The sequence below is a fragment of the Delphinus delphis genome, chromosome 8 (genome assembly GCF_949987515.2).
Source record: "Delphinus delphis chromosome 8, mDelDel1.2, whole genome shotgun sequence".
NCBI lineage: Eukaryota > Metazoa > Chordata > Mammalia > Artiodactyla > Delphinidae > Delphinus > Delphinus delphis.
In genome coordinates this window covers 44,175,880-44,320,058 of record NC_082690.1, presented here as the reverse complement: position 1 = coordinate 44,320,058, position 144,179 = coordinate 44,175,880, and the positions used below count along the sequence as shown (strand labels likewise).

Here is a 144,179-nt window from a genome sequence, read left to right as displayed (position 1 = left end):
TGGATATGTGTTTGTAATTCAAGGGAGAGTACTGAACTAAAATTTTAATTTTTAGTGGTATTATCATATAGATGGTATTTAAAACATTGACCTTGGTATCTGCTTCCAGCCACATGGAATAAAGGCCTGGACATACACATACACCTTAAACAAATAAAAAGTAGGACAAAAATATAAGAAACAATGTTTTTTCAGAAATTGAACCACCAGCATCTGAGAGAAGGAAAACAAATGAGGTGAATCCTACTACTGATCCAACATATTGCCTTAAGAGAATATCTAGGCTGCAGTGCAGGGGGAGGGAACCCAAATGGACCCTCATAATTTCCCTGAGTTGAGAAAACAGAGCTGAGAATGCAGAGAGAAATTTATAGGGCAGTGCACAGGAGAGAAGAGACGTGGATGAGAAGACAGAGCTCTAGAAGTTGGAAAAGGCTTTCCCTTGAGTCTTCAGCTGAGTACTGATCAGACTTTATGTGAGAAAACTACCTGAGACTGGGGAAAGAGGAATAAATGCTTTGATACTCTCTCCTCCCTCCAGGAGGTAGATCTAACAGTGGAGAAACCTGGAGATACAATCTCCATCAAGTGATTGAAGTTAACATCATCAGTAATAATACATATTGATATCATATACCCCCAATGTGATGTGCTCAGGCATGCACTTCTCCTTTGTGGTATTATTTTCAAAAATCTATGATACAAGCGTAATCACGAGAAAACATCCGACAAAACCAAAGTTCATGACTACTATTCTTCTGAAGTGTCAAGGTCATGAAGGATAAGGAAAGACTAAGGAACTGTCACAGATTCGAGGGGACTAGAGATATATCCTGGAACAAAAAATGCATATCAGTGGAAAAGCTGGGGAAATCCAAAATAAATTAGTTAGTAGTATTATAGTGATGTCACACTCTCACTTTTAATAATTTTGCCTTGGTTATGTGAGATGTTAACATTAAAGAGAAGCTGAATGAAGGGTATAAGAGAACTCTACTATCTTTGCAACTCTTTTGCTGGTCAAAAATTATTTCACCATATTTTTTTTTTAAAGAGCAAAATTAAGACTTTTCAAATAATAAAGCAGAGCACTGACACATCACTGGTGGAAAACTCTCCAATTAACCACACACACACATATAAACCAATGATGTTCATTCACTCCTTAAAATATAAATATACTGGGGTCTTATAATGGGTCAAGCACTATGGGTTTTATAGAAACAAATGAAACATACATGTTCTTTTAGTTGCCAAAGGGGATGATGAGTGTTATTATCCACGAGTAGAGGGAGACTGAGAAAGTTTGAATTTACAATAATGAAATTGGTTTTGGGGCTCAGCCATAAGTGTCTTCGAATCATCTTCAAAGTCTGGTTATCTTCAAGGTGGATGTGTATTGGGAAAACCAAGATTTCATAAGAAAATAACAAAACTGCATAACTGAAATACTTCTAATCTCTAATGTTTGTGCAAGAATCTTTTTTATTGGTGTTTGATGATCACATGTATTGTAGGCTTCTTCATTGCCTGAGTGAGTTTCTAGTTTGATTCGAGTTAATAGCATAGGTGTTAGGGCAGGCTTGCTAAAGTATCCGAGGTGTATGCTGAATAGTCTTGATGTATTAATCAGTATTAATGTTGTGAAATCAATATCTGTGTGTATTCTTTACCACTTCCAATATTCCTGTTCTGCACCTTCTATTAAGGAACACATTCAACAGAGCTACTTTTCTATCTTTTCTCCGTTCCTTTGTGAATGGTAGTATTTAAGGGGATTATTAAATATATTAAAATAAGTAGACTGAATTTCAAATGAATGAAGAGAGAGGTATTTACAGGACTTGCATGCTTCTGGAATCCTCCTGGGATTTTTTGCTGGCAGCGTAGCCTGTAAATATTTAATATTTTCCAGAAATTATCCTCAGGGGCTCAATCCATTAACTCAAGTGCATACTGCAAAAACAGCCTCATATACTATTGACAGTACGTGAACAGAGGAAGGAAAGAAAATGAAATGGTTTTTCTTTCAAGTGCCAGGATTTAGTCATCTCTGTGTTCTATGGATTTAGTTCAGGGCTTGGCAATACTGGAAGTTCTAAATTCAACTTTGCTGAAATTAGTGAATAAATGAATGAATATATCATCCAGGGTTTCATTTAAAGAGCTTAAAGCACCACAACTTTTTCTATTGTCTCCCTGAGTGTCCTTGGCAAAGCCAATTTCTAGTGCAGTTCAACTATTTCAGGAATGTTTCCCATATACCAGTAGATGGCAGTACCTCTTCACTTCTCATCTTTATTTAAGAGACAGAAACGAGGCAAGAGATTGAAAAAGAAAGGGATGGAAATGAAAACAGATAAAGATAGATTTTTAAATTCAGCACATTGTGTTTATTTAATTTTTATGAATGGAATTTTTTAAAAGTGAACTGTTAAGAAGCAGGGGCAAGTAAAATATGTCTTAAGTTAATTGGAAATAAGTCATCAAACACATTTGACTTTGTGCTAGCTCATCAAATTTCATACCAATGTGTTATATTTTGATTAAATGACACTGTGTATGTTCTTCCAAAAAATAAGCTCATCAAGAGCCATGTGGAATATATGGTTTTTCCGTGTAAATGTCACCTAGTTCCTTGCCAAGGTGAGTACTCCAGGTGTGGTAGGCATCAGTTTTTTTAGGATTTGGGGGTTCTACTTTGTTTTCAGCCTGGTACCTTGGAGAGTGCTTAGGGAAAACCTCAAACTATTTTTGTCTCCAAAATGTTTAAAATTTGTTGAGCAGCTCAGGATGCTGAGAACATCCAGACAAATGCATGCCCTAGCACTGAAGCATAATACAGAAAACTGCCCCAACAGGAGCTCATTATACATTTCCACAGAGATTCCCAATATGTGAAACACATTGATGCATTCAAATTGCATCTCTGCTACAGTAGTTGCTAGGGAGCAAACTGAAATCACCAATTTCATTTCCTTTAGAATGAATCCTTACTTGAGGCTTAAATCATGAGTGCCAGAATAATTTCCTCAACCTCTTCCCCTCATTACACTCACCATTCCTCCATCTACTTCAGCCTTCTCATACTGACCCTGCTACAAAAGGAAAAAACATGACTAAAGCCTAGGGAACAATTCAGAATTTTAAATAGTGGGTCCAATTTCCACTTGATATTTTGGTATCCTCTTATTTAGCCTATTTTACAATTTGTCAACAGCTGAAAGCACAACCTTAAACATTTTTCTAATCTACAACCATTGTTAACTGCAGAACACAGGTCATGGGAAAAATACATTTTTCTTGAAAAGGAGTATCTTCTCACATATTTCTCATGAAATTCATTCCTCTGAAAGTAAACTGCTATAGGGATAGTTTGACTAATTTTATATTGTATGCAGATATGTATTTTTATTTAGTTGTTAATATTTAGGAGATATATAAAACTAACTATATAGTTATAGTAGAAACAGGAACTGGTAGGAATGATATAAACAAATTACAAAGGACACAGACAGATACTTCATGTTCACAATGAGCATATGTGTTTTCCCTTGACCTATCTGGAAATAACAGAATGCACACAAGTCAACCATTTCAGATACATACTCTATTATAATTTTTGATGTTTGTGTATGTTTCCCCATTAGATTTTAAGACAGTTGAGGGTAAGAAATGTTCACATTAATTAATTCATGCAATCATGCTTTTATTAATCACTTATTGCATACTTAATATGCAACAGACTGGGGATAAAATAATGAATAAGACATAACTTCTGCCTCTAAGAAACCTAAAGTATGTAAAGGCAAGGCAGACACATACAAGTAAGGTCAATAAATTATGGGTGCCACAATGGAAGTATGTATTGGCTACAGTGGTATCACAAAATCTTTACTGTCTATAGGAATCTTTACTGTCTATAGGAATGTAAGGTGGAGTGATGGAAAGCTTCATTAGAAAGGAACTCTTGAACTATTTTGAAAGATGTACAGGAGTTCACTAGACTGAATAACTGTGAAGCAGAATATTCTACACAGAAGGATCAGTGTGTGAATTTAAAAAGGGCATACATAGTGTGGTTTATTTGAAAAGTGAAAATAATTTGTGTGAGAAAGTGCAAAATATAAGGTGGTAAATGTAGATAGCAGTATGGTCAGGAAAGCTTTTCATGTCATATCGAGAAATTTGGACCTTATTATCTGGGCACTTAGAGTCAGGAATGAGTTCTGAAGGAAAGTGACAGTCTTATTTGTAGTTTTGAAATTTCACTCTGACGGAGGTATAGTGGACCGATTGAGGGGTATTTGGGGGTATTTGAGGGGTATTTGGCAACAACGAGATACGTTGGGAGACTTTGTGATAGTTTAGGCAGGAGATGGAGGATGAGATGAGTCCAAGAGAAAAAATTAACAAGCTCAGTTTTGGATAGATTTCAATTAAGATGTCTGTTGGGATTCCAAGAAGAAATATATAGCAGCATTTGGAATCAAGGGCAAACTCTGGATTAGAACTGCGGCCTTGAGAATCTATCCATATATAAATGCTGACTAAAGCCATGCATATGGATGAGACCATCTAGTGAAAATGGAAAGAGAAGAGAAGAAAGGACAGACCATTGGAAAATGTAATGTTTAAGGTGTAAATGAGTAAAAAGGAGCTATAAGATGAAAAATATGAGAAAGGCAAAAACCAAAGAAGGAGAAAGGGGCCTTGTAGAAATAAAGGTAGGAATATGACAAGTGCAGAATAGAGGTAAAATAGGGTAAAAATCGACAAGAGTCTCTTGAATTTGGCAATTAGGAAGTAATGAGGGTCTTTTCCAGAGTGGTTTATATGGAGTAGTGGGGTAAAAACCTGAAGGTTGAAGTTTGAAGAAGGAGTGGGAGGTGAGGAGGAGGAGATAAATATATAGATTATTCTTTCAAAGAACTTTATGGAGGGAGAAGAAAGAGATATCAACTAAGTGGGTGTTAATGTATATATTTGGAATTGACCTTACCAAGCACATTTTGTCATCATTACAATACCATTTGCAGACATAAGTGTGATCCGTGTAACACCCAGAAACATTCATGCTCTATAAGTGAATGTGATTCTCTATCTTAGAACACTTAGCTATATAATCAGGTAGAACAGTTAAGGTGTAGTATGGTCAAAGATGAAAGCTTATGGCCTTGTGAGGGAGAGCAGAGTGGAATCCATAGCTCTAATTTTGAAAATTCTCTTTGAGTTTTCCAGATGGATGGGGTTTGTCCTTGCTCAGCATAGTTTTGCCTTGTGGGTTGGGAGCAGAGAATTCCATAAGCTATGTAAATGCATGACTGAATGGAATGAAGAGGAACTATTAACTCATAAAATGTGAGAGCTGGAAAAGTTCTATGAATAGAGACATAGCCTTTGCCCTTAAGAAAGTTAGTGCAAAGGGAAAATTAGACTCATAAAAATAAAAGCAACAAAATATCAAAGATGAACTGAAAGAAGCATGCAGTAATGTATAGGCTACAGTGGAGAAACAAAATGAGGAGAGAGCTCTATATTGAGGTTGTGGAAGAGAGTTATATGAAGCTTCCTGGAGGAGATGACACTTGCTCTGTTGTGAAGGATGTTTAGGAATTTACCAGGTTGACAAAGTTGGGGAGAAAACTAGTAGCTGATAAATGATATTATGTCTGAGTGATTGAAAAGTCCTCCTACCATTATGTAACATTTGCTGAAATTCTTGTCAGAGATACAAGAGTCAAGAAATAATTCTTTTATAGTAACAATAAAACCATAGAATGGTATTATCATGATATGATAATGTATGAGTTTACTTGTACAAATTACCATACCACAAAGAAAGCATGGACCAAGCAGAAATACCCGAGCATTGACTGGTATTTGTGTATGTTGCCTGAGTGCTTTAGTAGTGTACTCTCTGTTTATGAGCAGACATGTACAGGCCTAGATTTAAATAAAAGGTCAGTGTCACAGTATAAGCTTTATAGCTGATGACATATTTACAAAAAAATCAAATATATGTAACCATGAAAGCAAGCTAAACATCCTTTTCAAGGTTTATACAAAAACACATTAATATATTGGAGATTGGCAACAGGTGAAACTTTGGCTTATAACACAATTTAATATTCACTTATTCATTCCCACTTTTTTATTTTTAGAAATTTATTTATTTATTTTATTTTTGGCTGTGTTGGGTCTTGTTGCTGTGCACAGGCTTTCTCTAGTTGCAGCAGGCGGTGGCTACTCTTTGTTGCAGTGTGTGGGCTTCTATTTGCAGTGGCTTCTCTTGTTGCAGAGCACAGGCTCTAGGCTTGTGGGCTTCAGTAGTTGTGGCACACGACCTCAGTAGCTGTGGCTCGTGGGCTCTAGAGTGCAAGGCTCAGTAGTTGTGGCGCACGGGCTTTGTTGCTCCGTGGCATGTGGGATCTTCCCAGACCAGGGCTCGAACCCATGTCCCCTGCATTGGCAGGTGGATTCTTAACCACTGTGCCACCAGGGAAGCCCTCCCACTTTATTTTAGATACTTAAAAATATTTAAAAACTTAAAGAGATATTTGTATACTCATGTTCATAGCAGTATTATTCGAGATAGTCAAAAGGTGGAAGAGACCCAAATATCTGTCAACAGATAAATGGATTAATAAAATGTAGTATATAAATGTAGTATATACATGCAGTGAAATATTATTCACCCAGAAAAAGGAAGGGAATTCTGACACATGCCACAATATGGATGAAATTTGAGGATATACTAAGTGAAATAAGCCAGTCACAAAAGGACAAATACTGTATGATCTCACTGGGATGAGGTAAATGAGTAGTCATTCTCATAGAAACACAAAGTAGAGTAGTGGTGACCAGGGGCTGGGGGAGGGGGACATGGGAAGTTGTTTAATGGGTGTAGAGTTGGGTTTTGCAAGATGAAAAGTTCTGGAGATTTATTGCACACCAGTGTGAATATACTTAATACTACTACACTATGCACTTAAAAATGGTCAAGACGGTAAATTTTATGTTATATGTATTTTACCACAGTTAAATACATACATATATTTAAAAATTAAACTAGAATAAAAGACTGATGGAACTCCTGCAGCCACTCTAAAACACAACTTAAAAGCCATTGCTTTACCCAATCAGCTCAGAGGTGAAACCTCAATGTAGAGCACCTAACCAAGTTGCCCACATGTGCCTAGAGTGTTTGTGGTAGAGCAGGTCTAGGACTCTTTGTACCTGACTCTGAGTTGAGTTCTTTCTGTAATAAAACACTTTTTAAAATTCCCACTTTGTCCTCAAGAAAGCCTATTCCTATCACTAGCACTCCTACAAGTAAAGGAAATTAATGCGTATTACATCTGTTTTCCTTTGTTCTGGCAGATAGAAAAAATATTATGTTTCACTCTTCATTTTGAAAAAGAATGCTAGAAAAATGCAGACCACGAATAGATATTCAGATTTAAGAATACACAAATTCATTTCCATATTAATAATTCAAAAGGGTTTCTTGTTAAACTTGGATATCTTTGCTTCTTGTGGTACGAGCACTAATACATTTGTTTGCTTTCTTTGTGGTTAAGTTGTGGTCATAAACTTATATGACAAAACAAATGAGCAAAAAATGAATTTATATAGGGTTTGACTTAATTATTGTATGAGAGATTTTATATCATTTTAGAAATGAGTGGCATCGCATTCTACAATCCTGCATCTTGTAAAACCAAATAGCAGAAAATTAAAAACAGATTGAGAACATGTTTAAACTAAAAAAAAGAACCCTTATACTCCAATACACTTAACCAAATATAGGTTAACTCTGGGAAAACCTATAACCATTGCAATTTGCTTAGTTGTGTTCACATGCCATAACTAGAACAAAGTCTGCAATTATGCAAGTAGTAAATGTAACAGCAGTCCTTGAAAGTCAATTGTACATGTTATGATAGCATATACTTAATTCATTTCACCTATATCAACAACTATATTTGGATTTGTAAAGAAAAGCACTTTTTTGTTGTCTTAATAGTAAGACTTGTTAAGCACCTGTTAAATGTATTACAACACATGCGGTGCTTTGAGGCTTAAAGTTGACTTAATAAAGACTCTCTCTCAAATGGTTAATGGTGGAGAAAGACTAGACATCATTAACAAAGATGCTGTGTGAACTTTGTGAACAATTCTCTCAATGCCTCTCCTTGATTCACTTTATCTTTTGCATACTTTTTACTTCTTCTTCCGTTCTCCTGCCTTTCCACTTTTTGTATTTGATCTGATTACCTATTCCCTCCTTCCCGTTCATTCTTTTCATTTTTGTATTCATGTATTAATTATACAGCTTTTCCTTGATTTACATATGTTTTCTTTGTTCTCTGTGACTGACTGTAGGAGACAAGTGTGTGAAGAAGTTAAGGGAGAGGAGTGATAAGTGGTAGATAATTGTGTAATGTGGCTGAAAAGATTGAGGCTTTTGATATGAGTCATAAGGTCACAAGTTACCTTTGCAGTTTAAATATCTGGATTTGACTAGAACGCTGTGAATAGGTGTTCAAGGAATTAATTTGAAAGGAGGAATCAAAAAATAGATATTTATCTTTGCCTAGATAATGTACCAAAGAGATAGGAAAGCAACGCTGTACCAAATGTAAAGGAAAAAACTCAATCCATATTTTTCTAGAAAAATTATTTTCAACAAGAAAAAAATTTGAGAAATATGTTTCACTATGTCTGATTCTAAGATTATTGCATATATCGTGTTTTCCCAAAATTAAACATCCAATTATTTTTTAAAATTCTTTTTATTTTTGACCATGCCCTGCAGCATCTTAGTTTCCCAACCAGGGATCAAACCCATGCCCCCTGCATTGCGAGTGTGGAGTCTTAACCACTGGACCACCAGGGAAGTCCCCTTTTTAGAATCTAAATTTCCTAATAGTATGGTAAATCTCTATTTCCCCAGAATGATGTAGGCTAAAGTATTTCGGTTAATGGAAGGTTCTTGTTAACTGAGGCTTGCCAAAGAGCTCATATTTTGCACTGGATTCTAATGTTTTGAAACTTGTAACAAAGAATTAAAATTTATTAAATACCTCCAATAATTGCTAGTTCCTTACCAAAACTTCTTAAACATTGAAAGCATAGAATTAGAATTCTTCAGGCCTCTGTTCTGTGTTCCATCATTCTTTAAAAGTGTAACAAATTTAATAAGATAGTCATAAGTATATTTTTAAAGAAAGCTACTTTATAATTATACAGTGGCTTTGTAACACACTCCTTATTTATAATTATCTAGTGTTTTTGTAAAATACTATGTACATTCAGCTCTGAATATCTTGATTGCAGGGACTTAGCTTGTTCCTCTTTGAATCCTCAGCATGCTTCTTTGCATATAGCGAATAGTAAATATTGACAAAAATATTGAATTTGTGACTTAGGGCTTTTTGTTCTGACACAGGAAAGAGGCTGAAATCCTAGAAGGCTACCTATTAATGATATTTTCTCAATATGATACTGTGTCCAAAAAGGATCAATAAATATTTGCTCTCACTAGGAAAGATATTGGAAACAAAATGAAAAAAAGTGCTTATCATAAATTACCCTAAATTATTGAAATAGCTACATTTGGAAGTTCTGGTTCTCAGCCTCAAGAATACTACAGCATATCTGAAGACCATTTAGAGAAAGTACACACAGCTTTTATTAGTAGAGATCAGAAAGTATAGGCTTTAATTTGACTGGCCTTAGTTATAAAAATGTATCTTACATTAGAATTGAATAAGAGACCTATAGGAGAAAATAATTTTGGACCTTATTTTCCTCTCATGAATTAAGTACTTAAGTGACTGTGAAATTGCCCTTCTAAGCAAAAGGAAAGAAAACAAGAAAATATTTACACTTCTGTGATTATAATGTTTCTACAATTAAGAGTCATGTTGGAACAAGATCCAAATAGCAATGGGATTAATTAAGTAAAAATCTACACATCCTCTGTTTCTTATCATGATTATATGAGCTTCTTTCTCTATGTTTGCTGAGGAGGAGAGAACAGTCCAAGATATTCAGCTATTTAACTATGATTTTTGTGGTTAATTTCCCAGGAATGTAGTATTTGTATATGAGGTTTGTGGTGACCAGAAAACTTATATGTTTGTTATAGGTTATTCTATTTGCTCACTCAGCCAATAAAATGTTTTTTAATGGAAAATTGAATTTCCTTACTTAAGCTGTAAATTAATTTATTAGCTTTGAGAAAATTAATTCAGTGCTCTATAAATGAACTCCACCATCATATAATCAATTCAATACCATGTGTCGGTTTTGTGGTTAAAAAGAACGTTTTGACTAGCTCTCCTCCATAGCTGCCAAAAATTAGTGTTGCCTTTGACAGATCTAATTTAAATGCAGTATGAAGCTTGGAGCCTTTTACATGCATGACAACAGCTTAAAATATAGGACTTTCACTTAGAAAACCTAAAATCTGGGAGTAGTAATCACCTAAGATTCATGAAGACAATGGATGTTGTTAACATTGACTTATTTACTTGGAAACACTTAAACTTGAAAGAGTAAACCTGAGACAATTGAGAGTGTATAAGTAAATACTAAGAAATGTTAAAGGCTTAAACATGAATTAGATCATTAAGGTATTAGTTCAATTAATTACAGATGAAGTCAAGATTAAGGTAGGAGAATATCACTGAACTTTTTGAGTTTGTATTAGAAAAAATTACTCTGCTTCTTTACCAGAACATCTTTAGATGGTACCATCAAAGTTTTATTGGATTAGATAAAATGAATTATTTTGGCTAGTGTTAGAAATCTGTATATGTAAGAAATATATTAAATATTTGCAATTAGATGCTGATATTTACAATATTTAAAATATATTCTAATAGAGTTACCATATAATCCTGCAATCCCACTCCTGGGCATATATCCAGAGAAAACTCCAATTTGAAAAGATACATGCACCTCAGTGTTCATAGCAGCACTATTTACAATAGCTAAGACATGGAAGCAACCCAAATGTCCATCAACAGATGAATGGGTAAAGAAGATGTGGTACATATATACAATGGAATATTACTCAGCCATAAAAAGGAATGAAATAATGCCATCTGCAGCAACACGGCTGTAACTAGAAATTATCTTATTAAGTGAAGTCAGACAGGGAAAGACAAATATCATATGATATCACGTACATATGATGTCTAAAAAAAATGATACAAATGAACTTATCTACAAAACAGAGAAAGACTCAGAGACATAGAAAACAAACCTATGGTTACCAAAGGGGATAGTGGTGGTGGTGGGGAGATAAATTAGGAGTTTGGGATTAACATATACACACTACTATATAAAATAGATAAACAACAAGGACCTACTGTATATCAGAGAGAACTATACTCAATACCTTGTAATAACCTATAATGGAAGAAAAATCTGAAAAAAAATTTATTGAATCACTTTGCTGTGCACTTGAAACTAACACATTTTAAATTAACTACACCTCAATAAAAAAGCATATTCTAACTTCTACCTTCTAACATGCTCTATGTAGAATTTCCCTTTCCTGTCTCAGGCAATCCCATAACTTTTTGGTCACTTTTGGGTAAAAAAAAAAAGTCTATTGCAGTACTGTACAATTTAAATCAGTTGAGTATTTTAAGTTCATATTCTTCCTTCTGCATAACTTTTTCTAAACCTCAGCCTGAGGGTCTCATTGTAAAGAAGGGCAAAATCAGCTCTTTAATTCCTCTCCTGCCTTTTTCTAGGATCAGAGATGGGGAAATGTGCAGAAATATTTTTACTTAATTGGTGCCTTTGTAATCTTCTTGGTTTTCAATGAGATGGGTATGGCCAGCATTTAAATGGTGACTCTTTCATGTGGATCATGTGAAGTCATCACAGATTTTGTAGGTTTTCCCACTGAACAGCTTTATAATGTGGAAGCCATTCTCTTCACACCTTCCTTGAGTTCTCTTTCCCCACAATATATCATTTCCGTTGTTGCTGGAATCAGCTTCTGAGGTGGCTACTGAAGCCGATTTACCTTCTTATCTGGCTCATGGGAAATTCCCACACCTTTATCATGCCAAACAGTTTGAATGTTGCGTGTCTCACTGCTGTCTCCACTTTTCACTTTGCATAGTCTCTCCACCCTCTCTTCCTTTTTCACAAATGATCTTGAGGGCCATAGGCAGATGTCCACCTAGAGAAGGGGATACCATCTTGTCTTCTTGCGTGCACCCCAATCTCTATAAATTGTTCTCTGGGAGCCTCCTTATTGGAATGAGAGGAGCAACATTTATCCTTCCTTTGTGAAGGAAGGATGTAAAATTTTACTAGGATATCTACACTTCCTACAACTCTATTCATGGACCCTTTTATTTCCTTTTTTTTCCTCTCATATAGTCTTTTTTATAGCAAGGAAGCACTCATTTATTCTCCACTTAAATACCATACTTAAGATTAAAAATCACGTTTGGCAGTGTACTGCAGGATGCTAAATAAGACTTCACACATGTCGCTTTGGATTTCTTGATATCTTGTTATGTTTTTCATCATCCATTGGAACAATTAGTTCAGTTTCCTAGAAACATTTGAACAGTAGTTACGTGTTTGCCCAATAACCCAGTACCCTCTGGGTTTTTGAAGTGAAGAATGTTACTTGTACAAGTCAGAATCTGATACCAATTAAATGGTGACAGCTTTGACAATAAATGAGAATATGCTCTTCCATGGCTAAGAAGGTAGACTTGCCACAGCTGACAGGTCCCAAAGATACATGGACTTCTCATATAGTCTTGAGGGGTACCAGGAGGGTTGATGGTGTCTATTTCTTTCAGTTAACCCTCCCAGAAGCTCTCTTTAGAATGCTTGTGGTGGCACTTGGATGAAACTCTAAAGCAATTGGAAAAGTCAGGTTAACAATCAATTACATATATATTGAGCTGGAGATTTGCAGGAATACTTTTTCTTCCAATGTATTTTTTTATTCTCCCGTCTCCCCAATTTTCAGATACAATAAATGACTTGAAGAAGATACTATTTAATGAAATATTAAAGGCTTTAGAATCATTCTATCCTCCATGCTTTCTCTCTTTAAACCTGAAGACTCATCTATCACTTAAAATTCAACCCCCTCTTTTTTTAATTTTTTACCAATTTCTCATGAAATTAATTATTCATTTAAATAGTTCTCAACTTTCTCCTTTGAGACATATGATGACATTATGATAAAAGAAGAATAAGTTTTATTACTGTGAATTTTTTTATAGCTAGCAATTATTTAAATGGTTGGAAGAATTGTAGTTCATCTCTTTCTCACAGACATATAAGGGCCAATACAGAGTATGTACATCTATGGGAAAAAAAATTAAATTCATATATACTTCATGCCTGAAAAATGTTTTCATTTATATGTGCCTATATGTATTTTGTGGTATTCAGAATGAAAATAACTTTCCTCTCCCCTCAAAAAGAGTCTACTTCTAAGAAGACTAAGATAAGAAGGTTTCTTCCATTTAAAGACAAATTCTTTACTTTGAAAAGTAAAATATAATAGTTGATTAAAAATTCAGTTTTTTGGACTTCCCTGGTGGCCCAATGGTTAAGAATCTGCCTGCCAATGCAGGGGACACGGGTTCAAGCCCTGGTCCAGGAAGATCCCACATGCCGCAGAGCAACTAAACCCATGCACCACAACTACTGAGCCTGTGTGCCACAACTTTTGAAGCCCACGTGCCTACAGCCCGTGATCCACAACAAGAGAAGCCACCACAATGAGAAGCCCATGCACCACAACGAAGAGTAGCCCCCACTCGCCGTGACTAGAGAAAGCCTGTGTGCAGCAACAAAGACCCAATGCAGCCAAAAATAAATATAAAGAAATTAGTTTAAAAAATTCAGTTTGTTAAATCTGATTGAAGATTCAGTCCAAAGCAATTTTGGAAGACTAGTATTTTAATTTGCATGCTGTAGTTTTTTATGCATTTATCTTATGCAGCTGGCTTTCAGTTTTGTGAAATAGTCAAGCAACTGTTGATAGGTGTGTTGAATTTAGTAAGACTGCCTTCCTTACTTAAATGATCTGTTTCCGTTGAACTGCAAGTTAAAGATGACCTCATGCTTGCTGACATATTATTAGTGATTGATTGTTAAAGGAATGTTGATATTTCCTTATGATGTTTATTTTGCTTCTTCATATATCATGTTGACCTTATTTTTTGTCCATTGTACACTTTCTGTTTTCTTTGAGAAGGACACCAAGATAAATGTTCATAAAACAAGTTATGAATTATATCATGGAAAATATCCAAATAGGAATTATCTACTTTACAAGTACCAAATCTATCTCTTTTAAAAATATAAAAATAAAAAATAAAAGACCTTTTTTATAGGTCAAAATTTTCTCTTATTTATGCCTACTATTTATTTTATCTTTGAGTTACCATTACTTAGTTTAAAATTTTTCTAATACAGTAAGTCCTCTACATATGAATGAATTCCATTCTGAGAGTATGTTCATACGTCCAATTTGTTCGTAAGTCCAACAAAGTTAGCCTAGGTACCCAACTAACACAATCGGCTATACAGTACTGTACTGTAATAGGTTTATAATACTTTTCACAAAAATAATACATAAAAAAACAAACACAAAAAATAAAGAAACCATTTTTAATCTTACAGTACAGTACCTTGAAAAGTACAATAGTACAGTACAACAGCTGGTCTACAGGGGCTGGCAGCGAGTGAACAGGCAAGAAGAGTTACTGATTGGACAAGGGAGCAGAGGTGGGAGATGGTAGAGCTGAAGGATTGCCAGCAACAGGAGACGGAGGCCAGGCTGCAATTTCACTCACACCTGACGTCGATGTCACAGGTTCTGGTTCCTTGCTGGATTCAACTCTATCTCCCCTCTTGAAAAAATGATCCAGTGATGTCTGGGTAGTAGCTCATTTTTTCTTGAAATAGATGACATGGTAGCCCTGGATTGCATTCTGAACAGCTGCTGCAACCTTTGTGTACTGTTCTACGTTTGGGTCCTGTGCCTTAAAAACTAACAGTCATTCCTCAAATAAAGAAAATCCCCCTGACATTTCCTGCATCGTGAATCTCTTGGGTTCTTCAGTTACTTCTTCCTCTTGTCTTCTCTCTTCATCCTTTCTCTGGGCCTCCAATGCCATCAGGTCTTTGTAAGCTCCTCGTATTGCACAGCAACAGTACTGTAAAGTACACAAAAGCACAACCACCTGTAGAAGCTGCACACACGTGACAATGTATGCCAGACACGTGAACTAACTTACGTGACTGGACATACAAACGCATGTTTTCATCTTTGAAAGTTTGCAACTTGAAGTTTCGTATGTAGGGGACTCACTGTATTTTGTTATAACATGTTATCTAACTGAAAATATTAAAAACATTTTTAATTAACTTAACATCTTAGAGTCATTTCATTAATTCACTCATGCTTTTATTCAGCATCTTTTTCTAAACACCTGTGCTGTACCAGCATTGAGCTAGATCCTGGAAATATGCTGGTAAACCAGAGACAAAGTCTCTGCCCTCATGGAGCACAGCAGAGTCTGGTTATGGAGATAGGAAAAGAAAAATAACTAATAAATGTATAAACTAGAAAATTAAACATTGATGAGCATCTGAAGAAAATAAGCACAGGGCTCTTATAGCACTTAGTTCATTGAAAATTTGTGTGATAAACTCATCAGTTATTCGGTGTCAAGTATGCATAACACATACACATACTCTTTCACTCTCCTAAGAAATCATTATAGTTTGCTTGAACTTTAAACAAAATTCCGTCAAATATGGCTTTTCAATTATGATAGCTTTGCTATTTTAAAAATAATACACAATCACAAGTGAGGTAAAATGGACACAACAAGAAATTTAGTTTCCATTAATAGCCTGTGACAACTGTGAACAACATGGGATACATGTGCCCTTAGGATGAAGCCTAATTCTCCAGCCTTATCTCTCACTGTTCTTCAGTAATCCTTCTCCACCCATGTTCCAGTCTTAGGGAAGTCCTTGCTACTGAACATGTTTTATTTTTTCTTGCCTTTGGCCCTCTGAATGTACCATCTCCCATATTTTCTACATTCCCTACATTTTGTCTCCTTCCCTCCCCCTACAGAGCTATCATGTCTCAATTTAGACTAGTGGTTTTCAAGATGTGGTCCCCAGAAGCATCAGTATTACCTGGTCTTGTTAGAAATGCAAATCTCAAGTTCCATCCCAGACTATGGACTCAGGCACTGTGGGGTGGGACCCAGCAATCTGTGTTTTAACAAACCTTGCAGGTGACTGATGTACATGCCAGCTAACATTTGAGAAAACCTGGTTTAAACTTTTTCTAGAAAGTCTTCCCAAACTCTCCACAGACGAGTGAGTCTGTGTATATAGACTTCTTATGTGTATTTCTAACACAGGGTTGGCCAAACTATAGCCCTCCAGACCAAACCCATCCTGCAGCTTTTTTTTTTTTTGTAATAAGAGTCATTGGAATAAAATCACATCCATTTGCTATGTCTATGGCTCTATTGAGTTACAATTGCAGGAGGCAACAGAGGCTGTATGGCCTCCAAATCCTAATTTATTTTGTATCTGCCCCTTTGCAGAAAAGAAAAATAGGGCTGATTCCTGCTCTAATACTGTAACATAGCACTTATTACACTAAATTATCATTAGTTGTTTACTTACTATTCCTTTATTTCCAGGTACATTTCTGAATTCTGGGATGCATTCACCCTCATGGATCTTACATTCTGGTGGGGGAGGAATAGACAGTGAACAAATAAATATTATTCCCTTATTCAATAACATGATTGGAATTGTATATTGTTCACTATGGTGTCTGGCCCAGTGTCTGGTTCATAGTGGACATTCAATAAATATCTGTTTTTTTCCATTTTTTAAAATTGAAGTATAGTTAACTTACAATGTTGTGTTAGTTTCAGGTGGACAGTAAAATGATTCAGTTCAGTGAATCTTTTCCAGTATAGGTTATTACAAGATACTGAGTATCGTTCCCTATGCTATATACACTAACTCTTTCTTGTTTATCTCTTTTATATACAATTGTGTGTACATGCTAGGTAACCATAAGTTTGTTTTCTATGTCTGTGAGTCTATTTCTGTTTGGTAAATAAGTTCATTTGTATCAATTTTTTAGACTCCTCATATAAGTGATATCATATGATCCTTGTTTGACTTACTGCACTTAATATGATAATCTCTAGGGTAAATATCTATTAATTAAATGAATTGCCAAATGAATGAATGAAAAAATGCCACAGAGTGACAGGAAAGACAGTTCTGTTTGTACATGAGAGTCAGAGTACATGTAACTGACCTGTCTTGGGATTATTTTACTCTTCCCTGTTCATAGCTAATATCCTGAGATTCTACACTCAATGAGTCTCAACCCTCATTTGGTGTTTGATTGCCACAAAAAGTGCTACATACCTCAGATAATATTAAAAAATTTAACTCAGCTTTAAAGTTTTAAAGTAATACATTCTTTTAGGAGAGGAAGCAAGGTTCATATATATATATATATATATATATATATATATATATATATATATATGGCAAGCACAGTGAGTCGTGAGCCATTTCTGCAACTCCAGTAGTTGGGAATGATCACATTCTACCTTACTATGGTATTTTAAGATATAGGCTACAGATATGAAAAATAGTTTGGATCTTGTTTGAGTGGTTCATTATTTAAAGCACCAGGATAGCCTTATGTAAAATAATATTTATCTGTATTGAGAGAGTAGCCATTTTACTTTATGTTGTTTACATCAAGAAGAAATTATGAAAACAACCCCACAACATTGTAAAGAAATTATACTCCAATAAAGATGAAAAAAAGAAGAAATTAATCTCAAGTCACTACCAATTATGTATTAGTCATACTGATGGTAAAAATCCTGATCCAACATATTACTTTGTTCACTGGCAAATTCTATCCAATATGATCAAGTAAGAAAGAACTTTATTTTATTCCATCTGGGGATATATGTATATGTATAGCTGATCACTTTGTTATACAGCAGAAACGAACACACTACTGTAAAGCAATTATACTCTAATAAAGATGTTAAAAAAAACAAATGAAAACTGCTAAAAAAGTGAATCAGGAGCTTTAAGTTAGTGACTTTCAGATGGAAATAAGAAAATCATGAACAGCTGAAGATTTCCCTGCATTTGGAGCTAATTATTAACTCTACCTATGAAGCTAGTATAGATATCAAGCCAGTGAAGGTACCAGATTATTTGTACATTAAAGTACCTATTTTGATTTGTTTTATGATTAAATAAAATTGAGGAGATATCCAATGTGTTTTCCAAGTGACCATTTCTAATTATGTGACTTGATACTCAGCCTATTCACAGAAAAACCCCAGCAGAAAGATATACAGCCCGAAGTTTTGATATTGGACATTGAGCACAAAGTTGTGCATATAAAATGTATAACACAGTGCTTGGCAGATAGTAAACACTCAATAAGTGATGGCCATTGTTACTAACCAGAATCTAAAAATTGACTTTCGAGAGGGACATGTTTTCTGATTCAAAGATGAGAGACAACATCCCAAAGATCTCCTCTCCCTGCAAAAAAAAAAAAAAAAAAAAAAAAAAAAAATTCATGGAAGGGATATCATTTGAAGTAAGTCATAAATAATAGTTAATATCTGAGAGATAGAAATGGGAGAGAGTTCAGAGAAAATGCCAGGCTACATGTACATTTCTGTTGCCCTCTCCTTCCCCTTAGAATTACTCATTGAGTGGAGCAGCATCCAAAGAAAACTGGGTCTGGAAGCAGAGAACAAGGTCTTGCCTTTGTGGAGATCCTGGCAGGAAGCACATACATAGGACTTACCTCTTATCTGGGCCTGCCCAGATCCTGGACACTACAGAGAAGATCTCTTGTTGGACCAGTTAGAGCTTTGTGCTTCCTGAAAAGAAGTTGGTCCATTGAGGTCTATGGAGCACTAAGAAGAAACTAACACCTGCCCATCCACATTTGCTGTAAGAACTTAATGGTCCCTCAGGTCCCTAAGTACCTCCCCCAATGCTGAAGAATTTGGAAGAGTTCTCTTTATCTCTTTTACTAGAAAGAATTAACCATTATAATTTATGGGAGTAGAGGGATTTTCTCCTTTGGACTCAATAGGTGGTCAAAAAACCTCAAGCTGATATATCCCCTGCTCAGAGGGCCAGACACAACATGTCTCCCACAAATTGTGGGATTAGAATAACTTGGGACTGAAAGTAATGGGAGAGGAATACATTATAAAAAGAGTGCCCTTGGAATTGATGCGTAAGCCTTAGTAGAATGTAAAATTTCCGTAGAACCTCCAAACTGACGAGAGGAATGAGATAAAGGTAATTTGATCAAACAAGTAAAAAAAAAAAGTATGGAAAAAAATAAAAGAGAAAACAGCAGTGTATAATAGGGACTTCCTGGGTGGTCCAGTGGTTAAGACTCCATGCTTCCACTACAGAGGGTGTGGGTTCAATCCCTGGTCAGGGAACTAAGATCCCTGTGTGCCATGCAGCATGGCCAAAAAACCCCAATGTATAATGGATAGAGGAATTATTGAACAAATTATGCGGCACCTGTTCTTTGGAAGTTTATACAGCATTAAAGAAAATTAATAAAAACTATATAATTTGAACTGGAGGTAAAATTTCTATGAGGTATTCATGAAGAAAAAAATCAAAATGTAGAGAATTATAATGTGATCATATTTTTATAAAACAAACAATGGAAAATCTAGATGACTATAAGTTTGTGTGTGCAAATATATTTGGATTGTGTATGATTATATGAGCGTGAAGAATAATGTAGACTAATAAAGATTTCTAACATGACTTATGGGGTGAGGGTAGGAAGGGCTTATATTAACAGGAGATAATGTGAGTAAATATGCAGAAAGAGAGGGGGCTGAGGGAGCCAAGAAACATAGGAAAAGCATAATCAACAGTAATTTGATCACACAAATAAAAACAAAAATAGGCTACTGTGAAAAAAAATTCACAAAAATGGAAAAAAAATTATGCAATTAAAATAATACAAGTACATTTATATGTACAGAAGTGGTTTTAAAGGAAAAAATTGGAATGGGCAGAGGTGTACCAGACAAATTAAAAACAAAGAAAGGCAGGAGAAGCAAAGTTGATATTAGACAAGTTAGGAATTTTAGGTTAAATAGGATAAAAAGAACACTGTGTAATAATAAAAAATAAAAGAGTAGTAAAATGCAATTCTTTATGGAAAAGAACAGTAATAAACTTATATTTTCCAAAAACACAGTAGCTGATTATATAAAGACAATTTATTAAACCACAGGAGAATTTGATTAAAAAAATTAAATTAGGATATTTGGATTCACATTTATAGACCATGACAAATCAGGTAAACAAAAAGAAGTTCAGATGGGAAGAAATTGAATAATATAATCACACTTTGTATGTGTGTGTAGGGAGAGAAAAGATAGATAGAGAGAGACAGAGAGACAGAACCTTGCATCTCACAAATAGGAGACAATTTTTTTAATATCCATGGGATATTTTTAAAATCAGTGTTCCACTTGCTGACAAAGAATAAATGAAAACATTTTAAAGTAGAAATTTTACAGATCACATCCTCTGATAGTTAATTTTATAATCTAGAAGTTCTGAAAAATCAACTACTTGGAAATTAAGAAACATTCTCTTAGATAACCCTTAGATGAAGGAGGAATTCAAAAGTGAAATTACAAATTATCTAGAGAGTTATAAAAGGAAAACTCTACATTGAAACCCATGGGACACAGGTAAAAGTATTCTCATAGAAAAATTTACATTTTAAATGGTTTTATTACTAAAGAAGAAAGACAAAAAGTATGGAAAGTTGGTATTAATCTTGAGAAATTAGACAAAACAAAGAATATGCTAAAACAAAGCAGTAGAAGGAATACATAAAAGTAGAATCTGAAGAAATGAAGTAGAAAATAACAAATAAATAAGAAAAAATAAACCTGAAAACTATTTCTTTAAAATATCAGTAATATAGATTATGAGCTGAATTAAGCAAAAAAGGGAAGCAAAAATGAATTATATCTCCATTTTCATTTCCTTCATTAGGAAAATCCTAAATAAAAATGGAGATATAATCTAGATACAAATGAGATTTAAATAATTATAATCAAATACTCTAAACTTTTGAAAACCTAGATTACATACATGTTTTCTAAGAAAAAAGATAAATTACCAACATTGACTCATGAATAAGCAGAAAACTTGGGATACCAATTATTGTAAAATAGATTGGAGAGGAGATTTAAAACATATCACTAAACAAGGAACCATGATTAGAGAGTTGCAAAGATTAATTTTATCCAATCTTTAGACAAGAGATAGTTCTAATTTATTTAAATTATAGACCATAAGAAAATGGGAGAAGTTTTCTAAATTCATTATAAAAAGACAATATGATATTAATATCAAAACATGATAAAATGTGTACAAAGAAGGAAAATATAGTTCAATGATAGTTTAAATTATAGATGTAAATAAAATATTATCAGTTGGAGTTCAGCAGTGAGGTATTCATAGATAGGATTCCAGGAATATAAGAGTGAGTACAAAATCAGGAAATTTAACACATTTTATGACACATGATGTTAATGAATATAAATGAATATAGTCCTAGATGCTGAAAGTTATTTGATGAAATTCAGCAGATATTCTTAATAAACCCTGACTAAAATAAGAAAGAAAAGAAACTTTCTTAGGATATCCTGTCTTAGGATAGCATAGTTTTCACTTGTAAACAATGAGAAGCTCACTTTGACGATTATTATTTAACTTTAAAAAATACATTCTAGAAAATGCAGTAAGAAAAGAACATTACTGATTATTTAATGTTTTCTGTATATAAGTTCATTGTACCATTTTTTTTTTTTAGATTTCAGATATAAGTGACATCATATGATATTTGTCTTTCTCTTCCTGGCTTACTTCACTTAGTATGGTAATCTATAGATCCATCCATGTTGCTGTAAATGGCAGTATTTCATTCTTTTTATGGCTAAGTAATATTCCATTGCATATACATACCACATCTTCTTTATCCATTCCTCTATTGATGGAAATTTAGGTTGCTTCCATGTCTTGGCTATTGTAAATAGTGCTGCTATGAAAATTAGGGTGCATGTATTTTTTTAAATTATGGTTTCTCTTGATATACTCCCAGGAAAGGGATTGCTGGATCATATGGTAGCTCTACTTTTAGTTTTTTTAAGGAACCTCCATACTGTTCTCCATAGTGGCTATGGAGAAAAATTTACACTCCCACCAACAGTGTAGGAGGGTTCGTTTTATGCAAAAATCCTCAACAAAATACTAGCAAACCAAATCCAACAATACATTAAAAGGATCATACACTATGATCAAGTGGGATTTATCCCAGGGATGCAAGGATTTTTTACTATCCACAAGTCAATCAGTGTGATACACCACATTAACAAATTGAAGAATGAAAACCATATGATCATCTCAATAGATGCAGAAAATCTTTTGATAACATTCAACATCCATTTATGATAAAAACTCTCCAGAAAGTGGGCACAGAGGGAACCTACCCCAACATAATAAAGCCCATGTATGACAAACCCACAGCTAACATCATACCCAATGGTGAAAAGCTGAAAGTTCCTCTAAGATCAGGAACAAGACAAATATGTCCAGTGCAAAACTTCTTAAATGACAAAGTCAGAGAAAATTCTCCTTGCTCCCATTCTCCCTACTACACTTGTGTTAAGTGTTATATTCATAAGAATTTACCAGAAATTTAACAAATAGATTAAAAAGTCATATTTTATGACTGTCATTTTCAGACTAACTCATATGTATGCATGGTCAACATTTGTGTCACTCAAGAGACAATAGGCTTTGAGGGAGCTAAGGCACTATAGGAAATTCACTTGACAACAGACTTCTCTTGCCGTATTCAAAACGGAAAGCGTTCTAAACCTCATCGCATGCTCCTCCACATTCCCTTACAATGTAATTTCATCCTTGTTCGTTTTAAATATTATTGAAGGGAATTGAAACTGACAAGCCTCTTTGGTAATAGTTTAGGAAACTAGATTAAACATGCATTGATTTGCAAATGAAAATTCATGCGGCACTTCAAAGTAACTCATTCAAAAATCTTAAAACTAATAAATGTGGTCCAGACATATAAATCCTCCAAATCATACATTCTATGCTTTAACATATGAAGAGATCATAGTATGGGGTATCTTACAAATAACAAAAATGAATTTTTTTTCTTATGTTAAAAATCAGGTTTGGTCATATGCTTTCACTGAGCTGAGGAGGGGAGAGAGAGTGATGGGGGACTATTCAACATAAATTGGGCATTTGTGTAGCAACTATACTAATAGATTGAGGTTTTTTAGTCTTCACTCTTACACATATTTAAATAAATTACAAATACACACAATGTTTCAAAGGGATTTGAGTATTGTTTTCATAGTGACTGAATTGACTTCAGGGTGTATTTTAGTCACTGGAAGAAGGTGGGTAAATATTTTAAAGTAGCAGTTCAAACTTTTATAATCCTTGTTTTATTTTTAAAAACTCTGATTTCAGATGGCTGATTCCTTTTATTAAAAAATAAGAAAAATATTGGTTATTTGTTATTGATACCTGCCCCCCCATTGGGCTGCACCCCTCAGGCTTACAAGGCCTGTACTTGCCCAGCTTCAAGATCAAAGAAACAGTCCAGTGTCGGTGACAGAAGCAAGGTCCTGGAGCGACACTGCAGAGCGTGCAGTGGATGGCAGGCAGGACAAGGTCATGGCGTCAGTCTTCACTCCCGGGGGCTGGGGGTGGTAGGGGGGAAGTTGCCAGTTATAGGGGGAATTGACTTCAGGTTGGCTCATTGGTTACCAGGGAAACCAGCAGAGGGGCACACCCCTCACCACCCCGTTGATAATCTCTCCAGGTGGAAATATTCTGATCTAAAGGTTAGAACAATCACTAGCTGGGGCCTGGGGCAAGTATGTAGGACGGTCAGTCAGGTGAGGGTGTAGGTGAAGCAGGCACTGGTTGAGCAGGGGATGTACAGAGAGCAAGAGAACAGTCATCAAGAGGGAAGAGATATGGGAACATATATATATGTATAACTGATTCCCTTTGTTATAAAGCAGAAACTAACACACCATTGTAAAGCAATTATACCCCAATAAAGATGTTAAAAAAAAAAAAGAGAACAGTCATCTTGTGTGGTCTGACCATACACTCCCCAACCTTGGCAAGATTATAATCCTCAAAAACTTTCAATTATCATTATATTTGAGTGGATCACACACTAACAATTACATTGATATCAAAATTGGCATTAAGATTCTAAAATATATACATGTGAAAATACTATGGAAGTCAGTTATACAGGAAGAAATGATATTTAATAAGTTTATATACTTGTTTATTCATTTATTTAGCAAATACAAATTAAACATTTATTAAAAAACAAATCCAGGATCCCACCAGGTGTTGGAGATACAATGATTAAACAAAACAGACTCATTTCCTGCTCTAATGAAACTTAAAATATCAGGTTAGGAAATTGACGATTATAATATAGTAAGATAATTGATAAGTTTTGAGCTACACAAGATGAATTTTGTAGTCTCTACTGTTGAGTCCATTAAAAAAATGTTAGGCTCCTATTTTGTGTATGTCATTTTTATTAAATATTTATTATGGAGATGAGGAAAAAAGTCATTTGTGGTAGATTGCATTTTCTAAAAATGTTCACAGCAATATTTCTGGTCTCACATGCTCTTATAATCCTTGTCACACCAACAATCAGGACAAGGAGTCTATTTTCTATCCCTTTCAACTTGGAAGGGGTTGTATATGCTTTGACCAAAAGAGTATAGCGGATATGATACTACATAACTTCTAAGACTAGATCTAAAAATTATACAGCTTCTCCCTGCCTCTCTCTTAAGATATTCACCACTGGAACATAACCACCATATTGTAAGGAAGCCCAAGTTAAAACGAAGGTTGTGTCTTCATATTTCTGTTGATAGCCCCAATGGAGGTCTCAGCGGATAGCCCGTACCACCTGTGAGATGTGTGAGTGAGCAAGCCTTCAGATACCTATAGGCCTCAGTCTTTAATTTGCCTCAGCTGAGTGGAATCAAGACCAGCCATTACTTCCTGAAGGGCACATTTGTGAACAAAATAAATGCTTTAGATGTTTTAAGCCATTAAGTTTGAGATTTTTTAAATGCAGAAATAGATAGTTGAAGAAAAAGTCTCTATATCTAAACTTTGGTTCATTTCAGTAAAGTAATTATTACAGTACTATATAGTAAGAAAACTACATTGGAAATTGACCACTAGTTCTTGCCTATATTTCTCTATTTCCCCAAATTCATTTCCTTTTACTCATATGCACTGTTTATATTTCCAGTCAAATATAACTTTTACCTTTTACCTTTTACTCATTCATTCCAGAGACATTTATCGAACATGTACTATGTCCTAGGCATTTTTCCTAGGTACTAGTTCTCACTGGACACACTATGCTCCTTCACAGCTCTATACCTGTTCTATCAGAATATCTTTCTTTACCTTCTCTGACATACTTCAACTCCCCTTTCCATAACCAGTTCAGATATCACATCTACTGTGCAGCCTTTCCTCACTCCACTGGTAGTAGCTGTATCTTTGTCTTGTTTTCAGATCACTATGCATATGTCTGTTATAGCTCTTACACACAACTATGATTCTAAATTTTAGTCTAACTCCTTACTAGATCTTAAATCTCTGGAGGTCAAGAAAAATGTGTTTTTAATCTATGAATCTCCTGCACTCTGTACCACAGTATCAGCAACATATTAGTTTCATAATACATGATGGTTGAATATTGTTAAAATATAGTTAAGTATTGATTAAGCACTGGCATTTTAAAAACTATTTTAGGTACTCTATGAGAGTACCATTATACACATTATAATAACAATTATGTCTTTAGCTAGTGGAAGTACTGAGCTGAGATAATCAACAAATTTCATGTATGTCACCATAAGTTGGTCAAGTAGTCATAGCTTTTGTCCACAACTAGCCTTAGATGATTTTAACAACCTGAAAGAAGATTAAAGATTTTATTGTCTATTTCTATACTCCAAATATGTTTAGCTCTCAGATAGCTCTAACATAATCTCATAAGAAAGAATTTTTATTAACCTATTGAGCTGCCGCATTGAGTAAAAGGCCCACTTTATGTACAACTAAGATATATTTTTCATGACGTGTTCAGAACATTTTCTGCTTAACAGGATGTTTCATCCAAATAAATTTGTGTGATTGTTAACGGTACTTTTCTTTTTAATCATAAAAGCCTTCCGTATTAGGAACTGAACTGTTATCATTTACTGAGCTACAGTTCACTGGAGCCAAGACAGAGATAGAAGGCCTCTCTTTGATCTTTCCCATTTCAAAGCTCAAATGGAGGTACCTTATGTACTTTTTAGTTACTTACATTTTAACAGGGTTCATTAAGAAATAATGCCATAAAATCAATTATGTTAGAGTTTCAGCATTGTGAACATGACCATTACCAGATATATAGGAAACTTGAAGGCTCTTTAGGGAAAGTTTCCTACATTATGAATGCTGCTTGGATTGACACCTCTGAGAAAGAGAAAGAAAAAGTAAATAAAATGACTAATTAGGACTTGCAAAAGAGCCTAATTATGTGGAATGAATCAAATGGCGCCCTTGACAGTCAGAAAAAGTCTTTTTCTCAAAGTCATTGCAGATGTATATTTTAACAGAACAATAAGTGGTTAATTGGGCGAAAGATTTTTTTTTTTTTTGCGGTACACGGGCCTCTCACTGCTGTGGCCTCTCCCGCTGCGGAGCACAGGCTCCGGACGCGCAGGCTCAGCGGCCATGGCTCACGGGCCCAGCCGCTCCGCGGCATGCGGGATCCTCCCGGACTGGGGCACGAACCCGTGTCCCCTGCATCGGCAGGCGGACTCTCAACCACTGCACCACCAGGGAAGCCCTGGGTGAAAGATTTTGATGACTCTTTCATGGTCTAGTTTCACATGTCTTAAGTTATCTCAGAAATACTTTGGGAATATTATAAATAAACACAAAGCTATCTCACTGAGAAGACAGTTGTAAGAAATATGGCATTTTTCATAAGTAAAAATTTTACACAGACTGAATTTATCCCCAAGTAGTATAGGTACCCATGCACTGTGACATTAGGAACTCTGATAATGGCTCTTACTGTTTCCCAAATTTGCACACTCCAATTTAATATTCTCTGGTGGCTGAATTTTTTTTTAATAAGAAAGATTATTCTATTTCATTCCTGATACTAAGATTGAAAATGTGAATATTCTAGGGCAAATAAACGGATGTCTGTCGTTCTTATGAAGTTGCAAGTGGCTAATAGAATCTTTCTTTTTAGAAACCGATTGTGATAGAGTGAACCGTGGACTTTGGAAAAGAAAGAGGAGCTCTTACTTATAGAAAAGTTTTCCTATTTTATCATTCTGCCTAGGACCAACTCCATCCCCAAATAATTGAAACTTATCCATTTAAACAGTGGGTTGTATTTTATTTGTCATAGAAACATATCTAAAAATGTATTGTGCATTTCTTTGATTTATTAAAGAGAGAATACTGCACAGAATATAAACGTTCTTCAGGACCCAGAGTCATTATTTTGTTTGTCCTGAAATTTTGCTAGATTGCTGTATTGTGTCATAATTCTGTTGTCTGGCTTTTAATGGCAGCCATCCCATCTCAGTGCTGCTGGTTTTAGCAGCAACTTCTCCACACTTCTCTATCCTTCATTATTTCTCATATACTCTAAGCTCTATAACTTTAGAGTCATAAAGTCCTAGGTTTCAGTTCTGAATACAATATTTAGTAGTGGTTACTTGACCTCTTTAAGTTTTGTTTGGCCGGGGCGTGGTGCTAATGGTAGTACTTCCTGCAGGGACTATGGTGAGAACCTAACTAAAAATGCACATGAAACCTAAAGCTTTTAGCTATAACTTGTTTAGCTGTCTGTGGTAGCTTAGAGACAACAAAGTATACCAAATGAAACAAAGTCTCCAAGCTTATTAAGTAAGCAACTCGAATTTTAAATATAATTTTGAAGTCATAAACATCTTTCCAGAGGGCACATCAATTCCTTTTCCCTGTCACAGAATGTTCTTAGGAAGTTAGAGGTACTTTCCACTAATATTTAAATTTAAATGGTGTTTAGGAGAGAGAGGATTATAGAAGTTGCTTGCCAGAAAAATGGGTAGAATTGTATTTTTACACAATAAAATCAAAGAATAATGTATAAGATTTCATTCAATGTATAACTATTACTTAAGATGCATCATTTGTCTCTCTAACTATAGCATAGTCACATGATGTTACCGCCTGAGTTTTGTTATTGCATTAGTATCATATACCCAACTTTGTGCTGTTTACAAAAATGAGAGGTGTACAACCAAGTGTGAGTAATATTAGGGTAGAGGGAAAAAAATGAAGTGTGGAAGGGAACTTCTCTTGCTTTAGATATCATGGGTTTGCCCCTCCGTTTGAGTCCGAGGAAATACCCTAGGAATTTGCATTCCAAAGCATCATTTCCTAGATGAAGGACTTTGGGAACCTAAAGTGAATTTTTAAAGGGTCAGTGTTTAGTTGCTTATGGCCTGCCTTTCCTTCCTCACACAGTTATTACTGACATTCAGCATAGTCATGGAGAATATCCAATTAAGAGTCCTGCTTGGCAAGTCACCTTTAAATTCTTATGCTTTATTTGTCCCCTAGCATCTATTTGGAGTGCCACCATCTTGGAACATTGAAGGTATATGATCTTTATTATAATGGCCACTCTCCAAGGAAATAAATATTCTAAAATAAAAGGCAGACCAGTGTGACAAAAAGTATCTGGACTTCTGCCCTCCCATCAGATCACTACACATAATCTTCAGGGCTTGTCTTTTCCTGACCTTTATTTTCCAGTTGGGACGTGTGAAGAACAATGGCATATTTATAACTCAATTACTTGGGGCTCTTTCAGCCTGAAGGTTCTCATACCTAATGATTTTGGCACCTTATGTGGAGTCAATTAGAGTTTGAGGGGAGGAATTGATATTGACTGAATCAGAGTTCATCTACTATGGCTTAGGAGTAAATTAGAGAATGAGTTCTACACTTTGTTCTAGGATCAGATCTTCTTGAATGGAAAGTTCCCAGGTGGTTCAGAGGGCAGCGTTGGCAGTACAACTGGCTTTTGAGAGTTACACTTGACAGAATTAAAATAACTAAGGGTAACTGGCATTTTGTTAAAATATCATAGGGAATCAGAGAACCAAGGTGATGAGAAATTTTCTTGCTTGTTTTGAATCCTAATAAGAAAGAAGCATCTTTCTTCTAAGGCTTTCCACAGAGACCTCTTGAAAAAAATAAATGATTCCTTTCCAGACAGTGCTATTTTGTCTGAAGAGATTAGAAAATTTAAGTTATGGTCTTATCTTTAAAAATATAAGATTTTGCTTTTAAGAGAGAAGAAAAGTGGTAGATGTTAGATACTGACAGCTTCTGGGCATATTCAGATGTAAGTTTTAAAGACATTTGGTTAGAAACTCTGTCCTTAAGTCTGCTGCTATTTGATTTGACAAGATATTGACCAAAATGACTCCTGATTCATCATAATTGAATAATTGAATACGAGTAGCTCATTAAAGCAGTTAAAGCTCATTTTCTCTGAAGTCATTCTTTGTCCTTTCCTTTCATCCCCAAAGCTGATGATTATCACGAGTCCAAATCTTAGAATTATTCTACAAGTTGAATAATCTTGGCACAAATACTGCCAAGCAGCTTAGGGCCCATTTTAAACCTTCGGAGATACTATGCAGTTTAGATTGCTATTTTAACACCAAACATCATAACAGAGAATACTCATAAGATAGCAAAAATACTATTATTGAGGATTGAGTTTGCTGAAGAAATTGGAAGTAAAGAATGAAGAAATACAAGCAGAATTGACCAGAGAATATCTATTTTAAATGGGCAGTTTGTTTTAGCAATTTGGCTTTGTATATAATGCTCAGTAATTTCATGTATAACCGGAGAGTTATGCTAGTATTTTGTTATTGTTATCAGTAGAGAAGACCAAATATGCCTACTTTTATAATATTGCTTTGTGGTGTCACCATTACAAATTCCTATGGTCATTAATTTTGTTGACTTTCCTTAGGATTAAACTGATGTCCCCATATATATCTTGGGGGAAAAAAAATCTTCTGGCTCACTTGTTTAGAAGTAGAGAAAAATCAACAGAATATGTTCAAAGACTAGCCACAGTGGAGATACCAAAGAAATGGTACTTGAGGAACTAATTTGGGTGACAAGACACACAATCATCAAAGATGACTAGTAATAATAATTGTATGAAAAGAATGATACAACTCATATGTTGTAGTTTTTGAGAAGTTTAGCAAAAGGAATGAACACAATGGGCTGGGCTAGTCAGGAATGTTATTACAGAAGTGGAGTTTCACTGTATAGAAGTAGATAATATACAGGGGAAGAAATAAGTGACATTCTAGAAAATAAGCTGTGGGAAGGACAGAGGCAGGAATGTTCAAGGGATGTACTATGGTTGAAATGTACATTTTACACTGGGATTGAAGAGGAAAATGTTGAAAAAGTAAGGGGATCAGATAGCAGAAGGACTGTGCTAGTTTTTGAGAGCTGCCATAGCAAAATATCACAGATGGGGTGACTTAAACAACAGAAAACTATTTTTCACAGTTCTGAAGGCTAGAAGTCCAAGAAAGAGGTGTTGTGACAGGTTTGGTTTCTTCTGAGGCCTTTTTCCTTGGCTCTCAACTGGCCATGTCTTCACATGATCTTTCCTCTTTGTGCACACATCCCTGGTGACTCTTCTTGTTTGTTCAAATTTCCTCTTCTTATTGAATTTAATTTAATTTATTTTTTTATACAGCAGGTTCTTATTAGTCATCCATTTTATACCCATGAGTGTATACATGTCAATCCCAGTCTCCCAATTCATCCTCCCCCGCATCCCAATCCCCTGCCACTTTCCCCCCCTTTACTGTCCATACATTTGTTCTCTACATATGTGTATCAATTTCTGCCCTGCAAACCGGTTCATCTGTACCATTTTTCTAGGTTGCACATATATGCGTTAATATATGATATTTGTTTTTCTATTTCTTACTTCACTCTGTATGACAGTCTCTAGATCCATCGACGTCTCTACAAATGACCCAATTTAGTTCCTTTTTATGGCTGAGTAATATTCCATTGTATATATGTACCACATCTTCTTTATCCATTAGTCTGTTGATGGGCATTTAGGTTGCTTCCATGATCTGGCTATTGTAAATAGTGCTGCAGTGAACATTGGGGTGCATGTGTCTTTTAGAAGTATGGTTTTTGCTGGGTATATGCCCAGTAGTAGGACTGCTGGGTCATATGGTAATTCTATTTTTAGATTTTTAAGAAACCTCCATACTGTTCTCCACAGTGGCTGTATCAATTTACATTCCCACCAACAGTGCAAGAGGGTTCACTTTGCTCCACACCCTCTCCAGCATTTATTATTTCTAGATTTTTTGATGATGGCCATTCTGACTGGTGTGAGGTGATACCTCATTGTAGTTTTGATTTGCATTTCTCTAATAATTAGTGATGTTGGCCAGCTTTTCATGTACTTCTTGGCCATCTTTATGTCATCTTTGGAGAAATGTCTATTTAGGTCTTCTGCCCATTTTTGGATTGGGTTGCTTGTTTCTTTAATATTGAGCTGCATGAGCTGTTTAAATATTTTGGAGATTAATCCTTTGTCCGTTGATTCATTGGCAAATATTTTATCACATTTTCTATGGTTTCCTTTGCTATGTAAAAGCTTTTAGTATCATTAGATCCCATTTGTTTATTTTTGTTCTTATTTCCATTATTCTAGGAGGTGGATCAAAAAAGATCTTGCTGTGATTTATGTCAAAGAGTGCTCTTCCTATGTTTTCCTCTAAAAGTTTTATAGTGTCTGGTCTTATATTTAGGTGTCTAATCCATTTTGAGTTTATTTTTGTGTATGGTGTTAGGGAGTGTTCTAATTTCATTCCCTTACCCGTAGCTGTCCAGTTTTCCAGCACCACTTATTGAAGAGACTGTCTTTTCTCCATTGTATATCCTTGCCTCCTTTGTCATAGATTAGTTTATCCTAGGTGCCTGGATTTGTCTCTGGGCGTTCTATCTTGTTCCGTTGATCTATGTTTCTGTTTTTGTGCCAGTAGCATATTGTCTTGATTACTGTAGCTTTGTAGTATAGTCTGAAGTCAGGGAGTCTGATTCCTCCAGCTCTGTTTTTTTCCCTCAAGACTGCTTTGGCTATTCGGGGTCTTTTGTGTCTCCATATAAATTTTAAGATTTTTTTGTCCTAGTTCCATAAAAAATGCCATTGGTATTTTGATAGGGATTGCATTGAATCTGTAGATTGCTTTGTGTAGTATGGTCATTTTCACAATATTGATTCCTCCAATCCAAGAACATGGTATATCTCTCCATCTGTTGGTATCATCTTTAATTTCTTTCATCAGTGTCTTATAGTTTTCTGCATACAGGTCTTTTGTCTCCCTAGGTAGGTTTATTCCTAGGTATTTTATTCTTTTTGTTGCAATGGTAAAAGGGAGTGTTTCTTTAATTTCTCTTTCAGATTTTTCATCATTAGTGTATAGGAATGCAAGAGATTTATGTGCATTAATTTTGTATCCTGCAAATTTACCAGATTCTTTGATTAGCTCTAGTAGTTTTCTGGTAGCATCTTTAGGATTCTCTATGTATAGTATCATGTCATCTGCAAACAGTGACAGTTTTACTTCTTCTTTTCCAATTTGTATTTCTTTTGTTTCTTTTTCTTCTGTGATTGCCGTGGTTAGGACTTCCAAAACTATGTTGAATAATAAGGTGAGAGTGGGCAACCTTGTCTTGTTCCTGATCTTAGAGGAAATGCTTTCAATTTTTCACCATTGAGAATGATGTTTGCTGTGGGTTTGTTGTATATGGCATTTATTATGTTGAGGTAGGTTCACTTTATGCCCACTTTCTGGAGAGTTTTTATCATGAATTGTTGTTGAATTTTGTCAGAAGCTTTTTCTGCATCTATTGTGATGAGCATGTGGTTTTTCTTCTTCAATTTGTTAATATGGTGTATCACATTGATTGATTTGCATATATTGAAGAAACCTTGTATCCCTGGGATAAATCCCACTTGATCATGGTGTATGATCAGTTTAATGTGTTGTTGGATTCTTTTTGCTAGTATTTTGTAGAAGAATTTTGCATCTGTATTCATCAGTGATATTGATGTGTAATTTTCTTTTTTTGTAGTATCTTTGTCTGGTTTTGGTATCAGGATGATGGTGGCCTCATAGAATGAGTTTGGGAATGTTCCTTCCTCTGCAATTTTCAGAAGAGCTTGAGAAGGATGGGTATCACCTGTTCTCTAAATATTTGATAGGATTCACCTGTGAAGCCATCTGGTCCTGGACTTTTGTTTGTTGGAAGATTTTTAATCACAGTTTCAATTTGATTTCTTGTGATTTGTCTGTTCATATTTTCTATTCTTCCTGGTTCAGTTTTGGGAGGTTATACCTTTCTAAGAATTTGTCAGTTTCTTCCAGGTCATCCATTTTATTGGCATAGAGTTGCTTGTGGTAGTCTCTTTGGATGCTTTGTACTTCTGCGGTGTCTATTGTAAGTTCTCATTTTTCATTTCTAATTTTATTGATTTGAGTCCTCTCCATCTTTTTCTCGATGAGTCTGGCTAATGGTTTATCAGTTTTATCTTCTCAGAGAACCACCTTTAGTTTTATTGATCTTTGCTACTGTTTTCTTTGTTTCTATTTCATTTATTTCTCCTCTGATCTTTATGATTTCTTTCCTTCTGCTAACTTTGGGTTTTGTTTGTTATTCAGTCTCTAGTTTCTTTAGGTGTAAGGTTAGATTGTTTATTTGAGATTTTTCTTGTTTCTTGAGGTAGGCTTGTATAGCTATAAACTTCCCTCTTAGAACTGCTTTTGCTGTATCCCATAGGTTTTGGATCATCATGTTTTCATTGTCATTTGTCTCTAGGTATTTTTTCATTTCCCCTTTGATTTCTTCAGTGATGCCTTGGTTATTTAGTAACATATTGTTTACCTCTATGATTTTTGTGTTTTTACAGTTTTTTTCTTCCCTGTGATTGATTTCTAATCTCACAGCATTGTGGTCTGAAAAGATGCCTTGACATTATTTCAATTTTCTTAAATTTCCTGAGGCTTGATTTGTGACCCAAGATGTGATCTATCCTGGAGAATGTTCCATGTGCACTTGAGAAGCAAGTGTAATCTGCTGTTTTTGGATGGAATGTCCTATAAATATCAATTAAATCTATCTGGTCTATTGTGCCATTTAAAGCTCATGTTTCCCTATTAATTTTCTGTTTGGATGATCTATCCATTGGTGTAAATGAGATGTTAAAGTCTCCCAACATATTGTGTCACAGTCAATTTCCTCTTTTATAAATGTGAGCAGTTGCCATATGTATTGGTGTGCTCCTATGTTGGGTGCACATATATTTATAATTGTTACATCTTCTTCTTGGATTGATCCCTTGATCATTATGTAGCGTCCTTCCTTGTCTCTTGTAACATTCTTTATTTTAAAGTCTATTTCATCTGATATGTGTATTGCTACTCCAGCTTTCTTTTAATTTCCATTTGCATGGAATACCTTTTTCCATCCCCTCACTTTCAGTCTTTATGTGGTCCTAGGTCTGAAGTAGGTCTCTTGGAGACAGCATATATATGGATCTTGTTTTTGTATCCATCTAGCGAGTCTGTGTCTTTTTGTTGGAGCATTTAATCCATTCACGTTTAAGGTAATTATTGATATGTATGTTCCTATTACCATTTTCTTAATCATTTTGGTTTGTTTTTGTAGGTCTTTTTCTTCTCTTGTGTTTCCCACTTAGAGAAGTTACTTTAGCATTTGTTGTAGAGCTTGTTTGGTGGTGCTGAATTCTCTTAGCTTTTGCTTGTCTGTAAAGCTTTTGATTTCTCCATCAAATCTGAATGAGATCCTTGATGGGTAGAGTAATCTTGGTTGTAGGTTTTTCCCTTTCATCACTCAAAGTATACCATGCCACTCCCTTCTGACTTGTAGAGTTTTTGCTGAGAAATCAGCTGTTAACCTTATGGGAGTTCCCTTGTATGTTATTTGTCATTTTTCTCTTGTTGCTTTCAATAATTTTTCTTTGTCCTTAATTTTTGCCAATTTGATTACTATGTGTCTCGGCGTGGTTCTCCTTGGGTTTATCCTGTATGAGACTCTCTGTGCTTCCTGGACTTGGGTGGCTATTTCCTTTCCCATGTTAGGGAAGTTTTTGACTATAATCTCTTCAAATATTTTCTCGGGTCCTTTCTCTCTCTCTTCTCCTTCTGGGACCTGTAAAACGCAACTGTTGTTGCATTTAATGTGGTACAAGAGGTCTCTTATGCTGTCTTCATTTTTTTTGATTCTTTTTTCTTTATTCTGTTCTGCAGCTGTGAATTCCACCATTTTGTCTTCCAGGTCACTTATCTGTTCTTCTGCCTCAATTATTCTGTTATTGATTCCTTCTAGTGTATTTTTCATTTCAATTATTGTGTTATCTCTGTTTGTTCTTTAATTCTTCTAGGTCTTTGTTAAAGATTTATTGCATCTTCTCGATCTTTACCTCTATTCTTTTTCTGAGGTCCTGGATCATATTCACTATCATTCTGAATTCTTTTTCTGGAAGGTTGCCTGTCTCCACTTCATTTAGTTTTTTCCCTGGGGTTTTATCTTGTTCCTTCATCTGATACATACCCTTCTGCCTTTCATCTTGTCTATCTTTCTATGAATGCAGTTTTTGTTCCACAGGCTGCAGGATTGTAGTTCTTCTTGCTTCTGCTGTCTGCCCTCTGGTGCATGAGGCTATATAAGAGGCTTGTGCAGGTTTCCTGATTGGGGGGGGGGGGACTGGTGGTGGGTAGAACTGGCTGTTTCTCTGGTGGGCAGAGCTCAGTAAAACTTTAATCCACTTGCTTGCTGATGGGTTGGGCTGGGTTCCCTCCCTGTTGGTTTTTTGGCCTGAGTCGACACAAAACTGGAGCCTACCTGGGCTCTTTGCTGGGGTTAATGGTGGATTCTGGGAGGGCTCATACCAAGAAGTACTTCCCAGAACTTCTTCTGTCAGTGTCCTTGTCCTCATGGTGAGACAGAGCCAACCCCCGCCTCTGCAGGAGATCCCTCAACACTAGCAGGTAGGTCTGGTTCAGTCTCTATGGAGTCACTGCTCCTTTCCCTGGGTCCCGATGTACACACTTCTTTGTTTGTGCCCTCCAAGAGTGGAGTCCCTGTTTTACCCAGTCCTGTTGAAATCCTGCAATCAAATCCCACTAGCCTTCAAAGTGTGATTCTCTAGGAATTCCTCCTCCTGTTGCTGGACCCCCAGGTTGGTAAGCCTGACGTGGGGCTCAGAACCTTCACTCCAGTGGCTGGATTTCTGTGGTATAAGTATTCTCCAGTTTGTGAGTCACCCACCCAGCAGTTACGGGGTTTGATTTTATTGTGATTGCGCCCTTCCTACCATCTCATTGTGACTTCTCCTTTGTCTTTGGATGTGGGGTATCTTTTTTGGTGAGTTCCAGTGTCTTCCTGTCAATGATTGTTCAGCAGTTAGTTGTGATTCCAGTGTTCTCACAAGATGGAGTGAGAGCACGTCACCCTAATCTGCCATCTTGAACAAAACTCCTCTTCTTCTTATTAAGGACACCAGACAAATTGCATTAGGTCTCACTCTATCAGCCTCTTTTAACTTAATCACCTCTTTAAAGGCTCTATTTCTAAATATAGTTACATTCTGATGTATTAGGTGTTAGGGCTTCAACACGCAAACTTTGGAGGGCCACAATTCAGATACTTGCATGTCATCTTGAGGGGAAGGTTTCAAAGAGAGAGCAGTAGTGGCATGGGATCCAGTTCTGACTGAGTGATTTGTTTTCTGTGTGCCCCTGAGTGGGTTGTGAAACAGTTTTTGTCCTACACACAAAACGGAGTTGAACTAAAGAATCTCAAAGGTCTTCCTAACTAAAATTCTATATCTGGGGGAAATTCCTAATTGATAATAGATCATATAGTCATAAGTTAATTGATGTCATAAATCAGCTTATTTACAGTCAATTAGACCAAACATAGCCTTCAGATAAGCATTTCTCAAACTCTTCCTAGGACCAGTGGTGTCTCATAAGACACTAAAAGATATTGCTCAAAAAGTATTCTGAGTTTATAAAATTCAGGAAATTTTGGAAATTATTTTGACTGTAGGAGTTTGAACTTTTAGGTAAGCCAAGGCATATTCTGGTGTGGAAGCTATATAAAGAACCCTGGGGCAAGTACACTCTCCTTTTTTCCTAATGGAAAAATATCTCATCAATATCCTCCACTATTACCTCCCAGTTTGTACAACACATATAAGGAACAACATCAAAGTTATTTTATTAGAATAGTTAAGCTTATTCTTTACAGCCTTTTTTTCCTCCACTCTTTTATGGAAAAATCATTTTCTGAGGACATTCTAAACAATCTGCAAGTGATCATCATAAGTACATTTAAAAGTTATTCAAATGAAATTGAAGTAATCAAGTCAGGATCAAGGAGACAGGAATCCAAGAGAGAATAGAATACTCCAGCTGCTTTAATTCTCTTGATTTTATAAACAGTATAAGACCTCATTTTTAAAGTCATGTGACAGCAGGAAGAACACAGAGAAGCATCACCACTGGGCTTCAAGGGCTCCCACATAATCTTTGTTTGTCACTTGCTCTCTCCTGGCAGGTGGGAGGGGGTGGGGACGGGACTGAGGCAAACCACTTCTGAACCCATAGGAGGCTGAGAACTCTAATTATGCTGCTTCCTGAGCTCCCTTTCCCCCTTTCCTTGGGAATTTGAAAGGCAGGAAGACATAGAGTTTGAGTTGATTTATCCACAGTTAGTTCTGGAGTTAGTCAATGAGAGCTGGGTTTAAAAAGAAAGGGCCTAATTCCTTTTTATTGAGTTCAGGGAGCACCACACGTGAGAGACAGTCTGCAGCAATTTCTAAGTTTATTTGACTATGTCCTTCTCCGTGTGTGTGTGTGTGTGTGTGTGTGTGTGGAGGAAGAGGGAGGGAGAGAGAGAGAGAGAGAGAGAGAGAGAGAGAGAGAGAGAGAGAGAGAAAGTATCTCTTTTTTTCCCATAGACTTTATTTTGTAGAGCAGTTTTAGGTTTGCTGCAATATTGAATGGAAAATACAGAGAGTTCCCACATACTCCTTATCCTCACACATCCACACATGCACAGCTTCTCACGATCAACTTTTACCACTAGTGTAGTGCTTTTGTTACGATCAATGAACCTGCAATGCCACATCATCATCACCCAAAGTCCATAGTTTACATTAGGGTTCACTCTTGATGTTGTGTATTTTATGGGTTTTGACAAATGTGTAATGACATGTATCCATCATGATAGTATCATATAGAATAGTTTCACTCGAATACTTTTTTGTGCTCTGAGAATTCTGTTTTTACTGGTGTTTACCAGTACTGCAGTGGACACATTCTGAGAAATGCTGCTTCTAAAACAACTGTGGTTTATATGATTGAGTAGGTGAAAGCCTTGTTTCTGCTTTATTGAAGCCAGCAAGAGGAATTGATTCAAAACATATGCTACTTTATTTTCTGTTACAACTCCCTGGCAGTGTACCATGTGTCTCTCTTTGTACTTTGCTAATACAAATAAACTAGTTAGGTGGTTTGGGGACCTAAGCACCTAATTCATTGCTCGATTACATTTGGTAAATATTTTAAAAGAAGGATTGCTTATATTTTCTGCCAGGAAAGTGAGACTGTGCAACACGGAGCTACACAAGAGTTTGTATGTTCTCTTTTACAATCAAATCTCATAAGAATTTTAGTTTCAAGAACACAGGTGTTTCACCTGAGGTCCAGCAGTTTAGTGGGGGTGAGCACTATTTCTGGAGTGTGAGACATGTTTTATGATCATGGAACATGCTACAGAGAAATAAAGGCAAGGATTTTTATCTTCAGACTTAAAGTCATAGAATTTCAGAGTCAAATCCTGATAAATACATTAGCATGTATATGAGCATTTTTATTTTATATGATTATCAAACAGCACCACAGAAAGACATCAGCCTTACTGAAATACACTGAAAGTATTTGCAGTAGCAACTGAACTTTCAATTCCAAAGTAATAAAAGTACATGGATGTTAATGGGGAATATTTTGTCAATAGGATTCGATCTTGATTTTCAAAAGGTTCAAGGAAGAAAAAAATAAGAGCACAAATCTTGGACTAGGGCACTTGGGTACTTTCCCTAGCTACATGATGTTGGGAAAAATACTAATTCCTTTGAATTTCTGTGTCTTTGTTTATAAAATGAGAAAGTTGGATTAAATGATCTTTATGTCTTTCTCCTCTTAATACTTTCTTAAAAGTTTAAGCAATACACTAGAGCAGCAGTCCCCAAACTTTTTGGCACAAGGGACAGGTTTTGTAGAAGGCAATTTTCCCACGGATCAGGGGTGGGGTGGGGTGGGGGGATGGTTCAGGCAGTAATGAGGGTAATGCGAGTGATGGGGACCGATGGGGAGTGGCAGATGAAGCTTTGCTTGCTTGTCCGCCGCTCACCTCCTGCTGTGCGTCCTGGTTCCTAACAGGCCGTGGACTGTCCTCGGCTTGGGCATTGGGGACAACTGCACTTGAGAATAAGACTTGTACATCTGGTCTACTACAATTCCTTCCTCTCGCCCCTGTTCCCTCTCTTCCTTCCTTCTTTCTTTCCTGTCTTCTTCCCATTCTTCCTTCCCCTTTCACAAATAGTTATGAAGTTTGTCTACCAGGTTTTGATCCTGACAAACAAGACAAAGTACTTGACTTTAAAGAGCTTTTAATTTGGTGAGGGAGATAGAAAAGTGAATTGGAAATTATAATACAGTGTGACACGTTGTACCATGGTGATAAGTGGGAGAACGTAGAAGGGATACCTAACCTTCTCATGGAGTTTATAAAAGGGAGACATTTACCGAGGTTACAACAGAATGGCTGAACCATTTATTAAAACAGTGTAATACTTCTGTACAGTTTGGTAATTAACCTCTACCTGTAATTAGCCTCTACCTGTACTCTACCTGTACTCCCAACTCTTTCCCCTGACACCTTGGCTACTCAGGTTTCTCTCCAGAGACATTCCTCACACATCTTGTCTTGGCTCTGCCACCAAGGGGTACACTGGACACTGTAAGCCTTCTATGACTCTGTTCCAGCACCATAGCTTATGTCCTTTCCGATTGGTCACCAGTGCTTGAGCCATACTTGTTAAATGTTTTGAACGTCACCTCTAATTCATGGACTGACTCTTAGAGAATTGATATATAAAAGATATTTAGGAGTGAAAGAGAGAAGCGTGGGAAAGAGTGTTTCAGACAAAGAGATCAATGTGTATACAGGTCCATTGGTGAGACAGAGGCCAGTAGGTTTCAGAAACTGAAAATAGTTTAGTAGAACTGTACTAGTGAGTACTCAGAGAGAAGTGGTGAGAGAAAACTCTGGAGAAGTGGGCAGGCTCCAGATTACAAAGTGCTTTATGAGTCAGGCTAAGTAATATATACTGAAGATAAAAGGATATTATTTATTTATTTCTGAAGGTGGCACTACTGTGTTTTAATGGTGTTAGGAATGCCAGAAAAGATACTACAGAAAAGTCTAGATGCCAGTATCGTATAGGCATTTACTTACTACGTGTGATATCCATACCAAAAATGGTGTAAGTGAGGTCTGTTTGTTATCCTCATACTCATACAGCTCTTTCCAGGCCATGCCAGAAGCATCAATATCTACTTCAATACCAAAAAATAATAATAGACAATTACTGTGTCTTTCTTCCCATTCTATTAATCATTCTAGACGGAAAGGAATTGGGCATCTGGAGAGTAGACAATAAATTATCTCTAGATTTTATTCACTTTGAAAATGGTATTAAACTTGTTTTGGGGAGTTAACTATAAGGGCTTTCTAGAGAAATGTTTGAAGATTGATCTTTTAATGGCCTAGATATTAGTGATGTGTAATAAATGTTTAATGGATGCATGGGTGGATCAATGAAAAAAATGAATAAAAGGTGATAATTCTCAGGTGTAAAGTAGGTCTATTTCTTTCCTTTTCTGCATGTTTCTTTACCTGTGGAGGAAACCCTAGTAGCCTAAGACTTCTAGCATCTTTTTTTCAACCTCTCCCACTCACTCCTTGTTAGAAGAGGAGTGACTTAGTATTATTGGTGAGTTTTAGAGAAGTAAGTAGGCATGCCTTGCCCAACCAATTCTCTCTACTGTTCTTGGATTCAGTTAACACAAGGAAGTATGTTTTCTCTCATACTCCTTGGACAGACTCTTTGTTCTGCAGGGACAGGAGGATGTTGGGATAGATTTTCCTTATTCTAATGCTACCATGTCTCAGTAGCCGAGTTTATCTAATTGTGGGGTTTGTTATTAAAAAACCTGCCTACCAGCAAATATTATTCAGGTTTTCTAGTATCAGCTTTATTAGTAATAAAGGTGATATTTTGAACCTCCTTTGCTGTCTCTTATGTCTTACGTTTCAATTGGTTCAGAAATCAAGTAGAAAATGAGGGGGCTATTTATTAGACTCCTTTCAAATGTAATGATGCATTTTTCTCACTTAAGCCACAAGCAAGATATTTTCCAGCTAAGTTTAGAAAGGAAATTTGCTTAAACCTTATGTAAGAAAACATTTACTTTTCACTTCATAGTTGCAAATATATCTTTTATAAATGTTTAAAAGTCCTGTTACATTATCAGTGGTTTAATGGCTTCCTGTGATTGTACATTTTCTAATTATGATGCCAAACATATTTAACTTTTTCCCAGAAAAAAATAAGCAAACAAGGCTAAATCTCTAAATTTTCTGTTCAGAAGACACGAAATGGTAACACTTGAACAAATTTGTATGTCTTCTCCAGCTTGCAAGCAAATCAGAGAGGTTTATATTAATATTTATTAATTATACTGTTTCAATTTGTTCAGAAAACAAATAGCAATACATATAGAAATTATGCAAAGAACCATAAGAGATAATTGTATGAAACTATGGAAAGAAATTGAAAATCTATAGGAAATAGAGTGTGTCCCAGCAAAATATAAATTAACAAAATCAATCCAAGAGAAGTGGAAAGTTTAATAGGTCAATTGTCAAAAAAAAAATTGAAATTGTGATTAAGGAAACATTAAAAATGGAAGCTATCTAACTTCTAAATAAAAGATTATTTCAATGTTGTCAAAATTATGTTAGCTCATAGGAAATATATGACCTCCCAGTTCATTTTATGAAGCCACAATAATGTTAATATTAAAACCTATAAGACAATAACACCTCATTTATTATTATAAAAGCAAAATTTATTTTAAAAATTACCAAATAGAACTATCATTGTTGCAAAGGATTATACCAGACCCCAATACAAGTTATTCTAGAAATGCTAGAGTTGTTCCATATTGATTGCTCTATTAGCATAATTCATTTCCTTAACAAATTAGAGAAAAATTTATGTGTTTTTATCACTAAAATGCTGGAAATATATTTGAAAAAAAATTCTGGAGCCATGACTAATTAGAATTCTGAGTAAACAGGAGTATAAGAAAATTACTTAAATATGATAAAGATTTAAAAGCAAATACAAATTGTGAAATACTAGTAAATACCATTTTAATTACAATTAAAAACCAGAAAAGGATACATATTAGTGCCATGATTAATCAATAATGTGTTGAAGGATATAAAATATATAATAACAGGAAAAATCAAACAATGGTTATAAATTTTGAAGAACAATTATTTTTTTTTGTTGATGAAGTGGTTAAATAACTGGAAAGCCAAAGATATTCTAAGAAAAATATTATTTAACTTCAGTGAAAATAGGGAAAAGTTATTGTCCATAAGATAACCAGAAAAAAATAGTAACTTTTCCAGCATAGTAACTATTCTAGCAATAAATAACTCAAAAACAGGAATTAGGAAAAGTCCCATTCATAATATAAACAGAAATCTATAAAGTACTTAGGAATCAATTTAACAAAAGATATCAAAAACAATATGAAGAAAACTATTAAATCATTGATGCTAATAAATCACATCCAAAATCGTATGTTATTCTTGAATGGAAAAATTTAACATCATGAAAATGATAATTCTCCCACAGTTGTTTGAAATTTAATATGACTACAGTTTGAATCCTAATATGATTTTTGAAAAAAAATGGATAACGTATTTTGAAGTTTACATGTAACATTAAATATAAAAGAATTGAAGGAAATTATAAAAATGAACAAATATCAGAACAAGTTATAAAACCACAGTAATAAATGAATATGGTATTGAAATGGAAAGAGAAAATAGATGAGACAAGAAGAGAATCCAGAGAATCCTGATTCTTTATTTTGGTAAAATAAACAATGACACCAGGAGGAAGGTGGCCATGGAAGTCAGAAACCACTAAGAAGGTGAAACAACTCACCTGCCAAATCAAATAGCCCTGAACATAGATGGTGCTGAAACATTCAGCCCATAGCCACCATTGTTGATAGTCAATAAGAGGAGAAAGGGATGGGTATGGGAATTCCTAATTCCCACCCCCTGGATGCTATGCCCTACAAGCAGAAGTGTGTTGGGGTGACCCTTGAAGCCTAGGGAGCCTCTCACAGGTGCAAATCTTGGTGGTAGTGGTAAAAATATTCAAACCAGCACTTTGAAGGCCAAAGGGGAGGATTCCATGAGAACAGTAGTTGAACATGGGTCAGTCGCTCTTGAGAGATGGGAGAACGCCATTCCAAAGGGAGGGTGTTGGTCTTCATTGTCCCCAGCTGAACAAAGTAGTCAGGTTCAGATCTCTGAATCCAGAGTGAGGGAGATGGGCATTGCCAGGAAAATTTAAGACCAATTGGTTATTTAGAAGTTTGCTGTTTAATTTTCAAATGTTTGGGAATTCTTCAGCTATCTCTCTGTTATTGATTTCTAGCTTAATTTCATTGTGGTCTAAGAACATAATTTATATGATTTCTATTTTTAAAATTTTGTTAAGGTGTGTTAAAATATAGCCCAGAATGTGGTCTATCTTGGTTGAATATTCCATGACAGCTTGAGATGAATTTATATTCTGCTGTTGTTAGATGGAGTATTCTATAAACATCAATTAGATCAACTTGATAGTGACAGTGCTGTTCATGTCATTTACATTTTTATTGATTTTCTGCCTGCTTAATCTATCACTTACTAAAAGAGGGATATGTGTCGAAGTCTCCCACCATAATACTCGATTTGTCTGTTTCTTATTTCATGTCAGTCTGTTTTTGCCTCATGTATCTCAATGCTTTGTTTCCAGTACATGCATGTTTGAGACTATGTCTTCTTGGGGAGTGATGTCTTCATCCATGATAGTGTTCCATGTTCTGAAGTTCTTCTTTGTCTGAAATTAATGTACCTACTCCAGCTTTCCTTTGGTTAATGTTAGTATGGTATATCCTTTTCCACCTTTTTGCTTTTCGCATGAAACTTTATATTTAAAGTGTGTTTCTTGTAGACAATACATAGTTGGGACTTATTTTTTTCCACTCTAATAAACTTTGGCTTGTAATTGATGTGTTTTGATCATTAATATATAAAGTTATTATTTATATGGTTGGATTAATATGTATCATTTTTGTAACTTTTCTATTCATTGAATTTGCTCTTTGTTTCTTCCCTGCACTCCTTTTTTTGCCTTCTCTGGTTTTAATTGAGCATTTTATATGCTTCTATTTTATCTCCTTCCTTAGCTTATCATTTATGCTTCTTTTTAAAATTTTTAGTGTTACATCAGAGTTTACAATATGCATTTTAACTAATCTAATCCCTCTTTAAATAACACTAGAATACTGTTTCACGTTATTATAGATAACTTGTAATAGAGTATTCCAAATTTCTCCATCCCATCTTTGTGATATTGTTGTTATTTATTTCACTTATTATTTATTTCACTTATCCATCTTTTATAATCACTCAATACATTTTAATCTTTATTGCTTTAACTAACAGTTATCTTTTAGATTAATTACAAATAAGAAAAATAAAATATTTATTTTACTTTCATTTATTCCTTCTCTGATGGTCTTCTCTTTCTAATGTAGATCCAAGTTTCTAAGGGGATTTTTCTCAGATCTCACTCTGAGAACCTGGTGAGTTTCTAAGAAGAAGGCATATGCAATTTTTATGGGCACTAACACTGAGGCCCCAGAAGTTGGTTTCTCACTCTTAAGCTAGTCCACTCAGCCTCCAGCATTTAATCTAAATTGCTATTTAAATATTTCTACCACTTAATGGCTCCAGCAACTTTTATTTCAGATAAGCAGAGCACAGTTGCTGCATCTCTCTGTATGTACCTGACTCTCCAGATCTGGGAGTGACAATTCTTCTAAAACCTCAGTTCTCTGATAGGTGCAAGAAAAGTCTTTAATTTTTATTTAACCTCAGTGTAAATTTTACTGTGATTGTAAAGATTGAATTAATGGCTTCCAAACTCTTTGTATACCAGACCTCTCATTGATATTTTGGAAAGCAAAAAATGCAAGTTCCAATTAATTTTATGTGACAATTTATCTTGGGATAAAAAGGGAAAAATTCAGAGAAACTAAACCCCTCTGTGTTTGTATGTGCTTAAATGTCTTTCTCTAAGGAAGAAGACTAGGGTGATAGAATGCTCACAAGGTCATTAACATTGGTCATTGCATTTGGTTGGGACATTTTTGGATTGCATTGTTTCCCTCATTACAAAAAACATTTAACTCTTATCTAATTATATTATTATATTTTAAAAGTTGTGCATTTTTGCCAGAAGCATTTATCATTTGTGTTCATGAAAAATGATGATAAACCTTTAAAAGTAGTAAAGTTCTAAATGCCAGGCTAAGAAGTATGACCTTTATTTGAGAGGCAAAGGGGTGCTACTGATGAATTTTGAGCAGAGAAATGATATCATTTGAGTTCTGCTTTTAGAAAACTTATTTAGCTTCTATGTGTTGAATGGGCTGGAATATTGAGGAACTCATTTTAGGAGGCTATTGAAATTATTATAACAATAATATTTTCTATTTGTACTGTGTTTTAAAATTCATTGAACAGTCTCATTTACAGTCATTTAAGTTACTTAAGTCATAAATAACTTATTTATTTCTCAAAACTACACTGTGAGCCAGACAGATCGGAGAGTTTTACCTTATTTTGGAAATATGGACACTGGCTCTAAGTAAATTAAACAACATCCCCTGACTACACAGTTAGTATGTCTCACAACTGTGGTGTGAAACCAGAAATTTTGTGCTCTTTCTATTCTACCATGCACCATTGCACAAAACCAAACAAAAACAGCCTTATATTTTATAAGTTTAGAGTTTATAAAGTGCTTTCATGGGATAATCTCAATTAAGGTGGAAATAATATAATTGAAAACAATCCATATCAAAAATAAATAAAAAGGATGCTTGAGAAAAGTGAATGAATGAAGGGAAATAGGAAAATAAATTAATATTATTTTTAATCCTTAACTTTTATTACACCATTTTTGCTCTTTATGGTGGCGATTAAATCTGTATTTTGTAGAGGAAATAGAACCTTCAGGAAGTTGAGTGCCTTTCTCAAAGTCACAAAGCTTTTCAAAAGGCACTGGTGAGATGTGAACCCAGGTCTGTTTGATTCTATGTATGATACCACATCGCCTCTTGTGAATGACTGAGATGCTTACTGTGAATGGCTGGCTGGCATTGTTTGTATCTGTTAAACCTCTTTTCAAGGTACTAAAATAATGTATAGGGAGAAGAGTATGGTAGCCAGTTTGATGTACTATCCAGATCCCCTTGCTGTTCAGGTGTGGGGAGTGCCATCAGCAGATAGCCTTCAGCTGTCAGCAACTTCATGGTCTATTTCAGCTGTGGAGAGCTGCCTCAGGAAACCAAGGCAGGTGCATCACAGCTCAAATTCTTCCTCTACCAAATATTGCTTCCTTACGCTTCCTTTCACAGATGTTGACGCCTAATAAACATCTTGCGTTCCAAACTCCATCTCAGCATCTGCTTCTGGAGAAATAATTTTGTGACAGTTGATACCAGGAGTGGCCCAGGCCAGTGTAAAATAATTAGGGACTTGGAAATTAGATCAGTTACAGGCCCATTACTGATAGTAAGGTAGAGTGCAGACAACCCCCAGCACAAGATGACACTCCAACCTTCCCTGGTGGTGAATTATGATGGTAATACCACTGGAAGGAAATGTACTTGAGGGTGTGCTGTATTAAGCTTTTGAGAGGTACAAAAGAAATAGTAACTTTAAATATTATGGTATTGATGGCTATTTTGTTATTGATGAGATACAGAAAGATAATAACAGCTAAGTCTAAGTAACATGTTAATATTAACCAGAAAGTCTCTTTGGTTGCATAAAATGAAATTTTCATCTTCAGCAATGGAGTAGGGAAAGCTAATAATCAAGCCTAAGACTTAAGAGAATGGATGAACTTGAAAGACTGTTAAGTGCCTAACTAAGACAGGTTTCTTATGCCAAAGTGAGGGAAAATCTAGGACCCTGATACATTATATGGTATTTCTGTGAGGATACTTTCAAATATTTTAATACCTTAGAATCCTCTGAATCTTCTGAGCCTGCAGATAAAGTCCACCCTTCTTGATTAAGAGCCAATATGCCCCAAGGAGTCCAGTTCTAGCTCTTGGAAAAGAAATTAACATTGTGTTTCATCTTTAGCTTTTATCACATTATTACTGCTCTGCACAGTAGATATTAAATCTGTATTTTATAGATGAAAAAAATCTGTATGTGATTTTTCAGGCCTAATCCAAGGCAATTACAAAGCTTTGCCTGGCAGGCTCATGGGGGAAAGCTGCCCACCCCATTTCAGACTTCGTGCACAGCCCATGCACTGCAGTTTTCTGGAGAGAGTTGCAGTCAAGGACTCAGGCACCCTGGGCCAGTCATGTTCATACACATATCTGCATTTGAGTCAAGGAGCCTCCACCTATTTTTAGGGAGCTTGGCTGAGCACCTTTCTGCCCTTAGCCCTTCCTTCTCTTCCTACCCCTGGTCCATGGCTCCATAAAGAGGTAGTAGTTCTTTGTTCAGCACTCTTTGGCAGCGAGATGATTCCCCCATCTGTGCTGTATTCACCTGATCCTCTCTGTGGGGAAAAATTTAACAGTGAGGAATGAGCACCTCTTTATTTTTGCCTTTTTGTGCACTATTGTAATAAGTGAATAAAGACTTGATTTTTACTTTCGTTTTGGCTCATTGTCTTAATTGACCACCATTATACCTGACTGCATGACAAAACTGGCACAGTGAGCAGGGTGTTCAATTACACAGAATGTCATTCTGGAAGAGCAAAAAGCCTGAGGGTCCTACTGGGTACTTTGCCAGCCATGCAATGGGTCTTACCTGGGGAGTGCTAGAAGATTGTATACAGAAACATTTTGGTTCCAAGCGGGGGATCGTTGGTTCTTCTCTTTAGCCCCTGACTCCCTGGGTGAGCTCACCCAGCAGGTCGAATTAGAAATCCAACCAAGGGGCTCAAAGAAAACTAGGAAAACATTTCTGTACCTCCTGCTCTTGGTCCTCCTACAGTGGGATAAAAACTTTCAGAGGACGGTGTCACTGAATTGTGTCCAATGACTACTGTTATTTCTATACAGATCCCTGATGTTGATGTATGTCCTGTGACACAGTAAGTTATTCAGACTTGTGCCTCCAGTGAAAAAGCATGTAGAGCCCCTTGGAATTACTTTGCCTACCAGCCCAAAGAACCTTAGAGAATAGTTAGTTTACTTGCACAATGAAGGAGGTAATCTTGTTAAACTTAGTGAAGGAAAATGGCACCTTGTAGGGTGTGTCACTACAGACTCCCCCTTCAGAGTGCCCTGACAGAGGCCACTTTGACTTAGGAGGGAGAGGGAGCGGGGAGGAAGAAAGAGCAAGAACACTCAAGACCCTGTCCTTCTGCAGCTGGGTATTATTTCAGATCCAAAAAGTTTGGCCCACTTGTGATGAATCCTCTGTCACTGAAAAACGTGCCTGTCCTCTCCTCACAGAGGCGATAATGGCCCTATGAGCCACCCTCATGGTCTCTTGGGTCTACAGTGAGTAACCGGAAACAGTAGATAATGAGACCGTTCACCAGACTCAGATTTCTAGGTTTGTCCCATGCTGCTCCTGCTGGTTACCCAGCCCAGTTAAACCTCCTTATGAAGTCAGGTCAATCGGCATATGATATAATCCAAGTCTTAACTGATAAATTCTTAACAAGGAAAACATGGCCACATCAAGACAGCAAAAATTGACCCACAGAAAGAACAGCATATGAGCAGTAAACAGGCACCCTTTCCTGGACAACCTGGGCAGGAACTTCTCCCAAGAGATATTCAGGTTTGTTTACTCGATAATGAGGTCTCAAGGAGACTGATGAGTTCTCCCCCAAGGAACTTGTGGCCAGGTGCTTGGCCACAGAGGTGCCTGATAGGAGACCTAGTGAGGCTCTGCATAATGATGACTCCTGTGACTGGCACAAGTGCTTTCTCCTTCTAGTGAAACCTGACCCAGCGAGTCTGGAGATGAATTAGAGGGTCCCATAAATAAACCTGGACCTCTCAACTTTCAAAAATGAGACTATGGGTTAGGGTAAATTTCTCTGTCCCCAGGGTGATCAGGGAGGAACCTTTGCCAAAGTTTGGGTTCAATGGAGAGATAAGTGAGAATCATCTATTTGAGCTTTTTGGATACTGGTGCCCAGGTAACTCTGGTCCCTACAATCCTTAATACTGAGATGAGGGGAGGACAGATAATGCTCTGGTTTTGGGTCTGGACCCACCATCACCAGAACCCTTGCTTAGACCTGGCTATGAATGGATCCCTTTGGGTTCCTATAAAGCTCCACTGTTATGGACTCCACTATTGAACGTATTATTGGTAAAGTTGTATTGTCTGTATACAGTCCTGCTCACCCACACTCTGATGGGATTAGCTGCTAATAATCCTAATAGAAAAGTGAAGATCATTTTAGTGGAGCATATGGAAAACTGTGCACCTACCCACCTACTGTCACTTAGTGCCAGTGTTTCTCAAAAACAATTTCAGCTGCCTGTGAGAGAAAAAGAAATAACTGCCTTCACTGCTGAGCTTAAAGAAGCCAAAGTACCCTGTGAGACTATGTCTCCATTAAATAGACCCATCTAGCCTGTAGACAAGGCCTCTAGTACCTGGAAACTCATTTTTGACTATTGACAACTCAAGGCGACACTGCCACCCTTGACATTGTGACTATTGCCCAAGCAGAGGGAATTTGGCATATGGCAACTGATATCACAAATAATTTTTTTAGCATTTCTCTTCACGACAGTCTTGTTTAATTTGCCTTTTGTGGAATGGATTGCAACACATTTTTAATGTAACATAAATTCCTTGGTTATCTGCCATCAATGGGTAGACTGTAATTGGAAAAAAAGTTTCTCTCCCAAAGGGAGCACTAGACTTATTGATAACATACTCCTGATGGGCCCAGAGAAGGATCCTGTCTAACAAAGGGTGGAAACCCTGTTTACCCACATGCAACAATACAGCTGGGACTTTAACACAGATGAGGTTAATGAATCCAGGGGAAGTTCCTGGATGTAATCTAGTTAGGGGTACAACTTCTCATTCCATTCCAGACTCCTAAGCTTTTGATTTTCACCAACAAATAAAAAAGAGGTTCAGGAATTGGTAGGTCTATTCAGCTACTGGTACGCTCATATACCCTACATGTAGATTTGATGGTATCTAACCACCAGCTTTGTGTGGAGACCCAACCTACAGCATGCCCTGAAGGCCCTCCAATGGGCCACTCAGGCTGCCCTTTCCCTGGGCCCCAGTGATCCACATTTACCATTTGAGTTATGGGTGTCAGCAACCTCTCAGTTCACTAGTTGGAATTATGGCAGAAAGACATCACCAGGGCCAGAAGCACTGTTAGGATTTTGGACCTGTAAATTCCTGGAGTCAGCAGAAAGATACATACATTTTGAGAGGCAATAATTGACTTATTATTGCACCTTAGTGGATACTGAGCACATACTCCATGGCCGTGAAGTAGTCTTATAACCAGAAATCTCAATCATGTTGTGGGTCTGAGCAGAGGCCTCAAATTGCCAGATGGAAGTGACTCAGAAATCCTTCTGGTGAAGTGGAAATGGTATACACAGGAGTGGGTAAAGCCTGGCCCTGCCGGGGTCTTGAAACCAGTAAAAGATCTCTGAGACCAAGAAGAGATCTCAGGAATGCCCTTCTGACTCCCAGGTATGTGGTTCGAGGAGTTGCTGCCTTTTTTGTCCCAATGAGGACCCAGATATAGAGACCTCTAGGACCATGCATGGGCCTGGATCACTATTTGCTCCTCCTGGTTAGCTTCTACTGGGATGGAGTGGGGTGCAGCTGCCATTTAACTTGAAAGAGACCTGTCCCTTGCAGAGCATGGTAAAGGATGATCAGGACGATTGGCAGAGCTTTGTGCAGTATGCATGGATCTAGGTCACTTCAGTAACTGAGCTGTGGTATGTTTTCACTGACATATAGGCTATGACTAATGCCATAGTCATTTGCTCAGGCCAATGGCAAGCCCTGAACTGGAATATAAAATAAGCTTCCCTGTGGGCATAAGGCATTTGGATAAAAATTGATTTCATTCCTAGTAAGCTTTTTGTTATTCATGTCACCAGAAATACTTCTACACTAATGAAAGGGCACATAATCAATGAGAAGGCCCCTCTTAGCTAAATATGAAGACTGAATTGTTCTCTACACCAGAGCTAGCAGGTGTGCAACCAGTTGACTGCTGGATCCATGAGAAATAAAACTGCAATCACCATCCAGACAGGACCTCCATGCATGGATTTCCCCTGTTCATCAGAAGATCCTGAAACAGCATGGAAAACTGTTCTGCCTGTTAGACTCTGATTAAGGTTAAAAATATTGCTTAGGTACAGTTTCTTGAGCCAACAGGCAGGGTATTCTTGGCAGATAGATCACCTTGGGACTCTCATCCTATCCACAAGTTTCTGCTGGATCTTAACTGCAGTTGATACTTTCTCTAGGTTTGTCCTAGGCATCCTTATGCATTCCACTGACTCAGGCCATACTAGACAGGTCTACAAGGTCACATTTTTCTTGTTTGGGTTCGCTGAGCACATTTTATCTTATAACAGATCTGGATTTGTGGCTCAAGCTACACATGAATGGATCGGGTTATGGAACATGTGATGCTCCATAAAACTTCCAAGTTGCAGGGTTGGTTGAGCATTTGAAAGGACAGATTTAAGTCACTGGGAGGAGGGAACAGGGTTACCCCATCCTGGACTAAATAGCTCAGGTGGGCAGTATGGCATCTCAACGCAACAATTCCCCAAATGTGTACTTTTCATTTGTAACACATGTTTGACCAGACTGCCAAGTCCATTCTTTCAATTGTATACTGCAAAGGCCTTCCATTCCCTTGACGCCTTCCTGAAAACTCAAGTTGATACAAGATCAGGATGGCTATTGTACAGAAAGAAACAGTGGTCTCCTTTTCTATTTATCTCCTGGAAGCAGACCACTTGTTTTTACCTACAAGGATCTTGAAGAAAATGACCATAAACTTGAGGTCTCTAGTTCAACATTTTCTTTAAGGTGGCCCTGACATTTTGCCCTGACTAGTCCCACAGAATGAATATCAGTATATAAAATAAAAATTTATATAGCTACAGGAGGATCCAAGCCAGAAAATTTGCATTCAGCACCCTGGGGATTGGGTCAGAGGTATTATGCTTTCCCATAATACAAGACAGACTGCCCAAGTTGTAGTCTATGGGGAATAGTTTTCCCAAAGGATAGGATGTGAGCATCTTCAGATCTGGGAGCTCAGATATGGTGGGAAAAAGGAGTAGGAATCTAACTTCTATTCTCTCCATCCCACAGGGTAGCCTGTGTGATTCCCACTTCACTGAGTTCATTGAAACATCTATCTAAGGCAGTTGCCACCACCATGAATTTGATGAACTGTTGGATATATTGCCCACTGCCTGATCCTAAACATCTGATTGCAGTGCACCTAAATACCACAAGTGGACATTTCAATAACCATGCTCTGTTCTGGTACCTTAGGTACCTCAGGTACCTCAATCTTATTAATTTGGATTTGATGCACTGCTGCAATTAAACTATGACACTGCAGAGCCAAACACCTTCCTAAATGTCAACTCATTTCTGCTATGGATTATGGCATATGAAACATCTGGAGGAGGCGGCATGGGATCCATCACTACAGTCATTTTGCCTACAGCGATGGTGGTCTTTTCTTCCCCTACGCTTGACCCTGCTGTACATAGATGCAGTTATTCCCACTGTCAAGGTCATCCAACTAGAAGAGTTGTGTGAAGCCTGTCCTTGACCCTGGCTGAGGTTATTAATGATACTACCTCTGACTTGGAGGGTCCTAAACTCCTTGGCATCAGTAGTGTTGGATAATTGCATATCCCTCTACTTACTGTTGGCCAGCCAAGGAGGAGCGTGCAACTGCCAACATCTTGTGTTGTACCTGGATCAATGGAACTGGTAAAGTAAAACGGTACCATTATGAGGCTTAGATGAGGGGGCTTACTGGGACTCTAGAGTAGACCCTAATGGGCTATGTGGCATCTTTTACTAGATTGTTAATGCTTGGGGCTCATGGCTATGTTCACTTTTCCTGGCAGGCTTGATGATCCTACTTGGGGTGATTTTGACTGTGGCCTTGGTCTTCTGTTGACTCAAGTGGATTAACCTTATGATCATAGCTCCTTAATATCTAGTTCATTTGAATCCATGATTGAGTAGCTTATGCTTCTCTCTCAGGCCCTGCATGATCAAGGCATAAAGTTTAAGAGCTCAACTCCAGGCCAAATCTTACATGTGATATTTCAGGCCCAACTCTAGGCGATTACAAGGCTTTGCCTGGCATGTCTCATGGGGGAAGCTTCCCTCCCCACCTCAGATCTGGTGCATAGCTAGCGCATTGCAATTTTCTATAGGGAGTTACAGCTAAGGATTCAGGCACTCTAGGGCCAGCCATACTCATATACGTATCTATATTCCTAGCCAAGGTACCACCACTGAGACCTCCTTACTGGGGATGTTGGTTGAAGTACCTTTCTCAGTTTGAGCACCTTTCCTCTCCTAGTCCATCTCCCTCTCCGTCCTCCCAGTTCATGGGCCCATATAAAGGCAGGAGCCTTTTGTTTAGCCCCCCTTGGCAGTGAGATGGTTGTGCCAGTTTATACTGTATCTCCTCACCTTTACCTGGTACTGTTCTGTTGGGGGAAAATGGAACATTGGGAGCTGGGACCCCTTTTTGCCTCTTGCTTTCAATATTATAGTGAATGAATAACAACGTGATTGATGCTTTGTTTGCTTAATTGTCCTAATTGAATACAAAACACCTGATTGCAGAATCCCCACCCCCACAGCCCCACCCCTTCCTTGAAGGAAGACATTTTGTCATACCTCATGTCCCCTCCCGACTGTGTCCTACAACCAGGGTTGAGATGCAGCATCACCCAGAGGGAGAGGTGCTGAGATTGATGACAGGGCAGAAGGATTATATGTCCTAAAGTACCTATGAGAAGTAGCCAGCATGTACCAGTAAGAGCTGGAGGAATACACATGGGATTGGATTTGAAGTTTCTAGATTAAAGTGGCAGGAAGATTAATTTGGATAGAAAATAGCTTATTGACTTAGGAGCACTCTCCTGACATACATAATGTAACACCCTGGCAAGAACCCCAGATCATGCAAACTTTCTACTAGCACAGCTCCTAGAGCATGCAATAAGAAATGGTCAATACTTAGCAAGTTGAAATGTCATAGAGGAAAATGGAGGAAGGGATTAAAGGCCTTGGGGAAGTAGACCTGTTGGGATAGACACATTATGTATGTCCAGAAGACTTTCCAGTTGATTATATTTCATGGGAAGACCAAAAGGACATAGCATTTACCACGGCAGTATAAGGAATTTGCTGATGAAACAGGCACAAAAATCACTACAATTATGCAGCATCACTGCAATTGTGGTGGCTCTCTTCTTTGGATGAGGGCTGGTGGCAGGACAGGCTATTACCAGAATCTGGATCACCAAGAATAAAGAAGACAGGACTCTGAAATAATAGAGACCATGTTGGCACTTAATTGCCAGATGCCAGGGTTTATAATTATTGTAATGAGCATCAGGGCCAAAGTGGTAGCTGAGGGGCTGATCTGCGTTTGAAGAGTTATAAAGATGGCTAACAGACTGCAACCTTCCTAGAGCAGAATAGATGGGAAGCTGCATCTGTCTTACTTAGCTTGTACTAGCAGAAGAAATTAAGGACAGATTACTATGTGGCTGAGGGTGGTCTCCCAAATAAAATGTCAAAATCTCTTACCCAATATCCAAACCTTGGTTAGCTTTCAGACATAAAACCCTTTGACTAGTGAAGATGTCCCTTCCCCAGGGGAAAAAATACTGAAATACCGTGGCAACTATACACAGTAAGGTTTTTCCCAGTTTTCCTCAAAAGAACCTATGGTGTTTTATTCACTGGGGCAAAGGCAAAACCTAGGCATCTTAGTAATTGTTGTAAATAGAGTCTGAATTAATATTTGGTATTGGGAGAGCTGAAGAAACATCATTGCCTTGCTGTTAGAGTGAGGGCATATGAGGTGCAGGAGATGCATGAAGTTCAGAAAAGTTCTGGTTTACAGTGGATTCAATAGGCCTATTTGCATACCAGGTTGTAGTCCCTTCAGTTCCCAAATGTATAATCTCTTACCTAATTGTCATTCCCTCTGTCCCCAGTTGTATAATTCAGGTACATGCTTTGCAGTAGCTAGTGGAACCCCCGCACTGCGTCCTGAGCCTATGAGGGAATAGCTATTATAGTGAGAAAGGCCAAGTGGAAGCCTCTGAAAATCTCCTCCAACTGAAGCCCAGATAGTAAATCAAAAACAATATTGTATGGGGGAGTTGGGAGTAGGGGGTGGGAGTAGCCCCTGGGGCATCTAAAGAATTTAATTATGATTGTCCTTATCATATCCGTTTATTCCCCAGACAATCCCCTGCAGAAACAGAATAGATCCTGGAGAGTAACTGTAGACTCCACAAACTCAACTAGGTTATAGCCACAATTTCAACACTGTGCTAGATATGGAATCTTTACACAGATCAATGTGGCTTCAAACTCCATCTCAGCATCTGCTTCTAGAGAAACCAAACTGCAGCAGAGAGAGATGGCAGAATTTGGCAATCTGTATTACCATTTCACAGGAAAAATCAAGGCAGGTATAGTTCAGATTTTAAAATAAAAGGAAAAGAAAAAAAAAGTGTGTCTCAATCTTCCTCTATGGCCATCAGTTCATTTTGCTTCCAGTTATTAGAAGCAACCCACTGTCATACATACATACATGATACATGCATACATACATACATACATACAGGCTTTCTATTTACGAGCTAAGTATGCATGACCAGCCCTAGCTTCAGGGCATCATTTTTTAGGAAATGCAGCATGCATGATGTATCGATAGTCAGCTATCAGAAAAACATGAATCTCAAACAATTTATAAGATATTGAGTTCATCCTGCTTGCTTTCAACATTTTTTTGTTAGATTTACTTACATGTTTATTACATTATTATCTGAAGGCTTTTTCTTTATAACATTAGGGGAAAAGATATACTAACACAAGTGTGGTCGCAGAGCCAAAGAATAACTAAACATTTACAGGCTTTTCATGGGGACCAGAAGAACTTATATGTGTTTATCATAAAGGAATCTGACATCTGTCACTAATTCTGTGAAAGAACAATTGGGCTATAAGCATAGTGGACAACTTGTATTTATTTCTTCATTCAGATGCACCTGCCACCACATTTTTTATCTAAATAACTGAAATTACTTCACCTTTGTGGAATAATTGAATTTTTTCCAGTATTTGTCTGTTTCACGATTGATAACTTTAATTTGGTATGTTTCTAACGATGCTCTTTTGAACAGTTTGCTTTCTCCTCTGCCTGTGACATCAATCAAGTCTGTTGTATTGTTTTTTTTCAGGTAGTTCCCTGAACAAGGGTCCCTGAAGAAGGATCACATTGGGGTGGAATCTCTACACGAACCCCTACTTGGTATTGGGTCAATTTGAGAAAAGGGATGACCTTCTGTGATTCATCTACCTGGAGATGGCAACTTTTTCTAATTCATACAAAGGCATTTTATATACTATTGGCAACTCTGCTCCTAATGTTGGCTCAGGTAGTCAAATTGTTTATTGATATTTCTCTGTTTAAAAATAAAAAATAAATTAGGGTTTTATAATTTCTACTTACAATTTGAGATGATTTTATCTCAAGTGAAATCTTACACATATAAATCTGAAAAAGTATGTTTTCCTTTCTTAACCTTTTCCTCTTTGAAGTTTTTATATTTTGTTAACTTATTTTTCAGTGAAATATTGGCTCTTAATTTCATAGTTTCTTCCTTGGGACCTTTCCAGACTAGTCTAGCTTTAGTCATTGGTAATAACTTAGAATTTTATAAGTAATTTTCTCTTTTTAATATAAATTAAGTTAAATATACTTTCATTTTTTTAAACTTTACATATTCTTCGCCTTGAGGGAAGACAGTATCAATGATTTGGGGCTTTTGACAGGAGGATGAGGAAAGAAAAACTTGTATATTAATCATAAAGGAACCCGACATCTGTTAATCTTCTACTTCCCAAAGCCCTTAAACACCAGACTCAAAACTCACTAGAATGTAAAGCTGCTTGAAAGCAAAGATTTTTACTTGTCAGCACATAGAATAGTGCCAGCATGTAGCAGGCACTCAATAGATATTTGTCATATAAATTCATGCAGTAAAGCCCTTTAAGCATCATGCCTCAAAGTTGAAAGAAAAAGTCTAAATTTTATAAATTATGTTTTCATTACTATTTCTATTTCTCATATAAAGACTTAGCCTCAATAAGGCAGATTTTCCCTGCTAACATATCAAGGTATCTGAGCAGTGCACCATAGCACCCACTGCAAAGGATTGTTATGAGGAGTAAATTTAATTATATGAAATAATGTATGTTCCAGACATTATACACACTAATGTGTGGGACATTATATATTTTTAATATATGTTAAAATATGTATGGTAAAGTAATACACTATACTTCATGTAACATAATTAGACTTTAGCTTTGCTTCCACTTCCCTTATTTTTGATTGTAAAACATAGTCCATATCCATCTGAGTGATTTCATTCATTAAACAAGTGAAAAAACACTTTTTTCCTATATCCTATGTCATACTTTTTTTGTAGCATCCAATGTTTTAGATGCTTTCCAATATTTATTGGAAACATGTTCCAATATTTATTTATCAACCAAATCAGTAGAGTAGAATCAGTTATTCTTATTCATACTCTAAGGGAATAATGGAAACAGAATAATAGATTGGCACAATTGTTTCAAAGAAATCCTTTTGCTAATTTTAATTTCCTTAGAGAATTACATTCTGTGGCTCCTTCCAATTACCTCAAAATTAGCATTACTTAGGTTCAAACTTCAACACTATAAAAATAACAGAAAATTAACTTTCTTAACTAGCAATAGTTCAGTTAGATGACCTATTTTTAAGAGTTCAAGTCAGGGTTAAGCTCAGAAACATCATGTATAATTATGTGAATGTCCAGTTTCTACATGGGGAAATATGGATATTATATTGGTTATATATTGTGGCTATTACTGGCATATATATGGGTTTCTAAAAATCTATATGTCAATACCATGTTAAATGTTAAAAATATATAGTTAATATTTTTTAGTAACCAGTCACATTATTATCAATAATTTTCAAATCTTGGCAATAAAAAGTTGCTTCAGATATTGACACCCAAATTAAATGGTAATTGTTTTAGCTTTTCCAGAAATAGAAAACTGACTTGAAAATATACTGCAGGCTGGATACTTCTTCCTTCTCAATTGTTATAAAAAGTAGGTATTAATGGCATCAGAAATCAAAGCCCATTGAAACAGGGAATGAGATTCAGCATCTCAAATGAGGTGACAACAAAATAGAGGCAGATTTGGATGTTAAAGGAAAATGAATCTACACAAAGGGAAAATTATGCCCTAATTCCTGAAGACATTACTTCCCAAACCAATCTTACCTTCTGCTCTGATCCAATATGAAAAAAGTCATTACTAAATTATATACATAATTCAACAAGCTGATTTGACAGTGGGTGTTGCATTGAATGAAATCCCAATTTTAATTTCAGGAATAAATTTATCTATTATCTACCTATCATCTATCTATCTATCTATCTATGATCTTCTGTTTTTAAGGTTGAGATCTATAATAACATTCATATTTCTCTTTCTCACGAAAAATATTTTAATGATTTAATCTATGGAAATATTGTTTTTCCAAAGCATCATGAAAACTCTCTTTCATTGCTATTTGTAATACAAACTCGAACAGACACTTCGGAAGATAGTTTGGCAGTTTGTTAAAATGCTAAACATAGTCTTATCATATGATATGGTATCATGCTGCTGGGTATTTAGTCAACTGATTTGATAACTTATGTCCACAAGAAAACCTGCACACAAAGGTTTATAGCACATTTATTCATAATCACCAATAACTGGAAGCAACCAAGATGTCCTTCAATAAATGAGTGGATAAACAAAGATGAGATATAGCCAAACCATGAGGTACTATTTAGCAATATAAAGAAATGTGCTATCAAGCTATGCAAAAACGTGCATAAACCTTAAAGACATATTGCTAAGTGGCAAAAGTCAAAGTGAAAAAGGTTGCATACTATATCCTTTAATTTATATGACATTCTGGAAGAGGCAAAACTATAGAGATGATAAACAGATCAGTGGTAGTCAGGGATTTAGGGAGGAGAGAGGGCTGAATAGTTGAAGCACAGATTTTTTTTTTTTGCCGTACACGGGCCTCTCACTGTTGTGGCCTCTCCCATTGCAGAGCACAGGCTCCGGACGCGTAGGCTCAGTGGCCATGGCTCAGGGGCCTAGCCGCTCCGCGGCATGTGGGATCCTTCCGGACCGGGGCACGAACCCGTGCTCCCTGCATCGGCAGGCGGACTCTCAACCACTGCGCCACCAGGGAAGCCCCAAGGAGATTTTTTTTTAAGATGCTTTAACTAGTCTGTATGATACTGTAATTGTAGACACATGGCATACTTGACACTATGCATTTGTCAAAGCCTGTAGACCTTTACAGCACAAAAAGAAAATTGTAACATATGCAAATAAAGAAATCATTTTGGAAGTTAGGGTATTCTGTAATTAGGCTTGAGATCCAAAACGAGCCAGTGTTTCAGTCTGAGACTCAAGGCTGGAAAAGACCAATATTCTAGCTTAACAATCAGGCAGGAGGAGTTCCCTTTCACTCAGCCCTTTTGTTCTATTCAGGTCTTCACTTGATTGGATGAGGCCCATCCACACTAGAGATGCAAACAGCTTTACTCAGTCTATCAGTTTAAATGTTAATCTTGTCCAAAAAGAACCTCACAGACACACTCAGAATAATGTTTGGCCAAATGTCTGGGCCCAGTCAAGTTGACACATAAAATTAACCACAACATTGGCTGTGACAAAAGAATCTAACTATATTACAAATGTATGAAATAATCTCACTGAAGAAGTAGTGGGAAAAGGTGCTGATTCAAGTAACTTTGGAAATGAGTGGAGACTATAAGACTAAAGACAAAAGAACTGAACATAACACCATGCTCTCGTTGACTTGACTATTTCTCATGGAGGTACAGGTTAATAATTCTGAAACACTAACATGCATACTAGAGTTTAATAATTATTTGTATAGATAGCGGATGGTAGGAGCATACTTTGCTGGGGAACACCATTCAATGAACTCATAGTGGGTTCCAGGTATAGTCCCATTTTATGAAGAGAGAAAATCAATTCACTTGCAAAGTATAGTAAGATTGCCAGAGTCCTCGTTAAATGATTTGTAGTCATATTTTTCCTGGTTCCTTAACTGTGCAGATGCAGTCACTGAGAAAGCAGATGGATGAATTCATGAAGATTTGGGTTTCTGCTAGATAAATGGCACAGGAAGACAGATGCTCAAAAGAGAAAAACAATGATGTAAAAAACAATTTTTTGATAGTTGAAAATCAATAGTCTCCTTTCTGATTTACATATATTTCTTTGGAATACCCCTCCATTCCATATATTTTGTTTGTAGGAAAGTCATAGAGCAAAGTGAACATTTACTTTTTAAACTTAGATTTCACTTGGCACTATTTGATAATTGAGAGATCATTACATAATTCTGATTAGTTTTCACTTTTTTAAAAATTAAAAAAATAGTTTTACTGGATCTATTTGAAATAAAAATGCAGATATTAAAGTATTGATCTGCCTGACTAATAATAAACTTCAAGCCCTAGAATATTGTTTCTATGGTCTGTGATTCATTTGGTTTGAATGTATTTTAGGTTTTTTTAAATAAAAACTCTACTTTGAATTGATTTTAATAAAACTGTATGGAATAATATATCATGCCAACAATTTGCATTAAAATAAGGAATATTAAAATACAGTTAAAACAGAGGTACAATATTATGACATGTGTAGTAACTCAGGGAATATTTAATTTTAAATCCCGTATCAATGTGTATGATATTGTTACATGTAGCAGGAGTTGAAATGTAGGTCATCTCAGTGAACCAGATGGAGGGTCATTTTTCTGTAGTCATGAGGCAAAGTTAAGAAGCAAAGTGAATACAAAGTGTTTAATCAGTCCATCAAACCGCAGACTCAGGAGAGGAAATTTTCATTATGCATAATGCAAGACACCTAACCATTCTTATTTCACTGAATTTCAATGTATATCCAGTTCAAAGAGAAAGAATTCATAATGTTATATGCTCTTCTTATAGCCCTAGAGCATGACAATATCAGTTCAAGGCAATAATCATATTATGAGTTGGTAGTGTATTTTGCATGTTTATATGAAAGATTTCCATTATAGAATGCATTCATAAAGTATGTTATCAACACTTCTATCCTCTATGACTATTAAAATGAAATATTCTTAAAAATTCTGTCAAGTGTCCTGTACCAACACTTCTGACTCTTTTAAAAATCAAATCATATTGTCTAACCCCTTTAAAAATCATCCATATTGTCAACTATATTTGGCATATGCAACTATGAATTGATATTTTTTTACACTTAATTGCTGAGCAGGGATTAGAGTTGTTTGTGGCTACTGTACATTTCAAGTGTCAGGAGTACAATATTTGTTGTGATGACATGAAAATTAATAAGCTAGTAAAATATTTATGACAAGAAGCCAAAAAACCTCCTTAAGTTATTGGTTGGAATTTAGGCTTAATAGAGACAGGGAACTGGCCTACCTTTCTCACCATAGGGTTTTCAGTGCTTAGCCAAATATTGGGCATATAAAATGGTCTTTAAAATATTTATGCATAAAAATACTGCTGAGTTGAACATCAAAGAATTATTATAAAGAGCTCAGTTACAAAGTTGGTAAAATTTGAATCATCAGTATTAAAAGCATATATCTTGAATGTGCAATAAGTTAAACTGAATTAATGAGTTTATTTATTGTCTTCATCCACAATTAAGTATGTTCTAATTCTAGCATTTTTTCCCTATATACATCACATGTTCATTGCCTAATTTATCTACTGTTTTGTTTTGTTTTTTTTAATCATGGATATTGGCTTGTTTTCAGATCATTATTATTTTTTCCATTGAGCTTTTGTAAATTCTTTTTTTTGGAGAGTTGTATTGGTACATTGTAGAAATAACATTAGTTGTATATTTTTCAGCTGTAGTGAAGGTTTATTACAGAATCTCATTCACCTTTAAACATTAGTGTGCTTTAGTCAACAAGATTTACCTCCTTTCATTTGTCATTCCACGAAATTTTAGAATCCGCCTAAAATTTTTAAAAAGTGTCTATAATTTGAGAGGCTAGTTTGTGCCAGACAAAGAGCTGGGAACTTTGTATAATTATCTTTAATCCTTACAACATTTCTGCAAAATGATTATTTTTGTATCTAAATTACTTTGCATGTAAAGAAACTGAGGTTCATAGACAATGAGTATATTTCCCAAGACCCCCTAGCTACTAAGTGATAGAACTGGAACCCTTGTTTGTTACCTGAGTCTGTTACTAGATTCTCTCTCTTTTTTTTTTTTTAGAGTCTCTTAATAACTACTGTGTTCCATTTTTCCTCCAGGTAGTGATTTTTGGCTATTTCTCCTAAGTAGTTCTTTATGCCTTAATTTGGACATCTCTGAGGATTGGTCATTCCTCGTCTTGGATTGATTTTTTCCTATAACAGGAACACTGGCAGGGTCTTGTTATTTCTACAGAGGGGTGACTTCTATTAGGGATTTGCAACTGAACATTTTGACTTGCTTAAATTTCTAACTTGCCCAGCTGCCTTTCTTTTGGGGCCAGGTCAGGTCTGTGGACCACAGGTAACTTCATGATACTCCTATTTTGTATATATATTTGTGTATATATATATATTATAAATCATATATATATATCACATATATATATAATATATAAATCATATATATAATATAAAATATATAAATCATATATAAATTTACTCTCTCTCTCTCGCTCTACATATATATATATACACACACAGTAGTTTGGGTTTTAATCATGTGGTGGCTAACACCAGAAATTAAAGAGAGAGAGATAAAGAGACAGAGAGTTGGAGAAAGGAAGAGAGAGGAGAGAGAGAGAATGAGAGAGAGATTTGATATCGTGAGGCAAGTACTTTAAATATAAAGGATCTTGCATTAATCAAACCTTCTTATTCCCAAATATATTATAAAAGAGAAAAAATTCTTTGTGCATTTATTTTGGGTTTTGATAATCTGAAATATTACAAATGTTTGTGGTAATTAATAAAAAATAGAGCCACCAAAATAACAGGGACATTTAAGTATTAGTTTTCAAGTAACTGTTATGCCAAGTTCCATCTTGAAGTCTTGTAATACTTCACCATCCTGGACAACCCTTCACTAGATGGAGAATCCAAGGGATTGATTACAAATGGTTTGCATAGTTTACATTGTGGTAATATCTTTGGAGACTCAAGGAGGATATATGTGAGTACAATATACATTCCACAGAAATTTCTCTTAATTTTAAACTATTAACTTTATATTTAATTACTATCTACTCTTTGTTAAGTGCACTTGCATGCAGAGAGCTCCAAAGCAAATCTTGGATAGCTCCAAAAAGTGTTCATAAAAGTGATCACCAATAATGATGATCCTCTTGAGTCTTCTCACTCTTTATCATTCTTTGCAAAGTAAAATGTGTATAGCAATTGCTTATTTGTCTTTTCTACTTAGTAATGAACTATTTAATCCCACTAGAGTGAAGGTGGTGTTAGAAGGACAAACAAAGGCTCTACTTACTACCTGTGGGACATTTGATCTTGCAATGCATCAGTTTCCTCATGCATAAAATGGAGACAGAAATATTAATATACTCACACATATAGTAGGCAGTATAATAGAGTGGGTAAGCTTAGACTTCTCAGTTAGGAAGATAAAATTCTTCATTCTTTCTAAATATGGGAACTTGGCAAATTAATTAATCCATTAGAGCCTCAATTACCTTATTTAAGAAAATGCAGTAAATAAAAATTTTCCCATATCATCATTGTAGAGCACTTGGCAAAGTGCCTGGCTATAAAAATAACGTCTAAATAAGTGTATTTGTTAATATTTATAGTAATAATGTATGTAACCTGTCTTTATGAAGAGTAACATTTTACACAAATTTATGATATGTTAATCCTAATTTTAGTAATTAAAATTAGATAATTTAGTTTATTAAAATTTTTAGGACTTCAAACTTTTATGGAAAAAAGGAGCTATAAATTTGGTGAGCTATTTTAGAATTGCAGTCCACTATGTGATTAATATAATGGTATTTCTGGATGAAGAAATGTTTCCAGATTTTAAGCCAACACAAAGAAGAATAATTTTCTTGAAAATTTTGAAATGCACAAATTGGGGTGCACAGGTAAAGACTGTCATAGTGCATTTTGATTCTAATAATATATGTCATCTCAAGAATAATAATTACTTCAAAAGTTGTTTTGCAGATTTAATGAGATAAGATAATCAAATATTCAACATTTTCTTGCCTTGTAGTAACTGCTCAATATGTGGATGTTGCTTTTCCCTAAAGTGTAAATTGCTTCATGTGAAGGATTATGAATTTTGCTCTCTGCTTCTCAAAAGTAGTGCCTTGTACAGAGTAGATACTTAATACAGGTTACCCAGTAGTTGCAGTTTATTCACTACTAAATGGATTTTAGTTGTTCATGCAGGATAATTCATTTCTTTATTGCTTTATTTATTCAGTCAGATTTTACTAGTATCTACTGTGTGACAGGCTCCATGCTAAATGCTAGAGACTTTAAAATGAGTATGACAAAAAGAGTTCCCATCTTTAAAAAAATCATAGCCTAGTGGGAGAGGTCACATCTACACAAATAATTGTAGTGCATTTTAAGTATTTAGGTATGGCTTTAACAAAATATCAATGTGGATACATAGAGGGAATAATATTAGAAATATAAAATTCAAATTGGCAATTTTCCAACGTATCAGACATTTTTAGGAATGGGAAGTTTTCTTATCCCAATTAGCTTACATTTCATTAATATCATAAAATAAAATACCCAGATTACTTAAATATATTTTTGGACAAAAAGAATAGTACTCTGTTAGTGACTTCTATTGGCAACATTCACAATGGTGAGTAAAAGAAATCCACAGAAATCTCTGTGTCCTTAGGTTTAACACTCCATTTTGCAGATGACTCTCTTGGGGCTAAAGTCATTTGTCGTTTTTTTACGGAGCTGCTGTTGTTTGCTACCATATATTATGTGAACTACAAATTTTTGGCCCTTTTGCCCTTAGCACAATGGAAAATGCTGGCTAGTTTTGACTTATCTTCCTCATATACAAATTCTATTTTTTCCACAGGCATTTTGATAGATATTCTTTTTAAATAATTCAGACATACTATTTATACTCTTTTCAAGATGTTGTAGACTTGTGATGAAGACGATGTTACAATCCCTCTTTTGAAATATTCTCTTTCTTACTGTTTCGAGACAAATGAGCATTTTCTTAAGAGAGATGGCTTTCTTTGCTTGTAATTTTTAATTTAAAAATTTATTATTTATTTGTAATTTTAATATTGAATATTTTAAGTAATTAATTCACACTATTTTTACAAAATCAAAGTACTTAAAGTTGTCCCCTGCCCCAACACTTCCATCCCTCAAATCCTGTTTCTGGGGCAAATTCTATTAACTCTTTAATTAGTTTTTCCAGAAACTTCCTCTGTATCTCTAAAAAAAATGCTTATCTTTCCTATTCTTTTTTTTTTTTTTTTTTTTTTTTAAGCTTGGGCTCAAGTCTATGTAGAGCAGTGCTTTCAGATTTACCATGCCCACTAATTACCTGGGGATATTCTTCTTCTTCTTTTTTTTTTTCTAAGCAATGCATATATTTAATTATTTTAGTTTGAGGCTATCAGTTAAATAATAAATTAATTATTTTTAGATCCTGCTGAGCGTTTCTTTTTTTTTTTTTTTTACATCTTTATTGGAGTATAATTGCTTTACAATGGTGTGTTAGTTTCTGCTTTATAGCAAAGTGAATCAGTTATACATATACATATGTTCCCATATCTCTTTCCTCTTGCGTCTCTCTCCCTCCCACCCTCCCTATCCCACCCCTCCAGGCGGTCACAAAGCACCGAGCTGATCTCCCTGTGCTATGCAGCTGCTTCCCACTAGCTATCTATTTTACGTTTGGTAGTGTCAATATGTCCATGCCTCTCTCTCGCTTTGTCACAGCTTACCCTTCCCCCTCCCCATATCCTCAAATCCATTCTCTAGTGGGTCTGTGTCTTTATTCCTGTCTTACCCCTAGGTTTTTCATGACTTTTTTTTTCTTAAATTCCATATATATGTGTTAGCATATGCTATTTGTCTTTCTCTTTCTCACTTACTTCACTCTGTATGACACACTCTAGGTCCATCCACCTCATTACAAATAGCTCAATTTCGTTTCTTTTTATGGCTCAGTAATATTCCATTGTATATATGTGCCACATCTTCATGATCCATTCATCTGATGATGGACACGTAGGTTGTTTCCATATCCGGGCTATTGTAAATAGAGCTGCAATGAATATTTTGGTACATGACTCTTTTTGAATTATGGTTTTCTCAGGGTATATGCCCAGTAGTGGGATTGCTGGGTCATCTGTTAGTTCTATTTGTAGTTTTTTAAGGAACCTCCATACTGTTCTCCACAATGGCTGTATCAATTTACATTCCCACCAACAGTGTAAGAGGGTTCCCTTTTCTCCACACCCTCTCCAGCATTTATTGTTTCTAGATTTTTTGATGATGGCCATTCTGACTGGTGCGAGATGATATCTCATTGTAGTTTTGATTTGCATTTCTCTAATGATTAGTGATGTTGAGCATTCTTTCATGTGTTTGTTGGCAATCTGTATATCTTCTTTGGAGAAATGTCTATTTAGGTCTTCTGCCCATTTTTGGATTGGGTTGTTTGTTTTTTTGTTATTGAGCTGCATGAGCTGCTTACAAATTTTGGAGATTAATCCTTTGTCAGTTGCTTCATTTGCAAATATTCTCTCCCATTCTGAGGGTTGTCTTTCGGTCTTGTTTATGGTTTTCTTCGCTGTGCAAAAGCTTTGAAGTTTCATTAGGTCCCATTTGTTTATTTTTGTTTTTATTTCCATTTCTCTAGGAGGTGGGTCAAAAAGGATCTTGCTGTGATTTATGTCATAGAATGTTCTGCCTATGTTTTCCTCTAAGAGTTTCATAGTTTCTGGCCTTGCATTTAGGTCTTTAATCCATTTTGAGCTTATTTTTGTGTATGGTGTTAGGGAGTGCTCTAACCTTATACTTTTATATGTACCTGTCAAGTTTACCCAGCACAACTTATTGAAGAGGCTGTCCTTTCTCCACTGTACATTCCTGCCTCCTTTATCAAAGATAAGGTGACCATATGCGTGTGCATTTATCTCAGGGCTTTCTATCCTGTTCCATTGATCTACATTTCTGTTTTTGTGCCAATTCCATACTGTCTTGATTACTGTAGCTTTGTAGGATAGTCTGAAGTCAGAGAGCCTCATTCCTCCAGCTCCGTTTTCGTTCTCAAGATTGATTTGGCTATTCGGGGTCTTTTGTGTTTCCATAGAAATTGTGAAATTTTTTGTTCTAGTTCTGTGAAAAATGCCAGTGGTAGTTTTATAGGGATTGCATTGAATTTGTAGATTGCTTTGGGTAGTAGAGTCATTTTCACAATGTTGATTCTTCCAATCCAAGAATATGGTATATCTCTCCATCTATTTGTATCATCTTTAATTTCTTTCATCAGTGTCTTATAATGTTCTGCACAGAGGTCTTTTGTCTCCTTAGGTAGGTTTATTCCTAGATATTTTATTCTTTTTGTTGCAATGGTAAATGGGAGTGTTTTCTTGATTTCACTTTCAGATTTTCATCATTAGTGTATAGGAATGCCAGAGATTTCTGTGCATTAATTTTGTATCCTGCTAATTTACCAAATTCATTGATTAGATCTAGCAGTTTTCTGATAGCATCTTTAGAATTCTCTATGTATAGTATTATGTCATCTGCAAACAGTGACAGCTTTACTTTTTCTTTTCCAATTTGGATTCCTTTTATTTCTTTTTCTTCTCTGATTGCTGTGGCTAAAACTTCCAAAACTATGTTGAATAAGACTGGTGAGAGTGGGCAACCTTGTCTTGTTCCTGATATTAGTGGAAATGCTTTCAGTTTTTCACCATTGAGGACAATGTTGGCTGTGGGTTTGTCATATATGGCCTTTATTATGTTGAGGAAAGTTCCCTCTATGGCTACGTTCTGCAGAATTTTTATCATAAATTGGTGTTGAATTTTGTCAAAAGCTTTTTATGCATCTATTGAGATGATCATATGGTTTTTCTCCTTCAATTTGTTAATATGGTGTATCACATTGATTGATTTGCGTATATTGAAGAATCCTTGCATTCTTGGAATAAACCCCACTTGATCATTGTGTATGATCCGTTTAATGTGCTGTTGGATTCTGTTTGCTAGTATTTTTTGAGGATTTTTGCATCTATGTTCATCAGTGATATTGGCCTATAGTTTTCTTTCTTTGTGACATCTTTGTCTGGTTTTATTATCAGGGTGATGGTGGCCTCGTAGGATGAGTTTGGGAGTTTTCTTCCCTCTGCTACATTTTGGAAGAGTTTGAGAAGGAGACGTGTTAGCTCTTCTCTAAATGTTTGATAGAATTCGCCTGTGAAGCCATCTGGTCCTGGGCTTTTGTTTGTTGGAAGATTTTTAATCACAGTTTCAATTTCAGTGCTTGTGATTGGTCTGTTCATATTTTCTATTTTTCCTGATTCAGTCTTGGCAGGTTGTACATTTCTAAGAATTTGTCCATTTCTTCCATGTTGTCCATTTTATTGGCATAGAGTTGCTTGTAGTAATCGCTCATGATCTTTTGTATTTCTGCAGTGTCAGTTGTTACTTCTCCTTTTTCATTTCTAATTCTATTGATTTCAGTCTTCTCCCTTTTTTTCTTGATGAGTCTGGCTAATGATTTATCAATTTTGTTTATCTTCTCAAAGAACCAGCTTTTAGTTTTATTGATCTTTGCTATCGTTTCCTTCATTTCTTTTTCATTTATATCTGATCTGATTTTTATGATTTCTTTCATTCTGCTAACTTTGGTTTTTTTTTTTTTTCTCTAATTGCTTTAGGTGCAAGGTTAGGTTGTTTATTCGAGACATTTCCTGTTTCTTAAGGTAGGATTGTATTGCTATAAACTTACCTCTTATAACTGCTCTTGCTGCATCCTATAGTTTTTGTGTCATCCTGTCTCCATTGTCATTTGTTTCTAGGTATTTTTTGATTTCCTCTTTGATTTTTTCACTGATCACCTCGTTATTAAGTACTGTATTGTTTAGCCTCCATGTGTTTGTATTTTTTACAGATCTTTTCCTGTAATTGATATCTAGTCTCATAGTATTGTGGTCAGAAAAGATACTTGATACAATTTCAATTTTCTTAAATTTACCAAGGCTTGATTTGTGACCCAAGATATGATCTATCCTGGAGAATGTTCCATGAGCACTTGAGAAAAATGTGTATTCTGTTGTTTTTGAATGGAATGTCCTATAAATACCAATTAAGTCCATCTTGTTTAATGTATCATTTAAAGCTTGTGTTTCCTTATTTATTTTCATTTTTGATGATCTGTCTATTGGTGAAAGTGGGGTGTTAAAGTCCCCTACTATGATTGTGTTACTGTCGATTTCCCCGTTAATGGCTGTTAGTATTTGCCTTATGTACTGAGGTGCTCCTATGTTGGGTGCATAAATATTTACAATTGTTATATCTTCTTCTTGTATTGATCCCATGATCATTATGTAGTGTCCTTCTTTGTCTCTTCTAATAGTCTTTATTTTAAAGTCTATTTTGTCTGATATGAGACTTGCTACTACAGCTTTTTGTTTCCATTTGCATGAAATATCTTTTTCCATCCCCTTACTTTCAGTCTGTATGTGTCTCTAGGTCTGAAGCGGGTCTCTTGTAGACAGCAAATACATGGGTCTTGTTTTTGTATCCATTCAGCCAGCCTGTGTCTTTTGGTGGGAGCATTTAATCCCTTTACATTTAAGGTAATTATCGATATGTATGTTCCTATTCCCATTTTCTTGATTGTTTTGGGTTCATTATTATAGGTCTTTTCCTTCTCTTGTGTTACTCACCTAGAGAAGTTCCTTTACAGGTGTTGTAAAGCTGGTTTGGTGGTGCTGAACTCTCTCAGCTTTTGTTTGTCTGTAAAGGTTTTAATTTCTCCATGACATCTGAATGAGATCCTTGCTGGGTAGAGTAATCTTGGTTGCAGGTTTTTCTCCTTCATCACTTTAAATATGTCCTGCCAGTTCCTTCTGGTTTGCAGAGTTTCTGCTGAAAGATCAGCTGTTAACCTTTTGGGGATTCCCTTGTATGTCATTTGTTGTATTTCCCTTGCTGCTTTTAATATGTTTTCTTTGTATTTAATTTTTGACAGTTTGATTAATATGTGTCTTGGCATATTTCTCCTTGGATTTATCCTTTATGGAACTCTCTGTGCTTCCTGGACTTGATTAACTATTTCCTTTCCCATATTAGGGAAGTTTTCAACTATAATCTCTTCAAATATTTTCTCAGTCCCTTTCTTTTTCTCTTCTTCTTCTGGAACCCCTATAATTCGAATGTTGGTGCGTTTAACGTTGTCCCAGAAGTCTCTGAGACTGTCCTCAGTTCTTTTCATTCTTTTTGCTTTTTTCTGCTCTGCAGTAGTTATTTCCACTATTTTATCTTCCAGGTTACTTATCCGTTCTTCTGCCTCAGTTATTCTGCTATTGATCCCATCTAGAGTATTTTTCATTTCATTTATTGTGTTGTTCATCGTTGTCTGTTTCATCTTTAGTTCTTCTAGGTCCTTGTTAAATGTTTCTTGCATTTTGTCTATTCTATTTCCAAGATTTTGGATCATCTTTACTATCATTATTCTGAATTCTTTTTCAGGTAGATTGCCTATTTCCTCTTCATTTGTTAGGTCTGGTGGGTTTTTATCTTGCTCCTTCATCTGCTGTGTGTTTTTCTGTCTTCTCATGTCGCTTATTTTACTGTGTTTGGGGTCTCCTTTTTGCAAGCTGCAGGTTCGTAATTCCCGTTTTTTTTGGTGTCTATCCCCAGTTGCTAAGGTTGGTTCAGTGGTTTGTGTAGGCTTCCTGGTGGAGGAGACTAGAGCCTCTGTTCTGGTGGATGAGGCTGGATCTTGCCTTTCTGGTGGGCAGATCCACGTCTGTTGGTGTGTTTTGGGGTGTCTGTGGACTTGTTATGATTTTAGGCAGCCTCTCTGCTAATGGGTGGGGTTGTGTTCCTGTCTTGCTAGTTGTTTGGCATAGGATGTCCAGCACTGTAGCTTGCTGGTCGGTGAGTGAAGCTGGGTGTTGGTGTTGTGATGGAGATCCCTGGGAGATTTTCACCATTTGATATTACATGGAGCTGGGAGGTCTCTTGTGGACCAGTGTCCTGAAGCTGGCTCTCCCACCTCAGAGGCACAGCAGTGACTCCTGGCCACAGCACCTAGAGCCTTTCATCCACATGGCTCAGAATAAAAGGGAGAAAAATTAGAAAGAAAGAATTAGTAGAAGTAGAAAGAAAGAAAGAAAGAAAGAAAGGAGGGAGGGTGAAATGGAGGAAAGAAGGAAGAAAGGAAGGAGGGAAGGAAGAAAAAAGAAAGAAAGGAGATAAAGTAAAATAAAATAAAGTTATTAAAATAAAAAATAATTATTAAGAAAAAAATTAAAAAAACAAAACAAAACAATACGGATGGATAGAACCCTAGGACAAATGGTGGAAGCAAAGCTATACAGACAAAATCTCACACAGAAGCATGCCCACACACTCTCACAAAAAGAGGAAAAGGGGAAAAAATCATAAATCTTGCTCTCAAAGTCCACCTCCTTAATTTGGGATGATTCGTTGTCTAGTCATGTATTGCACAGATGCAGGGTACATCAAGTTGATTGTGGAGCTTTAATCCGCTGCTTCTGAGGCTGCTCGGAGAGATTTCCCTTTCTCTTCTTTGTTCTCACAGCTCCCAGGGGCTCAGCTTTGGATTTGGCCCTGCTTCTGCCTGTAGGTTGCCAGAGGGCGTCTGTTCTTCGCTCAGACAGGACGGGGTTAAAGGAGCCGCTGATTCGGGGGCTCTGGCTCACTCAGGCTGCGGGGAGGGAGGGGCACAGAGTGCGTGGCGAGCCTGCAACGCCAGAGGCCAGCGTGACGTTGCACCAGCCTGGGGCACACCGTGCATTCTCCCGGGAGAATTGTCCCTGGATCCCGGGACCCTGGCAGTGGCGGGCTGCACAGGCTCCCCGGAAGAGGGGTGTGCATAGTGACCTGTGCTCGCACACAGGCTTCTTGGTGGCGGCAGCAGCAGCCTTAGCGTCTCATGCCCGTCTCTGGGGTCTGTGCTAATAGCAGTGGCTCTCGCCCGTCTCTGGAGCTCCTTTAAGCAGTGCTCTTAATCCCCTCTCCTCGCGCACCAGGAAACAAAGAGGGAAGAAAAGGTCTCTTGCCTCCTCGGCAGGTTCAGACTTTTCTCCGGACTCCCTCCGGTCTAGCCGTGTTGCACTAACCCCCTTCAGGCTGTGTTCACGCTGCCAGCCCCAGTCCTCTCCCTGCGCTCCGACCGAAGCCCGAGCCTCAACTCCAGGCCCCACCTGCACCGACGGGTGAGCAGACAAGCCTTTCGGACTGGTGAGTGCCGGTCGGCCCTGATCCTCTGTGTGGGAATCTCTCCACTTTGCTCTCCGCACCCCTGTTGCTGTGCTGTCCTCCGTGGCTCCGAAGCTTTCCCCCTCCACCACCTGCAGTCTCCGCCCGTGAAGGGGATTCCTAGTGTGTGGAAACCTTTCCTCCTTCACAGCTCCCTCCCACTGGTGCGGGTCCCATCCCTATTCTTTTGTCTCTGTTGTTTCTTTTTTCTTTTGCCCTACCCAGGTACGTGGGGGGTTTCTTGCCTTTTGGGAGTCTGAGGTCTTCTGCCAGTGTTCAGTAGGTGTTCTGTAGGAGTTTTTCCACATGTAGATGTATTTCTGGTGTATCTGTGGGGAGGAAGGTGATCTCCGCGTCTTATTCTTCCGCCATCTTCCCGGAAGCCTCCTATCTTGCTTATTTTTGACATAGGTTTTAAGATTATCTTATGAATTCCACCTACAATAGTTGAAGATGAAACTAGCTGCACCACTTGCACATTTTGTAGTAGATTTATTGTACTGCTGGACCCAATTTTTACACCTTGCTTGTTCACACCCTTTGGAAGTATCTTCTCATACTGACTCTGAGCTTGGCCATAAAGTTTTTACAGTAGGGCTTTAGCAAAATTGATGCAAAGAGAGGTTGAAATAGCACTAGTCCATTTATACTTCCTTTCTTGGATTCCTGTCAATGCCATGAGAATGAGCCCTGTCTAGCCTGCTATAGGATGAGAGGCTTTGTGGATCAAAACAAGTAGTCTGAGCAGCAACCATTCTTGACCTTCCAGCTCTTACCTGACTGAAGATGCTTGAGCAACTCCAGAATCACTCAATCAACCTGTGGACTCATAAGGTGTTTTTAAGTTTAACAATTAAGTTTCAGAGTAAAACATTCTTTTGCAGATGTAGAGAATGGACTTGAGGACACAGTGGGGAGGGAGTGGAGGCTGGGATGAGGTGAGACAGTGGCACTGACATATATACACTACCAAATGTAAAGTGGGTGCCTAGTGGGAAGCTGCTGCATAGCACAGGGAGATCAGCTCGATGTTTGTTGATGACCTAGAGGGGTGGGATAGGAAGGGTAGGAGGGAGGCTCAAGAGGGAGAGGATATGGGGATATATTTATACATATAGCTGATTCACTTTGTCATACAGCAGAAACTAACACAACATTGTAAAGCAATTATACTCCAATAAAGATATAAGAAAACAAAAAATAAAACAAAAAAACACATTCTTTACTTTCAATTTTATTGAATTTATTAATTCAATAATTAATAAATTTATTAATAAATAAATAAATAAATATATTAATTTTTAAATTTATTTTTGGCTGTACTGGGTCTTCATTGCTGCATGCAGTCTTTCTCTAGTTGCAGAGAGCAGGGGCTACTCTTCGTTGTGGTGTGTGGGCTTCTCATTGCTGTGGCTTCTCTTGTTGCCGAGCACAGGCTCTAGGTGTGTGGGCTTCAGTAGTTGTGGCATGTGGGCTCAGAAGTTGTGGCTCCTGTGCTCTAGAGTGCATGCTCAGTAGTTGTGGTGCACGGGCTTAGTTGCTAGGTGGCATGTGGGATCTTCCTGGACCAGGGATCAAACCCGTGTCCCCTGAATTGGCAGGCAGATTCTCAACCAGTGTCCCACCAGGGAAGTCCCTACTTTCACTTTTAAAATATAATTTTATCATATTATTCTATCTAGCCCCTTCCTTTCTCCCCATCTTTTGTTTTGTTTTGATCCCTCTTATATCATGCTCTAATCTGAAATTGTTGTTTTCTAGATGTGATTCATCCTGGAACTTCTAGTTGTCACTCTTCTAGGTTGAATATTCAGCCATTACCTGGAATCTATGACTTTTTCTTTTCTTGGTTAACTCCTTTATGTTGGAGGGCATATTTTCCAATTTCATCCAAGGAAATGTGCATGTGATGTATATATTCTGAATGTTTATAAATCTGAAATTATCTTTATTCTATAGTCAACTCATTAGATATTTTGATTTCCTTGAAAAATTATTTCTCCTGAAAAATTTGAGAGTATTTATCCTAGGTCTTCTAGCATACATGTCACTATTTAAGAGTCCAAGTCTTAGCATCATTCCTTTGTGTATGACCTGCACTCTGCACTCTACAAGCGTTAAGGACCTTTTCTTCTGGATTTCTTCATTGTTCTAAGAAATAACAAAGTGAGTTTGTTTAGAATGATGTTTAGAAAACTACATCTATCCATTGAGAAAAGTAGAACTGGATTGATATTAACACCATAGATTCATGGTAGAATCTAGTTGAATAGAAGACCTGAATGAGAAAGGTAAAAATATAAAGTTAATAAATGAAAATATAGGAAAATGCTTTTGTGATCTATGGGTTGGGAAGAACTTTAAACAATTTTAAAGCATAAACTTTTAGATCAAAAAGTTGAATTTGATTACATCAAAGTAAGATTTTTATTTTGTTCACTGAAGGATATCATAGACAAAGTTAAGACATGACAAACATGGATACAAGACTTGCAATGATTAAAAATGAAAAGAAATCAGAATACCAAATATCTAAGAAGTTACACATTCAATAGAAAAATCAGTAGTCTCATTAGGACAGTGGGTGAATGATATGGAACAGATAATTTAATAAGAAACCCCCAAATCTAATAAGCTGATAAAGAGATGACAAAAACTTATTAGTAATCAGGGAAACTGGATTTTAAAACTGCAATATGATATCATTTACAACTACGGTACTAGACCAGAAAAATTAAAAAGCTGAATAACGCCAAATGCTGGTGAGGCTTTGGGGATACAGGAACGTTCATTCTCTGCTAGTGAAGTTTAGACTGGTGTAGCCATTCTGGAAGGAGTCAAGATAAGCACACCAATACTATTTGATCCAAGAATGGTAGTCCTTAGAATGGCAGTAATTCTAACATACTGGTAAGGGGGCATGAATAAACACTCTCCTAGAAGAATTATTTTTATTGATTGAGAGATGGAGGCAATGTGGGTGTCCATAAGTGGGGGAAGTAAAATACAGCAATTGCACAACATGGAATAGTATGCAGAATTTAGAAACAATAGGTTCAATGTACACATTGCTACTTGTGTGGAGCTTAAAAATGATAGCCTTTGGAGTGAAAAAAAGAAATAGAATTAAATATATAACAAAATAACATATTTTATAAATCTATCATCTATCTATCTATCATCTATCATTGTCATCATCTATCTTTTCTTTATCTCTTGCTTGTATGCAGCTTATGCCTCAGGACTCCTCTAAGGAAATTGATGCCTGAAATTACCAAACCCCTTAGAGTTACTTAATGACAGAACATGCTTTGAATTGTTTCTCTTTCTTCCTGTATTTTAGGTGGTTAGTTTGGAATTTTTAAGACACACAAAAACAATTTTACTTTTTTTATGCTTCATAAAAATCACATTTTATATTTAAGCTTGTAATATACCATAACCTAAGACCATAAACATTTCAATAAAAATTTAATGAGAATTTATCATATTCTAAGCAGTATGACACGCTCTAAGAATATAACAATAAATAAGACACATTACCTTTGGCTTTCTGAAAGTTATGTGATAAATTAGTGTTTGGGGGAGTTGGGGGGGCAGTCTATGAGAACTTATTTATTCATAGCATCATTTAACACAGCAGTTCCCAACCCTTCTGGCACCAGGGACCAGTTTTGAGGAAGACAATTTTTCCACAGAGCTGGGGGCGAGGATGGTTCAGGTGGTAATGCAAGCGATGGGGAGTGATAAGGAGAGATGGGGAGAGATGGGGAGCGGCAGATGAAGCTTTGCTCACTTGCCCTCCTGCTGCTCACCTCCTGCTTTGCGACCTGGTTCCTAACAGGCCATGGACCAGTAATGGTCCGCAGCTGGAGGGCTGGGGACCCCTCATTTAACAAATATCTTTTCAGCTTTATTGAAATATAATTGACAAATAAAATTGTAAGATACTTAAGGCATACAAAGTGTTGATTTAATATATGTATACATTGTGAAAGGATTCTCCCATCAAGTTAATAAACACATCCATCACTCACATATTTAAATTTTTTTAAATTGCTGAATAAATTTATGTTCTAATCTCTTAGCAATTTTTAATTGTACATTAATGTGTTATCAACTGTAGTCACCATGTTATACATTAGATCCACTTGCAACTTTTTAAATCTGTTTGACTTTTTTATTTTTTAGATTTCACATTTAAGTGATACCATGCAGGATATTTCTTTCTCTGTTTTAGGTAATGTCCTCTAGGTCCATCCATGCTGCTGCAAATGGCAGTATTTTCTTCTTTTTAAAGGCTGAATAATATTCCATTGAATATATCTACCACATTTTCTTGATCCATTCACTCACTGATAGATACTTAGGTTGTTTCTATGCCTTAGCTATTGTGAATAATGCTGCAAGGAACATGAGAGTACAGATATCTCTTTGAGATAATGGTTTTCTTTTATTTTGAATATATACACAGAAGTGGGATTGCTGGGTCCTATGGTAGTTCTATTTTTAATTTCTGGAGGAACCTCCATACTGTTCTCAATAGTGGCTGTACCAGTCTACATTCCTACCAATAGTGTACAAGGTTTCCCTTTTGTCCACATCCTCACCAGCATTTATCTTTGATAATAGCAGTTCTAACAGGTGTAAGGTGATTTCTTATTGTGGTTTTGATTTGTATTTCTCTGATGATTAGTGATGTTAAGCACCTTTTCACGTAACTGTGGGTCTATCTTCGTAGGAAAAAGGTCTATGTAGTTCCTTTGCTAATTTCTTAATTGGATTATTTGTTTTTTGCTATTGAGCTATATAAGTTCCTTGTATATTTTGGATATTAATCCTTATTGGTTATGTGATTTGCAAACATTTTCTCTCATTCCATAGGTTGCCTTTTCATTTGGTTGATGATTTCCTTTGATGAGCAGGAGCATTTTAGTTTGATGTGGTCCCACATGTTTGTTTTTACTTTTGTTGCTTTTGCTTTCGGTGTCAAATCCAAAACAGTGTTGCCAAGAAGAATGTCAAAGAACTTATGCCTTATATTTTCTTCTGGGAGTTTTACAGTTTCAGGTTAAGTTCAAGTCTTTAAACCACTTTGAGTTGTATTTTTGTATTTGAGTTGATGATGTCAGATCCACATCTTTTGGATGTGGCTGTCCATCTCATGTAGGAGATAAACTTTGTCAATCAGCCTGGCCTGAGCTCTTGGTTATATCTCAAAGTTCTGTGATTGTCCAGGTCACCTTCTTTGTTCTTAGTGGTTCCCAGTAGTTGAGGGTGTGCCAAGACTGAACTGTGTCTCAAAGGTTAGGATCCCATTCAGTGCCTAGATGAAGAGCGATAGTAAGCCAGGCCCTCAGGAAGCAGCTATTAAAGTATCCATGGCAAGCTTTCAAAGCTTCTGACAGATGTCAGGGGCTAATTGTGGACTGCAAATACAATGCATCCCTTAAAAGTGTTTGGGTCTACGTTCATGTACTTTCTAAGGGCATCTACCAATAACGCCTGAAATAGGGCTGGATTTCAGTGATAGTCCCAATAGGGATCCATTAGAGGCACTGCTGTCATGCCCACGGGGTACCGATGAGGTTGGGCAATGTGTAATCCACCAGCATATGTTTGGGACTGTGCCCAAATACAGGTCTTTTTCTCAAGACCTGGTGCAGCAGTGGGAAAGGACAATATTTATATCCTTCCAGGTAAGGTCCAAGGAAAGAGTCAGTCCCTGGAATTCTTTGGTGAACCAGCTAGGGTCCTCTGAGAATCTGCCTAAGCAAGTGTGGCACTGATTGAGGTTAGACAAAGAAAAAGGGATGTGGACTCTGGTAATTCCCTGAGGTGCACCTACTACCTGAAGGGGGCAAAGAAGCTCTGGCTGGACTTCCGGTATGGAAATGTAAAGAGACTTATAGGGGAGGGGAGGGGCTGAAGATGGTGAAAGAGTTTTGGGGCTTGGGTCTTCTGTCCAGGGCTTGTGTTGCTCCAGGGATGCCACTAAAGAGGGCTTCTGTAAAGCCTGAATGGGTCCCAGCCAGCTAGGTTCCCTAACATAGGACTTGCACAACTCCAGGTTCTCTCTTAGGGCCATAAAAACCTGAACCTAAGGAACTTCTGTCCATTTCCCCTGCCTTTTGCAAAAGATGTCTAACTATAGGATGGTATTATAGTTGAGGCTTTCATTTTCTGGCCAGGCCTCATTGTCCTCAAATTTATATGGTGGCCCAGCTGTGTTACAAAAGAAAATGAGCTTTTGTTTTGTTTTGTTTTAAAGAATGTAGAGAAAACGTGTCCCAGTGACTCAGAATGTACCTGAGGGTGAGTCCTTGGGGAGGGAGGAGGTGTTTCCCATCGTTCCTTCAGGGAGAGGGTGCTCCTGTAACAGAGAGAAGCACTAGCGTTAGGAGATCCTATGGGGGCTCTCTAAGACAGGACTGGTTCCCAGTGTCCCCATCCACCCAGTCCTGTCGACCTTAGCCACAGTGGGGGTTAGCTACTCAGCCATGTGGTGGTCCTGCTAGCCCCCGTGTCCTGGGTCCTGGGTCTTATCCTGGGCATCCATGGTACCCTGGATGAGTGACCTTCCTGAAGACTTCTCTGTAGACTTTATGGCCAATGATTAATCCCTGTGTTCTGGGGTATGTTCCCCTGGAATGGACATCTTCATAGGTCTAGGACCTATTTAGATACTAGCAATTTTTTTGTTTTTTCTAAAATGGTGGTAAATTTCTGAAAACAGGCACTGGCCATTAAGGGAGGTGGTTTATGGAAAAACCTCTCTTTTCCCTTCCCTTTTGTGGGTAAAACCCCGGCCTAAGTGCCAGCCTCCCCCTCCATCCCTTCCCATACCTGCTCTGTCCAGCCAGTGGCAGGCCGGGAGCAAGGGGGATATGGCCGCTGGGGTGGAGGCACCATGTCTGCATTTAGGAGGACAGAGGGCGGGCCCAGTGGCCCTGCAAGGACACGACCAATAGAGCGACCCGGGGATGGTGGGGAGGTAAGCACAGCAAACTCGGGTCACTGCATGGGCATGATTCCTGGGCTGTGGCCATGTGCATAGCCAAGCCAGGGCAAGCCGCTCCCAGCGTGAGCCACCCCGCACCAACAGGGCGAGGCGGGGTGTTGGGCAGGGATGGACCTTGGCAGACCACGGAGGGGGTCAGCAGGAACACCAGGCAGAGAAGAATGGCGGCCAGGACATGGTCCCACCATCATGGGTCCCAGCCGTGGGGGAATGGACCATCCCCCTTCCCAACTTCTGGAGGTGTGCACACAGACCACCCATGATGCCAGGGAACTCCCAAAGGAGCTCAGCCGCTGCAACCACAGATGGGAGTCTGTCTAAGTAAGGCTGCATTTTATATTTTCACACAATTGTACCTGCTGACACTTAATTAAATGGTGGATAAGGCAAACCCAGAGGGCAAAGGTCCTACGCTTCGGGTCCCTAGCTGCTTGTGAGGATGGTGGGAAACTCTTCTTGACACACCCTGCACATATGTAACAGTGAGAAGTGGAAGACCTAGCAGCAAGGTTGGAAAATGCCTGGCAGATTTCTTTTTGTGCACATTTTCAGCAGAGTAAGGCACAAAATAAGAGTGGAAAGTACGAGTGAGGTAGGGATGCAGAGGCAAGGATAGCCAGGCATAGGTGGACTAATAATAAGCCTATAAGTGTAGCCGCTGGGAGAGGGCAGTGTTATGCTTTTAACTGTGTGCCTAAGAACCTTGTGTGGAAATTGCCTTGAGGTGGGCGGACAGACCTATTGTCTCTCTAGTCCGTTCCATGACCCACTCATCCTCTTAAGGGAGATTTCTCCTGGTAAGTACCCCAGTGGTTTTTAAATACTTGACCTGTGCCCACATCTTTGCAGCAATAGATCTGAAAATAAGACAGACAATAAGAAAGAGAGAGAGCAAGAGAGAGGAAATGGCAGGAAGTAAGGCAGTGCCTCTCAAGCACAAGGGAAGCGAGAGGCTGAGGCTTACTGAATTCTCCTGGCTGGTTCCCCAAAGATGTTCCTGGAGGGTAGGTTCTTGTCTCTCGTTGCAGAAAGAATTCAGAGGTGAAACAAGGAGGTCAAGAAAGTAAAGTGAAGATTTATTCAAGCAATAGTATGCTCTAAAGGGAAGAGGGGGCAAGCTCAGGGGAGTAGCTGCCCTAAGTTTCTTTGGTGAACTGGTTATGTGGAGACTAGAAATGAAGGGGCAGAATATTCACTGGGAAGGGAGGGGTTTGGGGGTCATATTCCCTGATTTTCATCCCAGCTCCACCTCCCCAGGGGAGGAGGGATTTATGTCCTTATTTAGTCTTGCTCGGAAGTATCATGGTGTCAGTGCATGATGGGTACTTCTTATCTGCAAAGCTAATTTTATTATAATGAGCACAAGTCTGCCTCCAGGACAATTTCATCTCCAAATGTGTGGTTTCCTATCAGTCTGGAGGTTCTTGCTTTACTTTGTCTGCCCAGGACCCCTCGTATTTACGAGTTGCATGGTTTCCTGCCATCTGGCCCGTCCCCCCTTTTTCTGTTCATATCTAGCTACCTGCCTGCTTTAACATTAAAAACTGCTTCTTTGATTGCTGTGGTCCCGTGGGACTCATGAATGGAAGCCCCGCTGGCTCTCAGAGCTGGGTGTTCTGGATACCTGTCCCTTGGGCAGCATCTCCACACCTGGGGCACAAATTGTATGTATGAGCTCCTTCCAGGAAGATACTGGAAACTTGCAAGAGGCTACAGAGAGATGGCAGTGGAGGTGTCTGTGGGTTTCCTTGTCTCCAGGAGTATTGCAGGTTGCCCTTAGATATGTGCTAACTGAGAAGCTTGACCCTCAGGCAACAGTTTTCAAAGTAAACAAATGGACCCCTTTCAAGGAAAGACTGGGAGATGGGCAATTTTGCCTGCTCCCCCTGCACTGAGTCCCAGCAGGATAGCCATAGAGAGTGCTTGTATGCCTGTTAACAACAGCCTTTTCATTTGCTACAGTCTTGTGGGTCTCCTGGAAGCAAGCCTCATTGACTTTTAGAGCTAGATGTTTTAGAGGCCCATCTCTTGAGTGGGAGGCTTAAAAGTTGTGTCGCTAAATGTGGGACACAAACCCTTTGATGCTCGGGGAGAAACTGGTAGTTGGGAATTCTCTCTTGATTGTATGGTGCTGTTCCGGGGGTGGGATTTAGGTCAGACTGTGTCTCAGCCTTTCCTGCCCTTTCTGATGTGGGTATTTTCTCACTCATGTGATATGTAGAAGTCACGCATTCAGTTTCTGGACTTCTTGCAGAAGCAATTGCTCCATGTGTACATTGGGTTCATCTGTGGGAGGAGGGGAATTCAGGAGCCTGCTATGTCACCATCTTTGTTAACTTCTTGATACTTTTACCCTTAGAAAGAAAGAAAATAAATCAGGAATAATAATATGGTTGACTCTTGGACAACACAGGCTTGAACTGCATGGATCCACTTATACTGGAATTTAAAAAATAAATAAGTACCACAGTACTCCACAGTCTGCAGTTGGGTGAATCTGTGGATGTGGAACCTTGGATGTGGAAGGCCCACTGTAAAGTTTATATGTGGATTTTCATCTGCATGGAGGTTGGCCCCCTGACCGCTGTGTTGTTCAAGGGTCAACTGTACTTCTCATTATTTACTACACATACCAGTCTATTTGGCACTATCTCCATTGTACTTGGGTACTGTATTTTATGACTGAAACAAAGAATGACAGTGCTGTATAATAAAACATAAGAGGGAAATGCAATTTTACCCGTCTTTTGTTAGGCAATCACTATGATGTAGCTTGAATTTAATTTATATAAATTTATTCCTACACATACATGCACCTACAAGCACAAGTGATAAGATCTCCTCAAAGAATAAAACTGTTAGTTTCTTTAGTAATAGTCATACAATTGATCTAATCCATTTAATTCATTTTTGTGCCTTCAATGCTTACTTTATATTAGAAATTTAATCATTAGAAATAATTTCTAAGATGTAGGAAAATTAAAAAAAAAAAAAAGGGAGAACTGATTAGTCATTTTCCTACCACCCAGATACAAACAGAGGTAATATTTGTGTGTTTCCTTCCAATATTTGTTTCACTCAGCATTGGTTTTGAAAAAACTCCCTTGTAATTTATTTCTATTTTGTTCCCATAAACACTTGTGCAAAACTGGCTTCCTTGGGACCTCTTTAACCCCAAGAAAATCTCTACAGGATAAGAATAGAGAAGGTGATTTTGTGAGTCAGATTTCTTTTATCTGATTTTTATTTTGAAATGAAATAAGACTTCCTTGTACTATCTCACATATTAAACAACTTTTTAAGCAAGTTAGACTGTTTAAGAAGGTTTTTCATAATATCTATGCTAGAAATTTTAACAATAACTCCTTATGTAGGTAGTTCTTTCAGAAAAATTAATAAAGTAGGGTAATTTAGGAGTTAGGGAGTTTAGTGAGCACAACACAGAGATTGAAATTAGGTTTTTAATGAAATGACTGGCAGTAAATTCCATAAAATTCAATAAAATACTTATTGAATGTTGGAAGAAAGAAAATTCTGTAACGAAGGAGGAGACAGTACTTATCAAGGCACTCTGTAGGGTTATGGCATTGTACTTCAGTAACCAGGAAAGTGGATTTGGGCATAAGTTCATCAGCTAACTCCTTCTTTTGCCAGAAAAAATGACCTTCATGGGATATATTTCACTAGTAGGCCCTGCTCACAAATAGTAACAGGACTTTCAGTATGCCCTATGATAAACCATGGCCTGGAATTTAACAGCTATCCTTATTACTTTCTAAAACTATCTTGAGAGAACTTACCCTAAGACACACACAATGATCTAAATTAGATTTACGGTTGCCTGATCCCTAATAAATCACACTCATTGTAGGGAGCATGGCCTAAACAGTTGCACAGAGCTTCCTGTTTAACTGCTTAGCACTTTATTTAGTGCTCAGCTGTTTTCCATCCTGAAATTCTTAATAATTTTTGAACAAGGGGTCCACCATTTTTATGCTGCACTTGCCCATGCAGATTATGTAGCTTGTCCTATATACCATTTAGTTTTATAGTATCTCTCCAGATAGAAATCAGTAACTGCTCTCCTGAACTGCTGAAAATCATTAAAAAAAAAATCTTGTAAGGTTTGTAGTATATTGCTTAGTTTCACTCTGGGTTAGTATCAAAGAAATGTAATGACTTCATGTTCTCATGTGCTCCATAAAAAAAGGAGTCCTCTTTTTTTTTTCTCTTTATTTTCTCACCTCACAAATTCTTTATTTCTATATTTTACTTGCATTGCTTAAAGTACATAAATCCCATTTCATGACATTGTGTTTTCATTTGTGTAAAATGTTTCACATACTAAAGATATTTTATTATTATTGAGTATTGGAAAATAAAAAAAAAAAAACTATGCATATTGAGAATTAGATAGCCTAAGTATATTTTTCTTAATTCCCAAATGAAATGACAGATTTTCAAGTGTGTAATGTTTGAATCAATTTTATAATATTCCAGGGCTCTCTGTAGGCCTATTGTAGTCCTCTTATTTATAACCTTTCTCATTTGCACAGCTTCTGTATATTTTGAAACAATGATGGTAGCTTAATCATATTAAGAAACAAATATAGCAACACTATCTTTAATTTCTAATTTTGATTTGACTTTAACAAAGAGATCATACATTTTACTAAACAATCTTCAGAGTACATATTTACACCATGTCACAAATTAACTTTAACAGGCCATATGAAGCAACAATTTCTGTCCTTACAAGTAATGCCAATAATGCCAATTATGCTCATGTGTTTCTGGTTTTCTGTTTGAAGTTTTTTTTAAGATGAAAGTCAAAATTTTATTTTATTATTATTTTTTAACGTTTTTATTGGAAGATAATTGATTTACAATGGTGTGTTAGTTTTTGCTTTATAAAGAAGTGAATCAGTTACACATATACATATATCCCCAAAACTCTTCCCTCTTGCATCTCCCTCCTCCCTCCCAACCTCCCTATCCCACCCTTCTAGCTGGTCACAAAGTACAGAGCTGATCTCCCTGTGCTGTGCGACTTCTTCCCACTAGCTATCTATTTTACATTTGGTAGTGTATATATGTCCATGTATATACAACCACTCTCTCACTTTGTCCCAGCTTACACTTACCCCTCCCTGTGTCCTCAAATCCATTCTCTAGTAGGTCTGCATCTTTATTCCCATCTTGCCCCTAGGTTCTTCATGACCATTTTTTTTTTTTTAGATTCCATATATATGTTAGCATATGGTATTTGTTTTTCACTTTTTCACTTACTTCACTCTGTATGACAAACTCTAGGTGCATCCACCTCAGTACAAATAACTCAATTTCTTTCCTTTTTATGGCTGAGTAAAATTCCATTGTATATATGTGCCACATCTTCTTTATCCATTCATCTGTCGATGGAAACTTGGTTGCTTCCATGTCCTGGCTACTGTAAAAAGAGCTGCAATGAATATTGTGGTACATGACTCTTTTTGAATTATGGTTTTCTCAGGGTATATGTCTAGTAGTGGGATTGCTGGGTCATATGGTAGTTCTATTTTTAGTTTTTTAAGGAACCTCCATACTGTTCTCCACAGTGGCTGTAACAATTTACATTCCCACCAACAGTGTAAGAGGGTTCCCTTTTCTCCACACCCTCTCCAGCATTTGTTGTTTTTAGATATTTTGATGATGACCATTCTGACCGGTGTGAGATAATATCTCATTGTAGTTTTGATTTGCATTTCTCTAATGATTAATGATGTTGAACATTCTTTCATGTGTTTGCTGGCAATCTGTATATCTTCTTTGGAGAAATGTCTACTTAGGTCTTCTGCCCACTTTTGGATTGGGTAGTTTGTTTTTTTGATATTGAGCTGCATGAGCTGCTTGTAAATTTTGGAGATTAATGCTTTGGCAGTTGCTCCATTTGCAAATATTTTCTCCTATTCTGAAGGTTGTCTTTTCATCTTGTTTATGGTTTCCTTTGCTATGCAAAAGCTTCTAAGTTTCATTAGGCCCCACTTGTTTATTTTTGTTTTTATTTCCATTTCTCTAGGAGGTGGGTCAAAAAGGATCTTGCTGTGATTTATGTCATAGAGTGTTCTGTCTATGTTTTCCTCCAAGAGTTTTATAGTGTCTGACCTTACATTTAGGTCTTTAATCCATTTTGAGTTTATTTTTGTGTATGGTGTTAGGGAGTGTTCTAATTTCATTCTTTTACATGTAGCTTTCTAGTTTTCCCAGCACCACTTATTGAAGAGGCTGTCTTTTCTCCACTGTATATTCTTGCCTCCTTTATCAAAGATAAGGTGACCATATGTGTGTGGGTTTATCCCTGGGCTTCCTATCCTGTTCCATTGATCTATATTTCTGTTTTTGTGCCAGTACCATACTGTCTTGATAACTGTAGCTTTGTAGTGTAGTCTAAAGTCCAGGAGCTTGATTCCTCCAGCTCCGTTTTTCTTTCTCAAGATTGCTTCAGCTCTTCAGGGACTTTTGTGTTTCCATAGAAATTGTGAACTTTTTTACTCTAGTTCTGTGAAAAATGCCATTGGTAGTTTTACAGGGATTGCATTGAATCTATAGATTGCTTTGGGTAGTAGAGTTATTTTTACAATGTTGATTGTTCCAGTCCAAGAACATGGTATATCTCTCCATCTATTTGTATCATCTTTAATTTCTTTCATCAGTCTTATAATTTTATGCATACAGTTCATTTGTCTCCTTAGGTAAGTTTATTCCTAGATATTTTATTCTTTTTGTTGCAGTGGTAAATGGGAGTGTGTTCTTAATTTCACTTTCAGATTTTTCATCATTAGTGTATAGGAATGCCGGAGATTTCTGTGCTTTAATTTTGTATACTGCTACTTTACCAAATTCATTGATTAGCTCTAGTAGTTTTCTGGTAGCATCTTTAGGATTCTGTATGTATAGTATCATGTCATCAGCAAACAGTGACATCTTTACTTCTTCTTTTCCGATTTGGATTCCTTTTATTTCTTTTTCTTCTCTGATTGCTGTGGCTAAAACTTCCAAAACTATGTTGAATAATAGTGGTGAGAGTGGGTAACCTTGTCTTGTTCCTGATCTTAGTGGAAATGGTTTCACTTTTTCCCCATTCAGGACAATGTTGGATGTGGGTTTGTCATATATGGTCTTTATTATGTTGAGGTAAGTTCCCTCTATGGCTACTTTCTGGAGGGTTTTTATCATAAATGGGTATTGAATTTTGTTGAAAGCTTTCTCTGCATCTATTGAGGTGATTGTATGGTTTTTCTCCTTCACTTTGTTAATATGGTGTATCACATTGATTGATTTGCGTATATTGAAGAAGCCTTGCATTCCTGCGATAAAACCCACTTGATCATGGTGTATGATCCTCTTAATGTGCTGTTGGATTCTGTTGGCTAGTATATTGTTGAGGATTTTTGCATCTATGTTCATCAGTGATATTGGCCTGTAGTTTTCTTTTTTTGTGACATCTTTGTCTGGTTTTGGTATCACGGTGATGGTGGCCTCGTAGAATGAGTTTGGGCGTGTTCCTCCCTCTGCTATATTTTGGAAGAGTTTGAGAAGGATAGGTGTTAACTCTTCTCTAAATGTTTGATAGAATTCATCTGTGAAGCCATCTGGTCCTGGGCTTTTGTTTGTTGGAAGATTTTTAATCACAGTGTCAATTTCAGTGCTTGTGATTGGTCTGTTCATATTTTCTATTTCTTCCTGGTTCAGTCTCGGAACATTGTGCATTTCTAAGAATGTGTCCATTTCCTCCAGGTTGCCCATTTTATTGGCATATAGTTGCTTGTAGTAATCTCTCATGTTCCTTTGTATTTCTGCAGTGTCAGTTGTTACTTCTCCTTTTTCATTTCTAATTCTATTGACTGGAGTCTTCTCCCTTTTTTTTCTTGATGAGTCTGGCTAATTGTTTATCAATTTTGTTTATCTTCTCAAAGAACCAGCTTTTAGTTTTATTGATCTTTGCTATCATTTCCTCATTTCCTTTTCATTTATTTTTGATCTGATCTTTATGATTTCTTTCCTTCTGCTAACTTTGTTGGTTTTTTTGTTCTTCTTTCTCTAATTGCTTTAGGTGTAAGGTTAGGTTGTTTATTTGAGATGTTTCTTGTTTCTTAAGGTAGGATTGTATTGCTATAAACTTCCCTCTTTGACCTGCTTTTGCTGCATCCCATAGGTTTTGGGTTGTTGTGTTTTCATTGTCATTTGTTTCTAGGTAGTTTTTGATTTCCTCTTTGATTTTTTCAGTCATCTTTTGGTTATTAAGTAGTGTATTGTTTAGCCTCCATGTGTTTGTATATTTTACGGATTTTTTCCTGTAATTGATATCTAGTCTCATAGCGTTGTGGTCAGTAAAGATACTTGGTACGATTTCAATTTTCTTAAATTTACCAACGCTTAACTTGTGACCCAAGATATGATGTCTCCTGGAGAATGTTCCATGAGCACTTGAGAAGAAAGTCTGGTTGAAGTTTTAATTGCAATACTATCCTATCTCTTAGTATAACTGTAAAGTATGTGCAATCTGTTCTTCTCACAAGCAGACCTGACTTCTGGCTCCACCCTGCTGTGCCCCACATAGATCACTAATCTTGACACTGAGTCTCACATTTCCTTAAGCAGGTGGTTACAATTTCTTTTTTAAACCATTTTGCTTCTATTTATTCTCCCTTTGTATTCTCATTACTGGCATTACTAGGATCTAGGAAAACACCAAATAAAAATATTAAATGTGTATTAGTCTTCTAGGACTGCCATAACAAAATACAAGAGACTGTGTGGTTTAAACAACAGACATATTTTTTCTAGCCTCCTGACTAGAGGTCCAAGATCAAGGGGACACAGGCAGTTTTAGTCTCTTCTAAGGCCTGTCTCCTTAGCTTGCAGATGGCTGCCTTCTTGCTGTGTCCTCGCATGGCACTTCCTCTTTACATATGCCTCTGGTGTTTTTTCCTTTTCTTATAAGACACCAGTCATATTGGGTTAGAGGCCCACCCTAACATCCTCATTTTAGTTTAATCACTTCTTTAAATACCTTATAACCATATATGATTATATTATGCCTTACCGGGGTTTGGGACTTCAACATCTTAATTTTAGGGTGACACCATTCAGCTCATAACAAAATGGAACCTCAGAACATCAGCAGCTGAAAGTCTAAACATTTCAAGTCTATAAAATGAAGGTTGGGAGAATTGATTTCTGTGATTCTCTGTTAGGGATAAATATATTAGTGCTAAAGCATAATAGTCAAATGTGTTTTAAATCTTTAGCCTTTAAATTGCCAAAACTTTTGGGCCATCAAAATATGTGGGTACTATAGAATTATAAAACAAGGGATATGTTTGATCTTTGCAAAATTTCTTAGTTGAGTTCTTACTAAATTACCTCAAACAGTCCCATTGGTATTTTTAGGTTAGCCGATTTTATAAGTTAAACACTGAATATGTGTTAAATTTTAAAGATATTATACTTTTATTCACATTTACTTTGACAAAGTTTAATTGGATGTTTACTCCATGACACTGGGCTGTTCTCTAGTCTATATGGCCAGACACTTTTCTAGACTCTTATCAACCAGAGAGCAGAACACAGCCCCACTAACTGGGAGTGTCTATAGGAAATCTATACTATTCAAGCCGTTTCAGTTCAGACTGAAGCTGTGAAGGCTCTGGAGAAAGCTCACATTGCAGAGTACATGACATTTATTTTGAAATATTCCCATTTGACATGACCTTGCTTCATCTTCCTCTTTGTCTACTTTCCTGAGGAATTGCTCCCCTCTCCTAATCCCACCATGCAATGTCAGCCGCCTTTATTTTTCCCTCTCTTAAAAGAGAATCAAATATGATTTCACCTGTGAATTTCAAAATTCACATCCTTTCATCTAATAGAACAACTCAATGATAAGCATTATTTTACCACAGTATTATTTTAGGAATATCATCTTTTCTCCCCACCTATATAGATTATCTGAAGATTTCCTTAGAAAGATGAGTTTTCTCTTTGAGGAAAGTCCAATTGCTAAATAAGTTGCTAATTTAGCATATTTTAAAAATCCTGTATTCTTTCATTCATCTATCTATCTGTCTATCATCTCTACATTCACTCATCTAAAAATCACTTACCCTATGGCCAATTTTTTACCATTATTACAGAATCTTTGAGGTCATGTAATTTAATCCAACCCTGTCACCCTGTGGTTGGGAATGAGATGATGTCTGAAGAAACTGTGTTCTTCCCAGGTAATTGGTATCAGGGCTAGAATCAGATTTTGTATCTCTTGATTCTTTACCTTTCTAGGTCTTGATTGCCTCTTCTATTAAATGAGGATAATAATGAAGGCAAAGAGTGCAGTAGACAAGTTTAATTCATATCCATTTATTCAAGTCCTGTCTATCCTTACAGTTTATACTCATGTCTAAATTTTTACCTATGGTAAACTTCCAAACTTCCATAGAGCTTTATATCTTCCTCTTTCTAAACTTTCATAGAGCTTTATATCTTCCTTTTCAGTTCTCTAATTTTACTTTGTTACTCCAAAATATCTCTGTATTAGTTAGGGTTCCCGATTGCAAAAAACCCCCACAAATTCCGCTTCATAAAAGCAGAAAATAATTTTATTAAAATGGTGTTATGAAGACCACATAACTGCTAAGGAATAACCAAGAATTGCTGGGCATGTTATTTACTCTTCTATGAGTGACTTACCTAGGACACAATGACTGGCTCTGTTGTCAGTGGACACTGGCTACCATAGGATATTCTACTCAGTGCTGCTGTACTCAACTCCACTATAACCACTGTGGATAAATTCTAATTGACTAAGACTTTGTAGCACTTTCTCAAGATTCAAATTTCTGGGTGGGAACATCCACTTGGCTGTGATTCAGTGACATACACAGGCTCTAAGCTGTGATGTCCTAGACTGTAGCTGCTGAAGGTATGTGGCTATTGAGCACTGGAAATGTGGCTATCTGAACTGAAATGGGCAAGTGCAAAATGCACATCAGGTTTTGAAGATTTAGCCCCTTCCTTCAAATAAAATATCTCATTAATAATTTTTATGTGGATTGCATTTTGAAATAATAATATTTTAAATATATTAGGTTAATATTTTAATGTTATGTTATTTAATAGTATTAGAAAATCATATTAAAATTACCTTTACCTTTTCTCTTTCAAAATGTGGTTTCTAGAAAATTTTAAATTACATATGTGGCCCACATTTGTGGCTTGACTTATATTTCTATCAGACAGTGCTATTCTGGAATCCTCATGTTTAGGGGAGATAAAATCAACCTCCCTGGGGCATTTTACCAAATAGGAGGATTCACATCCATCCATAATCACTTAGGCCACTTTGTTTCATATTCTGTGATTTCCTTCTTTCTCTTTGGAACATGATGAAAACTCGATACATAGATTTTCCTCATTTATACGAATCTTTCAGCATAGATTTTTGCATTGGAACCTAACAGACCCTTAGTATTTGCTGAATTTGTAAGTTGTAAATCCGTGATTTTATAGAATTACCTAGATGTTTAGGAATCCATAATTGTGGTGTGGTTAATTTAAATAGTACATTAAAATAATCATTTAGAATTTGAGAAATAAAACTGGCTTGAGAAGGCAAAGTATGTACTATTATTATTTCTACTTCTGTAGTAGAAGTTTGAAGAAAGAATGCTTAGTTTGCACTAGGCAGTTTCACTTATAATATCATTTAATATGCCTTGCAGTCTGGTCATACCCATTTTAAAGATCAGCTAATGAGATTATGAAAAGTTCACTAACTTCCTGAAGGTTACATAACCCCTCAATTTGCAAGACTGAGGTTTGAACCCAGTATTGTCAGACTTCCTAGCTTAGGCATTTTCTACTAAATTATGTATTCATAACAATAAAATTTAAATATCTGATGTTGATTTTTTTACATTTTTTATAGTTAAAACAAGTTAATGTTGAAGAAAATTCCACAGTCATATCAAAGGCTACCTGAGTATCATGTAAACATTTTGCTAAGCAACATTTTTTAGTAAATTAAATATACACAACCAGAAAATTCTATGTCTTCAGTTTTCTTGTGAATAGGTTTTAAATTAGAGACAAAAGTCATAGGAAAATATAATTTAGTATTAATGAGTGCTTAATGCCTGAATATATCTTAAGATCTCTTGAAAATCTAAAACACAGCTGGGCAATGTATCTAGGCATAATTTATTTTTTTAAAACCACTCACACCTGGCTATATTTTCAATGTACTGGGTTTTGTGGATTTACTCTTTCGCAAAAAGCACTTATGCCTAGTCGAAATTCATTCTACTCTAAATGAAGAAATCCCTAAGGTTCACAATGAATATGGTATCATAGCAATGGTTTGTGCCATGATTTAAAGCAAATTATTTTTATATTACATCCATTTAAATAGTATAATATCCATTTCATGTTCTGGAAGTAATTTTTAGTGAGCATTTTTCCATCTCCACTAATGATGAAGTAATGGAGGACACTGGTAGAGATTTAAAAATGTCTGGATTCAAATTTCTCCTTAATATGGCATTTTAAAGACAAATAGCACTATGCTTTTCTCTGGTGAGGGAGATTTCCTACTTTGGATATAAGGTCACCTTTCTATGCTTGTAACAGATAAGCACAGGCTTTTGCCTCTATCATAGAAATAAAAAAAAATACATCATATAATTAAAATCAACATTTTCAAAAGTGTGTTAGTATATTTCTTGAAGTTAATAGATTTTTTTTAACCATAAAACCCAAAATCTCAGTGGCCTATGGCTAGTTTGGATCCTTCATTCTCAAGTAACAAAAACTTCAATTCAAATTATTGTAACCGGACAGCTGCATGTAAAAGAATGAAATTAGAACACTCCTTAACACCATACACAAAAATGAACTCAAAATGGATTAAAGACCTAAATGTAAGGCCAGACACTATAAAACTCTTAGAGGAAGACCTAGGCAGAACATTGTGACATCAATCACAGCAAGATCCTTTTTGACCCATCTCCTAGAGAAATGGAAATAAAAACAAAAATAAACAAATGAGACCTAATGAAACTTAAAAGCTTTTGCCCAGCAAAGGAAACCATAAACAAGATGAAAAGACCACCCTCAGAATGGGAGAAAATATTTGAAAATGAAGCAACTGACAAAGGATTAATCTCCAAAATGTATAAGCAGCTCATGAAGCTCAATATCAAAAATACAAACAACCCACTCCAAAAATGGGCAGAAGACCTAAATAGACATTTCTCCAAAGAAGATATACAGTTTGCCAGCAAACACATGAAAGGATGCTCAACATCACTAATCATTAGAAAAATGCAAATCAAAACTACAATGAGGTATCACCTCACACCAGTCAGAATGGCCATCATCAAAAAATCTACAAATTAATAAATGCTGGAGAGGGTGTGGAGAAAAGGGAACCCTCTTGCACTGTTGGTGGAAATGTAAATTGATATAGCCGCTATGGGGAAGAGTATGGAGGTTCCTTAAAAAAACTGAAAGTAGAACTACCATATGACCCAGCAATCCCACTACTAGACATATACCCTGAGAAAACCATAATTCAAAAAGAGTCATGTACCACAGTGTTCATTGCAGCTCTTTTTACAGTAGCCAGGACATGGAAGCAACCAAGTTTCCATCGACAGATGAATGGATAAAGAAGATGTGGCACATATATACAATGGAATTTTACTCAGCCATAAAAAGGAAAGAAATTGAGTTATTTGTACTGAGGTTGATGCACCTAGAGTTTGTCATACAGAGTGAAGTAAGTGAAAAAGTGAAAAACAAATACCATATGCTAACATATATATGGAATCTAAAAAAAAAAAATGGTCATGAAGAACCTAGGGGCAAGATGGGAATAAAGATGCAGTCCTACTAGAGAATGGATTTGAGGACACAGGGAGGAGGAAGGGTAAGCTGGGACAAAGTGAGAGTGGTAGTATATATATGGACATATATACATTGTTATGTTTGTAAAGATAGTAACTAACTCATTGAGTTGCTATGAAAATAATACACTCTTAGGACAGTGCCTGGGACATATAAGCACCTGATAAATGTTGATAGTAATTATTATTGATTATTTATGAATTCAGGTTCTTTGATGTATCTTAACTGGTTATTTACTCCATGTTGATTGATAACTGACCCTCTGACAGTTACCAAGCCAAACCCTGAAGTTTGATTCACCATGTGGTTTTAGCACTGGATTCCTCAATTACTGGAGTTTGAGTATTGGCTCTACTGCATATATGTTGAATATTGTCAAGTCGTTAAACCTTAGTTTTTCCTATGTAAAATGATGGTAAAAATTTTTACATAAAATTATTGAGAAGACTGTCTTCATCACAGTGATTTATGTTTCTCTAAGGAGGGTTGAATAAATCATTTCAGACAGAAAAAAATATACTACTCTTAAAAATCTACTGTGAAAGAGATACCAGAACTTTTTAAAATTGCCCAATCTAGTGCTTAATCATCCTCTCAGGAAATTCTTTCTTTTGCCTGGAGGTGGTTTTGGCATATCCTTTATCAAGAAAGTATTTTAGTAGACCACCCTCTATGTGCATGCTCTCAGAAACACCAAAAGAGGATTTTTTTTTTTAATTCAGAGGTATCATGGATTTTTAAAGATACAGAATCTTTCTCTAAGAGTGGGGTCACCACATTCCCCATAGGAACCATTTATCTTCCTCCACTCTCAAGTCTAACACTTCTTATAGGGAACTTAAATCCTTCTAGAGCAATTTAAGCTAATTTCCTGAGGTGTATATTTTGAGGGATGGAGAACAGCTGGCCACCATTTTCTATATAATAAATCTTTGTAGGTTTTAAGTTTAGTTTTTAATTTGCCATTCTTTTTCTAAGCAAGCTACAACAACTTCATTGTTGTTTCCTCCTCCCTGGTTTCCTATCCCATGTAGGCCTGTTTTTTCTACTTAATAATTTAACTAATTTACCTACTAGTTTAATCCTCATACATTGCCAGTAAAATCATTAGCTAAATATAGTTTTGGGGATTTTTATCCTCATCTCCCACAGAATATAAATGACAATTTAAAGGATGTCTTTTAACTAAAATATTTTCCTTAGATTTGTGCTACATAATATATTTATGCTATTTTTAGGGTCATTCTGCACTAATATAGGTTTTACAGTGAGTATGAATATTGTACTACAATCACAAGGCATGATTAGTCTTTCTTGCCTATCCGTATTAAGCACAGTAAGTTTTAACATTGACTACAGTTTTTATTACTTTCCTTTGTAATTTTTTCAGTATAGTGATTACTTTCTCCTTGTTGGTGCTATATGATCCATAAATCTTATGCCACTAACTTAAAAAAATCAAAATACTTAAATAATTAATACATTTTTTTAATTAGAAAAAGTGATAGGACATAGCTTTAAATCAAATTAGGAAGTTATTTTCTTATCATACAGACACTGCTAACATTTATACTAATATTTTGACCTTTTTCCTAGAGACAACTAAAAGATTTTTTTCAAGCTAATAGAAGAAAAAAATATGAAATGGTAATAAAATAGAATCTACCCAAAGGAAGACAAATAGAGAACCCAAAAATGAGAAAGCACTCACTAAAATGATAAATTAAATATACCAATAATTGCATCAAACATAAATAAAATTAATGCTATAATTTAAAGAGGCTATTAGTTTATTTTAGATAAAAGAAAACCCTATTTATGTACTACTTAATAGAAATATATTTTAAACATAAGGTTTAAAGGTCAAAAAATAAAAGGATGATAAAATGTATAATATGCAAATACTAACCTAAAAAAAAGTTAGTGTAGCTATATTGATACAAGACTTCAATAAAAAAACATTAATAGAGATTGCAAGGGATATTTCATAATAATGAAATATTCAATTTTCCAGGAAGATATATCAATTCTAAATATGTGTAACACAATCTCTCTCTCTCAAAATTCACAATGAGAATGGGAGGTTTTAACATACTTCCTTTGTAATTAAGAGAGCAATCAGGCAGAATTCAGTAAAGATATAAAAGATATAAACAAAATGATAAGTAACTTAGGTTTAACTTAAATATGTAGAATACTGTGCTTAACAGCTGTAATATTCACATTATTTAGGATTACACACAGAGCTTTTCCAGAATTGACCATACATACTTTACGACAAAACAGTTTTAACAAATTTCAGAAGATTAAAATCCCACAGAATATATATCTTCTAACTATTATGTAATTAATGTAGAAATCAATTACCAAAAAGATAATCAGAAAATAAATCCCAAATCCCCAATGTTTTGAAATTGTGATAAAAGGCTAAAAAACCAAAGGTTAAATAAAACCACAACAGAAATTAGACAATGAGAAAAAGTACTGACTGATATAGAGAAATTTTCAGAATAAATTTTAAATTAAAAAAAAGCATACGAAAAAAGTAAGAATAAGGAAATATATACATATTCATTTTTGCAAACAAAACAAAATCCAGAAACAGGAAGTGAAAAACATGAGCTTGGTTGTCCATAGAAGATGTGTAGAAATGAGGTGGAAGCCTAGAGGAACAAGGGGCAGAGGCAAGGGTGCTCACTCACTCCTCTGAGTGAAACTTTTTGTACAGTTTTGACTATTAAAGTCAAGTTATATTTTTTAAAGAAATTAAATCAACAAGGGATTACAAACAGAAACAGATGAATCAGATTCGGTTTCAAATGTATAGATTAGCCACATCTGTAAAGGATGAAGGAAAGACTTGCCTAAGTTAACACTAGAACAAATACTTTGACTATATACCATTGAGATAAAAAATGAATCAAACTGTAAACAATATCAAATTTTTAAATAGGTGTGTTTAACATAGAGATATGGGTTAGGGATTCTCAAATTAAATGTGTATTCTAAGGAGGAACATTTATTTTTATATAGAAGGAGCCAGATTTCTCACTGTCAGAAAAGGGGATTAGAAATATGCAAAGGCTAGAATGAATCTTGTGACAGTTAATTGAAATTTTAAGTATCCGTAAGAATTCATGCTTAGATTGATAAGTAGATAGAATGAAAAGGAGAGAGAGAGAGAGAGAGAGATGTTGAATAATTTTTATGTCATTATTGATATTCTTTATTAATTATATAGATTAGTATATTCTGTAATAGTTTTCCTGTTTTCCTTTGATTTTGCGTCCATGGTTTCCTTTAGCTCTTTGCACATAAGACATTTGTAAGTCCAATATCTGTGCTTCCTCAAGAATGGTTTCTGAAATTTCTTTAATTCTTGTTAATGAGTTCTGTTTTCCTTGTCTCATAATTGTTTTTGTTAAAAATTGGAGAATTTGAATATTATAATGAGATAACTCAAAATATCAGATTCTCCTTCTTCTACCCACTCCCACCAGGTTTGCACTGTTGCTTTTTTGTTGTCTGCAGTCATCCATTTTTTTAGTGGTTTTTCCAAACTATTTTGTAAAGACAGTATTTCTTGTCATTGTGATGTCACTGAGTCTCCATTCCATTAGCTTACCAGTCAGCCAATGACCTGAAAGAGATCTCCTTAAACTCCTGAAGCCAAAAACAACAAAATAAGGCAAAAAATACTCTCTTGTTCTATGTAGATTGGTTCTGAGCTAGAGCACTCCTTCAATGCTTAGCCAAGATGCTTATAACTCTGCCTTAGTCATTTTCTTCTGCTTATTCAGTGCTCAAAGTTCAGCCAGAAGTTAACTGTAGGATCTCTTGAGGTCTTTTATGGTCATGTATCCATCCCTGAGCATGATGTGGCCCTCTGGTTCCCTAGCAGATACAAAAGCCGTTTAAATCCCTCATTCTCCCATGTATATTCTTCCTCAGCCTCATTTTCCCCAGGTTTTGAGGTCTGTCTTAGAGCATCCTGCCCCATCTGCTCTGCCTTGCCACAGGTGGCTGTAATAATATGTTTTAAATACTTTTGAAAAGCACGTACCAAGAGGTCACTCCAGCCCTGAGAGAGTTCCAAGAGGGTGCAAATAAAGGCAAACCTCAGAGCCAATCCACTAGCTAACCACCAAACAGGTCAAAATCATAACCACAATAATCCACAATTATTTCAGAACAAGGTTCAACTTACACATCAGGTCACACGAGAAATGGAGGTTGTGTTCCAATGGCTGTCTCTGATCTGAAGAATGGAGGATGGTAGGCTGGTAAAAAAAAAAGTGCCATAGCAATCATAAGGTTAATCTGTAAATTTAAAAATAAAACTACCTCATAATGAGTAATGAAAACTAAAGTAGATAATATATGATTTTTTAACATCTTTATTGGAGTATAATTGCTTTACAATGGTGTGTTAGTTTCTGCTTTATAAAAAAGTGAATCAGTTATACATATACATATATCCCCATATCCCCTCCGTCTTGCATCTCCCTCCCACCATCCCTATCCTACCCCTCTAGGTGGTCACAAAGCACCAAGATGATCACCCTGTGCTGTGCAGCTGCTTCGCACTAGCTATCTATTTTACATTTGGTAGTATATATATGTCAATGCTACTCTCTCACTTCGTCCCAGCTTACCCTACCCTTCCCCATGTCCTCAAGTCCATTCTGTACATCTGCATCTTTATTCCTGTCTGGCCCCTAGGTTCATCAAAACGATTTTTTTTTTAGATTCCATATATATGTGTTAGCATACAGTATTTGTTTCTTTCTGACTTACTTCACTCTGTATGACAGACTCTAGGTCCATCCACCTCACTACAAATAACTCAATTTCGTTTCTTTTTATGGCTGAGTAATATTCCATTGTATATATGTGCCACATCTTCTTTATCCATTCATCTGTCGATGGACACTTAGGTTGCTTCCATGTCCTGGCTATTGTAAATAGTGCTGCGATGAACATTGTTGTACATGTCTCTTTTTGAATTATGGTTTTTCTCAGGTTATATGCCCAGTAGTGGGATTTCTGGGTCATATGGTACTACAGACCAATATCACTGATGAACATAGATGCAAAAATTCTCAACAAAATACTAGCAAACAGAATCCAAAAACACCTTAAAAGGATCATACACCATGATCAAGTGGGGTTTATCCCAGGAATGCAAAGATTCTTCAATATATGCATATCAATCAATGTGATACACCATATTAACAAACTGAAGGATAAAAACCATATGATCATCTCAATAGATGCAGAGAAAGCTTTTAACAAAATTCAACACCCATTTATTATAAAAAACTCTCCAGAAAATGGGCATAGCGGGTACCCACCTCAACATAATAAAGGCCGTATATGACAAACCCACGGCCAACATCATTCTCAATGGGGAAAAAGTGAAACCATTTCCTCTAAGATCAGGAACAAGAAAAGGTGGCCCACTCTCACAACTATTATTCAACTTAGTTTTGGAATTAGCCATGGCAATCAGACAAGAAAAGGAAATAAAAGGAATCGAAATCAGAAAAGAAGTAAAGTTGTCACTGTTTGCAGATGACATGATACTATACATAGAGAATGCTAAAGATGCTACCAGAAAACTACTAGCTAATCAATGAATTTGGTAAAGTAGCACGATATAAAATTAATGCACAGAAATCTCTTGCATTCCTATACACTAATAACAAAAAATCAAAAAGAGACATTAAGGAAACACTCCCTTTTACCATTGCAACAAAAAGAAAAAAATACCTAGGAATAAACCTACAGAAGGAGACAAAAGACCTGTATGCAGAAAACTGTAAAACACTGATGAAAGAAATTAAAGATGATACAAATAGATGGAGAGATATACCATGTTCTCGGATTAGAAGAATCAACATTGTGAAAATGGCTATACTACCCAAAGCAATCTACAGATTCAATGCAACCCCTGTCAAACTACCACTGGCATTTTTCACAGAACTAGAACAAAAAATTTTACAATTTGTATGGAAACAAAAAGACCCTGAATAGCCAAAGCAATCTTGAGAAAGAAAAATGGAGCTGGAGGAATCAGGCTCCCTGACTTCAGATAATGTATGATTAACTCTCAGTATGTCCAATAATTGTTCAGTAAATGCATGGTATTATTACTATTGTTCATGAAAATATTTTTTTCTTCTTTTTTGTTACTATGTTGTAGACAGAGAGCAGAGTAATTCTTTCTGAACACATTGGACAGCATTTTATCAATTTTAACCTTTACCATACTAAATCAAATGTTAGCAACTAGTAACTATGGCTAACCAGGAAGAATGAACTATTGTCCCCATTCATACCACCCTCATATTCCTCATTATTATACCTGTCAGCAGGGCCAGATTTGCCCATCTATGCATTAGTTGCCTTGATAGAGAATTTTGAAGGAGAAAAGTTGGCTCCTATCTCCAAGTACCTCTTCCACTAGTTTTGTCAAGATATCTCGAATATCCTTTGGGTTAAGGTACTAAAAACTTGCCATTAAGTAAATTTAAACCAGATGAAGTAATCATCTGGTAAAATGTAACAATCATTTACATTGTTTCTAGATTCTTTTTTCCAACTCTGTCTCATACTTTCTTTGCCTATGTAGGTGGCTATCAGTATTAAATACTGATGCAATCAGAGATCCCTAAATTTTCCATAATGAGTTGGCAATCTGGATAGGGCCACTGGCACTTTTCATTCCAAAGGTTCTGGGATGTGTTTACTGATTAAACCTCTTAATCAGTCAGTGTTCAGTAAGGAAAATAGAAGACACTGTATTTATCCCAAGGAAGAAGGATTTAATATTGGAATAGGGTCTTACACAGTCATTGAAACATGCAAAGAAACAAAAAGCAGGAAGGCAAAACTGAAAGTCAGGGAAGCTGCCTCCACAGAGCATGAAGCAATGAAACTAAAATTTGTTGGTTCCGTGCTATGCCATTTGTGGCAAGACATTCCTGTGTAATATATGGAAACATGTTCTGTGTAACCAGAGGATCAGGATTCAAATTCTGTTTCCAATACTTAGAAAATATAGTGCCATGAACAAGTCATTTAACCTGTATAAGGCTAGATTTTTTATCTTCCAATTGGGCATTATGATAGCAGCATACATTGTAGGGTTATTGTGAAAATTAATGTAACATTATTACACTTAATTTTGTATCTGATATTCAGTAAAAAATAAGTGTTTACTGCCTAGCACAGGACATGATTCAATAAATACTCATTAATAAAAATGAGTGGGATATCAACAATACCACTACTTCTGTTGATTTTTCAAGAAGTGGATCTTTCTACATAACAAAACTATTGTGAATTGTAGTCATTTATTTGATGATTTCAGCTCTGTGAAATTTTTTCTGGTGGTTTCATCAGCTGTGAATGAAATCCCTGGAGCCAAGGCAAATTCAGTTCTGCTGCCAGGCAGTAGATTTAAGTCAGCTGACCTCACAGCTACCACTGTACACATCTTTGTGCCAAATCAAAGAAATTAATTACTTGTGTTGACTGCATCTACTCTACTGACATTCTTTTTTTTTTTTCAACATCTGTATTGGAGTATTATTGCTTTATGATGGTGTGTAAGATTCTGCTGTATAAAAAAGTGAAGCAGTTATACATATACATATATCCCCATATCTCCTCCCTCTTGTGTCTCCCTCTCACCTTCCCTATCCCACCCCTCTACGTGGTCACAAAGCACTGAGCTGATCTGCCTGTGCTATGCGGCTGCTTCCCACTAGCTATCTACTTTACATGTGGTAGCATATATAAGTCCATGCTAATCTCTCACTTCATCCCATCTTAAAATTCCCACTCCCTGCTACCTCAAGTCCATTCTCTACATGTGCGTCTTTATTCCTGTCCTGCCCATAGGTTCTTCAGAACGTTTTTTAGATTCCACATATATGTGTTAGTGTACGGTATTTGTTTTTTCTTTCTCACTTACTTCACTCTGTATGACAGACTGTAGATCCATCCACCTCACTACAAATAACTCAATTTCGTTTCTTTCTATGGATGAGTAATATTCCATTGTACACATGTGCCACATCTTCTTTATCCATTCATCTGTCCATGGACACTTAGGTTGCTTCCATGTCCTGGCCATTGTAAATAAAGCTGCAATGAACACTGTGGTACATGAACCTTTTTGTTTTTGTTTTTAACGTCTTTATTGGAGTACAATTGCTTTACAATGGTGTGTTAGTTTCTGCTTTATAACAAAGTGAATCAGTTATACATATACATATGTTCCCATATCTCTTCCTTCTTGGTCTCCCTCCCTCCCACCCTCCCCATCCCACCCCTCTAGGTGGTCACAAAGCACTGAGCTGATCTCCCTGTGCTATGCGACTGCTTCCCACTAGTATCTATTTTACATTGGGTAGTGTATATATGTCCATGCCACTCTCTCACTTTGTCCCAGCTTACCCTTCCCCCTCCCCATATCCTCAAGTCCATTCTCTAGTAGGTCTGTGTCTTTATTCCCATCTTGCCACTAGGGTCTTCATGACCTTTTTTTTTTTCCCTTAGATTCCATATATATGTGTTAGCATATGGTATTTGTTTTTCTCTTTCTGACTTACTTCACTCTGTAAGACAGACTCTATGTCCATCCCCCTCACTACAAATAACTCAATTTCATTTCTTTTTATGGCTGAGTAATATTCCATTGTATATATGTGCCATATCTTCCTTATTTCATCATTAGTGTATAGGAATGCAAGAGATTTCTCTGCATTAATTTTGTATCCTGCAACTTTACCAAATTCATTGATTAGCTCTAGTAGTTTTCTCATGGCATCTTTAGGATTCTCTATGTATAGTATCATGTCATCAGCAAACAGTGACAGCTTTACTTCTTTTCTGATTTTGATTCCTTTTATTTCTTTTTCTTCTCTGATTGCTGTGGCTAAAACTTCGAAAGCTATTTTGAATAAAAGTGTTGAGAGTGGGCCACCTTTTCTTGTTCCTGATCTTATAGGAAATGATTTCAGTTTTTCACCATTGAGAATGATGTTGGCTGTGGGTTTGTCACATGTGGCCTTTATTATGTTGAGTTAAGTTCCCTCTTTGCCTACTTTCTGGATGGTTTTTTTTAATCATAAATTGGTGTTGAATTCTGTCAAAAGCCTTTTCTGCATCTACTGAGATGATCATATGGTTTTCAACGTTCAGCTTTTAATATGGTGCATTACATTGATTGATTCACGTTTATTGAAGAGTCCTTGCATTCCTGGGATAAACCTCACTTGATCATGGTGTATGATCCTTTTAATGGGCTATTGGATTCTGTTTTCTAGTATTTTGTTGACGATTTTGCATTTATGTTCATCAGTGATGTTGGTCTGTAGTTTCCTTTCTTTGTGGCATCTTTGTCTGGTTTTAGTATCACGGTGATTGTAACCTTGTAGAATGAGTTGGGAGTGTTCTTCCCTCTGCTAGATGTTGGAAGAGTTTGAGAAGGATAGGTGTTATCTCTTCTCTAAATATTTGATAGAGTTCGCCTGTGAAGCCATCTGGTCCTGGGCCTTTGTTTTTTTGGAAGATTTTTAATCATAGTCTCAATTTCAGTGCTTATGATTGGTCTGTTTATATTTTCTATTTCTTCCTGGTTCAGTGTGGAAAGGTTGTGCTTTTCTAAAAATTTGTCTATTTCTTCCAGGTTGTCCATTTTATTGGCGTATAGTTGCTTATAGTAATCCCTCATGATCCTCTGTATTTCTGCAGTGTCAGTTGTTACTTCTCCTTTTTCATTTCTTATTCTATTGATTTGAGTCTTCTCCCTTTTTTTCTTGATGAGTCTGGCTAATGGTTTGTCAATTTTGTTTATCTTCTCAAAGAACCAAGTTTTATTGATTTTTGCTATTGTTTCCTTCATTTCTTTTCATTTATTTCTGATCTGATTTCTTTCCTTTTGCTAACTTCGGTGTTTTTTTTTTTTAATGTTGGGGGTAGGAGTTTTTTATTAATTAATTGATTAATTTTTGCTGTGTTGGATCTTTGTTTCTATGCGAGGGCTTTCTCTAGTTGTGGCAAGTGGGGGCCACTCTTCATCACGGTGCACGGGCTTCTCACTATCACGGCCTCTTTTGTTGCGGAGCACAGGCTCCAGACGCTCAGGCTCAGCAGTTGTGGCTCATGGGCCTAGTTTCTCCACGGCATGTGGGATCCTCTCAGACCAGGGCTTGAACCCGTGTCCCCTGCATTAGCAGGCAGACTCTCAACCACTGTGCCACCAGGGAAGCTCTGGAGTATTTTTTTGTTCTTCTTTCTCTAATTGCTTTAGGTGTAAGTTAGGGTTGTTATTTGAGATGTTTCTTGTTTCTTAAGGTAGGACTGTATTGCTATAAACTTCCCTTTTCGAACTGCTTTTGCTGTATCCCATAGGTATTGGGTTGTCGTGATTTCATTGCCGTTTGCTTTAGGGTATTTTTTAATTTTCTTTTTGATTTCTTCAGTGATCTCTTGGTTATTTAGTAGCGTGCTGTTTAGCCTCCATGTGTTTGTATGTTTACAGATTTTTTTCCCTGTAATTGATATGTAGTCTCATTGTGTTGTGGTCGGAAAAGATACTTGATATGATTTCAATTTTCTTAAATTTACTAAGGCTTGATTTGTGACCCAGATATGATCTTTCCTGGATAATGTTCCATGAGCACTTGAGAAGAAAGTGTATTCTGTTGTTTTTGGATGGAATGTCCTATAAATATCAGTTGAGTCCATCTTGTTTAATGTAGCATTTTAAGCTTGTGTTTCCTTATTTATTTTCATTTTGGTTGATTTGTCAATTGGTGAAACTGAGGTGTTAAAATCCCCTACTATTATTGTGTTACTGTTGATTTCCCTTTTTATGGCTGTTAGCCTTTGCCTTATATATTGAGATACTCCTATTTTGGGTGCATACATATTTACAATTGTTATATCTTCTTCTTGGATTGATCCCTTGATTCTTATGTAGTGTCCTTCTTTGTCTCTTATAATAGTCTTTATTTTAAAGTCTATTTTATCTGATATGAGAATTGCTACTCCATCTTTCTTTTGATTTACATTTGCATGGAATATTTTTTCCATCTCCTGACTTTCAATCTGTATGTGTCCATATGTCTGAAGTGGGAATTCCTGTAGACAGCATATATACGGGTGTTGTTTTTGTATACATTCAGCCAGTCTATGTCTTTTGGTTAGAGCATTTAATCCATTTACACTTAAGGTAATTATCAATATGTATGTTCTTATTATCATTTTCTTAATTGTTTTGGGTTTGTTATTGTATGTCTTTTCCTTCTCTTGTGTTTCCTGCCTGGAGAGGTTCCTTTGGCATTTGTTGTAAAGTTGGTTTGGTGGTGCTGAATTCTCTTAACTTTTGCTTGTCTGTAAAGGTTTTAATTTTCCATCGAATCTGAATGAGATCTTTGCTGGGTAGAGTAATTTTGGTTGTAGATTTTTTCCATTTCATCACTTTCAATATGTCCTGCCAGTCCCTTGTGGCCTGCACATTTTCTGCTAAAGATCAGATGTTAACCTTATGGCGATTCCCCTGTATGTTATTTGTTGTTTTTCCCTTGCTGCTTTTAATATTTTTTCTTTGTATTTAATTTTTGATAGTTTGATTAATATGTGTCTTGCATGTTTATCCTTGGACTTATCCTGTATGGGACTCTCTGTGCTCCTGGACTTGGTTGAATATTTCCTTTCCCATATTAGGGACGTTTTCAACTATAATCTCTACAAATATTTTCTCAGTCTCTTTTTTTTTTTTTTCTCTTTTTCTTCTGGGATCCTTATAATTCGAACATTGGTGCATTTAATGTTGTCCCAGAAAGTCTCTGAGGCTCTCCTCAATTCTTTTCATTCTTGTTTCTTTTCTGCTCAGTGGTAGTTATTTACACTATTTTATCTTCCAGGTCAGTTATGTGTTCTTCTGCCTTACTTAGTCTGCTATTGTTTCCTTCTAGAGAATTTTTAATTTCATTTATTGTGTTGTTCATCATTGTTTGTTTTCTCTTTAGTTCTTCTGTATCCTTGTTAAACATTTCTTTATTTTATCCATTCTATTTGCAAGATTTTGGATCATCTTTACTGTCATTACTCTGAATTCTTCTTCAGGTAGACTGCCTATTTCCTCTTCATTTGTTAGGTCTGGTGGGTTTTTCTCTTGCTCCTTCATCTGCTGTGCATTTCTCTCTCTTCTCATTTTGCTTAACTTACTGTGCTTGGCATCTCCTTTTCACAGGCTGCAGGTTCATAGTTCCAGTTGTTTTTGGTGTCTGTACCCAGTGGCTAAGGTTGGTTCAGTGGGTTGTGTAGGCTTCCTGGTGGAAGCCACTGGTTCCTGTGTTCTAGTGGATGAGGCTGGATCTTGTCTTTCTGGTGAGCAGGACCACGTCTGGTGGTGTGTTTTGGGGTGTTTGTGACCTTATTATTAGTTTCGGTAGCCTCTCTGCTAATAGGTGTGGTTGTCTTCCTGTCTTGCTAGTTGTTTGGCATAGGGTATCTAGCACTGTAGCTTGTTGTTCTTTGAGTGGAGCTGGGTCTTAGCAATGAGATGGAGATCTCTGGGAGAGCATTCACCGTTTGATATTACATGGAGCTGGGAGGTCTTTGGTTGACCAGTGTCCTGAACTTGGCTTTCCCACCTCAGAGGCACAGGCCTGACACCTGGCTGGAGCACCAAGACCCTGTCAGCCACACAGTTCAGAAGAAAAGGAAGCGATAAATAAATAAATAAATAAAATAAAAAGTTATTAAAATAAAAATTTTTTCAATAAAATAATTTTAAAGTAATAAAAAAAAGAAAGAAGAGAGCAACCAAATCAAAAGACAAATCCACCAATGATAGCAAGCACTATAAGCTATACTAAAAAAACCCAAAAATGAACAGACAGAACCATAGGACAAATGGTAAAAGCAAAGCTATACAGACAAACTCACACAAAGAAACATACACATACACACTCACAAAAAGAGAAAAAGGAAATATATATATATATCTATATATTTAAAAAAAGGAAGAGTGAAAACAAATCAATAAACAAATCAGCCAATGATAATAAATTCTAAAAACTAAACTAAGATGAACATTAAACCAGAAACAAGTTATTTGCAGAGAGCATACCCAAAGTCTACCATTGCTCCCAAAGTCCACTGCCTCAATTTTGGGATGGTTTGTTGTCTGTTCAGGTATTCCACAGATGCAGGGTACATCAAGTTGATTGTGGAGATTTAATCTGCTGCTTCTGAGGCTGCTGGGAGAAATTTCCCTTTCTCTTCTTTGTTCGCAAAGCTCCGGGGCTTCAGTTTTGGATTTGGCTCCGTCTCTGCGTGTAGGTCACCTGAGGGCATCTGTTCCCCGCCCAGACAGGACAGGGTTAAAGGAGCAACTGATTCAGGGGCTCTGGCTCACTCAGGCCAGGGTGGATGGAGGGGGTACATAGTGTAGGGCAAGCCTGAGGCGGCAGAGGCCAGTGTGATGCTGCAACAGCCTGAGGCGCACTGTGTGTTCTCCTGGGGAAGTTATCCGTGGATCATGGGACCCTGGTGTGGCAACCTGCACAGGCTCCCAGGAGGGGAGGTGTGGATGGTGACCTGTGTTTGCACACAGGATTCTTGGTGGCTGCAGCATCAGCCTTAGCATCTCATGCCCGTCTCTGGTGTCCGCGCTGATAGCTGCAGCTCTCACCCATCTCTGGAGCTCATTTAGGCAGTGTTCTGAATCCCCTCTCCTCACGCACCCCAAAACAATGGTCTCTTGCCTCTTAGGCAGGTCCAGACTTTTTTCCCGGACACACTCCCTACTAGCTGTGGTGCACTAGCCCCCTTCAGGCTGTGTTCACGCAGCCAACCCCAGTCCTCTCCCTGGGATCCGACCTCCAAAGCCCGAGCCTCAGCTCTCAGCCCCCATCCATCCCGGCGGGTGAGCAGAGAAGCCTCTCAGGCTGGTGAGTGCTGGTCGGCACCGATCCTCTGTGCGGCAATCTCTCCACTTTGCCCTCTGCACCCCTGTTGCTGCGCTCTCCTCCGTTGCTCCGAAGCTTCCCCCCTGCCACACCCCATCTCTGCCAGTGAAGGGGCTCCCTAGTGTGTGGAAACCTTTTCTCCTTCACAGCTCCTTCCCACTGGTGGATGTCCTGTCCCTATTCTTTTGTCTCTGTTTTTTCTTTTGCCTTATCCAGGTATGTGAGGAGTTTCTTGCCTTTTGGGTGGTCTGAGGTCTTCTGCCAGAGTTCAGTAGGTGTTCTGTAGGACTTGTTCCACATGTAGATGTATTTCTGATGTATTTGTGGGGAGGAAGATGATCTCCACATCTTACTCCTCTACCATCTTGAAGGTCTCCTCTACTGATATTATTTCATTGTAACTACACTGCAAAACTGAACCTCTTTATTTTGGTATAAATGCAAGTTCAGAATGTAGACTCTCTGTCCTCTTAAAAGGTATCATTCTTACCTGAAGTGTAGATGTAGGCATTTGAAGTCCACAAAACAACTTTTAATTTGCTAAATTATCAGAGAGTCATTCTGCAAAATAATGTTTCTTTCTCTGGAGCTTACAGGACAAACTCAAAGCACAGTTTACATTTCTGTGTTCCTAGATACAGGAATCTCTTTAGCAGTTGTGTAATATAAGCCTGTTAAGTAAATTGCTAGTGCACCTAAATAGTCTATAGGTTCCTAATCACAGGTAATAAGCCCATGGCATCTCTTTTCCTTTTTAAATAGTCAAAAAGGGACTTCCCTTGTGGCTCAGTGGTTAAGTATCCACCTACCATTACAGGGGACACAGGTTGGAGCCCTGGTCTGGGAAGATCCCACATGCCGTAGAGCAACTAAGGCCATGTGCCACAATTACTGAGCCTGTGCTCTAGAGCCCGCGAGCCACAACTACTGACATCCACCTGCCTAGAGCCTATGCTCCTCAACAAGAGAAGATACTGCAATGAGAAACCCTCAGACCACAATGAAGAGTAGCCCCCGCTCGCCGCAACTAGAGAAAGGAAAGCCTGCATGCAGCAACAAAGACCCAACACAGCCAAAAATAAATAAATAAATTTATATAAAAAAATAGTCAATAAAAATGCATAGTGTTGCTACCATCTTAGTTCGTGTATCACATTGATATTCCATTTCTAAAAATCTCAAGTATAGGGCTTCCCTGTTGACGCAGTGGTTGAGAATCTGCCTGCCAATGCCGGGGACACGGGTTCAAGCCCTGGTCTGGGAAGATCCCGCATGCCGTGGAGCAACTGGGCCCGTGAGCCACAACTACTGAGCCTGCGCGTCTGGAGCTTGTGGTCCGCAACAAGAAAGGCCGTGACAGTGAGAGGCCTGCGCACCGCAATGAAGAGTGGCCCCCGCTCGCCGCAACTAGAGAAAGCCCACGCACAGAAACGAAGAACCAACACAGACAAAAATACATAAATAAATAAATAATTTAAACTGACATGTCATTTTCAAAAAAAAAATCTCAAGTATAACAGCATCATCATAGCAATAACCAAGGAATAAGTGTAAAGGGTTAGCATTATCTATGATAGTTTACTAATTATTAACATAATTATATATTTGTTGGTTTTAGATGCTACAGTTTTTGAGTATTTTTATGGAAATGAATTGCCTTTACTTTCTAAAGCCTCAATATTTTTGTTTTTGGCAGCAATTAGTGAATCAAATTGTAAATGTGTAATATATCAAACATAGAGTGCTAGTTACTGGGCACAGAAAGTCAGGTAAGATATGCTCCTTGCCATTAAATGGCTTGTGGCCTACTTGAGAAAACAAACTTATAAATCAGTGGTGACAGTTGTGGTAGATAAACTTTAAGGTGACTCCCGTAACACCCACATCTCAGTGTTCACACCCTTGTATAATTCTTTCTCCTTGATTGTGGGAGGACCTGTGGATTACTTTTAACCAATAACATATGGCAATGGTGATAAGATGTGAAATCTGTGATTACATTATGCTATATAAGACTTTTTCTTGCTGGTTGACTTGCTCTAGAACCTTTCCCCTCTTGCTGTCTTTGAAGAAGCAAGCAAGCCATGAGTCACAGAGCCACAAATAAAGTATACCAACCAACTGAAAGCAAATTTTTCCCCATTGAACTTCCCAATGAGAATCTAGCCCTTATCAACACCTTGATTGTATTCTTGCATAGGCACCCAACTTAGCTGTGCCCAGAATCCTGATCCATAGGAATTGTTAGATAAATGTGCATTGTTTTAAACTGCTAAGTTTGTGGTAATTTATTATGCAGCATAGAAAACTAGTTCAACAATTTCATGTTAGACAGCCTTATAATCATGCTGCTTTGGGAGTACATGGTATGAGCACTGGAATCACGGGTCAGGAAGGATTCCTGGAGAGTGCAAGTCTTAAGCTAAAATTAGATGGATATTAGCTAGAAAAAAAGAGTTACCAGAAAATTTTACTTGGAGTCAGCTAGAAGAAAGAGGTATAGCATTTCAGATAGAAGAAAAACCTTGTGTAAGGTCTCAGAGGCAGGAGTGTGCCATTGTTGAACTGTATATTTTTGTAATATGGCTAAAGTGATGGTATATGTCTTAGTGAAATGAGAAATGAGAGGTTGTCAGGGGCCAGGATTTATATAGGACTTCTATCCTGGTAAGATATTTCAAATTTATATGATGGGAGATCTTTAATATAATTTAAACTTGGAAGATGTGATCAGATTAATGTGCAAAGTCAATTTAGCTTAGAACTTGTAATATATGATGAGTCAAAAGCCAATTCTAGCTTTAAGAACAAAGATTACAAGAATGAGAAGCAACCAGCTCCTCTTTCCTTTCTCCTCCATTGTGCCTTCTGAGAACTTCTACAAGGACCTCAACCTCCTTGTATTGAATCTGTTTGCCTGACTCTCTAAGAAACTATGAGGTTCTGATGGGCAACTACCATGTCTTCTTCACTTGTTTCTCCAGAAGCTAAAACATTACCAGTTACATGACTTATACTACGACAAAATAAATTGTTACTGGCTTAATAGACCATTCAGGCATGGTTTTGCGAAGTTGAGAGTAAGTTTAGAATAAATAAGAGAGAGAGCAAATTAAAAGGTAAGAATTTCCACTTCAGAAAATATGCTCAAAGTATACCTGAAATAAATCACAAAATAATGGACTTTGCTTCTTTTTGCAAGCCTATGATATAATGTGTATACTATTTTTGTAGACTTATTTAAAACACTGTGTTTTGAGAATGAAAAAAAAGGCAATAATATCCACTATGGAATTTAAATAGTCATGTTGTATGAAACAAGCTTTGGAGTTCATGTTAGGCTGGGATTAGGATTGGAAAGTGGGATTAGAACAATAATTAGTCACCATATTTCTTGAATGAAATTGTGTTATAGACTTCTGGGAGGTCACTGAGGTATATTGAACCTTATCCTATTTTGAGTCATGCTGAAACATTCTTAGAAAACCCACATGATGAGCTATCATTCTTCCCTTATTCTCTGTCTTTCCAACTCAACTGGTGTAGTCTAAACTCTCTTTCTTTCACATCTAAATTATGGAACTACCTTCCTGGTTGATTTCTTGTGTCAAAACTAGACTAATAGTAAGGAAGGACGATGGGTTTTAAGTCAAACAGAGCCAATATTGAAACTGAGCTCTTATCCTTTTTTCAAATAGTCTGATTTCCTTGACTCTCTTTTCTTTATGTGAAAAAAAAAACCCTATTCTCTATTTGTAAGGATTATTGGGAATATTAAATAAGAAATTTTATATGTTTATAATCACAGTAAATATAATTCTCAGATATTGTTAATTATTTCTGATTTTTCACCAACTGAATAAGCCCAAATAAAGTAGGTAGATATTTACTGAGAGGTACCGTGGGACACAGGAAAAAAACATGATCAGTTGGACCTCGTCTACAGTCCTGTCTTTATTTCCTTATTTTTACATATATTTTCACGTATACGACCCTCAAGTAGTGTGCAGCTGGTGAGCAAAACAAACAATTAACCAAATATTTATAAAATTGAGTAAAACTAGTCCTAGTATTGGCTAACCTCTCTGGCTGAGCATAAGATGGGAGATTTGAGTCTTCTAGGTTACTATTCTGCTATGTCCATTAAAACAGTCTCAAAAGAATAATAAGTATAATAATAGCATAAAAATATATAATAATAATAATTAATATCTAGTTTATTCCCAGTGAATTGAGGACTTCACAAAATGTGATAAAAGTTGTTTCCTTGACTATTTAAAAGTGCTATTATTATACACTTTGAAAGTCTTTTTTGGTTGTGGTTCAATCTAAACTTGTCATAAGTCAGGAGTAAGCTCTCCATCATCACCATCATCAATTTTCCAAAGTTCTAGAAACAAAATCATACACATGTGTAATTTAAACTTTTTTGACTATGGTAAATTTGAGAACAATTTAGCTGTCACAGTAGGAATCATGGGTAATATAGTATAAAAAATGAGAACAATGACATTATTACTGATAAGTATAGTCTAAAATTAGCTGATGTAGTGATTTCAGGCTCGAATGCACAGCTGTATCTTATACCTCTGAGAATTGTTTGCCAGAATTCAGTTTCAGAGAGCTCATTTTTAGCAATCACTTTTTTGCAAACTTTAGTCATTGTTTATTAAGATTTATTTTTTCCCTGTATCAGTTTTGAAACTAATCACTCTAATAAAGTAACATTAAAAGATTTTATTCATTACTAAATATTCATTTTTAAAATACTAATTACTATTGGATTAGATAATGTTTTTGAAAGTAATTTGCATGCTTTTAAGTATTCTATGAGGTAATACGTGGTGTCTCACACAGTAGGTGCTCAAGAAATGTTTTTGAATAAGTGAAAAATGTTATTCCTCTGCCTTTCCTTCTTTTACTTCTTCTTTTTATATTTCTTCTTTCACATATTTACTGAGCAATGCTTTCTCTCCAGCTCGCCAATATTCCTACCATGGTGAATGCTGGCTTGCAATTTAGATAGAATTAAGTGTTTTGTGGAAAAATAAAAATTTTCCCTCAGGGAATTTTTAAAATTTAAGAACTCGATCCTCAGTAAAATGCACATATTCAAATATACACAATATTTGTATATATTTTAAAGGAGTAAGTATCATCTTTCCTCCTTCTCAAGTTCACTGCCAGGTTAAGAATGCATGGAATAGCATAGTGCTCTTTGGAAAGAAACAAATGCATGGAGATGAGAGCTACTGGCATTTGAAGGCTTATCCTACAAAGGGGTTAGAAAGCTGGTTATTTTGGGAGTTGGAATTGTGAAAAATATTTAAACATTTAGAGACTCTATAGTTTGCAAATGGCAGAAGAATAAAGAGATAGAGTGAATAAGTAGCTCAAGGTAGTTAAGATGTGTTGGGCACAGACCACGGGGTCTTATGATTAAACTTGTAACTCAAATAACAGTGAGTTACAATCTACATATTTTTGGTTGGATCATATACTATGATGTCCCATCCAGAAAAATATTTCAAACCAATTTCTCATCATGAGTGACTCTCTGGGGTATTGACATAACAGAAAGGTTAGTGACTTTACATTAGAATCTCTAGTTCTCCCACGTGTATTGGTGACTTTGGGCAACTTACTGATCCAATTTGATCTTAATTTCTTCATTTAAATTGACAACAGTAATACTCAACAATAATATCTCATGGTATTGGTATTATAATAGTAACATGAAATTAATATGCTGACGATCTATTGCCCTGCATGGTATTATTTTGATAATTTATACGGAAAGAGAGGAAAAAAAATGTAGTTTTCTGGTGAGTATAAAGCTTCAAGTTTTACAATAATTTTTTTTAGATATGTGGGTTTTTCATTGTTTTGGCCCAGTCCCTTTGAGCCAAAAGCAGAGATTGATTCTCTAATTAGATTTTATGTGATATATAAAAAATAGGTTATCTTTAATCAAATTCCTCTGAGGATTTTTCTTCAGAGAGTAGGACAAGATCTTTAATTCATTTTGTGGAAAGTACTGTTTAATTATTAAAATGTAAAGTACTTTGAATCAATTTAAAATTTTCCCAGAAGATTGCCTTCTTTTATAAAGAATATTTGGGAAAGGGGAGTTAAATATCAGTTAAATTATATAAAACCTTCCACAAAAAAAGATAAAGTTAATAAACAACTAATCTAATTTAAGTCAATATATGCCTCAGAATTGAGTTGTGTTATACCCAAAAGAAGTTTAAGATATAGGCATAAGATATGAAGAAAAAATGAGGGAGCTCTACATGTCAGGCAAGTAATATATTGTTTCAGAATGGAGAAAATACAGTAATGGAAGCCAACAAGAATCCTATTGTTTTCATTTCGCTTTGACTTAGGGAGGAGACAGAGGAAACCAAAGACTCAGTCCACTAACAACTGCTTGACAGGAACAGCCAGTGCAGGGGAAGACTAGCTCTGACAGCACTGTGACCAGTTCAAGCCTCAAATCAAGGAGAGCGCGGGTACAGGCAAAATTCTAGGACAAGAAATCCTGGAAGTGCTGACGTGAGGGGTAAGGACAGAAATAACTTACTTTAAGAAAAAGTGGCTCAATGAGAGGATACTGTGGAAGATAATTGGAACTTGTACAATGGCAAAGAAATTCTTTTTCTTCTGAGATTTACATTTTATATTGACACCTCATTTACTATAAATTTTTGACACTCTCTATGGTCCCTTTCAGCTCTCAATTTTCTGTGGCATTTAGAAGTATGATACTGATATTTATGCTAATATTCTTATAAAGATTTCATTTTGTTTAAAAGAAATAAAATACATTGCCCTGATTGAATGTTTCTAAGTCTGGCTATTTTTTTTGGGGTCTTTATCCTGAATTTCCATGCTGTTATATAAAACAACAGGGAAAGCAATAGTACCACTCCTGAGATCCAGAACAGATACCATGGAGACTATTAAACCTTCCAGTAGGCTGGTCTATAGACAAAGTTTCAGCGAAACACTCAAACAATTCCCATCATATAAATAAAATTGGGAGTTATTATTTAATGCTATTGCTATTATTTTTGGATTTCCCACATACAATCCCAAGGAGTAGTTAAATTTTCTCACATAACTATCATTACAGAGAGATCAACTTTTTCAAAATGCATCACAAGATAAAAATCATATCCCTAGATGGAGAGCAGTGTTGGAAGACACTATATCAGACTTCCATTTAATAGTAAAACATTTGACTAAACCATGTTATGGAATTTTATTTGATATTCCACAAACTCACTAGAAAAGAGGATGGAGCTGAGTGAGGTACAAGATTTTTTTCCCCCTTGTTCTGACCCTCTGCCCACTTTCTATGGACATGTACTATCCAAAGTGATCTATTTTTCGGAGTTGTATTTAAAAAGTTGTGACAATAGTTCAAGTCCTTATTGATATTGAGAACATACTTAAACCTTTTACAGTAGTCCACCATTATTCCCAGTTTTGCTTTCCATGGTTTGTTACCTATGGTCAACTTTGGTCTGAAAATATTAAATGGAAAATTCCAGAAATAAGCAATTCATATTTTAAATTGCATGGAGTTTTAAGTAGCTTGATGAAATCTTACACCATCCTGCTTCATCCCACTTGAGATCATTCCTTTGTTTGGCATATTCATGCTGTATATGCTACCCACCACATAGGCACTTAGTAGCCATCTCAGTTATCAGATCCACTGTTACGGTATCACAGTGCTTGTGTTCAAGTAATCCTTATTTTACTTAACAATGATCCCAATGCACAAGAGTAGTGACGCTGGCAATTCAGATAGTCTCTCACTGTGCCTAATTTATAAATTACACTTTATCATAGCTATGTCTGTGTAGGAAAAAACTTAGTATACATAGGGTTACGTACTGTCTGAGATTTCAGGCAACCACTGGGTATATTGGAATATAACCCCTGCAGATAAGGGGAGACTACTGTACATCCAATTATTTTCAAGTCTCCCAAGGTTTATTTTATTAAAAATTCATCATAAATTTTTCATATTTCCTAATATTTCAAAACACCTTTTTCCTAATTAAAAATATCTTTTTCTCTCAACAATAAAAGTAACACCTGTAAATCATGAAAACTAAAATATTATTAAAAAGTGAAGATAAGGTAATGATTACTACTGTTAGCTTTTCGGTGAATATAGACATCTCCCTATAAAAAGTTACATAGACAGGGCTTCCCTGGTGGCGCAGTGGTTGAGAGTCCGCCTGCTGATGCAGGAGACACGGGTTCGTGCCCCGGTCCGGGAAGATCCCACATGCCGCGGAGCGGCTGCGCCCGTGAGCCATGGCCACTGGGCCTGCGCATCCGGAGCCTGTGCTCCACAACGGGAGAGGCCAGAACAGCGAGAGACCCGCGTACCGCAAAAAAAAAACAAAAACAAAAAAAACCACACAGATATTATTAATATAAAATTTACGTTTTCATGCTATATATATTCTATAAACAATGTTTTCATTAAATGGTATGACAAAGACATCTGTCATGCTAATAAATAAAGATCTATATTGTAGATACCTGGTTCATAGTTTGGCCATAATATATTCATTTATCTGTAGATGTACATTTAGGGTTTCCCCCTAGTTTATTACTGTTATAAAATTGACTTTGATTAACAAATATATAGGCACATTTTTGTACATGCATCTGATTATTGCCTCTCTATATATTCCAGGAAGTAGGATTGCTAGGTTGAGGGATATATAATTTTAAATAAATTTTGATACAGGAAGTGTATACTCAACATGGCAACCAACAGGGAGTGAAGGCATTTCCTCACTCCCATCTTCACTAGACTTTCTAATAGACTTTGTTGTTCTTTTTTTTTTTTTTTTTTTTTTTTCGATATGCGGGCCTCTCACTGCTGTGGCCTCTCCCGTTGCGCAGCACAGGCTCCGGACGTGCAGCCTCAGCGGCCATGGCTCACGGGCCCAGCCGCTCCGCGGCATGTGGGATCTTCCCGGACCGGGGCACGAACCCGTGTCCCCTGCATCGGCAGGCGGACTCTCAACCACTGCGCCACCAGGGAAGCTCTTTGTTGTTCTTTTAAATATTCAAAAATCTTATTGGCATTGAAGGGAATCAGAATATTCCACGCCCCTAAAAATGCCACTTTGGCATAAGAATTATTTTGAGCTTGAAGTCAATTGAAAAACAACAAACACAAGAAAAGCTCTCTGTCCTCCACCTTTTCTGCCTAAGAGCAGGGCATAAATTGCTCTTCATAAAGGTAATATACATTTCCATCTGTAAAGGTGTTCCCTCTCCCATGCCAGGAAGACCTGAGGTAACACTGAGATGAGTCTGTATAACACATCTTAATAAACAACCCTTACTTACCATACATCTCCTAGTCAGCTTCCCACAATTTATTGCTCTTTTTTAAATGATGTATAAGCCCCCAGTCTAACCACTTCTTTGGGTTTTCACTTTTTTTCTGTGGAGTCTCCATGCACATAAAATTTTTATGCTTTTATGCTGTTAATCTGTCTTTTGTCAGTTTAATTTGCATGTCTCAATTACAGAACATAAGAACATTAGAGAAAAAGTTTTTCATTCCTTTTAGCGTAAAATAACTTCTTGTGTGTGATGTCACAAAGTTGAACATAGAATGACATTAAAGTTGAAAAAAATTAAAAAGTTTTCAAAATAAAGTTTAATTTCGCAATATCCTGCTTATAGTAGAAAATGGCTATCTTTAAATAGCTCTCAGATAGCTGTTATTCCAGTTTAGTAAAGCAAGATTTAAAGCTCATAATGGGTAAGAAATAAAATAAGTGCTTCTTTCCTTCTTTCTTATCTTCCTCCCTTCCTCTCTCTCCTCCTCCTTTTCTGTCTTCTATTCTGTTGCAAACCCTAATTGAAAACGTCCTTGATCCCTTAGTTTCCTTAGGTGCTGGAACTTCAAAAAACAAATTGTGCATGACTGTCTTTCTCTAGGAGCTTCCAGTGTGTAGATGCCTGCAATAAAACAAACAGCCTTGAAAATAGTGGCCTCCTTAATGGTGTAATTTCATGGGTGGCAAAAAAGGCTTTCCCATTGCAGGGGTGAAATGAACAAAGGCTTTGGAGTTAGATGAGTGGGAGTTTAAAGTGTTTGGCTCATCTGCTTGTCAACCATCCAACCTAGGGCAAGCCTCTTAATTCTTTTTTTTTTTGCGGTACGCTGGCCTCTCGCTGTTGTGGCCTCTCCCGTTGTGGAGCACAGGCTCCGGACGCGCGGGCTCAGCGTCCATGGCTCACGGGCGCAGCCACTCCGCGGCATGTGGGATCTTCCCGGACCGGGGCACGAACCTGTGTCTCCTGCATCGGCAGGCAAACTCTCAACCACTGCGCCACCAGGGAAGCCCAAGCCTCTTAATTCTTGCTAAACCTCAAAGTCCTCATTTGTAAAACAGAGAGAATAATCATGACTCAGAAATTCTTTGAGAATTAAAAATTGTTTAGAGCACACAGCCTAATTTTTGTATTTGGTAAATATTATTTTTATTCTTTATTATTACTTGAAGTTTCACAATAAAAACTATAGAATGTTAGGACTGATAGGGTTTATCTTTAAAGATAACCAAGTTTAGTTCATTGTGTAAAAGTTAAAAACAACAACAAAACAAAACAAAAAATGGAGGCTTAGAATGGGCAATAACTTACCCAAGGATAAATAGTGATTAGTTCAGGGTCACAGTTCACAGTTGAAAGTTAAAAGACTCAGAGTGGGTGCTTATGTGAGATTAAGATTAATTCTTTACCTTAAGACTTTATCCCCTTTCAAAATTCAAATTACCTCAGAGAGAGATAACATCCTAAGTCTGGTTATCAGTTATAATTTAGTGCTACTGTTCATAGACCCGATAAAATATTTCCTGAGATAGTCATAAGTCTTATATTTCATATAAAATTAGGAACTATAGATAAAGATGAAACATACCATATTCTCTGAGAAGAAAACCTAGCAGAAAGGATACATATGAATCACCAAAGGACAGAGGGAGAATCTCTCTGCTAGGCATTTTCCTATGGTATTGCATTACGTTTTTTTTTTTTAATCTTATGATAATATGAAGTGGCTGACATTATCTCCATTTTGAAGAAAAGATCTGAAGTTCAGTGAGAAATTTGGTGATGAGCAATAGAGTCTGTACTCAAAACTGTCAGCTTGACTTCAAATCCCATGGTATTCCCATTATACCATAATGCCTTAAATATGCCAAGACTGACTATTTAATAAACAGTTCTGTCTAAAACCAACCTTGCTGCTCCATCCAGCTTATAGTTCCAAGATAAATTTATAGTCCTTTTTTTCGGGGGGTAGCTAGAACAAAGCAACTCTTATTAAAGGACCATAACCAAAAGAAAATGGGAGCTTAAACTTAAAACAAAAGTAGAAAAACTTAATTAGACCTAATACTTAAGAAAAAAGAAGACTATATAGATAGTCTGCTATGTTACTTTTAAGACTATCAGATCAGAATGGCCCCAAGTTTTGTCTCCCAAATCTCTTCTATCTTCACTGTCCTCACTAGAGGCACACTTCTTTAGGTTTATTGTAAGAGTCATTCTTAAATTTATGTAGCACTTTGTACTTTGTAGCACTTTGCATCTCTTTGTTAGCGCTTCTGGTTTCAGTGGCAGTCTCCACAAACAAGATGGGAAGGTAATTGAGGCTTTTTATCTTCCAGGCTTCCGGATATGGTTAGAGTTTTAGGAAGAGTGGTGGAGAGGATGAAGACAAAATGTGGAGGGGACTTAGAGGCATGGCGTGGGCAATCAGAAGGGCAATCTGTCTCCTACATAGTTTACATACAGTGAGCTTTGATGGGATAATTGAGTAGGAGAAAATCTAGATAGGCTCTACATTTAGGCCTTAGTAACCCAAAGTGTTTGCTACGTTCAACTTCATTGTAAGAGATTATTATTTTGTGATTACTTCTGTGACGTAAACATAGTCATCATTATTATCCACAATCATAGATTGAAGAAATATTTTTTTCATGGTGGGGGGACACAGAGAAACAAAATCATTCCCAACCCCAAGGAGGGGATAATACACAACAGAGCTCAAGTTTATCTTATTCACCTTGTGACTTGGTGCATAAGACCAAATAAATTACTACATGCTTGTAGAAGATTGTGTTACTTTTCACCATATAGCTTGATTTATCTCCTGTGGTACTACAAGTGTGGAAGGTTTTATACCTTTGTCTGTTGAACCCAGGCATATCCATGTGACTTTTTTTGATCAATAAAATTTTGTCAGTTGTGACATGTGGCGTTCCATGAAACAGCTTTAAGAACTAGTGTCTGGTTCATAATTGTCTCTGTTTTCTTGGCATCTGTGATCATGGAAGAATAACATGAGACGATATCTCTGTCAAACTGGTCAGTGAGTGACCACAATGAGCAGAACCTTCTTATGAACCTGCAATAGATATATAGTGTGAGTAAAATATGCACTTTATTGTTTTAATCCATTGAGTTCTCAGGTTGTTTATTGTTGCCACATAACCTCACCAATCCTGATAGACTGTGTAAGTAATATTTGTTGAATAAATGAATAACGAACCTGTTTTTAGTGTCTAATATTTGCAATTGACTTGCTATTTGCTATAGGATGTTAAAAGTTGAATACTACATTTTGAAAATTATTTATAAATATATTTACTTAGAAACTACAATGTATAAATTATAAATAATAATCCTACCTTGTGGTCAGGAACAGTTTCCTTGAGCAGTTACTAGGCAACAGGGTTTTTATAAGGTTACAATAATAATGTGAAAGGAAAGGAATTAATTTACCAATTCTTTAAATATTTACTGAGTGCCTACTGTGAGTCAGACATTTTGTTTAACATTTCCTTTTATTCAAACATATAATATGTGAGCCTGTTGAGCGGTTATTTTTTAATTTTCATAGGGAGCTGGCAGGTTAATTCAATCCTAGCATTTAGGGAAGAGACTGCATTTCAATCCATTCCATTGTTTCCCTCCTACACAGAGGATAAATGCCTACTGGGAGACATTTACACTTAAAGACACTCTTATTATGAAGGCAAACTTGATAGCTTTAATGTTAGTGGAGAGGATTATTAAAGTTTATATGTCCACTGATAAGGGCCAGCCAGTTCCTTTCCAGAGCAGAAGTTTATTGAATCAAAAAGTCAGGAAAAGTCAAGGCTGGGAAGAATCAGAGGACACATTTTTGGTTATGAGGCTTGTGGGAAAGAAAAGTTCTGGTCCTGAATGGAACTGAAGTAGCAGAAGAACACAGCAGCAGGAAAATAGATAATGTGAACCAATTAATACATTTAAAATTTTGACTTCCAAGACTGAATTCTGTTGAACTGAGCAGGAAAATGGAGATCTATTTTCCTTGGGAATGGGGGGAAGTATATAATTCTGGAAAATTAAGAAGGAAGATGAGCAAGGTGGTTCTGTTGGAAGTGACCCTGGAAATCCCTCAGATATCTCTGATTGAGAAGTTTGTATAGTGACTCCTCATGAGTTGGCTTTCTCTTTGGCCAGGTTCCCTTAGGCAGACAGGCTTTTGTGGTCATCTCTGAAACTAAATACAACACCTGCCTTACAAGGCACGATGGATGGGATCTTTGCAGGAAATCCACCAGAGAAGATTATTAGTTTTTTAGGCAATTATTGGAATATTTTAAAGGATACTATAACAATATTCAGAAAGCCATGGAGAAGGCATTTAAATTATCTGGACATTGTCAGAGCCTCTGATTCTGTCTGTATCTGCTCCATAAAGGATAGATAACAACTGTACACTTTATTCAACTGATTGTAAATTCTACCCACTCTTCTCAGCCTATTTTGAATTTTACCTCCTTCAAGGATCTTTACTGCTGCCTTAAACTGGGTATAACTTCTTTCAGTAAACAATCATAAAATTTCAAATATAACTTAGCATGTATGTCCTTCACAACTGCATGGAAAGTCCAGAGATGATAGACCTGTTGTCTTACTTGTTTCTTTATCACACACAGAGCTCAGCATAGTGCTATGAACATAATAAGTGCTTCATTAATATTAATTGACCCTAATTTTAGGTTTTATAAATAAGGTTATAAATCTAAGGTTGTGAGAAACTTAGTTGGCTATGTGGCTGACATAATATGCATTTTTTTAAAAAAATTGAAATATATTTTGATGGTCAAAATTTAATTTAAACTTTCAAGTGGTACTGGAAATCAATCTTTTCAAATTTCAGTGATACATACTGCTAGAGAAGTCTTTTTTGGTAGCTATGATTTCAGTAGAAACTGTATTTTCGGAAACAAAATTTTCATCAGCCCCTAGAAAATTCTCATCATCCTTCAGAATGATGACTTTAGTCCATTTGCTAATGTTTGTCTATATATATAAGAAAGTGTTTCCTGGAGTTTCTGTACTCGGTACCAGAGCATTAAACTTTTAGGCTAAAATTTTTAGCTAAAATTCAAAGCAACAGCCAAAGAGATAGGTTGAAATGGGAACCCCTCTTCTTTGGTCCCTGACAGTTGCTGTGGTTGTAATTGCTATATTTCCTCTTCTTCTTGACTGCAATCATGGCATTGCAGGACAACAGTCATTTAAATACTATAAGCTGAAAATAACATGGTTAAGAGCCATGTTTGATGTTCATATGTGGTTTTTTGGCATCTCTTGTGCAGACCCATCTGTCTGATGGCAGAGTGCCTACATACAAGGTAGTATGCCAGTTTCTTTGGGGGGTAATAATGCTAATTAAGAGTGGTTCTCAGTGAGCAAGCTGCCAAATGTTACAAGTACCATCTCCTTGTTGACTCTTCTCTTTTGTTTCTGTTTTACCACACGGAATATATAAGCCTCCTTGAATCAATCTAGTTCCTGGATTTTCATTTTTCTTCCTTTTCTTCTTCTTCTTTTTTTTTTTGGCAGGGACTGCTTAGACATGGCTATAAATTCAAAATTGAGGGACGTATTGAGTGGCCATGTTTAAAGAATACTAAGGGCAGTGTACGTTAATCAGACTCATTCTGAAAGAATATTATCAATGAAATCAAATTCATTTTAGGAAGACAATAAAGTCATTTTTCTTTCTCAATATATTTCTGCAGAAGAAGTACTCCAGCATGTATGAATAGATCAAGCTATTAAATGCATAAAGACATAGAGACCAGTAAATAATCAATAATTTAATTAAATCATTATAGGTACAAAATTGATCAAGTGAAAATGTAACACACTGGGGACAAGATTTCAAGACCATAGATTATGAGGTCAGAGAGAAATCGAATGAGGTGTCAGTGACATAGAGAAGGATAATCATAAAAGCCCCTGCAGATAGTGAAGGCTAAATAGTACTGAAATTACTCATTTATGTTAGTGAGTTTTAGAAATTAAACTGGAATCAATGTATATTTATAAAGCATTTATTTATGCTGGATGTTGGTGGTGGGGGACTATTGGGAGGAAATTAGAAAAAAACCCCGCAATGCTGGCCCTTAAGGACCATACAATCTAATAAAGTAAGTTAAAAATAAGCAATTACTTTTGATTCAAGACAGAGAAATATATACATGCTAAATAAATGGAAAGTAACATGTTCTGGAAACAAAAAGGAGGGAATATTTATGATTATTTCACCATGGAAGCTTTCCAAAATAGAGGTCACAGATGAGGTGGGTCTTTAAGGTAACAATATATTCCAGTAAGCAAAGAGTAACTGGGGGCCAGGAAGAAATACTAAGCTAAAGGACCACCATGGGTAAAGGAATGGAGGTTAAGGTTTGTTCTGTAGATAATGATGAGTCCATCCATAAATCCTGAAGGGTTTTCACCATGAGAAGCCTTGAAAGTGTTACTGAACCAAATTTGGATTTGCTCACCCACTCACAGTAAAGCCAATCGACTGACACTGGGTCGTAGTTAAAGAAAGTACAGCATTTATTGTAAGGCACCAGGCAAGGAGTTTGGGGCAGCTAATGCTCAAAAAAACCCAGCTTCAGGGAAGCATTTTTGTTTTTAACATCTTTATTGGAGTATAATTGCTTTACAATGTTGTGTTAGTTTCTGCTGTATAAGAAAGTGAACCAGCTATATGTATACATATATCCCCATATCCCCTCCCTCTTGTGTCTCCCTCTCACCGTCCCTATCCCACTCCTCCAGGTGGTCACAAAGCACCAGGCTGATTTCCCTGTGCTATGCAGCTGCTTCCCACTAGCTATCTATTTTACATTTGGCAGTGTATATGTCAATGCCACTCTCTCACTTCTTCAGGGAAGCATTTTTAAAGGCAAAGTGAGGGAGAGGAGTCACAGGATATGTGATCGGCTCCTGTACAGTTCTCTGATTGGTCGATGGTGAGGTAACAGGGTAGTGTCACAAGGGTTAGCACTCTAAATCCTCAGGTTCCAGCAGATCTGGGGGCTATGTGCTCATGGTCATCAAGTAGTTAACTTTTTACATTTGGTGGGGGTTTTAGCATCAACAGTTCAGGAAATGTGCATCAGATACTGTTATCTAGGTACTGCAGAGAGGAACTAAAGGTTCTGTTGACTGCCATATGGCTGATTTACTATTTAAACCCTTACCAGATCTCCTGACCCAACTGTTATTTTTGTTGCTACATGTTCACATCCTTTTAATAATTAATTCTTAAGCCAGGCTTTTGTGACTCAGGGGAGGCCTGGGAGACTACATTTTTCTACAAACAAGACACAGGCAGAGGATATGGGGGGAGCGTTTGTCACAGGAAAGCCCCACAGGGTCCTGATCGGTTACAAAACCAGTGGTGATACACTGTAGGCTCCATGTGAGTAGTGGAGGAGCAGAACAGTTATTTTAGAAAGTTAACTTTGGCAACAGCAAGAAACATGTTTTGGAGAGGTGAGAAACTCAAGTTATGGAATCAAATTAGGAGACTGTTTTAGGAGAAATAGTTATTGTGACAGAAGCCCTCTTTGGTACAATCTGCCACTTGGAAGGTATAAATCTCTTTAAAACCATCAGCTTAAGTTTGTGTGGGCTGACAAGAAATTTGAACTTCAGATGCAGATTGATTAACTAAATAGATCTTAATAGAAGACTGAGAGCTGTAAACATGGTACAAACTTTACATTCCCACGGAAAAGAGAGAAGCTTTATATAAAATATAAATAGTAATGATATAAAAGTCAGTTTATGAGTTACGTTTCTTTTTTTTTTAACATCTTTATTTGAGTATAATTGCTTTACAATGGTGTGTTAGTTTCTGCTGCATAACAAAGTGAATCAGCTATACATACACATATGTCCCCATATCTCTTCCCTCTTGCGTCTCCTTCCCTCCCAGCCGCCCTATCCCACCCCTCTAGGTGGTCACAAAGCACCTAGCTGATCTCCCTATGCTATGCAGCTGCTTCCCACTAGCTATCTATTTTACATTTGGTAGTGTATATATATATGTCCATGCCACTCTCTCACTTTGTTCCAGCTTATTACCCTTCCCCCTCCCTGTGTCCTCAAGTCCATTCTCTAGGTCTGCATCTTTATTCCTGTCCCGCCCCTAGGTTCTTCATGACCATTTTTATTTTTTGATTCCATATATATGTGTTAGCATACGGTATTTGTTTTTCACTTTCTGACTTACTTCACTCTGTATGACAGACTCTAGGTCCATCCACCTCATTACAAACAACTCAATTTCATTTCTTTTTATGGCTCAGCAATATTCCATTGTATATACGTGCCATAACTTCTTTATCCATTCATCTGTTGATGGACACTTAGGTTACTTCCATGTCCTGGCTATTGTAAATAGAGCTTCAATGAACATTTTGGTACATGACTTTTTGAATTATGGTTTTCTCAGTATATATGCCCAGTAGTGGGATTGCTGGGTCGTATGGTAGTTCTATTTTTTGTTTTTTAAGGAACCTCCATACTGTTCTCCATAGTGGCTGTATCAATTTATATTCCCACCAACAGTGCAAGAGGGTTCCTTTTGCTCCACACCCTCTCCAGCATTTACTGTTTGTAGATTTTCTGATGATGACCATTCTGACCGGTATGAGATGATCTCTCATTGTAGTTTTGATTTGCTTTTCTCTGATGATTAATGATGTTGAGCATTCTTTCATGTGTTTGTTGGCAATCTGAATATCTTCTTTGGAGAAATGTCTATTTAAGTCTTCTGCCCATTTTTAGATTGGGTTATTTGCTTTTTGATATTGAGCTGCATGAGCTGCTTGTCAATTTTGGAGATTAATCCTTTGTCAGTTGCTTCATTTGCAAATATTTTCTCCCATTCTGAAGGTTGTCTTTTTGTCTTATTTATGTTTTCCTTTGCTTGACAAAAGCTTTTAAGTTTCATTAGGTCCCATTTGATTATTTTTGTTTTTGTTTCCATTTCTCTAGGAGGTGGGTCAAAAAGGATCTTGCTGTGATTTATGTCACAGAGTGTTCTGCCTATGCTTTCCTCTAAGAGTTTGATAGTGTCTGGCCTTACATTTAGGTCTTCAATCCATTTTGAGTTTATTTTTGTGTATGGTGTTAGGGAGTGTTCTAATTTCATTCTTTTACCTGTAGCTGTCCAGTTTTCCCAGCACCATTTGTTGAAGAGGCTGTCTTTTCTCCACTGTATATTCTTGCCTCCTTTATCAAAGATAAGGTGACTATATGTGCATGGGTTTATCTCTGGGCTTTCTATCCTGTTCCATTGATCTATATTTCTTTTTTTGTGCCAGTACCATACTGTCTTGATTACTGTAGCTTTGTAGTATAGTCTGAAGCCAGGTAGCCTGATTTCTCCAGCTTCATTTTTCTTTCTCAAGATTTCTTTGGTTATTCGGGGTCTTTTGTGTTTCCATACAAATTGTGAAAAATTTTGTTCTAGTTCTGTGAAAAATGCCAGCGGTAGTTTGATAGGGATTGCATTGAATCTGTAGATTGCTTTGGATAGTATAGTCATTTTCACAATGTTGATTCTTCCAATCCAAGAACATGGATTGTATCCATCTGTTTGTATCATCTTTAATTTCTTTCATCAGTGTCTTATAATTTTCTGCATACAGGTCTTTTGTCTCCTTAGGTAGGTTTATTCCTAGATATTTTATTCTTCTTGTTGCAGTGGTAAATGGAGTGTTTTCTTAATTTCACTTTCAGATTTTTCATCATTAGTGTATAGGAATGCCAGAGATTTCTGTGCATTAATTTTGTATCCTGCTAGTTTACCAAATTCATTGATTAGCTCCAGTAGTTTTCTGGTAGCATCTTTAAGATTCTCTATGTATAGTATTATGTCATCAGCAAACAGTGACATCTTTACTTCTTCTTTTCCGATTTGGATTCCTTTTATTTCTTTTTCTTCTCTGATTGTTGTGGCTAAAACTTCCAAAACTATGTTGAATAAGAGTGGTGAGAGTGGGCAACCTTGTCTTGTTCCTGATCTTAGTGGAAATGCTTTCAGTTTTTCACCATTGAGGACAATGTTGGCTGTAGGTTTGTCATATATGGCTCAGCCTTCTTCCCATAGCTTTTAATCCTTTTTGCTTCTATACTCTTTACCAAATAGGTAAAGCAGGTTTATTATCATTTGATGCATGGTGGATGTCTGTCCATGGAGAAGCCTATTTGGAGTAAGCAGGTTTGAATTATGAGAAGCAAGAATTGTATTATGCAAATGTTCTATTAAAATTACTCTAAAATTGAATTTAAATTACACTTTTCCACATAGAGTTAGGCTTTGAAAATGAGGATAGATTTGAAATGCACTGGGCATTGAAAGCTCTTTGTGGCTCTACCTTTTCAGCCAGAAGAAAGGTAATGGGCAGGAAGGCTATTCAAAGAAAAAGAGACAGAAGCACATGGAAAAGAGTCTAATATGAAACAAGAAGCCAAAAGATTGCTGATAGCTGATGTAACATTTTAAAGCACAGATTTTTCCTATATATTTAGTTAACAATAACCTTATTACATTGTTACTATGCCTTTATGTTTCTTCCCTTCGAGAATATGTCAGTACGCACTTTGTGTATAGTAGTATAGAAATTACAGTCTTTCTACTATATTTATCAGGCCCATTTAATTGGCCACCTAAAAGAGGCAAATATCTTATTTACCTGAAGATAATTACTTATGTTTGGGAAAAATCTCTATCAATTCAAATGGCAAATATTTTCATTATTATGAAGGAGAAAAATAAAGATACATTATTTAGGAGTAAATGATGGTTATGAAAGGCAATAATACTCTTTAAACATCACTGTTCTTATAACCATTGGAATTATGCAAATATTTTAAACTCTGTAAATTGGACCAAAGATTTCTTTTCATTTCAGTTAGATATGGATATCATGCTTAGTCTAATATAGAGGCACAGTCTTCCAGGGCATAATTCACTTCCTGGGAATAACTTCTTTTCCTACTCTTTCTCTTGTTATCTCTGAATATGCCTTTGAGGAAATCCAGTCAATAAACCCTTATTGGTCTATTGGTATAGGAAGGGCACCTTCAATAATTGCCTCTAATTCCCTGTAGCTGGAAGCAATCCTTACCTTCCATTGATTAGTGATCTTATAATCAGTGTTACTATTGGGGTGGACATGCATATCTGGAGACCTCAACATAGGAAAATAGTGCGGGAATAACTGACATTTTACCACTCTTCATTTTTTGTCCAGGGCAGACATTAATAATCAGTCACAGCAGTCTTTTCCATTGAGTCAGGGCATGGCTTCAGATTTAACACAGAACTCTGGAGCGCCTCATTAGTCAACAAAATTTTTTCATGGAAGATAAAACCTGTTTTTTAAAATATATGCATAGACTTTAAAATCAGAAAAGCTGAATTCTGGTCCCAGTTCTGCCATTTGGGCAAGTCACTTTACTTCATTTAGCTTCTTTAAATCTCTCTTTTCTCATTTAAATTTAGTTATATATATATATATGTATACATATAATACTATATAATACTATATATATATATATATATCCTTTTCTGACTATACATTAGATCAAATGTGATAAAACTTTGTAAATTGCAAAGTGCTATTTAGACATAAGGTATGTATTCATTTCTACTAGATTGGAAATGCCGAACATAATGCTTGCCTTACAGCACACTCATTCACCTTCCCTTCTTAGCCTTATTTAAGAACGTGATGGGGAGCTCTCTGCTAACTTATGGTCCCTTCTTCCCTTATTCAAAGTGCAGCTTAGAGAAACATTTTCCCAAAGATTTAAGTGGTCCAAAATTTAACAACATTCTAAGTCTCCTTTCAATAGCTCTTGCTGCCAGTAATACTACATAATTAATCGTCCACATGACAATGGTGGAGACTCCAACATTTCTGATTGTGTAGCCTTTCTATTAACAAGATCAGCATCTTGTTTTTGAAGAAGACTGGTGTTTGGAGAGTGATGACCAGGGGTGCATATGATTCCATAACAGTTAGAAGTAAGATAGATAGTGGCATCTGAAGGAATATTTTTAAGGTCTAAATGAAGTATCAAATTATTCAAGTTCTTCTATCTAAAGGGAGTCCCAGCAAAAAGGGGATTTCTTTATAGAAAAAGAGTTGGTTCCCTTTATAGTATCAGATCGCCATATAATTATTAATCTTATACCTCAAAAACATTTATTTTCTACCTTAACACAATGGCGATTATACAAATAACCACTAGTTTGCAAATATGTGATTTGATTTCATTCTTAAAATAAAAAGAAGATATTTTAGTTTCAGGTACTGTTTATTCATTTATTAACAGCTATTGAGTCATCCAAGTGCCAGATCCTGCACTGGAAATGGTGCATATCTACCCTCAATAAGCTTACGTTCTGATGAGGAAAAGAGACATGTTATATAGGTTACAGACACTTTGGAGCATGGGAGAGAAGAACGACTAGTTTTGTCTTTTACCTTTCTTTTCCCTATAGTTTTTCATCATCTGTGCTCTCAAATTCTCTCACCACTGCCAGCTGTACTAAATCTCTCAGTAGCTTCTCTAAGGATATTTTTACTAGGAAAATATTGTCTTTAGTCGTGCCTAGAGGACTTCATTTTGAAAAAAAAGATTGGACTTTTTACTTCCAATTTTTGAAGGACAATATCATATCTCTTACTCAGGAACTAGTTTCAAAATATCTTGGCAACTTCATGGTCAAAGTTAAGAGAAAAAAAAAGGCTATTGTCTGCTACTCCTTTGAGCCTTCCCTTTCAGTTCTGGGTTCCAGCTTGAGAGAACTGTCTCACTTTCAGGATGTTGGCACAGAATATGACCTCACTATTCAGGAGTGATCCTATTCTCTTTCACAGCATAGAGAGTTTATACTTAACTTTCTATGAGTACGATTGCCATATAATACAATGCCACAGCCACAACTACCATATAGTAATAACTGCACAATCCAATTATCATATTACTATTCCCTCTCTCCCTCCACTTATAAACATGCAATAATTTCCTGATTGCTTTTGTCCCCTTGCAAATTTCTTTTATTCCTGGTTTCCTGATAGGTTCTGTTAACTTAGTTAGAAACTTATTTTCTAGCATGGAAGTAAAGTTTCTAACACTTTTTGCCATACAGATGAGTGACACATATGCAGAGACACATATTCACACAGTAGAGACAAAGCACACATGTTTTTAGTCTTCTTGGGACAGAAGAGAAGAAAGAGAAGGAATCTAACCAAAGAAGAGAATTAAGGGCTGAGATGTCTTGTATTCTATGCAAGTTTTGATGTATATTAATGTCAAAGAGGAGTGGGTAGAGGAGTGGGTAAAGTCTTACTGGCCCTCAAGAAGGATTACAACTTCTGTCATCTGGTCTCAGAGCTTACGAAGCACTGACTGACTGAATAGTGTCCAGTTGCCTGAGGCTGTCCTGTCTCAGCAGTTATCAAAACCTCCATATTCTGCACCCTGTTGGTTGTAGAGCTAATCATTTTGAGATTAGTCAGGCATTTGGGATCTGAGTTTCCCAGGAAGCCAGAGGACTGACTATTTAGAAGCTAAACTGCAAAAGCAAGAGTAACCTACTAGACCTTTTAAAAATTACAGTAAAAAACTACTCAAAACAGAGTATTGATTCCTAATTCAAACCAAATACCTTTTCAAATTTCATCTGCCAAATTTCTATCTATAGCCTGTGATAGTTTTGAGACCAAAAAATAATAGCTCAGTACATAGTAATGTTTTCTTGAAGGGTCCTCAAGTGAGGAGATCGGCCTGGGCACCTTAATGAGACATGAACATGCATATATTTCCAGTATGTCTTTGCTAACTTGATGAATGAAAACCAATCATAACACTCAACCTGACACCCTATTTTTCACTATTGAACATGGAAAAACTATGTAGTCGAGCTTAGTTTATTCACTCATAGAATGTCATGTTGTATTACAGTCATTTATGTACATGGCAGCCCACTTAGTGGGCTTAGTCCCAAGCCTTTTCACAGGACCGGTTATATAGGCTATTATGGTCCATTTGGCCTCTTGACTATTATGGTCTACTGAATAAATTTAAACAGCTTCTACCCAGAACCTTCATAGTCCCTATACCAAATCTCTTCATATTTTCTTCTGCTAAGTTCCTTTTTTCATTCAGTGACTATTTTCTTTGGTTTCTTCCCATAATCTTATCAAAATCATAAATTGTTAAACATATCTACAGCTGTCTCCATTTCACTGAAATTATATGTATTCACTAGAATCTAAAAATAAAAAAATAATGAAATCATTTTTTTTTGACTTGAGTGAATATCATTTTCCTCATCATAGGGTCTTTAATATAGAAGCTTACATTTTTTGTGATGTCAAATCACTATAATGTTCTTGTTATTCTTTTCTATCAATCTCACCTCCACTTGAAAGGATATTACCAATCATAAAATTAAAATAGAATCGGTAGTAGGGATAGTATAATGAACAGAATAAACTGAATGAATTAGGAATATAGTTTTGCTGCTAATATGTATTATTATACTTATATTTATTAACTGAAGGGATATTACCTTTTTTTTTTTTGGAATACATCAGTTTTATTTTCAAAGAGGACCAAGCTGTGACCTTGACAACCATTCAAAGCACTATCCCTCCCCTCCAGACCTGAACATACTGTGATCAAGGAGCAAGGTAGGGTTTATATAATGGGCAGGAAATAAATAGATGATTGAATTATTGCCATTCAGCAACTAGTTACTGAGCGAGCACTCCAGTATCTTCTGTGAGGATAAAGAAATGAATCGAAATAGATATCTTCTCCTCACAAACTTACAGTTTTGCAGAAGAAATAAGAGAGATTCATAAAAATTAGAATATACATTAGCAAGTGATACACATGTCCTGTTTTCTGAGAACCACATGTTACTCTTTTTACTTCTCCTTTCTGAAAATTTTCTTTTAGCAAAAATTACATTTCTGGTTTTGGAAGTTTGGGGACTCTTCCAGGCTAAAAGTAAGATGCTAATATATGCCTCCCCTAAAACTCATCCCACCCTCTACGTTCTGGAATATTGTCAATCTTCTCTGTGTCTATGAGAGATATTATCATTTTTTGGAAGAATATGCCTATAGAATCATCATGTAGCTATAGAAAAAAAATCTTTGGTACTCTCTTCACATTATCACTTTCTAAAATATGGCTTTAAATTAATTTTACCTGGGTCTACTTTCTTCTCTCTCTCACTATAGCTCATCCCCTTACACCTAACCTCTCATTTGTTTTCCTCATCTCTAAAGTAGGAATGCATGTAATAATACCTATGTTTCAAGGACAATGTGAAGATTAAACTAAGCAAAGTGAAAAAAATCTGTGAACTGTACAATGATATACAAATATATTTCTGTTATTTCCATTGTAGGAGTGTTTAGGTATTATAAGTTACACAAGGGACAAGTTTTATTTGGCAGCTGTCTTTAACTCCAAATAAATTTATTTGTCATGTATTTATTGAGGGATTTACAGCCTCTAGAGAATTTTCTCTGTGAGAGTGTTTCTTTTGAATTTTCTTTTGTTCTTTTCCCCCCATCTGGCTAGTTGAATTCTCCATAGACAAATAATGACCTTGGCTGGGTAGTTAAGATACAACTAAAGTTTCCAGTGATTTCTATAGTACAGATTCAGCACTTATGGAAATTCAATTTTAAAATGGAAAATATCCCTTAACTAGAGAATTATCTCCTTAAAGTTTCCTCTTTAGAAATGATGGCTGTCCTGAGGTCTGACATGCATTACTGCCTTTTCTTCCTGTATGTTTTTCTATGTTTTAGGTCTATTTTCTCAGCTTAATGAGATTGCAAGCTCCCCTAGTGTCATTTTTGTTTCTGGTACAAGATGCTTTGATTTTGTTTCATGACAATGAAATAATAGCAATGATAATGAGGGTCTTAGTTTAAATGTTGTCAAGTGGTGCAGTTGAGAATTTAAATGATAGAAATGATATTTGTATCATTGTGAAATTAATTATATGCAGGGAGATCTATTTTAGAAATAACCTTCCATAGTAGAAAGGCACTTTTGGACAGTACTCTTCCAATTTGTTTGAAAATCATTTAAGAACCCTAGAAAATATACTTTCTTAGAATAAAGCTTTTTTTGTTGTTTTTGTTTCATTTCATGTGGTCTATTAAATAACCTTTGTCACATTTAAGTTGTGCACTTTCTTTAAAACTATTAAAAATATATGTATAGGCCTATGACATGAAGTGGACATGGATATTTGAAGTAGGAAAATGCCGTAGTTATTTAATTTAAACAAATGGCAGAGAATTTTATAGTGCTTGCTGTAAAGTAACAAACCATATCTAGTCATATCCAGAGACCACTATTTAAAAGGTATCATCATACCATGATGATCCCTTCTGTGCTTGCACTGTTTTGCCACAAAATCCTGAAGAAAGGTTTTTAAGTTTCATGGCAGACAGTAGATAGTGATTATATTCAAGAATAAGAAGTATTTGAAATTGATACTGATATACACACTGATACACACACAAATTTGTAGTGAGTAAAACTGAGTGTGAGATCTCCAGTTGTACCTTGTTACTTTGTAGGTTTTCAGAACAACTGCTCTCAGATGTTCACATTTAAACTGAAAAGTAACAAGATTGATTAGTCATTCAGTTGTTCATGCTGGGCTAGAAAATTTATTTTAGGAACTTAGTTCTGAAATAAAGTTGGGCAAGAAATGCCTTTTAGAAATTTATAGGAAAATATTTTGACAGCTTTCCTTTGAGAAATGACAATATCTATTATCAAGCAGTAAACTTGTTAATGACAGGAGTGAAATACTGTGCCTAACCAGATCATTATTTATAATTGCTTATAGCATTTTTACTTTGAGCATACTCACATATAAAGTTATTTTTCCCCAGTCACGTTCTGATTTAAAAGGAAATTTGTTTGCAGGTTTAACCTTTGATTACTCCTTTGTCATTGAAATCTAAGACAAATGTATTTCTGGTACATGGGAAAAATCAAGACTCTCATATTGCAGTGCTTTGGGCATGAAATGTTCGTAAATTCATCAACTTAAAAATCTGCATGAAGCGATATAAGTCTGGTGGCTATCCGAAACATTAAAAATCCTACCATTCTTTGATGTGTCAAAAAAAAAAAAAAAGGAAATTTGCATCTCACAATGTGGAAAGAAAACCCCACATACTTTTGAGCCCCATTGACCAAAATCTCAACATATATTTTATTACATTTTCATGAAAATAACTATATTAAGCTGCAGTTTTTCATGTATCTTTTTACCATGCTTTATTCACCAATATTTTTATAAATTTTGTGTAAAATATTGTATGGCATCATACATATATGGAATACACACTATTCATGATGTTCTTTTAAGGAACTCAGTACCATTAGAAAGACAGCTATTTTCAATAACCATATAGTAGCTAATTATTGTTGTGCATTTAGAAGAGCACAGCAAAAGAGGAAATGGAAACAGGGAATAGAGACAAATCTTTGAAGAGTTTTGTTGTAACATTCATAAGCTATTGAATAATAATAAAAAAGTGAATAAATATAAAAGTAAGCTAATTTATGGGAAAAGATCACAATGGAGATGGAATAAAATTAAAGTGTACAGTTAGACTTTCAACAAATGATGCTGGAAAAATTGGACATCCATATGAAAAAAATGATCCTTGACCCATACCACATACCACATTAAAATTTATCATGAAATACCAGGTACCATAGACCTAGATGTAAAACTTTGAAACTATATACATTGTAGAAGAAAAATATGAGAAAAATCTTTGTGTATTTGACTAAGGTAAAGATGTATTAGATACTATACCAAAAGTATGATACATAAAAGAAAAAAAAATCAGTCCTCATCAAAGGTAAAAAACCTACTCATAAGATACTGTTAGTAAAAAGATAAGCCCCAGATTAGGACACAGTATTTGTACAACTTAAATCTGATAAGGGGCTTCTATACAGAATATATAGACAACTCTGAAGCAATAATAAGAAAATGAACAAAGAAAAACCCGTAATGAAAATGGGAAAGGATTTGAATAGACATTTCACCAAAACAATACACAAATGGTTAATAAGCACAGACAAAAAATTCTTAACACAATTAGTCATGAGGGAAATGCAAATTAAAAGCCTAATTGTATATCCCTACACAACAATTAGATAAAATAAAATAAAAATATTGGACAATACACAGTGCTGGTGAAGATGCAGAGTAAGTGGAACTCTCATCTCACATACTGTTGGTGTAAATAAAAAATTGCACAGCTGGGGCTTCCCTGGTGGCGCAGTGGTTGAGAGTCCGCCTGCCGATGCAGGGGACACGGGTTTGTGCCCTGGTCCGGGAAGATCTCACATGCCGCGGAGCGGCTGGGCCCGTGAGCCATGGCCGCTGGGCCTGCGCGTCCGGAGCCTGTGCTCCGGAACGGGAGAGGCCACAAAAGTGAGAGGCCCGCATACCGAAAAAAAAAAAAAGACACATATTTGGGCTTCCCTGGTGGCCCAGTGGTTTAGAGTTTGCCTGCCGATGCAGGAGACACGGGTTTGTGCCCCGGTCCGGGAAGATCCCACATGCCGCAGAGCGGCTGGGCCCGTGGGCCATGGCGGCTGAGCCTGCATGTCCGGAGCCTATGCTCCACAACTGGAGAGGCCACGGCGGTGAGAGGCCCACGTACCGCAAAAAAAAAAAAAAACCCAAAAAAACCAAACAAACGAAAACAAAAAAGAAATTGCACAGCCACTTTAGAAAATGGTTTGCCAGTTTTGTATAAAGTATACAAAAACTGTATAAAGTTAAGCATATATTACCATAAACACCAGCCATCCCATTCCTAAGTATTTAACCAAGAGAAATGAAAAGTTATGATCATCCAAAAACGTGTACATGAATGTTTATGGCAGTTTTATTCATAACCATCAAAAATTGGAAACAACTCAAGTTCCTTCCACTGGTGAATGGATAAACAGTGGCATATCCATACAATGGAATATCACTCAGCAAAATAACTAAATAAATAAAATAAAAATAAACTGATTCTTAAAAACATAGATAAATCTCGAATTATGTATGTGAAAGAAGCCTGACTCATAATGCCACATAATATATGACTCCACTTATATGACATTCTAGCAAAAATATGTGAATAGAAAACAAATCAGTGTTTGCCAGGGGTTATGGGTGGGAAAGTGTTGACTATAAACGGGTACAATGGAATTTTGGGGGATGATGGAAATGTTTTATTTTTTCATTGTAGAGGTGATTAGCTGATTGTATGCATTGGCCACAACTCATAGAGCTGTATGTTTGAAAGGGTGAACTCTACTGTATACCTCAATAAACCTGACTCCCTCTCCTCCAAAAGAAAACCTACTTGGTTACCATTGGTGGATCCAGGGATATAGCTGGTTATCTTGATAACTGGTGAACCATATCGCTTGGAAACAAAATAGTTGTTGCTATGAAAGTTTCTCTTCATAGATTTATTCCAGTTAATGGATATAAAAAGAATGAAAGAATAATACCATTTTGCAAATGTTAGCAGATCTAATCATCAGTGGCTTCTAACATTGCATAAAGAGATACACCAAATATAATCACTTCCTGAAAGAAGAATACACATCCTCTATGAAGTCATCTTGCAAACAAAACAAAAAAACAACTGAAATCAAATTAAGCCTTTATATGCAAATACCCAATTTATGGGAAATATGGAGGAGAGAAAAACATGTTAAACTACACCTTGCAGACATAATAAGCAAAATCCAGACTGTGGAAACCTTAGAGTTCTTCAAAAGCACATTGTAGGGAAAGAAAAAAAGGATAAAAGGAAAACTGTAGATTAAAAGAGACATAGAGACATAAGGGACAGATTAACCAATTTCAGTGTGAGAACCTTATTTGAATCCTGAATCAGACATACAAATTATAAAAAAAATTAAAAAAAAAAGATGTTTAAGAGACAATGGGAAATTTGATGACCACAAGATATTATGGCTAATTTTTTTAAGTGATAATGATGTCACATATTTTTTTAAGTTTTATTATTTGGAGATAAACACTTGATTACTCACAAATAAAATTATATGATTGATTTTCTGGATTTGCTTCAAAACAATCAGGAAATGGGGAAAATGGGTCCAGGATACAGAATAAATAAGATTGACTATGAGCATATAGTGTTGAGGTTGAGTGATGATGGTTGCAAGGGTTCCTTTATATAATCCTATCTCCTGTTGTATATATTTAAAATTTTCTGCTTTAAAACTTAAAAAAAAAAAAAAAGGAAAAGAAAAGGAGGAATGCAGGAAGAGAAGAGAGGAGAAAAGTTTGGAAAAAGATAATAATACTGCTGCTGATGCCACAATAGTATAACACTTTATAGGTTACAGAAAATTTCACATTCAGTATTCCAGACAAAAAGGTGACCTGACTCTCAGGTTCTTTCCTAATCACTTTCTGCCAGGCACAGGATACCTGCATAGCTGGAGACCTAGTATGACAAACATAAAAGATACTCAATAAACATTCATCAAAAAATGAAAAAAAGGTACAGGAAGGGAGATTAAATTTAGGTAAAAGTGAGAGATATCTTTTTTCTGAGACAGACAAAAAGTGAATGAATATATAAAAAGTGAATGAATATATATGAATATATAAAAACATATAAAGTTAGGGAATATTTTTGAGGCAGTTGTGAGGAGTAGCTCCTTCTTTAGCACGGTGTGGAGATGGTGATTGTCTGTACATGAGCTGGAGGTTGTGTGAGTCATAGGAAAAGAATGAGGACCTTGAACAGAGTGGGAATATTTGTTGTGGACAACAGCCTGTAGATTCACCGGGAATATCCCAGGAGGAAATAGATATTCATTAGTGTCAAGGCTCTTTACAGTTATTATGTTTATCTTACTCATAGAAGGGTTTACCTCCTGGGACAGATTTTACCAATCTGCACTTTTATTACATCTCATTTTACTTCATGTGACAACTAGTGGCATGCTCTCTTTTCACCCATCCTTCTTTCAGATGTCAACAAACATCCAATTTCATTTTTCTTTCTAATAAAACTTTGGATGGATCTCTTGCCAAGGATATAGTTGTTAAATCATTACCAAATACTGTTAAAAAGCTGTGGAAAAATAGAGCAGTATACTCATGGTAGATGGCAAGAGATGGATGCAAGAACAATTATCATTGGAGTTTAGGTTTGCTCCATGAGCATCAACCCAGATTAAAAAAAAAAAAAAGATTAATTCATTAGGGAGAAAACAAGTAACTAAAATAAACCAAAACAAAGCCTTAAGAAGACAATAGAGTATAGCAATTTCTAGTATTTCAACATGGGATGGCTCATGGTTTATCCTGAAGGGCTACAAGGCTACTCAGTGGTAAAGGTTACAGCACAGATTTTGGAGCTGGGCAGACAAGCTCCTACTGCTACATTTTCCAGCAGTACGACTTTGGGCAAGTAATTTAAATTCTTTGAAACCCTGGTTACATATCCAAACTTGAAAGCTAATGCAGGTTGATGGGGGGCAAGAAAAGGTTTTAGAGCTAGGAAATACTCTGATATGTTCAATACGCACAGAAGCAAAATGGCTCCTATCAGTTGCAAGGGAAATGGAACTATTTCACAACAGCAAAGGCATCAGCACAATGATATATGATCAATATTCGAGTGTCAGTCAGACAACTGTGTCAATTTGGATTAGATGTTTCTTGGATCCTGTTTCCATTTTCAAATGACAAAATATTAGATAAAAAAATGTATGGATTATGACTTCAACTATAAATTTCCTCATCTATAAATGGGGATTAATGTGAGGATTAAAGATGGACCTTACCTTGTATACCATGAATGCATACTATTTTAATCCTTAATCGATACTATTATAAATATTATGATATACCTGCTGCACTGCTGCCTGCTTTCATCCAGGCCAGTAGGTTCCTATGCCCATAAGGCATTACAAGGGCACCAAAAAGAGCTTGAACAGCGTTTTTCCTGAGGAAATTTCTCTATCACTTTCTGTTGCACTCAGTTCCTTTCACATGAGACGAGGCATTCAAGAGCTAAATGACTAGTAATAGATCTTGACTAGTAATAGATCTTGCCCTAAGAGCAAATTTTGATGAGGAAAGAGCAATCGCAAAGAATGAGGATACTGCGCCCTTGAAGGAGTGGTAACCCTCCGCCTTGCCCAGCACACTCCCGCGAGAAGGAGACGCGGTAAAGAAAGGGGAGACTATTAAGGGAAACTTATTGCCTAATCAGTAGTGACGTCATTGTGTTTCAAAGATCTGGGGAAGAGCCATTAGCTGACTGGAATTAGTTTAGCTGCTGTTTCGGCAGACCAAACCAGGAGCTGACCTGATGTTTTTGTCTTTTGTGCCCTTTCCACAATGTAGGCACTCTGCCCTGGCTTTGCTGAGGCATTGTGCAGAAATATTAGCAGCTAGTTTTCAAAGGATATCTTAAAACTTGCAGCCCAACTTATGAAAGAGAACAGAAGTAAAAAAGAAAAAAAATCTACCCAGGTTTGCCCACATTTAAACTCTGAGAGTTGTACTAACTTTGAAACAGATTTGAGTCCACATACAACCAAAATGTCAATCAGAAAATATTTCACCAACTTGTGGATTCTGATTCTAAGACAGGCTAAAGCAGATTTGGTACCACCCTTTGTGATCCCCGTTTCATGAATATTGATTAGGTGACTGCTTAAATTCCTTTCTGTCTAACAACAATTACACATATAGTAAAAGTGATAATCACTGTGGGAAGATATAGAATTTCCATTCCACTTAAAAGAAAGGGCAGCATTGTAAAAAAAAAAATGGTGCTAATTAGTTGGATATAATTACAAATTCATCAGTTAAAATGTTCACTACCAGCAGAAAATGCAATTCGCCATACGTGTTGGAAATATGCAAGAAAGGATTTTCCTGTGTTATTTTCTGCAGTTGGAGTGTGGCCTTAGATTATTTGTGGGTTTCCAAGTATTTGAATTATGCAAGCTGGTTGACTGAGTGGCCTCAAGCATTCAGGAGACAAGCTTTTTCATCTCATAATAAAAAATGAGTTTCTTTGCAAATGTATATCAAAATCTGCAGTTTCAATTTTCAGCAATTTTAGGGAGTGTAAGAAAAATTTTCAGTTAAATTTATATGCTCAGAGGTGCTTAACATGGAGATTGCCTGAGGACAAAAAAAAAAAAAAAATAGAAAAACATGAAGATAGAAATCTTGAAAATGGTCTTCAAATTAAAAAATAATCTAAGAGTAATGTCAGATGAACATAGTTTTGGGTATTCATTTATCTTGTTATTTTAAGCATGTGTCTTTAAGTCTACAATTAGTAAATGTCTAATGTAGAAAATAATTGATGAGCAGAACAATAGACATTTAAAATATTCTAAGAACATTTAGTACTTCTCAATGAAGCCCTGTTCTATAGGTAGCCTATGAAAAAATAGAATAGGGTATGAAGATTGGAAATGTATTTCCTCATCTCTTACTGTTATTTTTACAAAGCCTATATTTAAAATATTTACCCAATATTTCTTGCTCTGAAATAGCATTTCTTGTCAGAGTTTTATAATTCTGAGTTAATGTTCTTAAACTCCTAGGATGTCTTGCTATGAAACATTCCTTAGGTAATCAAACCAAGGCTTTAGAGACCTCATTCAGGTTAAAACATTTTTTTTTCTCTAAATCTAAAACCATTTCTTTGATTTTGGGTTGCACACTTGATCCAATTACAGCTATCGCTTTAAGTTCACCTTTACCTTTTATCTGTGGGTTAAGAACTACATAAATGATGCTCAGTTAATTGTGTTGTTAGAACACATATATTGCCCATGATTACAATAATAATTAACACAATGTTTAAACTTCTGAATAAAAATGTGCATTCATTTTCAAGTCCAAAGAAACTGTTTCAAAATCCCTCAGGTTTTCATCCATTTTATCAAAGGGCAATATTTGTTCTGAGAATTGAATTCTCCAAAATGTTTTGGACTGTTTTCTTTAACTCTCAGTAAAAACCCTGCCCTCTGCTTTATACCTTACTTTTAATCAGGGCTGAATCAAAGATTTGACAGTATAGTATTTTGTCTAAAAATCATAGAATTTTCCCTGAGCACAACTTCAGTTTTATATTATTTACAGCTCTTTAGGTTGAATGTGACAGAAAATCCAACCCAAACTGCTTTCAGCAAAAATTTAGTTTTTTGGCTTATGTAACTGTTAAGTCCCAAGGGTGGTGTTGCATTCAAGGGAGCCTGAGTAGGGCTCAAAATCTTCCAAGAGAACCTAGATTTCCTTTGTTGCTTCTCTACTCACCTCTGTAAGTGAGCTTTCCTATGCTACCAGTGTGAGCTCATGGTCACACCAACTCTAGCCTATATCTGCTTCACTCAAGTCCTGTAGAAAAGAATGTCAGCTTTTATTTCATGAATTTCAGCTAAAATCTCCTTGGTCTTAGGGTTTTTGACTCACTCATATGGACATCCTTGAAACAATTGCTTTGGCCAGAAGAACATAAAATATAGATGGGTTTAGCTTAACAAGGCATATTTCTGGGGTTATGGTTGAGGTCAACTTCTTGAAAGTCTTGGACTAAAAATATGGGAAAAACCAGAAGTGTGAATACATGCTCAGTTGCCAAAAGAATATATATTCATGAAGGCTGTATCTTATACATTTTTATGAGCTGTATTTAATTATATTACTTTCAATATGTTCTACACTTCTGGTTTTGGTTTATCTATAATGCAAAGGTTGTTTATAAAGAGTTTTAAAATATCCAAGTGGTGGGGTATATTAGTCTGCTCAGGGTACCATAACACGATGCTGCAGACTGGGTGGCTTACACAACAGAAATTAATTTTCTTACAGTTCTGGAGACTGGAAGTCAAAGGTCAAGGTGCCAGCAGGGTTGGTATCTGGTGAATGCTCTCCCCTTGGGTTGTAGGTGGCTGCTGTCTCTCTGTGTGCTCACGTGGCCTTTCTTTGGTGTGTGTGGTGTGTGTGGAGAGAGAGATATGTGGTTTCTCTGGTGTCTCTTCTTATAAGGATAGGATCAGGGCCCCACCCTGACCTTGTTTAACCTTAAGTCCTTCCTTAGAGGCCCCATCTCCATATATAGCCACGCTGGGGGTTAGGGCTTCCACATATGAATTTTGGAGGGACATAAAGCATTTGATCCATAACATCGAGTTTTTATTTATGTTATTATTAATTTCTAATTTTTTCAGGTTAAATATAGCATGGTGGTTAAAAAGACAACTCCTGAAGCTAAGCTATTTTGATGTACCACTTGCTAGTTGTGCATTTTACTTGAGCCTTTCACTTCGTATCTCTGTGCTTCTGTTCCCTTATCATAAAATATTGATAATAACAGTGCCTACCTCATTGGGTTTTAGAGGATTCAAGTGCACTTAAAATTGTTCCTGGCACATAGAAAATGCTTAAAAATGTTACTTTTCCTTTTCATTCTCCTCCTTTTCTTTCCTCTTCCTTCCTATTTTACCTCCTTCTCCTTCTTCATCTTCCTTGGGATGCTCTGTTTCTCCTTTTTAGAATTTGTTGAGTTTTCCTTTGTAGTGCAACATTTGGTAATGTTTGCAAATGATTGATGGACCATTCAAAGAAATGCGTACTCTTCTGTCAATGATAGTTTTAATAAATATAAATCAACAACCTTATTAATTATATTTGTTTCTGGTAGATCTTGCTTTATACATTTTGATTCTATATTGTTTGGAACCTGAAAGATTATGGCAGTTTAAGAAAATTTTTAAAAAGGTTAACAGCATTTAATGAGATATTCAGGAAGGAGGAAAAATCTTGTCAAGTCTCCTGTAAGCATGCTGATAACCAGATCTGATTCACACAGTAATGCAATTACTAGAGAA

At 36.4% G+C, this 144,179-nt stretch overlaps 1 non-coding gene across 1 annotated transcript; it reads right to left on the bottom strand.

Moving 5' to 3' along the window:
- Positions 1-12,661: 12,661 nt before the first annotated feature.
- On the bottom strand, positions 12,662-12,793 carry LOC132430373 (small nucleolar RNA SNORA24). Its single transcript, XR_009520468.1, has one exon. It is a non-coding gene; the product is annotated as a small nucleolar RNA SNORA24 (small nucleolar RNA).
- Positions 12,794-144,179: the final 131,386 nt, after the last annotated feature.